Below are 102,999 nucleotides of genomic sequence, written 5' to 3'. Positions count from 1 at the left end.
TCCACAAAGGACCTTTCCCCTTGGTCTCAAAGATTTCTTCCTCCAAAGACCAGATATTGGCAGGGCCCTGAAGCCTGTCAGACCCTGCTAGGGGCAGAGAAAAAGAAAGGGGTGGAAGGGATGAGAGAACTCTTAACTCCTGGTTTCCGCTGGCTTCTTCTCACAGACTGTGCACTCTGGTTCAAGCTCTCTACATGACTGAAGCAATTCTAAGGGCTCTCTTCAGGGTGGATTTTCTGGTGTTTTGCATTGTGCAAGGTCATACACTGTCTCCTTGGTTGCCACAGAACTTGTAAAGGCACTTTTATCTCACTCCAATACCCAACCGGTTATTTTTTTAATCCCTCTGCAAAAATTTGCTGAAATTGGCTCACATGTTCCAAAGTTAGTAAGACAGTACAGGCGCCTACAGATACCATTCACACTACAATCACCTACTGTCCTTGAAATATTAGGCAGAAGGTGGAATGAAGGCAGGAACAGAAAGTAATAAAGTTGTGAAAGTGGGCGGTCATATTATTATTATTTGCTTCATATTATATTATTATTCGCCTCATATTAAACATATTTAGTGTTACTTTAGTGCTTTTTATTAAAACGCAACAATATTTTGGTATAATAGTAAAGTTACTCCCTTAGTATTCAGAACCTATGTTATCAGAGCGATAAACCAACTAGAATTAGTCACCTATTCTTAAAACCCATAATTTCAACAGCTTTCGTAACACACTATGTTTTGAAGGTTTTATTGACAAGACTGTGAACACACGAAGAACAAAACAAGCAGCACACAGTTACTTTATTCTATTGAATTGCAGCACAGATATTCTTCATTGTGGCTTTCAGAAGCCACCAAGCAATTCTCATTGTAATTAGTTTGTTCAGGGAGAAAAACTGCCCGGAAATTAACCACTTGGGTTTTTTTGCTAACATATTAGTCTTCAGCCTGATTTGCTCTAGTGTATTGCTACACACATTGTGTGCATGCACAGATAATTATATCAAATGAAGTTCTTTTCAAAAATAAAACAAGTAATTCTGTATTGGTTGCAGTGTTTGGGGCAATAAGCATAAATATAAGCATAACTATAAACCACTTTTTTTGATATATCTTTACTATAGTCAGTCAGGGCTATGCGGAATCCAACAATAAAAGTGAAAAATATGTTCTCAGTTTTCTTCTGTATTTTTACTTATCTATTTTTTGTAATTTTTCCTCAATATGCACAACCTTATTGTTATGTACTTACAACGGCAAGTAGGTATCTCAGCTCATGTACTGAAACAGCAGTTTCATAATCAGAGTTAATCTGGTTTTATTTTAAATCAAATAGATTTCTTATTGAGAACAACTTTCTAAATAAACACAATGTGAATCTCTGACAAGAATCAAAAGAAGCAAAGAATGAAATTGGCAAGACACTGGATTTTTTGTACTGAAAGTTGGAGTATTCTATAATCCTCACTTCAATTACTTTGTTGATATTTCATCATGTTTACAGAAGCCTTAAAAGGCAAGTCTTCATTTGACTGCTTCATCTGTTTTACTTTCTTTTATCTTAAGACCAACGTTTTCTTCACTTCAGCTACAATATCTCAAACAATTTAATAATTAACAGCAATTATAACATTTAGAGTAGAACTAAATTGTAGGCCACCAAAATAAAAAAAAAAAGAAAAAAAAAAAGAAAAACGCCTAGAAAAAAGGAAAAACAATGCCTCACTCAGTAACAAATCCTCCCTCCTGCCCCTCTTCCTCCCCTTCTCTCCCTCCCTCCCAACAAGTTTTCTTGGCTTAGTTGGCCGACTGCTTCTTCCTGGAAGTAGGTCAGTTCCAGCCTGAAAGCCTCGAGTGTGGCAACCTGAATCACTGCCTTTCAGTTATAACTGTTTATGATCCAGGAAGCTGCACCAAAGAGTAACCAATAACCTGCTATAAAAGCAACCCAAATATGATAAAATACAAATTGTGAATTAAAAGTTGGAGAAACTGGGATAGGTACTAGGTGCTGTCTCTTCTGGCACTGCTGCAGAGTGAGAGAGATAATTAAATTTACCCACAACTGCATTAGTTACTCCAGAAGACTTCTCTTTCTCTTGATAGCTCCCTATTTCTAGCACACACATTGCCCCCCTTGGCTCCCAGAGCAAACAAACAAGCTGCTCATCATCTGGAGTTAAGGAATCTCAACAACCTACTGTCCACAAAACGACTGATTCCAAATTAATGCTTAAGAGCAGTTCCTGCAGGACTGACAACTTCCTGTGTGTTTTTAATAAAGACAGCAAGAATTCAAGTCTATTCAAGTTTATTATCATGGCATGTTTCCATGATTAAGTTCAGTGGGAAAAACACTTTTACAGAAAACTCATATAAATGGCATCTTTTTAACCTGACCTACAGTTTTTCTTCTATCTTGGCACAACAAACAAGATTGTTTCAACATTTTCCTTAGACTACCACAATTTGTTCTCAATGATACCACAGAGAAATTAAAAGTACATGAGGCTAACAAGCTGTACACAGTTTTATGTTTTATATGCAGTAAGTCACTGGCTTCACAAGTAATAAAAATAGCTACATGTGCTTCCCTGTGATAAAACTGACTTTTCACACAGCATTTCTCTCCAGCAAATTCTCTTTCCTTGTGTCCACATTATCAGTTGTTGACACTTTTTTAAAACCAGCAATATTTCCAAATATAGTCAGAGAAGCATGAGCCATGTTATGGCTGGAAGAGAGGAAATATATGCCAGCATACAGAAACTGATGTGACTGCTATCTCTATACCTCATTTTCTGCATTTGCTCCTCTCAGCTGATATGAAAGTGTTTGTTTGTACGTGCATGTTTGTACACAGAAGAAAATGCATGTTTGCACACAGGTATCAAGAAGATGGGAAAGCAACCAAAGGTGTCTGTATTTCCCTACCCATATCACACTCCAGGCTTTATGATTTTTTCTGTATAATATATTGGTGTATAGTATTATATCATATTATATCACACTGCTATCATGTCATTTAGGATACTGTGTTTAGGACCATGTTCCTCCTTCAAAGCTTCTCAAGACCTAGCTGGGAGCTCAGCTTTCTGCACTGTACACGGCCCCAGAAACAAGAACAGCCTCAGCTGTAAGAAGTTTGCTACATCAGCTTCCTGCAACAAGAAAAGCCCTGAAGCAGCACAGGATATATAATACAATAGTTGGAAGAGCTATAATTATCAGAACTTTTGTTTTCCTATAGCAGACTTAAAGACTATTTCTCTCCCCATTGCAATGGGAGCTCATGGCCTGGCAGCCTGAATGGTAGGTAGGTAGTCCCAATACCTCACCTGAAATTCCTCCTTAATGCATATTGAAATGATCAATTCTGGCACCAGATAGGGCCTAGGCAGAATTTAGGCTCATTAAAATCAGGAAAACATTCCAGGAAGCCTGGACTTCAGTAGCAAACCCAGAATGGATGTAAATATATCTGTCACCTAGGTTTCATAACACAAAGTCACATAAAAATTTAGAATATGACACAGATGTAAAAGCACCACTCTCTAAGAGCGTATCCTACCCTACTGTAGACCCACTCTGATACCGTGGCCAGAGGCAATGAATGCTTCCTGATTAAATAATTTCTGCTCTAAATAATTAAGTGATTTAACTAAATAGCTAAATAACTACTTTTTATGCACTGCCTATCTACCAAATGTGAATTGCATGAGCAGTCCAAGAGGGCCAACTCAGAACTCCTCTCCTCTCTGCTAAGTGCCCCAGACTTTAGGCCACAGGCAAGATGTGTCATTGCTTGTCTGCCTGGAAACACGAATATGCATCCCAAGATGCGCTGAGACCTGGTTTCAATAGCAGAGGTAAAGCGCGCTTCCCTTTGACTGCTCTATTGCCTGGTAGCAAAGACACTTCTAAAAAAGTGCAAGAGGTAAATCAGCATTAGCCTCAAGGGAGAACTAAGCCCACATTTCCCAGGTGACTATCACGATCACTTCTCAGACAGCTACTTTTTGAAAAGAAGATGAACTAGACAACTACAACCCAAGTATTTTCCCCACCCCTGACCTCAAGGGAAGGAGTCAGCTAATGTAGATTCCTGAGAAAGATGAAGTTCAAACACTTCTCTTGACCTTCCCAAGCCTTCCTGCTTTGCAAGCCAATAACATTTGTGCACTTTAAAAGTGCTTAAATATCTCTGCTGAATCCAAGGCACCTAACACTGCACTCTGCAGCAGAGGACCAGGTTTCAAGTGAAGTGGGAGACCAATGTGCACTCTCCCAGACTTCTGCCCACACACCAGACTCTGGTGTATCCAGGTGCCTCTGGTCAGGTGGGTGACAGGTGATCTCTAGTCAGAGTTCGAAAATAAGTTATCTTTATTTTTATAAAATGCAGCCATTGTACATTTTGGGGTCAGAGAGAAAGGCCCATGTACATTTAAGAAGAGTTTTCTGGAGATAATACTTGCTTCCACAAAAGCAGAACAGTTGCTTTTTGTCTTTAGAGAAGCCAAGTCTATTGTAGCAGTCAGCTTCTCAGAAAGACATCTCCAGGGACTCTTGAAGTATTTTTTTACTGTTCAATATAATGAGCTGGCTTTGGGCAGATTGGAAAAGAAAACAAAAACAAAAAAAGAGAGAGCAGTGACAGTGAAATGAAAGGGTATTTGGCTAGAGTCAAATGGATAACTATTATTAGCAGAGATAGTAATGGACTACTATCCAAGCAGTGCTGCTGGATTTTTATTCTGTTTATTGTTTTGCCCATTTTAATAAGAAAGTTATTTAAATTTTAGTCATTTCTGCTATTCTAGGTTTGATCTATATGCATTTAAGGCATATTTAAATGGGAAGTCTATTTTGTGGTCATAGTTAGACAAAGTGTCAGGCCACATACATTTTTTCCACTTAGGAAATATTAGCTAAATTCTCATTTGTGGAATTTCAGCTAAATCTGAATTTCACACCTCTAAATCCAATGAGTTCTATATGCATCTCAAGTACTGCATGTAAAGATAACTGAATTTTATACCACACACTAGGAACACTGGATTAAATAGCTCTCATGCTCATTATTAGAGCACTACTCTTATTGTGTTATCAGAACTTACAGTTAAGAAAGTAGAATTGATTAAAAACTATTTAATAAAATGTTCCGCCTTCTTCAGTTAGCAATTACCGTTCTCCTCAACTAGAAAATGCAAACAAGGATACAGGTGCAGAAACATTTGAGTCACACACTCTCCATTGCAACATTTGTTAACCATCTATGACTCACAAGTTGCCCACGGACAAGATACTCCACTTGTTTCTGCTTCAGAAAGATGTCCATCAAGGGGATTCTTCTGTGTGTTGCCTTATTGCAGAATGTTGCTATTAAGAGATGAAGCTACTAACTCTTGATGCAGATTGCCCTGGACGTCTACCTAGGCATTTACCGAACTAAGAGAACAGGACCAGTCAAGAGTAAATTTAGGCCTAGAGTTCAGTAATTTACTGATTTGTTGTTTTAGCAGATTGTGTAACGAAGCAGAATTTGTTACTTCATGTGCTTTTGCAGTTGAAGGGAGACATGAACACAACAGTCACAAGAACAGAGAAGTTATGAGAAGCAACTGCTGTGTACATGGATATATTAGACATCCTGACAGCTAATCCAGCTGATACATCTGTGGGCAGTTGCCTTACTCCAGGCAGCACAGAGCATGACACAAACACATCCCCCAAAAAAGTGCTGGCTGCACAACTTCTCGTGATGGCATCCACCACTGCACTAAGCTCATGTGAACTGAGTGCAGGTCAACTATTTCTCACTCAGAAAAGTTTAATCCTGCAATTGGTTGAGGTGGTTTTTTACTGGTCTGGCAGTCTGGGCGTCTGTAGTCTTACAGCTACATACAGCTTCGTGTCACAGCCTTAACACAGCATCAACTGCTGCCAGCTTTTTTGCTTAAGGGTCACTTATGTTTGAGATAGATATCTAGAAAGGCAGATAGATTGGTAGACAGATAAAAGGTAAAAACCTAATTCAGTCCTTCCCTAACCCCTCCCCCACCCAGTACTCAAAAACTCAAATTCCCTTAGCAATTTCCACTATGCAATATGCTCCCTTCCAAAAGTGTATTGTTAACAGTAATTTTCCTCAAGATTTCTTTTTGTCTGTTCTTTAGAAATAACTAAATCTATTAGCCAAGGATATTTGTGTGATTTAAAAAATATCCTGTATGAAATAAAGGAAGAATGATGAACTCGGAATCAGGATTCAAAGGGCAAAACAAAGAGGAGTTAGGCAAGAGACTTCCACCAGGGCTGTGCCTAACTTCCAAGCACTTCACCCTGTCTACCAGTAATTTCAAAGGGACAAAAGAATCCATGACATTCATCATGTGTGACATTCAACCATGCAGATGCCATTCAGCTATACACAAAATGTCTTTGCTCATCCTGCATTCAAAGAGTCTGTGTTGATCTTCTTTGCCTGTATAATTCCTCTTTTAAGTCCTGAATAATATGCAAGTCTTATTATATTTTTTAAGAATTTGCATCTCCAGGAGAAAATAAAAGTGACTTGAGTCCTGAAATGCTATGCAGGGTCTAATTCAAAGTAACAATTACTAGCACTCAGAACACTGAGTTTATTTGATAATTCAGAACTCCCAGCCTGATTTGGAAGCTTGCACAGCTTAATTTGACTCCACTACATGCCTTTAGTATTGTCCACCTCCAGAAAATGAGTGCAGTATGAGTAGGAAGGACATTATCGCATATCGCTTTACAGGGATACATGCTCACACTCAGCTAATATAGACAGAAGGTATAATTTACCCCCTAAGTTCACATTCATTTATTTTTATTATCCTTTTATCAGTGCCTTGAGAAGGGGTTTGTTCATATTACTATTTAGCACAGATACATGTCAGTCTTTCATCTAAATGTTTATAAATAAAAATCCTCCTCTGTTATCTTTTTTAAACCAAGGCTGAGACAGTTCTCTGATGTCCTTGACTAATTTGAATGGGAACAGTACAGCCAATTTATTTACACAAAAAATAAGCTTATCAACTTACTTTCTCTCACTGTAGAGGGTCTGAAATCCTAACACAGCACAGTATCACAAAGCCAGAGATCACTATGTGAAAAAGAAGTACTAAACATTAAAACTGCTAATGGGAATATCTTAAGCCAAGCAGATAACTTGTGTTGGTATGCAAGTGCATGGCTATGCCGATGAGAATCCAGCCTGTGTCCCGTCTGCATTTCGGCATGGTCACCATGGAAATGAGAACCGGCCCACAGAGAGCCTAACAAAGGAAACCTTTAAATGAAAATAACAACACTGGACAGAGAGACTGCCTACAATTTCTGCTGGGGAAGTTGACTTGCTTTACTCATCTGAAGACATAGAAACTCCCTCTAACCTTCATTAAAGGAAAGTATTTTATTCACATTTAGTTATTTCAACATTAAGCCATTACGTTAGCAGTTCGTTATTAACCTTCATGAAAATACATTGCCAAACCGACTTTCATTCATTCGAAAGTAACAATACTGAAGAAGGATCACAATAAGTAACATTTATATAGTGGCTAAGAAACACAATAAAACGAGGAAGTGTCAGTCCTTTTACTTCGTTGACTTCTTAAATTAAAATTCTGTTACTGAGTTAAAAAACCAAAGAACAATTCAAAAATTGTTCCAGAGCCAGACAGCATACAGTTAAAACTTGCTGGTAAGGTCTCATGTTGACTTTGCCCAAATTATGCACAGATAAATATTAACTGTTAATGTGTTTAGGAGTGTGACAGTAATACTCTGTATGCTTTCTAAAATAAACATCATTTGTACAAAATACAAGTCCTGTAATACAGTATGAAAGAAGCCTTACTTCAATGCGCAAAGCTGTGAAAGGCAAAACTCCAAAAATAATAAATAATAACACTCACACTACCTGACAAACTTTCTTAAAGAAGGAAAATCTAGGGATAGTTTTAGTTTAAGAAGAGTTCATGTTTGCGTCCTGCTTTCAAACAATATTGAAATTTTAGAACAGTTTTTAACATTAACATTACTCACAAATGCAAAAACAAAACAGCAAGGTAACAAAAGATTATCACAAAGAGGGAGAAATGCAGAAATTAAGATCGATTGTACAGCTTTAAGTTCGTGTCTGTGCATGCGTGTTATGATCATACACTGCATTTTCACCTGGACTTCTGGCTTCATTTATTGCATCGAATGTGCAATTTTCACTTGCTATTCAGTTATCGACTTAGTCCTTTCTCCCCAGTGCCTTGCACTTTTTATATATCTTATTTTAATCTGCTGAATTAGGAGCTTTCTTGTGGATTCGTCTCTCGATATATTGACCCTAGCCTAAGTATTTGCAACTGTCAGAGAATTTATTTTTCAAAACTCAAGTGAAATGCGAGCATCCTTAGCCCCTTTTTTTAAAAAAAAATATATATATATAAAAAAGGCCAAAAGTACTTACCACTTTTGGATATCTAGTGAATCTAGTGATACAGCTAAAGCCTCATTTTTTCAGAATATTTGGCACATTCAAAATACAATTTCCATTGACTTCATTCACAGCTGTGAATACACAGCAGCTTTGCATGTCAAGATGCACTTCCACAACCAGCTCAAGCCAGTGGAAGTGCTGGCTAACAGTGAAAGGGACTTTTCCAGCTTCCCTCCCTCCTCTGGCCATGAGTTCTGACAGAGTCTCCTATGCCAGCACTAACACTTAAATTGCTTAAGTGAACAGATCGGTTTAGTTCATCTCCAAAACCAGCCTGGCCCAAAAAAGGGAAAAAATTATTCAGGCAAATTGGTCCCTGACCTGTTCCCCAGACCAAGCCCAGTGGTAGCACAGGGAAACTGATGGGAACATGCAATCAGGAGTGGACGAAATGTCCTTGCAGTGTCACTCCCACATTCAGGTCAGCTTAACCAGATTGTGAAAATGCAGCTTCGGTTTTGAGAAGCCCTGGCAGAGCAAAGAGAAAGAGAAGAACACAAAAGCTCCAACCACGTGTCAAACATTTGATTTAAATGACTCGCCTGAAATTGCACTCGCCTTTTGTGACAAAAAAAAGGAGAGAAAGAATACAATTTTGCAAGGGAAAATCAAAAAGTGTTTCTTTCTCTTCATCCTACTTTTCTTCTTCATTCATAGAGCATCTTCTAATTTCAAAGCTAAGCAAGACAGGCATCTCAGCCTCTTCTCTGATCCTGTTACCTTCCCCCATCCACAGGCAGTGACAATGTGATGCATTGATATGCAGAAGGGACAAATCCAGGTTGCTAACTTATTTTGGGCACTTCCTAACATTTGCATGTTATACTTCATTCTTTTATCACAACTTTCACCACAGTTTAAACAAAAGTGATCTGAAGAAAAAGGCTATGTTAATGGGGTCCTCTCCTATACCTCTATACAGCTCTACAGTCTGTTGCCAACAAGGTCACCAAGACAACACAATGGTTTTCATCAGCAAGGGTCAGTTATGTACCTAACAGAAAAGGCGTTACACTTGGAAATTCTGGATTCTATCCAAAGTTTCAGAGAAACTCCCCTCCTAGTTTCAGATAAGGCTTTCTCCTCTGGGCTGCCCAGGTCCCACAGGGAAGCTTGAGGGCTTGTGGTCCTCAAGTGGTACACTTGTGGCTCAAAAGGCATAATCCTTATTTAGCTGTGATTTTTCAGTTCAGAGTTAAATCATATGAGGGATGTGTGCATCACAGAGTGCAGATTTTAAGAATGTGTCAGAGTTACATCATTCACATCCTTGGTTGCTGGAAGAAGGTGTGTGGTGAGCTTGAATGTGACGGCTTTGTGAGAAAGTACATGTGAAGTCACACTACATTTTATTTCCTCCACTAGGCATGGTCCTCCTATCAATTCACTTGAGAATTGCCTCTGAAGTGAATTATTCACGTAAAAGAGAGGACAAGCTGATTCACTCAGAGCTCAGGAATCAGCTAACAGCATGTAGCACAGACTATCAGTGGACCAAGATCCATAAGCAAACTGGAAAGAAGAGTGCCTCAAACAACAACAGAGATTGCTGTAAAAATACCAAATAACATGAGAACACAAGAGAGAAAGTGTCTGTGTTTGCACATGTAGACCTAGACCTCACACAGAAACAGCTACACCTTGCTGCTACTCCAGTAGCACAGGCAGTCTGACTGAGCTCCACACCAAGGATGGACAGAATTTAAGCTAGAATCAAGCTGATAAAAATAGATTTCTTTCCAGAGGAATGCAGTTTTCCAAAGATCTGTTACTTGGCCAAATTTAGGTAGATTTTCAAGACGATGCAAACAGCACCTTCCTGCCAAACTTCGAATATCTCCTCTGAAGAATAAGGGCACTAGAGCTTTCCAAAGAAAATGTTACCAGAATTGAACCCAGGAAAGCTACTGTATTTTCCACTGGCCCCACTCACAGAAAGAGCTGGGCTATTTTGGCTCCAATTTTTAAGAGCTGGCTAAGGAAAAAACTGGATGCTTAAAATGTAAATTTAAAGAACTACATGTGGCAAACCTATAAGCAGCTAAGAACAGTGTGTCACAACAGAAAGTATCAGGCTTTGTTGCATAGGTTGCCCTATTAAGTCTTTCACTTATTGTATTCCTCTTAACATAATCTATATCTATAGGCTATGTACTTTTTGGTCAACAAGTAAAAAGATTGGTAGCAAAGTCGTATTATCAAAATGGTAGTTCTATTGCATTTCTATTCCTTTATTTTCCTTCTTGTAGCATCTACAGAGTCTTAATGACTTTTCAAACACTAAAGTATACACCGACAATGAATAACCCACACCTTTACCAACTGTTGCATTACTTTTAGTTGAATTCGGAGAAATAACAAAGCAATACCCCATATGGTCCCTTTACTATAGTTGATAATTCGGAAGTGAATATACTGACATAAAACCAGATTTAAAATAAACTTGGAATATTTTCTTGAAGTACTTGCTAATTCAGCTAAGCTAGCCCAATAAAATTCAAGAATATCGCCTTTGAAAGTAAAACAGTTCATAAGAATTCAATCAATTTGAAAATGATTATGGCAGAGCTACCACCACAGCAGGACTCCAAATCACTCTGAAAATGCTCCTGTTCTGAAACTTTCTTTTCCCTGCTACCAGATCAAAAAGGCCTGAGTATTAACACAGCAATTACATTCACCAACATCAAATGCCACAGCACATCTGAAAATCAAAATTATGACAGCTTTCAACTGAATAAATAAAGCCTAATCATGAATAGTGCCTGAACGAAGCAGACCTATCCCACTTCTGACAGCTTCATTGCCAGGGGAATCCTCCTCTCACAATCAGTCCTTATCTTCTGCTTTCAGCACCGCTCTACAAACTTTTGCAAGTCCTAAGACCCCATGAATTACGGGGCATCTTAATGATCCTGGTGTGCAGTGAATGTAACCAGGAGAATAAAAGATGGATTAAGCAAAAGTGCAGAGTGAACGTTTTGTCCATTTATGCTTTTAATAATTTTTCTTTTTAAAAAAATTACCAGGTTGTTTGTATACTGTATATCTCATTACAGGTTAATGTTTTTGCATTTGATTTCATACCCTGCAGTTGCACATTCCACTGCAGTGTTTGCTGTACTTACTGAAAGAACAAGTTGGAACAGCTCATGAGTGAAAACTCATTTTATGCCGCTTCTTCAGTGACTTACTAATTAAGGGTTTGTGAGTGCATACAGTAATATTAAAACTCTGAAAGTGCTTGGGAATTTGCTCATGGCAAATGAATATGATGGCTTAGAGTTCCCAGGAAAATATAAGTAATGGTAATTTATCCAGCCAAAAGAAGGAGGAGATGGTTCAAGTTTCCCTGTCCTTTTCCAAGGAGCAAGATCTGCCCAACAGGGTGGGAAAAGACCTAAAGGACTCTTGCAAATTTGGAGCAGCATTCACAATGAAGATTACCAACCTAACGATAAATTCACACATCAAACTGCACCCATTCCCACCCTCCCAGCGCACATACACATAATGGAAAGGTGAACTCCATGCCAACCCAAGAGTTTAAGGGTTTAACCGGCTTTAAAAACGCCGCCAATGCACCGCAGCCCGCACACAACCACCGCCACACACGCTTCTGGCCCAGAAACCACGGAGGCGCTCGCAGCAGGGAACACGCCGCCGTGCTCTGCCCCGTCCCCGACGCCGCGGTGAGAGGCGGCGGCCGCAGCCAGGGGCCGCCCCCCGTGCCCCCCCACCCCCCAGAGGGCGCAACCACCGCCCCGCGTCGACGGGGAGACCTTCCCAGAGCACGGAGACCTCCTCAGAGCGGGGAGACAGACCTACCCAGAGCCAGGAGAAGCGGCTGCAGCGCCGCGCCCGCGGAGCCCATGGCGCGGTGCGGTGCGGAGCCCGTATCTGTGCCACTCCCGAGCTGGCCGCTTCCCAGCGCGGCACTGAGCGTCACCTGCTCCTCGCCGCCCCGAAATACCCCTCCTCCTCCTCTTTCTTCCTTCTCTTCCTCCACCTCTTCCACGCCCCCTGCGCGACGCGGGAGCAGAGTGGCCAGAGGCAGCTCCCCCCACCGCAGCCGCGGTGCTCGCCGCTGGGGTCCCTGTGGTCGCCTGCAGACCTTGTGGCCGGGTTGTGGCTTTTGGTTCTTCCCCGGTTTCACTACCTAGAGGAGACACCCGCGCTCGCACTGGCTGGCGCTGGCCTGGGCTGGGTGGGTGTCCGGGGTGGCCTCAGCTGAGACAATGCTTTGGAGGAGTGGGGGTAACTCTTTCCAAGTTTTGGAGTCAGAAAAATGTAGAATCGTTGTAAAACGTGGATTTATGTGACAGCGTAGAGTGGCTGTCTTCCCCGGGTATTAAATGGCATATTTAATGACACTGAGTTCGTATTTTCTCATTTAAATGAAATTCCTGTAGAATATGCCCTCTGCTATGCAGGAGTGCAAGAGGATCCAGGAACCCTGCCACACAACTGATCCGAAGTCAGCAATGATGGTGAGAATGTATTGCCTATGCAAAATACTGCCTAAACTGGCTTAGGTGCCAGGCCAATACCTAGGGAGACAACGTGAACTGAAGCCAGTAAAAATAGGAGGGTGTGGATTTCAGCCTGCAAAGAAATCAGAAGTGTGAAGTGCAGGGTACCTGTGTGCTGTGCAGCTTTCAGCCTATCTATTTGTGTTAGTGCTGTTTGAATACTGTATATTCAGAGTATTTCAGAAACATCCATTTTCTCCATCCTGCAGCTCTGGTAAATATAAAAATCTGTGGGTGCTACCTTTTCATATGGAAGGTATTCTATTTTGTAACAATGATTTCTGCTGAATAATTTTGAACTTCTTGGCATTAATATTGTGTAATGAAAAAGATGGTTTTCCTGGAAAATTGAAACAGAAATGCTTGCTTCCTTCCCCCTTCTCAGCAGCTAGGTCATGGTCCTTTAGGTGTGACACAGACCAGAGCTTTTATTTCAGGATTGCTATAAAAGTAAATGTGCTTTCTCAGTTTATTGTTTCTTTTCAACATTCTGAATCAAAGTTAAAATGAAGAAGACAGTCAACAGTTGGGTTTGTTCAACAGGTATTTATTTGGACGTTGTTTCTCTATGAACACAATGTAGTTCAAGAAAGCTCCACCAGGACATTAAAATCATTGACAGAAGTACAGTAGGGACTTGTTCCTCTATAACTCATGTTGATCTCTTTCACTCATTTAGTCTTTTAGGACATGCAGACTCATTACTCATCCTGATGCATGAACTTGCATGTGGACTCACTATGAGCACTTCCCAAGACACCGTCACTTCTGAGCTCTGAAGTCCTTGCCAGAGATGTGTCTCTCAGAGCACTCCCTGGGTTTGCTCTTTTTGCTGTCTCAGAAGCCCTGCAAACAGACACTTCAAGGTGCAGCTACCTACAGCAGAAATGTCAGCTCCAGTACCAAGTGTGATCCCGTGACCAGCAGGCAAACTGTGATCAGGAGGCTTCTCTTCTTTTTATGCACTGAGCGTATGTCTGCAGCTCTAAGACAAGGAATAACACTAATTAATGGATACTAATGAAAGGACAATAAAAAAATCCACAGCATAGAGAAAAACGGTTTTTTTAATAGATGAAATAGCCACACCCTAAAACAACCTCCGCAGACTAAGATGTCTCAGTTTCCGAAGAAACAATGTCTTTGATTCAGTTACATTCTATTTATAAATATACCCTAAGGATACAAAACTTTCTTCCTCATCCAGACACAATGTTGAAAAATAGTTTCTCACACACAAAGGCTCTCTCCCAGGGTGTTGCTTCTCAGACCAACATTCATTTGTATCTACAAAGAATAGGTCATAGGAGAATAAATATGTGAGGATTGTATTCTTTAACAATATTCCCTTGGATTAATACTTCTGTTTTAAATAGATTATAAGGCATTTAATTACAACCTTCTTATATAATGCTGACCTGTATATTTCATGTTATAGAAAACCAGATATTCTATGCTGTCCAGTATTTCACCCCTTTTATGTTTTTCAGCTATTTTATATATAGCATACTTATTCAGAAAAAATATTCTCTATTATAGTTCACCTACACTGATTTAAAAAAATCATTCAGATAACAGTTTGTTTGGTGCTCTTTATGTTTGCAATTTAAAATGGGACTTGACACTTATTCTTTTCTCTACATGTCTGTATCGTTTAATGATGTGTTTTATAGCACCCTGTTGTGTCTGCACGTCAGTGATCACAGGGACACTTGCCAAAAATGCCATATCTGCTTTAGTTGGTTCGCAAAGTTTCAGGCTTGGTTCTATGCAAATATGGATTACTTGCACACTAGAAGGATTTATTTTGTTGGCAAGGGGCAAAGAAACTTTCTTCTAAGGCTGTGGGAAGCAAGTAGCTTGATCAGTTCCACTACAAAATGATCACTATAATTTCTGCTTTTTCAAGAAAAATGAAAAGTTGCAGAGGGGAGATACCGAGCAAATATTTGATTTTTGAAAGATACTCTGGCAAACACATACTTAATAATCAGTTTTATTGTGGAATTTTACAACTAATGTGTGTTATCCTAGCTTTTTAGTGTGATGAGAAAATGTACAATTAATGCCAGCCTTCTCAGAAAAACATTCAGGTATTTCTCTTTTTACCATCTGTGAGTGTATGTCACAGAATCAGAGTTTCTGTGGTATGCAAAACTGAACAGTTTTTTGTTAATGTACTTCTGGGAGGTGCTCTTGCAAAGATGATGTAATTTACACACAGGAGACCAAGGTGTACAGCTCCAGGTCACTCCTTTTATGTGATTTGTCTGAAGATGTTAGAGGGAAGGGCTACCAAGTATCAGTTATTATTTTTGGCAAACACATGATTTCTGTAACAAAAATGTTACATTAAGGGCTGCACTGAAGGCAAAAAGAATAAGCTACTAAAAAAAAAATCTGAAAAGGAAATGTTGAAATTAGCTGTGAGGATGTAGTTTAGACACTAGTAATTTCAGTTTTGGAATTAAACTGGAAAAGGTCAAAAATACACAAATGAGATTTTAGGAATGACTTAAGCAATGACAATAAACCAGCACTTCACTATGCTACAGTCCAATCCACACATTTTTAACACTTTGTGCAGTTTTGGTTCAATCATCTCAAAATGCTACAGCAGAACTAGAAAAATTTGAGACAGTAAGGAAAGATGGGAAATGGCCTCAACACAGAAGCTAATTAAGTAAATTCAGACTCTTTGGTCTGGAAAAGATATCCCTTTAAAAGGGCATAGGAAATATGTACTAGAAGGGGCATGGATCAGGCTGACGGGGTCAGTTGTACTCTGTCTTTTACAATACATGAGAGAGGGGTGTCTGATGAAGCTACCACATAGCAAGATCAGTGCAAACAGAAGACGGCAATTCTTCTCCGAGGGACCAGGCAGGTGCAGACGACAGTGCTGCAGGGTGACAGATGTTTAACTTTAACCTGGGTTCCCAGCCAAAGTCAGAGAAGAGAAATTTGTCAAGGATTGCTGAACACATTAAAACATTCCCAGCCTATGAAGACCTTGAACTGCAAAAAGAGCTGCAGGCTGGAAGAGTGCTTGTGGGAAGCTGGTCACCTGCATGCCTTGGTCTTATGCTTTTCCTATGGTTTCTGCTTTGGCTGACACGAGGCAGGACTTGGTACTGGATGGAGGTTTGGTCTGACTCAATATTGGGGTTTTGGGCCAATTTATAGTTTTTTATTAAATTGATTTAATTTTAATTAATAATCAGGAAGACAGAATCACAGAATCACAGAATCAAAGAATGTTAGGGATTGGAAGGGACCTCGAAAGATCATCTAGTCCAATCCCCCTGCCGGAGCAGGAACACCTAGGTGAGGTTACACAGGAAGGCGTCCAGGCGGGTTTTGAATGTCTCCAGGGAAGGAGAATCCACAACCTCCCTGGGCAGCCTGTTCCAGTGTTCTGTCACCCTCACTGAGAAGAAGTTTCTTCTCAAATTGAAGTGGAACCTCTTGTGTTCCAGCTTGAACCCATTACCCCTTGTCTTACTGTTGGTTGTCACTGAGAAGAGCCTGGCTCCATCCTCGTGACACCCACCCTTTATATATTTATAAACATTGATAAGGTCACTCCTCATTCTCCTCTTCTCCAAGCTAAAGAGACCCAGCTCCCTCAGCCTTTCCTCATAAGGGAGATGCTCCACTCCCTTAATCATCTTTGTGGCCCTGCGCTGGACTCTCTCCAGCAGTTCCCTGTCCTTCTTGAACTGAGGGGCCCAGAACTGGACACAATATTCCAGATGTACTTAGTGTGTATAAGGATTGGTTATTTTTAGTGTTTATCTCATTCTATGGTTTAATTCCAAGCCATTTTTTCAGAATATCATGGCTGATTTTACTTTAATATATATATTTCTGTATTCTTAATATTGTATTATTAACAAGATAGTTGCTTTTACCTACCGGGAATTTGCATAGAGGGCAGAAGTTTAGGGAGAGTTGAAAATATCCTGTAGTCTCACTGCCCTTTGAAAGCCTCTGCATGTGAAGGGTGGACAGCTAATTCAGACAGCAAGACTCCCCTGTCTGTAGGTTTCAGAAATACCTACACTGCTGACTTGAAGATAGAAGCAGTCATATAGTTCAGGAGGACTGGTGTGTCAGACACCTGAAGTAGTATGCCATGTGTAAAGTGGTACATTGAGCCCCCTCCCCAGCCACACATACATATATGCCCCATGTGTGGCAAGCTGAGCCCCACATTTAGTGCCTGTTCCCAAGCTTCATGTTTGCAGTTGAAAAGTCACAAGGTACAGCAGTTAATGGATCACACCTGCCATAGGTGACATATTATTTCTGTCTCAGTCTTCAGCTCTGCTTTTAAACCGAAGTCTGGACTCAGTCTCCTCTTTGCCTGGCTGTGCATTCTCAACTCCACCTCTTGTACGAGCGTGCAGTGAGGCAGTCAGGGCGTTGGTGTGACTGAAAACTAGCATATAAAGAGAGAGAAAGAGAGAAAGGACATTGCAGATGTATTACAAAAGCAGAAAAAAGGTGGATCAGTTTAAAATCAGTCAAGTTGCCTCCTTTGCCTCCCTGTGCATCTCCAGCCCTCTGAGAATAATCCAAATACACTTTGGGAAGCTGATTTTCTTACATGGTGATCAAGAGTTACCTACCTTGTTACACGAGCCATCCCAGAGTAAAAATTTTAAACCAAGTAAACCTGTTTTCCACAAAAGCTGTTAGAGATGAACAGAAAAAGACAAATAGAGATGATGAAGACTCAAGATATACCATGGCAAAATGTTTGAATGTCCAGCTGGGTCAGCATGCTTTTGATTTCTTAACCAGGTAATATGAATCTTGGAGGGACTAAACAGGACTGAATGTTGAAGAAATCAAGATTTGCAGCTGTAGGTATTTCTATGCTCCTTTTCACTACAGGTAAAGACAAGTATGCCAGCGTTCTGAAGAGCAGTCCTGGAGGAATAATATTCGTGTCCTTTAAAGTGAGGCTGTCCTGATACGAAATTAATATTAAAGACAGAGTTCAAAGTAAAACCTTCAAGAGATGTCACATCCTCAGCAATAGCTGAGAGTGACTCCAGTTCTGCTTCTGATGTACAGCACAGCTTCCTACTCTAGTCATATCAGCACAGATTTACCTATTTTGTGCTGTTTTGACTGAGCTGTATCCTACCTACCACTGAGTATAAACATATCTTTATTGATTCTTTTTCCAGCTGAGCAAAGCTTATGCCTGCCATGGGGATGCTATGTTAACAGGAAATAAGGTAGGCAGTGAAAAAATGCCCATCCACCTGTGATCTCCAGAAGTGAGGCCCTATAAAGGAGCCTGCTAATGCAGCCTATGTAATTTCGTGCTTCCTAGAGCAGCAGGTGTGCCACTCCAGCAACTTTGGCCCACTTGCCAAAGCATTAACCTTGATACTGCTCCAATAACCACTTGAACTCATAAAAATACAAAGTATCTTGAAAATATTTCTCGGGCAAGAGTTATAAATACATGGTGAGGAGCTGAGAAGGTCAACATCCTCAGAATGTGCCTTTATTTAAATTTTTTACCATTTCTATTTTGAAAATGTAGTTGTTTTCTGGTTTGTGGAATTAGGACCTATTCATTCCTCCTTTTTATTTGCCTGTCACAAAAAGTTGCTCAATCGTTTGGTAGTCAAGTTTTAGGAAACCTGATTCCCTTAACAATTCCCACTGAATCTTGCTGAATTTTAAATTAATTAGGTGAGATGTATTTAAGTCTTCATGCATTGCTTTGTTGTTGTTGTGGTGTTGGTTTTTTTTTTTCCTCATATTATTAGCAGCTTAAACCTGTTAAGCTAATAAAAACCAATACTGAATATAGAAAAAAACCCCTTATGATATATACATAAGTGCTGAATTGAACATATTCTCAGTTGCTCATTTGCTACATTATCTACCATTAGCTACTTGAGTTAAAGATGAAAAATCAGATAGGTGGGTGAAGGATAAAATGCAGTAACATGATCAAGTGTCATCTAGTTGACCAGATGTAAAAAAGTGTTCCTTATTCAGATTGTAGAAATCCTTCTCATCCTATAACAAGAATTCACTTGGGGGGCCAAACAGGCCAGTGCTCAATAACTGGAATGAAACCTGTAAGTGCTTTGCACGGATGGACAATCTATGTTGCAGCAGTATCTTATAAAACATGTATTGCTCTCTAAATATACTTATTAGTGGCTGTTTGCTGAGAGTTATAGGCATTCTTCCAAATACTGTAATTCATGACATATAGAAGGCTGGAGACTGTGAATTAATTTTGGCAGATCCCTCAAATAAACAGTAAAAAGCAACTCAGTAGTTTTTGAGGTTCCTGAGAGTCTCAAAATCTACAACACCAATACCACCAGAACTGGTTTTTTTTCATGGCCAACAGAATAGTGGAAAGTTTCTGGTGAACCCTAGAAGTTTTGAATTGTAATAGAATCTGCTGTGGCATAGTGTAAGATGACTGAGAGCAATAGGCTGCCAAACAAAAAAGTGAGCTATTAATGGTTATGAATTTGGGCCATGAGATGTGAATACTCAGCAAGGTTTGTGTATAAAATTCTCCAAAAGGAAAGAAAATTAATTATTTTTCTGGTACTATGTATACTGTTGCAAAATTGCAAAACTTCAAACGCTTTTAGGGAAAACTGAAGATATCCTGTTTTTCATCTTGTCTTCTCTGATAAGATGAAGAGGCTCTGTGATGGAAGAAGATATTAAGGAACTTTCACTAGGGAGAGATCCTATTCCATTACCCCAGGAGGAAGAACAATGGCACCCTTACCAAGAATAAACCTTAAGGACAGAATATAATACTAAACCAGTTACATGAAGCTTTGCAATAAATGTTAACTTCCAGTACCAAATCAAGCTGAACCATAACTTAGAAGCAGATTTCACCATGGCCACCACTGAAAGCAAACAGAGAATGTGTGAAGAAGATGGACAAAGTGTGCCAAGACAACCGACACACTGGATCTAAATGTGCAAGCCACTTTGAATACTTCTACTCCCTTTGCCATTTCTTTGAAAATCCCTAGAAGGTGCAACATTCAGTGAGTCTCTGAGGAATGTCTGTCCTTTCTGAGAAGACCTACTATGCTGAGAAAAGGCGAAGGGCAGAAAGGTAAGTGCATGACAGGGCAAAAGCAGTAAAGGAGCACTATGCCTCACTGTACTAAAGTCAGAAGAAAAATCTGCCTGAGGGTCTTTTACTCACCCCTTTCTTTGAATGAGCAAAGTCCACCCTCTCCGGAGTGTCAAGCCTCAGGCTTTGTTAATAAAACATGACTGTATTACAAATAGCTCACTTCATCATTCACTTCTTTAAACAGAATCCTGTCGTGCTGACTGTCGTGGTTGAGACGGACAAACAACATAGACCAAGTTCTTCCAGGATGCAAGTAATAGATGCGTTTTATTGCCACAAGTGTTTTTTTATACAGTTTTACCAATTCATGTGTCTCTTCACTATTAGTTACAAGTTATAGCAGTAACATCTCACTGGCTAATTTTGCTATCATCAAAGTTACTCTTCTACTCCCTTCTCTCTCACGGGTACACCTTAATATCTCTGGATACTCCTTTAGTCCCATCTTTCTCACGGGTAGGCCTTAATATCTTCAAGGCTAATTTCTGTTCCCATGCCCTCCGTCAGGGAATCCATGGACCCACTGTAGTCCCCCACAGCTGTCTAAATGGTGGTATCAGCCAGTTGTTACTAAAACTTCATCAGTGCTCTAGTCTTTATGACTCTTCGTTCTCCCAGGGCTCAAACCACACCCACTGCAGGAACTGCTATTGCCTTTGAACTGTGAAGTGTTAGGGCTGCTTCTGCTAAATGTAATGAATTATAATCCAGTTTTGTGCAAATCTCAGAACCACAAAATCACAGAATGGTTGGGGTTGGAAGTGACCCTCTGGAGATCCTCTAGTCCAACCCATATGCTAAAGCAGGTTCACTTAGAACAGATCACACAGGAATGTGTCCAGGTGGGTTTTGAATGTCTCCAGAGAAGGAAAGTCCACAACCTCTCTGGGCAGACTGTTCCATTGCTCTGGCACCCTCAAAGTAAAGAAGTTTTTCCCCATATTCAGCTGAAACCTCCTATGCTTCAGTCTGTGCCCGTTGCCCTCATCCTGTCCTTGGGCACCTCTGAAAAGAGTCTGGTCCCATCCTCTTGACATGCATCCTTGAGATATTTATAAATACAAATAGGATCCCCTCTCAGCCTTCTCTCCTACATGCTGAACAGACCGAGCTTTCTCAGTCTTTCCTTACAAGAAAGGTGCTCTAGGCCCCTAATCATCTTTGTAGCCCTCTGCTGGACTTGACTCAGTAGTTCATTGTCCTTCTGAAACTGGGGAACCCAGAACTGGATGCAGTACTCCAGATGTACCCTCCCCAGGGCGGAGTAGAGGAGGAGGATAACCTCCCTCAACCTGCTGGTCACACCCTTCTTAATGCACCCCAGGATACCGTTGGCCTTCTTGGCCACAAGGGCACATTGTTGACTCATGGTTACCTTGTTGTCCAGCAGGACTTCCAGGTCCCTCTCTGCAATGCAGGTCAGCCCTAACCTGTACTGGTGCCTGGGGTTATTCCTCCCCAGGTGCAGGACCCCCCTTTGTTAAACTTAATTAGGTTTTTCTCTGCCCAGTCCTCTAGCCTGTCCAGATCTCGCTGAATGGCAGCACAGCCTTCTGGTATATCAGCCTTTCCTCCCAGTCCGGTATCATCAGCAAACTTGCTGAGAGTGCACTCAGTCTCTTCACCCAGGTCACCGAGGAACAGGTTGAACAGGACTGGACCCAATACTGACCCCTGGGGAACACCACTTGCTATGGGCCTCCAACCAGACTCTGCATCATTGATCACAACCCTCTGAGCTCTGCCACCCAGCCAGTTGTCAGTCCATCTCACCATCCACTCATCCAAACCTACACTTCCTGATCTTATCTATGAGGACGTTGTGAGAGATGGTGTCAAAAGCCTTGCTGAAGTCGAGGTAGACAACAACCACTGCATTCAGCTCATCTACCCAGCCATTCATACCATCACAGAAGGCTATTAGGTTGGTCAAACATGGTTTCCGCTTGGTGAATCCATGCTGACTGCTCCTGATAACCACCTTTTTTTCCACATGCTTGGAGATGATGTCCAGAATGAGTTATTTCATCACCTTTCCCAGTATGGAGGAAATGATACATTATATTACAGTTCTCGCTGAGAGAAAGTGATTCTAGTTTTTTAAATTCAGCTGAAAAGCAATTTAAAACAAACCAAAAAAGAAGTGGCTTTCCCCCCACCCTGATTTTAATTGAAATACTCCCATGGAAAACATCCAGCAAACTCTAATGATCAGACATATACAGAGACATTTGGTAAGCACTCCCATATGACTAGACAGGATGTTGCTATTACAGAATTATGATTCACCATCAGAGTAGTTTCTGATGAGATAATAGTTGAGTAATTACATGGTTTGTAATGTTTTCTGAAAGTTAACTCTGATATAAAAGGCGTAATCTTTGTCTTCTAGGAAGTTTTGATACAAACATTTACTAGGCTTTAAGGAAGATGATGTGAATCCTCTACACCTGTGCAAGACACTGGACTATTTGGATCACAAGAATAGGTTGTACAGAAAAATCACTGTACAGGAATAATGGTTAAATGAATTAATGTGTCTTCAACTTTTGTGTATGTAATGTCATGAAAACAAATCTGTGTCAGGAAGTCATATGGTCCTCTGAAAAGCTTTCAAATATGGCTATAAGTACAGAATCCATACAGTTAATGGCAATGTCTTTCTGACAGCTTGACCACATTCAAGCTTTCTTGGATGCTATGCTGTGCAGCAATGCTTATTTCTACAATAGCTTTCTATTGACAGATAGACGGCTTTGTTTTTAGGGACTAAGATGCTTTTATATCATTCTTCTATCAATGAAAAGCAAACAAATAACAAAGGAGGCTTGCTAGACTCTTTATTTTTTATTTTTTTAATCAATAAGACATGGAATAATTTTACAGAAAAAAATGCTGTGCAGAATGTTGTGATTTTCTTAAAAAAAAGATGTATATCCCCTCTTATTCCTGTTAAGTGCTATAATTAACAATGGCACATTCTAATTCTCTTGCTTTGCTTTTATTTGTGAATGAGATCATCACTTATACAACAGTTAATTCAAGAAATTAAAACAATTAGACTACGTGGAATTCATTAGATGAGTGTGACCCTAACTCCAGCCTCTCGGTGCCAAGTCAGAGGAAAACCTTTGGCTCCAGTCAAAGGTGGATTCCCCTTACTCAAGCTCAGCAGAAGAGGAATATCATGCTCAAAATGACTCAGCACAGGATCAGGTAAGGGGTCAGGACAGGTGGGTTGTGTCTGCAGCAAGGGCTCATAATAGAGACGTCGAGTGACACCAGACAAGTTCAGGAACATAAGCAGCAGTTCAAGTAGATTGCTCTAATGTTGTTGCTCTTTGCTAAATCCTCTAAAATTACATGTGGGATCAACAACTTCTACAACAGCCTTGAATTGAAGCAGGAGTGATGGTTTAAAGCTCTTGCTCCTTTCCAGAGAAGTTCTATGCTATAGAAATGTAGCTTGTCTGTTCACTCTAAGATTAGCTACTTCAGTACTGAAGTTAGGAACTGAGTTGGGCCAGACTCCATCTGTCACTTGAGCACTAGTTATACACTCAATTGACTATTATTATTTCTATAGGGTTTTATTTGAATGAAAATTGTTTAGCTTATTAGTTATTAGAATCATATCACAACCCTACTGTGTTTTTTATAGGTACAAACCAGATTACATGCTGTTCTGATACTTTCTGTGCCTGCCAAATTTCCATGAGATATTCCTGATGTTTGTAGTATTGCTTTCAGTAGATTTTTCTGTTGTATATAGTGAAAAGCAGTGCTGTGTAGAAAGGCTCTATGGATAAAAATACTGATTTTACTAATCAAGACTGTATAAGAATAATGTGCCATAGTGGTATCCCCTTTACATACTTACATTTTAAATAGATATTGTAATTGAAAAACTGATAATAGGACAAATGTGAAAAGGGAGAAAGCATCACAACAAAGAGGAAAGCAGTGTGGTTATATGAAGCTTATTACTGTTTTTACAGTGAAAACAACTCTAAAAAGAATGGAATGGTGGTCTCAAACATACTTCGCATTGGTAAAATATGTACTTTTGCATAGCCTTTATATAGGGAAATAGTTCTATTGACTTATATTTCTTCAGTTAGGCTGATGCTTTAAAATAAGACATGAAATATCATCAGAAAAGTAAAAAGCTCTGCTTTACAGTTAATCATAACTAAAAAGTGAAACACTTAAACAAAATAAAAGTATGTTCCATAAAAAGGATGTGTGGCTTGCACAACTTCTGAGTAAGTTTACGAAGCCAGGAAAAATGACCTCATGGTTAGCAGACTGGCTGAATAATAATAAATACAAGTATATCCTCTGCTACCACAGACTTTCTGTGTGTGCATAGGTGAGTCATAATTCCTTCATAATTCTGTTCCTTTACAAAACCATAATAGCATAACAGCACTGCTATGCCTTTAGAGAGATACTATAAGGAAAAAAAAAAACCATTTACAATTCTGAGGCATTCAGATGCTACGGTGACGAGTGCCATTCAAATCTTTCAAACAAATTGACTAAATTATACATTTTCTTAAAATAAAACCTGCATCTCCCATGGGACTGAAAGCAACTCTGCAAATATTAATTTATCTTATTTTTGCTTTCTATTTAACTCACACGATGGATGAGGTTGGGGTTTGGAGAAGATGACCTTTGAAGGTCTCTTCCAAACCCAAACTATTCTATGATTCTATGAAGGAGGGATGCTATTCACAACTCCTCTATGTTATTTTTTTGCTTCTTTTCAATTCTTCATTCTGTGCGCTGAACTGGGGCAACTCACCTCGTCCCCCTTCGGATTGGGTGTGCTTTCAGGCGTGCAGATGAGCACGTCAAGGAAGTCCACAACTCGGTGGCTCCTGAGGCTCTGCAAAGCGCAGCCACCCACCGTGTTCCCATGGACGCTTTGCCCTCTCCTCTGAGTCATGCTGCTACCTTCAGCAGACTGCTGTTGTGAAATAACCACCTTTCCCACAGACACAAGGAGAAATTGCAAACACTTTCAAACTTAATCCTATAATACTTGCTGCATTCACGTAAGACTCAGCTTTTCCCAATAACTAATCTCTAATTTAGGAACTAAATAGAAGGAACTAAACATTGTCTTAAGAATGTCTTTCCAACAATAAAGCACCTTCTGGCACACTTCCAGAGTTGTACTTGCCAGCATATTCAGCCTAAGCTATGGTCTCTTCTTCATTAAAAAGAAGACTTTATAAAATATATTACTGTTTTTTAAGCTATTACTATAAGGTCAGTACTAAGTTAAAACCTTTTGGAAAACTGCAATGGTATTTTTTTATTTCTGTGACATTTGTACCAAGAAAAGGAACAAATTATCCTGGCTTCCTTGGCAAGGCAAAGGCTTTTCTGCAAACAAGTACATCTTGTAGAATGTATAGTACATCTCCTCAACATTTTCTGATCTATTGGCAATCAATAGCAAGTCATCTCATGCTGAGGCAACATCACACTTTGCCAGCACACCTCCATTTTCTCCTGTTACTTTTTTGTGGTTGCAGGTAATATAGGAAGCTCTCAAGGACCAGGCATGGTCCAAGAGCCCCAGGGAGAGATCCTTGTGGAAGGAACACAAGTGCGTGAAAGAAAGGAGGAAACTTAATATTCTAAATAGGCTTAAAGATACCTTTTGCTATCTACATTTCAGTGTATTCTCATATAAATTTTTAATCTTTGACACAAAATAAACATCATTTGTTAAGTGCTTATTTAGTATGCAAATTCTTCATCACTTCTGAAACTCATAAGTAACAAAGATGAGGTGTGACTTATAATACTAAAAGAAGCTTGCCAGTGCTGAGTTTCCTATCTGTGCTTTTGTTAATTATAATTTTGTACACTTTAAATGCACTGGATTAAATAGCTACACAATAAATTTACAGTGATAGATTATGAAGCACCCTCCTGGCTACTCCAAGATATACAGCAAGAGTCAAACTTTCGGGGTACCTCTAAGCATTTTCTGCATAAATATGGACATTTCAATTCGCAGACACAATTGTGCCCTTGCTTATTTGAGTACAGTGTGCAATCGGATGGGCTTGAATGTTTTGTGCATACATTTTTAGGCCTGCCAAAAATCTGTTTCAAGTTCAAACAGTTATGTAATTTAATGGATAAATCCTTTATGGTCCACTTGACCATGAAATTTATTTCTTGGAGTATCCTGGGTTTTGCTGGACAAACTGAATGATAAGAATGACAAGTCCAAGGTATTTCAGTAATTTTCACCCAAATTCTGCAGCTGCTTCTATCTTCTGAATTGTCATTACATCATTTACCATACAGTATTTGGTGCATTCTCGAAAGCTTGCATGTTCCGCTTTGTGAACTGATAGTCTGCTTTCACAGAACTGACATAAGGAGGACATTTTAGAAGTGCTGCTTTTTCCTTTTGAAAATTATGAAGTGATAAAAAAGACTGGGATTGCTACATACAGGAATTAAAAATTATTCCACATATATAGGTATATAAAAATATTATGCATTCTCCATATTAAAATATCTTAGAATCTTTGAACTCAATTCCTCTCAAAAATGAGTAACACTTGAAAACATGTCCTTGAATATCACAAAATGTCATAAGGATGTTAATTCTTCTTTTGCATCATTCCTTTGCCTGTGTGCTTGATTTGCTTCTTCTTGTTCTGCTTCTTATTTTCTGCTGTTGTTTGTTTGTCTTTTTTTTTAAAATGCACCAGAGTTTAGAAAATATTGTGACCACTGTACTTATATCTAAGTTTATAATTTTACAGTAACATTTTTGAGGCAGACCTGAGCAAAAATTTCTGCTTTTTTTTTTTCTTTCATTTCTCCATTTTCTTCTTTAGTGGCCTCTTGAAAAATCCAGCCTGCAGAAAACAAAAAAGTGACTAAGAACTGCTCAAAGCATACAATGCATATTGGTATCATTGATGTACTTGTTCTTATTACTAAGACTGTAAAAAATCATTTGATATTTTATCACTGAAGTAGCACGTTGTTATTCCCAAAACAAAAAAACTAAAAAGACATGTCACGAAAACAGAGAAAAGGAGTACAGTTAATATATAGCAAGTGATTGCTGAATCATTTTTATACTCACATAATGTCAAAAGCTAAAATGCTTAATAATATTTGGTACTCAATTGAATAAATAATACTTTATTTCATATTTGTCAATTTTTTCAAGAGATTATGCATATTGAAATTTATAGACTGTAGCCTTCTAACCCAAGCACGAACTAAGTATTTAGCTTGGATAAGAGTGCCCACTTGTGGCAATACGTACACTAGCATCTCTTGCACAAAGCGAAAACCTGGTTATCAAAGGCCACAGACAAAGCTAATTAAAAAAAAAACCCTTAATAAACCCTTAATCGTAATAAGACCGGGTTTTATTTTTATTTTCATAATATATTGGAAATATAGGTTTCAATTGGTTAGCATTGCATGTTACAAATCAGAAAAATGTAGTGTTATTGATTATTTTGTCATTGCTACAAGGTTTCACTCTACTGATTAGATAATATTAGTGTCTGTGAGGTTCTAGTTATGAAATGGACACGGCAGAGAAGTTAAGCATATTTATTTTGTTTTGTTTTTCATGAAGACAAGAACATGCAACTTACCTTCCACAAAGCAAATATAAGCAGTGCAAGAATCAAGAGTCCAGCGAAGATGCTCAGGAGGATAACCCATAAGGGGACTGTACCTGGTGGGAGTTCTTTGGAAATCTTAATCATGGTCTGCAAAGTGTTCACAACATTAGCAATAAATAACTTAGCCCTCTAAAATATCAGCAGAGCAGCATGACTTTTATCAGTATGCGGCGATTTGCCAGGGTATCACTCATTTTAGGTACAGGAATTTATAGGAGGGAATTGAGAAAATAATCTCCAACATGAAACCCTACATTTATATAATAGCTTGCACTTTGTAAGTACATTCGTTTCACGAGGGTCAGCCCTGCTATAAGTCAGTAATCATTGTTATAAAGGATACAGGACCAAAACCATGAGTAGTTGAAGTGTATATTAGGGAGTTTGTTTACTATATTCCTCATCATTCAGTGCCTTCTTCCTTGAAAGGTGGCAGTGACTAACAAGCTTCTAAACCAAATACATGAAATAAGTGTAAAAAGCTGTGGAAATATTAATTTGATTTTAAACCAGGCACACCCCATGTAAACTAAACTGAAATAAAGAATATTCACATTTTAATAAAAATGGCCATACAGGAGTTTGAGTTTTTTTACTTAAGAATTTATTAAAGACACAACTTTATAGTTTTAAAAAGCATCGAAGAGCTGAAAACTAAATATTCAACTTGAAATCATGTCTTAAAAAAGTTCATTCTGCAGTTTCTTGGTTTGTTTGTCTGCAAACCTCTCAGCTGTGTTTTCACTCCTGGATTGAATTTCAATCTATCAATCACTCCAAGCATCTAACAAAATGAAGACATGTCTCTTTCTACCTGATTCCACTACTATAATGTTATATACTTTCTTACCTAAGAAAATGACATGGAACTTCTGAAAAATAAAGATCCTGTTTGAAAGATATATCCTGGGTAATGATGTGGAAAGAAATAACAAATAAAGAAATATAAAAGAAAACAAAATCTACAAAGTGAGATCACTTCTAAATGGCCCAGGACAATTTTAAAAATACTGTCAATTCCTTAAAATAATTTTAATTCTTAGAATTTACATAGATGCAGAAAGCATTTATGTTGGAGCAGGTAGAAATACTGCAGACAGTACTTCTTCTCACCCAGCTACATTGATGGGTACTAGGATCTCAATATCATCACCTGAGTAATTCTGACATTTCTACTGTAAAATGGAATCGGTTTTATTTAGAGTAGGATAATACATTACAAGAAGTAACCATCAGTTTCCTAGTAATGATTGAAAATGAATGATTCAGTAGCACAATAATTCCTATGAAGAGTAAATCCATAAATTATCCTACTCTTACCTCCACTTTTTGATGGTCATTTCTCAAAATCAGTGATGAGTTCTCACTCCTAAGTAATGCTTTCGCAACAAGGGTTAAGCTGTGAATAGTTGCCTGGAAGGAAAGAAATGACTGTGGTTTATAATTAGGTATTTTGAAGCAGAAGGCTTTGTAGAAATGAGAAGGGTGAAAGCAAAACTTAATGCTAAAATTTTGGGAGATGCTAAAAAATGTGAACATCAGTGAAGCGGCTCATGTGTGCCACCTTCAGCACACCCATCACTGCAAGACAGCTTTAAAAGAGTAGAGAGCAGAGATTTCGAAGAAATACTAATTAAACCTGGAATACTGCTTTGGCCACAGGGAGAGACACAGGCTTTCTAAAATTCTGCTGTACCTCCCTTCCCACCCTGTATTTTCCAGAGAAAAATGAAGACACAAAACAAGAACTCAGTATCAGAGTTGTATCAACTGAGGAAAACAGACCACAGCCTGGTCATTGTTGTAACCATCAGACGACACTGAGGAATGCTCTGAGGTGGACTGTCTCTCCTCTGCTCTTTTTGATAAAAAAATTCTTTCTAGACTTGAGAAGTCTTTCCAGATTAAAACTTATTTTAAAATTATGTGCTTCTATGTACCTGTCCCCACATCTGCTGAATTAGAATTTGTGGGTTCATAAGTAACTAACAAAAAAAATGACCATCAATACAGAATGAGTAAGGGTTGTCTTCATATCATGTTTTGAAATTCCTGCTAAGTTCTAACTGCTTACTTTAAGGATACTACAATGCATGTAGACTAGTTTTGTGGAAATTTTAAAATGGCAAGAGAAATTATTTCAAATCCTATGGGACTATGGAGACTTAAGAAAATTAAAGGTATACTTTGAATAGACATTACAAACATTGGCTTAAGTTTCTCGGACCTGAGAGTATTCTGAATACAAATGGAATTCACTTACTTTTATGATGGTAGGTTTCCATACTCTTAATGAAACATTCACTTGATATATGTCAGATGGGACCAAGGCACAATAAATAGATGCACAGCTGTATGTATCACAGTCCTGTTTAAAAGACATCAGCAATAATTATTAGGAGACACATTACTGAAATAAAACCATGTAAACTAATATATAGACATATCACAGACTTGCTGTGACACCAATATGAAACTGATATTAATTACTAGGCCTTTTTATGTAAAAATGACACTGCAGTTTATAAAATGAGTTGAAATATCCACGCTGTGGTAGAATACACTCAGTTTTTACAGGCTTGCTTAGCCTAGAGGAAGCTCTGTTACATTAAGTGGGCAGCAAGAGGCATCAGCAGACCTCCTAAAGGAGTCACAGCCTGTAACCACAAGTGTTTTTCTGCCAACAGAACTGTGGCTTCACTGCAGCATTTCTTGATCCTTCCAAATCTTGGGACACCCAGATCTTTCAAGCAGGGCAGGATGCATGTGTGAAAACTTAAGTATCTTTATATCCCAGTATCGTTTGCTAGCTGGGAGGGCAGCAGCAATTACACTTAACACTTTGGAAATATTTACTTAGCCTAGAACTTTATCACCTCTGTAAAGGACTATGATAAGCATAGCAAAATATTCTTCTCACAGCATGGTTTCATTTGAACTAGAAACTCCACTTGTACCTCTGTGCTGAGGAGGTATGATGGTTTACCCCTGACATGCTAACATAACTATGTTAGCAGAATTACTTTGCAACACTTCTATCTAAATATGAGAGGCTAATCCTTCCCAAATGGGGATAATCAATTACACTTTTACCAGAGTCAGATCTGTCAGATTAGAGTGCTAGCATTTAAAACTATTTTCAATTGGATGTCTAAGAAAAGTTACAAGTCAGATGAGAAGTTTTTAAAATATTATTATTTATTAATTACAATGGGAATACAGAAGATTAAGATTTACTCACTGTCAAATGACCTACTGTTATTTACTCATTTGCAAAACCCACCCCAAATTCAGTTCCACGTACAGTTTTGTAACCAAATAAAAAGTATAGCTAGTAGATCAAGATGGCTTTCCAGACTATTAAGACAAAGTGAGTTTCCATAGGGTACAGTTTGAGAGAAGCTTTTATATATTTATTGCAGAAGTACTCAGCTCAAAGATCTGAGTTAATATCTGAGATTAATATATATATACTATATGTAGGCTTACCATAATTGTATCCTTTGTAGGTTCTTTTATTTTTGGCAGCACATATGGTTTCCCAGCGCTGATCCTTAAGGGATCTACAGGGTAACTACTTCGGCAGATGGCATTCTGTTAGCAGAAATACAAACATTATTCTTATTGTCTGAATACCCAATCTATTACAAAAATGGTCTGGAAACAAGCCAACATTAATAATATTTAATAGCAATTATGATATTTACTAACCACTAAATGCAATAAAACTGCATATTGCAAGAGGGCAGAAGAGGAAATGCAGATGGTGTAGGTAGTGAGGTATCATTATTCAAACAAGAACTGAGCTTTCTAGGAGATACTTTAACCCAAACTCTATTCAGCCACTTAAACATCTGTAGAAGCAAACAAGAGCTTCCTGCAAGATGACCACTACATGAACCAGCAAGAGCTGGCTATTAAAAGAGCTAAATAGCTTTTTCATGGGAATCCACAGAGGTTCTGCCCCAGCAAGAAGACAGACAGGTTAAATGCAGGATTCAGGTACCCCTGTTAGACGTCCAGGGAGGGAGCATGGGTGCTGGAGCACTGCTAGACCTCTGTGTCTCCTTCAAAGGCAGATGGGAAATGCATGGGACTTTTTAATTTTTTTTTGGTCAGGTCATTCACTTTAAGATTGGTCACCTGAAGAGGACTGCAAATCCCCTGCAGTGCACTTTGGCATACTACTATTACTAGGGTGTAGCTAGTGGTAGATGAATTATATCCGCAGTAAAAGTACAGATTTGTTGCATTTATGTGAAAACTTGGGCCAAATGTGGTGATTGCCTAGGAATGGAAATAATGAAGGAAGGAATTTTAGATCAGACACAATTTCTTTGTCTTCTAAACATGAAATATTTTGGGAGTTTTGCTTGGGTTTTTTTGGTTTTTTGTTTTAAACTGAACCTTGAACTTTCATTTAGTTTGTTTTTCAGTGGTGCAACACCTCAAAACTAAGTGAAATGTTTGGAGAGAGGTGCATGCGTGTGTTTGTCTCTGAGGGAAATACTAAAAAAAAAAAGATGTTTAGGTCACCATTTAGTGATATTTGGGTTCTCCAGCAATCCAGTTGTTCATATAGCTCTAGTTTTAATATCTACAGATCTGGAATAATGGGATTTGCTGGAATCATGATCTTCTCCAGCTGGTCTGGAGGAGTGAAATGGAAAAACCCAAAAGAGGGCTGCAGGGAAGAGCATTTGAAAGACATGAACTACCATCCCCTTCAAGTTTTCTCAATATCTCAGAGAAGCAAGAGGCCAGAGGACTGCAAGTGTTGGAGAGCAGACTTGCAGGAACGCTAATTTCAGTAACAGAAAGAAGAGGACTGAACGGGAGGCTGAGCTCTAGATGTACATAGCAGGACCAGAGCATTTGCAAAGAGCACTGCTAATAATGGAGATAATCTGAGGCACAGTAGGCAAAACTAAGAAAGAAACTCCTGTCACTCATATCTCACTCTGGGCCTTTCATCACTTGGCAATATATCAAATTAACCTTGTTATAGCATAATTATTGTCCAACGCCATTTAAAATTTGCTGGTTTCCTTTTAAGAAAATTTATCTCTCTGTCTTCTTATGTAGATCTGTATAGACTCCTAAAACACCAGCATCCTGACTTTTAGACTAAAAGCAATATCTACCTTGAAGCAAGGCAGAATCCCAAGTATTTCCATTTTGCAGTTCCTTGCAACAAAAATTTCAAATTTTGAATTAATTATAAAAATAAAAATTCCTAGCTTACTTGGGAATGTGATAATGCAGTGAGGTAGAGAAGAGTGTTCTTGGCTTCTGTTACATTGGGAAATAAGATCTGCAGTGTGAGGTTTGGCATTGGAAAGTGTTCACCTTTTTCAATCTATTAAAAAAAAAAAGTTTTGATTAGTACTTTCCTGATTTTTTTGGTATTTTTTTCCTCTCCCCTTTCCTTTCCTTTCCTTTCCTTTCCTTTCCTTTCCTTTCCTTTCCTTTCCTTTCCTTTCCTTTCCTTTCCTTTCCTTTCCTTTCCTTTCCTTTCCTTTCCTTCTCTTCCCTTCCCTTTCCTTCCCTTCCCTTCCCTTTCCTTCCCTTTCCTTCCCTTTCCTTCCCTTTCCTTCCCTTTCCTTCCCTTTCCTTCCCTTTCCCTTTGTTTTTCTTTGTTTTCCTTTCCTTTCCCTTTGTTTTTCTTTGTTTTTCTTTTCTTCTGTGCTTTTTTACATTTCCACAGTCAGTTATGCAAGAAGTGGTGTGATGAACTCTTACTTTTTCCCCTGAGAATAGACCGTTTTGAATTAGCAGACACATTCTTCTGTGGTCTTTGGTAATACTTTCTAACCATTAAGAGCATCTACTGAAGAAAATAAAGTAAATAGGATGAAAGGGGCCATTTTGACATAAATTCCTTCTTGTTACCTTGTTTACTGCACCCTCATTTCATTTGGGACTTCTATCTAAGGTAATTTCATTTCAATTTTTAATAAGCTCCCAAAATGCTTTAACATGGGAGAGGAGCCACTGTACCAGCCATGGCTCCTGCTGGTTCCTCCTCAGGTGTGTTTAGGCAACAGTCCTCCTGCTCACCTGCTCATCTCCTCTTTTTCCCTGAGAAGATCACAGGACACATTTGTTAGCTGCTGCTCCTTCTGAACATGCCTGCTGTGGCTGAGGATGGAGAAAACACCTAGGTGGAACTGCTGGCAGGGAAAATGCTGATCCTGTCTCTAAAGTGGACAAGCTTAATAAATGTGTAGGAACCTGTTCAACTTTTTTCTTCTGACTAGTCATTTATTAAAGGCTGCTTGCAGAGATGACTTGGGTTTACAAAATCATAAATGGTATGCTCTGCAGTCTGCCAACTTTTATACTCAGAAAGCAAAGATTTCGAAATTAGATTAATAATCTCTTAAACATCCACTAAAAGCTTCAAGATTATTGGATTGGAACTTTTAGAATGAAAAAAGTAGCTGAGTAAAACACTGTAGGTGGGATAAAAAACAAAACCAGAAACCTTTGCCATTGCTATTTACTGAGGGTGAGAACTTTCCAATAGCCCATTTTTTACAGACAGAAAGTTGATTCAGAGATTTTTATCCTTTGTATATGGGACCTTTTCTCATCTTTGGATTTGACACTGGGAAAGAAGGATGCTCTAAAGATGACTACGTTCAGTCCTACTGCAACCTAAGGCTGGGCTTCTAGACCATTAAATATTTTTTCCAACTGATTTTAGTTTGCAGTAGTCATTTTATTAGTAAGGTAACATTCTTGGAGCATGGCATTTGCTGTTTTCAAAGCTAACTGGATTTTTGAACTATTTGTGCTAAACTGCAATGAACATAGGTCATTCTCATTTACTAGGGCATGCTCTCTTTCCCCTACTAAAGGGAAGGGCAGTAGCTCTAAAACCCACCCATTCTACTTTGCAGGGATGGACCACTCTGAAATGCTCTGAATCACTTTAATCCAAAGCAAACAAGAAGAGTGTTAAACACAAAAATACCCGTGTAGAAAGTTTAGCAAATTGCTTATCTGGCACTTAAGTAGTAGGCTATCACATTAAGTAATTCAAACAAACAAACAAACAAACAAACAAAAAGTAAACCAGTACCTATAGGATGCAGTTTTGTTTCTTACCCTATAATGTAAAGTAACTTCATCCCCAATCTGCTCTGTTGTGTTAATAGCAGTAGGGATGGTATCATTTGCTGCAATTATAACATGGTGCTCTTTGAATACACTGCAGATTAAAAAACAAACAAACAGAAACAAAACCCACAATAAGTACAAAAAACTTCATAAAAGCTCTAGCAGTTATTAATGTAGGTATTTTCATTATTTCACAAATCCTTCAAAACTAGTCTTGCAAGTAAGAGTGCGCTGCTACTTCCACTGAAGTTCAAATCATCCATTTTCAGACTAGTTCTCACTTTTCGTTTTGTACTTTTAAAAGTTTTGTTCAGGTGAAACTACAAAATGAGCAAATGTTTTTCCCAAAAATACTACATCAGGGCCTTATTTTGCTGTTCTTATTCTGGCTGTGCAGTTTCTTATCCTGAGTATTGCCATGTGAAATAGGTAGGGCCCTATAAAAGACAGAACCATGTAAAAAAAGAACAAGACAAGCATATTCTAAATTCAACCTTATTCCCTATGGGACAAGCAAAGGCTGGATTTGAACCATGAAATGCATCCAAAAGGAATTTGACTTCATTATTTGAATGAGCACAGCATGCAATTTACACTACTGATAATATTTATAATGTTTTTCAGACATGGAATTTAATTGAATTCTAGCTGTTTCTGAAAACAAAGTGTACTACAACATCTGCATTAATGTCTGAATTGATAAAAATAAACCTCTGAGAACCTAAAATTAAGACTAGTTTTTGAAGCTGGAGATAAAACATGACACTATGCAATATTATAATTACATAAACTCACGTCCATCAGGAAGCTGGAAGTATTTGCATTCTTATGTACCTGAAACACCTTTGAACGAATAGAGCAAAGTACAAGAATCAACAAAAGCTGCTGTTGTTCTTGCAAACTGCAGATCAAATTTATATAGATAAGACAGAGCTACAGTGAGATAGGGGCAGTAACTGCTCTGTTATTTCATGTAACTGTTCTTTTCAATGCTGCCTGTGCTCCTGTCCATAAGCCAAGAAGCTGTCATCTGTAGATACTAACTGACCACAGGTCAACAACAAAACAATACGGTGTTCTCTTTGAACATATTTACTGTGCCAGCCAGTAAAAGTACAGAGAAGCATCAATACCTTACGAATATCAATCCTACTTCATATTTTACTGGAATTGTAACATGTCCTCTGTTGTCGCTCAAGGTCTCCGGTGGTTCTTCACTGTCACTGAAATAAAACAACATATGCCACTCAGACTGTGATTGTCATCTGCACACACAACAAAACTACTGGGTAGGAAAGGATCTTAAGAACTGAAATACCTACAGCTCTGGGTATAAAAGCACACTACTAATTTCCAGTTAATTACTATCTCCTAAAAGTAAATTCAAAAGGTTATTTCCAGTAACCAAAAAGTTAAATCCCGCACCAGTCCCAGACTAGAGACACATCTTTATTGAAATTACAGACTGCAGTTGGCTGGATGAAAATGGACCAAGTAAGAGCCACTATCACACCACACCTGTGTTTTACAGCAACAGCAAACATGGAGGGCAAGTGCATTCCTTTATCACAGATAACTTTTGCACTGCTCTTGCTCTATGGAGGCCAGATCTTGTTCTTTAGAATAAACTGTGATTCATGCTAAAGTATGCTGTAATTCTGTAAGAGAATAAACCTTTTCTGAAGGTAAACCAACTGGAAATTATGACTCATTTTTGACTCTCAAGCTCTAGAGACAAGCATTTATTTAGTCCACTTAGTCCACTGCTGGACTGACTACATCCATAAAGCTGCCAGATCTACAGATTGTTTAACCACTTTTGAGTTTAGAAAAGTCATCCTTGTTTTGCTATGAAACATAAAGCTGTAGAGCTTTCTAAGAAAAAAAAACGGAAGTTAAATAAGTGATGATTGCAACTAACCTTGTTGCATATACATGAACAGTAGCATTTTCCAGAAGATAGGATGCATTGAATTGGAATGATATTTTGAAGGAAATCTGTTTGGAAAAACACATTATACATTTTTAAAGAGGGAAACCCCCCCCCACAATAATAAAGTTTGATCTGATGAAAAATGAGCAAAATTTTGCTACTTTTGTCTATGGAACCTTTATTCACATTTTAACACTTTTCTGTGAATGAATGCACTGTTTTGAATCTGTCCCAACCAAGAAGAAAACCTAATAGTTATTGCTTATTAAAGAGAAGCCTCAAATTTTCAGAATTCAGAAGCCTCAGTAAAACTTATTATAAGTATATTAGAAATACATAGCTAAATAATCCTTAATAGAAACCAACTGGTCTTGTGATCAGTTTATCAAAACCATTTTTTTTCTCTCTAATGAGAAGAAACAAAGCTTCAAAGCCTGGCAATTACAGTGGAGATTATCCGTCTGTATAAGGCTGCTGGAACCTAACTTAATACATAGTAAACCATTTAGAATACCAAACAGAAATGTTTATAATGTAAATAAATTACTCCTAGGCCCCATAAAAATTCCCTACTTATTATAACTAGGGCAAATCTAGGATGATCTGGCTCTACACAAGATTTGGGAACACTGTCCCAAATAGGTCCCTCTTCATATGCTGACACTTAAGAGTAATTATATGTAGCAAAGCTTGTACTATTTGTTACTGTTCAGGAGTTTTCAGCTCAGAGTTTTGTTTTTCCTTTAATTGTATGAATTTCTATTACAAAGGAACCCAGAGAAAGTTGTCCTAGATAGTTCTTCATATTTAAAATTAAAAAATATCCAGGAGGAGGCTTTAAAAAGGAATGTTATTAGGGAATATTTATTAATGAATCAGACATTAATTCTTTTCTGAATGCAAAGGAGAGTATGAAATGTCTAAATCTGGGGATCTATAGTTACAGACAAACTAACAATCAAAGCATGAAAGGAAAATATGAAACATCTAGTGGAGCTGGGAACAGAGCATTGCAGGCACTGGCATCGGGTAGTAAGCTTATTTGGCTGCAAGAAAGTAACAGCTGACTCAATTCCTACACGTCCAAAACATAAGCTGGAACGTGTATGTGGGAGGCAATGCAAGAAGACATGTCTCCTGATCTTTCTTCTGTTATGCACCTGCAACACAGACCTAATATGACAGAGGAACAAACATGAAACTGCCAGGAAAGACAGCTGGTCTTATTTTAATGCAATTTTATATTTCTCAATTCAATATCAGAACTATTTAAGTGAAGCTTAGATGCATAGTTTCAAAGGCTTAGTTTAGCTAAAGCTCCCTTTCTATTCCAGCAGGAGATACAGACTTATCACTGGAGCTGTTCAAGCTGGAGCTCTATTTTAAGGGGACTGCTTGCTGGAGAGGCCTCTCACTCTCCCCTGAGCAGAGGTGAGGTCTTGATGCCTGGCTTTCACAGATCTAAGTTAGTATTTCCACATACTGGCTTATTGTCTTTTCAACCATCTGACTAAATTTTATATACAAAATAACTAAAGTCATAGACTCCAACCTGTGGAAAGCCACAGTATCTAATGTCTTATGAGTATATCCTAATAAATATTCTATACACCTGGAGACACACACTTCTGGCCATGTGTGCCACTTGCCTTCTGACAATATCAAGGATGACAATAGGCATATTTTATCTCCCCAAATACCACAGCTGACTGTCCAGGTACTGAAGACCTGATGTTTTCCTATGTGGCTCAGGGCAGTTCATACCAAGAATAGGTGGGAAAGCATGAATAGACGCGTTTTCAAATGAACACAAGAGAAGGAAATGTGGAGGTGATAGGGAACTGTGCTGCACTTAGAATAACATGGAGCAAGGAGAACTTGCATGTAGGGGGACCTTTTACCTCTTCTGCAGGTTTTAGAAATGGATATCCCACTTTGCAGGTGATGTTGTGATTAGATTCACAGCTATCTTTCTGTATATCCTAAAGGAAAAATAAAGTGAAATAATGACCTTGTGCAAACTCTTTTTAAAATCTTACCTAAGCATTAAAGGCCTGTTGAACCTATTGCCACTTTTCAGCATCAAAACATTGTAAGAGTCAAAGCCTTAAATGAACTGGAAGAAAAATAGGAAGCCCTAACTTCTGCAAAACAATTTCCACCTATGGACATCTATATCAATTAGTAGCCATTACACCCTTTCAGTGAAAGTGTTTGGAACATTAACAATTATACACAAACTAGACATTATGCCAGTTAGTCATGGGGTCTAGCAGATCAGCATATGTATAAGTACACATTTTTTACATGTAATATTGTAAATGTGTTCCTAACTTGCCAAGGAAAATCACATTCATACTCCAGAAATTATTGCCACAGGGCCAGCAACAATACTATGGATCCCTGACTTCTAATGTGCAACATCAGGACTATTGATTGAAACCAAACTTCTCCTAATGTTTCCCACCTGAAGTAGAGATCAACTCAGAGCATACCTGCTGAAGCAGGCAGAAAAACAGCTACTTTGGAAATGCTGTCTGAGGTAGGGATGAGGCAGGCCCTTATCTGTTTTACCCTACCATGGCAGTGCTTTTTCTATACATGTGCAAAAGGAGAATTCAAGAGGCTCAGCATCTGTACTGATGAATAACGATGAATAACGATGTACAGATGACTCATGGTGCTGACATTCACCTAAGATGCAGGAACTTAATGTCTAAGTGTCATTGTGGAACTTGCATCTATAGTTAAGAGAAGCTGGGCAAAAGTCCACTAAGGTCAAAATAAATACACTCTTTTAGAGGGATAAGAGAGTACAGCACTCCCAGGGAATCTTTTCCAATCGACTGAGATGGTGCCAGAGCAGTGAAATTCAGGCTTACAAAAAGGCTTTCTCAGAACTCTTTAGCAATACAGGTTATGATAATTGTGATAATGTGAAAAATTCCTACCTCAATGCCAGCAAAAATAATATTTGGAGAAGACTGAACCAAAACTCTGGTATTATAGGCACTGTCTCCTTTGTTCTTCACAGAGAGCTGAATGGTGAACTTATCATTGCGTGACTTTACAATGAATGGAGAAGAGCTGTAAAATAGAGTAAGAATGCTGGACATCTTAACCTTTGAATCTGTTTTTAACATAAACAGGAATTTCTTTCAGTGTCCAGAATATATTGTTTCTGATTTGGAAATCATGCCACAGCATTTTCTTATTAGACTACAGAATTTATAATTTACATAGAAATTTTGTACAAATATCAAGTGATACAATAAACCCAGTGTAGTTACCTGTCTCCAGCTATGCTTGCTTTTACACTCAGAACAAGATCTGAAATGCATTTATTTTTGGCTCCGCAATCTTTTGTGAAAGGAATCTGCAACAATAGTATTTTTATTCTCAATTTTATTACATTTATTATTAAAATGAAATACTTGCATTTTAATTAATTATCTAATTTTATATAAGGTCTTGTGTTTGAAAGTCAAAGAAGTCTTCCCTAATATTAATCAGTTAAACATGTATCATGTAAAATGCCTACGTGAAACATAACCTTTCTAATAATTCCCTTCAAACTGATTCATTTAGATTTGAAAAAGAGGCAATAGTAGAACTATGAATTGTGCCAAGCACCATCAAATGATATAACTAACATTCCCCTGCTCTATCTATGTAAAAAATTATAATAAAATTTCTTTCACTCTCTTCTATCTTCAGTTACCTCTGGACAGCTTTAAAACCCTAGCCTGGTTCCCAAGCACACTGAATCAAGCTTTTCACTCCTGAAGACTCATTTAGAGGAAACGTCTTCTGGACAGGCTCAACAACCTTCCCTCTCTAGCCAGTTTTGTGGACAATACTTTCAGCTCTTGTGTGGGATATGAATTTTAGTTTAAATACTTTGGTTATTAATACAGAATCATGCTGACTTACATATTCAGATATTGAATTTGGCAGATTACTATCAAGAACAGGTCCACTCTCTGGATCAGAAAAATTGAACTCCAGCAAAACCCTTACAGAGTCCTGAAAGTCAGGCTTATCCTAGAATAAAGAAAACAAAATTGCTGTCATGGACATTCACTTTAGTATCTAAGGAAATGAAAAAAAACCCGAAACAATGCTGAGGTAAAATATTTTTTCAGTCACGCTGTCGCCATCCTTGCTTGCAATTGACGACAAAGCATTTAATGTGCAAGCTGATGCTTATAAATATCCATTAATGTTTTTGTGTATCTCATCTCATCGCAAAAATGTCAGATAGCCTGAGCATATTCAACACAGTTTCATTTAAGAATGTCTCAGAAGATTCAACTCATAGACTTTCCTCTTTTAGTTGTGCTTAAAGGATCAGTAAGATGAACAGCAGCAGTATGACCCTATGTGAAGTTGAACTGAGGCCTGCTCTTAGGAGGTGTATTGCACACTTAAGCAAATTCTGGGCATTGTTTATCATTAGATACAACTGTGAAGTCACTGAATATTTTAAATGTGGGTAACTTGCACACATCTGTTGACTGTGCACATGAGTTACAATCTCATACTCACAGTTGCTAATTACATTTCTGTTTCGCAGTGAATAAGTATTCTATATCCCGAACCTGATTTGTGAGTTTTCTTACTATATTTTAGTAGGAGGAATTGCACCAATATGCAAACTAGACTTGCAGCTCACATGCTCCTGCTGAGTTTTGAATACATCTAAACTGTCAACCACAATAGCCGCTTGGTTCCACTGTGTCATGATCTTTTCAAGATAGACACTAACAAAGAAACAAAGATAAATAGACTGTACATTCAAGTAAACTGTTTATATACACATATACAAATATTTAAACCCTAGGTAGTGAACAAATTTTATGTACAAGGTCCCTTCCAACCCAAACCATTCTAGGATTCTATTCTACTTAAGATTAATTCTGGATGTAGATTTTGTTCTCCGTTTTACAATTAATGGAACACATTTGGGTTATTATAATGTCCACATGACAAAAACACTTTAAATGATTTACTTGCCAACATGTAGAAGTTATGTTTAATACATTCTGAATCTTTGATAGTTATATTCTTTTGCATTTTCCTCTCATGGCTTTCTGTGAACAAGCTTCGAGATATTTGTCTTTGAGAGTCAAGAGTAATCCAATACTGCAGACCTGCAAAGAAAGTTGCGACCAATATTATGAACGAATTTGCCTCTACACGTTCTTTTTTCCCCCCAGTATCTTAGATGCAATTGGAATAGTGAATTTAGAAGACTTGCATTCAATCCTTGGAGAAATAAACAAAGATGAGCATAGCAGTTTTATAGCATAAAGATTCCATAGTTTAGTGCTTATCTACTTACTAGATTCAAATGTATCTTCCTTTGACTTTAGTCTGGTCTTAAAACAAATTGTGGCATTTATGCATATTGTTTTTCTTTTATTTATCTGACAATTTTGTTGTTGGATATTGATGCTTTTGGGTGCAAATTGCATGGAAACATTTACTTCAGCCACATCACGAGACCTTAACAAAAACACAAAGAGAGAAAGTGCCTTAAAAAGAATAGCAGCAACTTTTTCTAACTTACAAACTTACAAAATGTGCAATATTCAACACTAGAATACACATATGTGATGGTCTAGACAAATAATTAACTATACACTCTGTATATAGTACCAGTAAACAACAAATTACAGAAAACATGATCACAGGTTTTCTCCACAGCACTGCAAGTGTTTCAGAACAGATACTAGATGAAAGGAAATATTTTCAAAAGCGTTTAAGCAACTGTATAGAGCCAGGCCCATTTTAAAAGAGACTGAAGGTGCAGACGCATCCTCAAGGGTGTACACAGATGAACATTATACACGAGATGGAGGGTAGTGTGCCATCTCTTAGGCTGTGGGTAGATAAGCAGGCTGAGATTCACTTCCAGTTTGCTTCTACTTTAATGCCCCTTTGCCCCATTGCTGCAACACACTCCTGCCTCTCCCTTTGCTCTGGCTCTGTTCCCTTTTGGCCTCAAGAAGAAATGTGCTGGTGTACTAAACCAGCATAAAATCTAGCTGGAAAAATAGCTTTCTACAGATTTGTGATTTAAACAATGCGGTGTAGGGGCACCTCATTGTGTTCACACCTGGACCTTTTAGAAAGACAGACTATCAGATGACAGTCAAGAGAAGCTGGCAGCTTGAGGATGGTAGCAAGAGCTGACAAACTCGATCACCGAGCAGGTGAGTTAGGTGGAATAGCAGGACAAGGAAAGCAAGGAACTGGCTTAGTAATTGCCTTACCAGAGGGAGAAATGGTTTTAGTTGTGCTTTAGAAATGAGAGATTTCATGTTACCTTGTTTATTCCCTTACTGGTATATTTCTCGTCTCCCTTAAAAAATACATGGCTCATTACACCATCTAAACCACACTCTTTTGTAAGGAAAATGAATTCAATGTTAACCAGGAAGTTTAGTTAAATTTGGCAAGATTTTCTGTAGGGTCTCAGACTAGAGATTTCTTATTAGGAATTCAAATGAGTTTTCTTAGTGACTCCTTCACATTTGAAACTCTCCTTGATATTGCTAATAAGACAATATGCAGTATAGTGTGAAAAAGAGAATGCTTGGGTTTATTTATGTGTGTGTGGTTTTTTTTACTTAGTGGAATCAGTTTCTATTTTGAATATGATCAAGGAGGACAAGGTCTTCCTATTAAGCTGACAAGGTCTTCCTATTAACTAACAAGGTTTCTAAAACATTCCTGTGTTTATTACTGTTATACATTAAGTTTTATACTCATTCCTGAGTACATGAAAATATGAAGACTCATAGCCAGTGGCAAAGCATGAGATGAAACCAGTATCCTCACAACAGTCCAAACAGCAGTGCATGTCAGTTGTATCAGTAACCCAAGACAAAGCTATTTTCTGGCCCGACAGCTGCTGTGAGTATCCCTACCAGAAGAGGGCAGCCCCGCCGAGGCCTCCAATGGTGACATCAATCAACCCGTCATCGTTTAAATCCATTACTCCATGCACAGACTGGCCAAAAAATTTCACTTTTTCTCCATCTCCACCTGATGCAATACGCTGTGGAAAACATTAAGAGATTTATGCAGTGCATATTGAAGGATTTTATAAGAACGTTTAAGATGCCTTTGTTGGCAGTTAAATGGCTTTTATACTCTTTAAATGTATTAAATTTTCATTACAATACTCCTAAAAGGGTTACCATGGTGATGAACACACTATAAATTTTCAGAATTGCAAAATTTCTACTTCTCTGGCTATACAGCAGTTTTCAGGTTTCTAATAAAAACATGCAAATATATTTTCTAACATTATTAGAGTCAAATTCAGTTAAATCAGACTGAGTTTAAAAGTACAGAGCATTTTAAAAAAGAAACTGTCATGACAGGTGAAATCAGAGTTTGATTCTGTGTTGGGAAGACATGGGAAAACAGTATTTGTGCTACATACACTTACAGTGGCTGCCAATCTGTAAAGTTTTGCTTCATACCTGTGAATGCTTTTTACTGATAGTGTTGCCACGGCCATGATAAATATAAACAGCTCCCCGATGATCATCCTCTAAGGGAGAACCTATTACAATGTCATTATATCCATCAAGGTTGAGATCCTTTACTGCAGCAATTGCAGTCCCAAAGCGTGCACCACAAGGCTCATTCTTAAGAACTTTGCAGGTGTCCTGTTTTAATGGCGAGCAGCATGTTTGCTTTATAGGTTCGAGACTCATCTGATATTCAAACTTGGTCTATAAAAGAACAGATTTAGGGTTTGTGGATTTCTGTCAACATTTTAGCAATGCAGGCTTTTAAGACCTCTTCTCTAGAAGAAAAACTGATTAATTAAATGAAAAAGTATTAATACATCCTACTCCTAGTGATTGAGTCTACTGTAGAAACTGTGGTTCTGTAACTATAATTCAAATCTTTCTGAGCAGTGGGTAGTAAAGACATTCTCGCTCCCTCTTTTTCTGCATCTAGATGCTTCTTCATTTTTCTTGAAGTTAGACGCTCACAGGAAAGCATAGCATCATAACTATATTTGGATGTTATTGTATGTAAAACACTCCATTCTTAAGATAGCGTGAAGAGTTCTTCTAAAGGCATTCTCTTGATCTTAGAAGTAAGCCAAGTCTCTGATGAGACACAGATGGCAATACTTTTATTCTAGAACAAAAGACAGCATTTTGCTTACATAGAATGAATTCTGTCCTATTATATATATTCTTCTGGTCTAGTGTGCACCCTAGACCAAAACCACACATACAGAGAGGTATGTAACCAATTTTCCCAAGAGATTAGCCCTATGAGTTCCATGTTAGAGATTAGCAGCATCACACAGTTGCTGCATCTTCTTTATTTGGAGATAGATAAAAGGAAGCACAGGAAAAACAAATTTCAAACCCTCACATTACTGAAGGACATGGAATTCTTGTTTTCTTGCCAGCCCTATTCACCAGCAATTTGTTGTTAGCAATATGCATGTAGAAACTGCAGGAGATCCTTGTCAAATAGATCCAGTCTCTTCAGGTTCGTTTCTTGCAATAGTATTTTAGAATCATAGAAGAGAATCATAGAATAATAGAAAGGTTTGGGTTGGAGGGGACCTGCAAAGTTCATCCAGTGCAGCTCCCTTGCAATAAGCAGGGACATCTTCAACCAGATCAGGTTGCTTAGAGCCATGTCCAACCTGATCTTGAATGTCTCCAGGGATGGGGCATCTACCACCTCTCTGGGCAACCTGTTCCAGTGTTTTGCTACCCTCATTGTAAAAAATTTCTTCCCCATGTCTAACCTGAATCTCCCCTCTTCTAGTTTAAAACCATTACCCCTTGTCCTGTCAGAACACGCCCTTCTAAAAAGTCTGTCCCCATCCTTCTTATAGGTTCTTTGTAAGGAGAACGTCATCGCTAGGACATATTTTGATAACTGCTATAATGACACACGGTGTTATTGGACGAAAAGAAGAAAAAAAATATGCAAAAGACATTGGAAAGGGTCAAATTAAGAGCCTGAGGTGTAGTGGGTATGCTCCTCAGTCTAGTCATGACACGTTTAAAACCTGTTGGATGTACAGGGTTTAGTTCTAGGTTGGTAAGCGAGCCCTACTGTTCCTTAACCCACGAAGGCAACAAAAAACAGTAATAGAAAATTAATCCTATAAATTTGCATATATGATGTATTACAGTTTACAAGATATAGTGCTTACCTATATAATATATTCCATTACAAAAAATAAAAGGTGACAAAACAAGAGATTGACAAAAAGTTTTCAAAAACAATATCTATTATACTCTCAACTGTCAAATCATGTTTCTCTGTTTTCAACAGGTCATATTCCCAGCTCAGGTCATCATATTTCTTTGATCATGGATATGAAGACAGTAAGGATCATATTCTATTCTTTGTCAACAAACATCATTCTTACCTTGTTCAGACTATAAACATATACCTTCCCTTGCTCCTCTTTCTCAGTTCCCATATACATAGGAGCTCCAACAAGAAGAAGGTCTGTAAATGAGTCCCTGTTGATGTCAATTGTGGTAATAACACCCCCAAAGTATGATCCAATCTGCAGGAAAACATAAGGTATAAATCAGAGAGAGAGTCAGCAACATCATGCAATGTTTCCAATTCAGAGACCTATTTTATGGTTGCTTACAACAATGCCAAATGTTAACAATTAGGCAGAATTTTTCTTTGCTAACTAGAAGATTTTTTTCTCTCTGCCTTTGAAGCTTTTTTTTCCTGTTTTAGGGTTTGTTGTCAGATATTTTTATGTAAGAGTGGTCCATTCAACTTTCAACTCTCCTGAGTCTGAAAGGTACAAACAGTGCCTGCTGCCTGCTAAGGGGAGTAAGATCTCTTATTGAACAGAAGAGTCTTGGGGAAGATAGTTTTCTGTTCAGTCCCAACAACAGTACATACAAGGTGCAAAACCAATAGTCTTAGGCTTGCCAGGGGAAAAAGGCAGGATGGTGGACAAAAGCTACAAGAAAACACACTGCAAGAAGTCTCCTAAATTCCCCGAGTTGCCACTAAATGCAGAGGAAGAAGGTCTGTACAAAGACCTAGATACATTCATAAACTGGGTAGAAGGTGTGGGCTTTATCTGATTACATTCACTTCACAGCTAAGCTAGATATCCTGCAGTTCCTTTACACTCAACATGAGAAGGAGTGCCTTTCACTGCAAGATGCATCTCATCTCACAGAAGATGTTTAAAGTAGGCCAGTTCCCTCAAGCTTTAAAAATGCCTACTTTCCTCGACTGATTCTAAAAGAATGGACTGATTAGCTGAGTTGCAAATATGAGCTATAGGTGGAAATTAGGTAATCTGAATTCTTCTGAAAGAAGCTTGAACTGCAGCCTGGGAAGACCTGAGTAGGCAGGTCTTTCAGCCCTCATGTGCATAATATTATACCACCATCTTTTATTATGTGATTACATGTTGTTTTCTTCCTGCAGGAACAGTTCTCAGTGAGCTGCTACTCAGTATAACAAGCAGCTATTCAATATTTCATGCTATGTCAGCTGATGTTCTAACACCTGTTTCCTGCCAGATACATGCCCCTTCTACTTAGTAGACAGAGGATATTGCAAGTACAGAGGTGGCTACAACCACTTTGACACTGCTGAAGGTTTAACCCCCAAAGACAAAACTTCCAAGGGTGTCTACTGTAGAGTCCACTTTCCATCACTTGCTATACAAAAGCATCTACCTGATCTTTCCTTCTCATCTTGTTCACAACTCGGAGTTTCACTTGCTCTTCCTATGTAGAGCTCTAATTTGAAATAATTTTTTCTGTTTCTCATGCCATATTCCTCTCGTATGTTAATCATGAACTTACTTGTTCTCCATTTAACCTCTGAAGTACTTGTACCTCTCTTCCTTCCATTTTATAGATGACAACTTGGCCAGTGTGATTGTATCGTGGTTGTCCTGCTATGTACAGTACGCCTCCAGGTGTCAATGCTGAATTCACAGTATATCCTAGGAAGCAGAAAAGAAGATGCAGTACACACGGAATGTGTCAGAAATACTTGCTGTGATTCAGAGCCTTTTTGAGCCTTATTCTACAAATTGTTTAGCCTTACTTATGCTAGATAATAACAGCACAGTTAAATAAAAGGACTGGATGTACATTTGCCTACAGTCTCAGAGTCATGAGCACCACTGTGTTATTAAATCTGTTCACAGGTTGTTGAATCATGTTCACTTTGCCATTCTCACACAGTGTAAGAATATGATGGTACTGATGAAATAACTCATGAATAGCTGGATAGAAAGCTATTTTCCAGGAACAGCTGTCACCAGCTCACTGTCAAACTGATAGTCTTCCAGATGTGATTCCAGGGGCATTTTGAACCTATGTCTGTTTAATATTAACAACAATTTAACAGCTTGGGTGAAGGAAGATTTAAAAATTTGCAAATGAATCAAAACTGTGGCAGGGTTGCAAGTCTTATGGAGGATACGATCTAAATTTAAAATGACATTACCAAATTTGAGGTACAGAAAAAATAGTTAATGGCATTCTGCAAAGAACACAAACAATGTATTCAGGGAAAAAAAAATGAAATTATTCTAGTGTTGACTCTTCATCACTGAAAAGGTGGCTTAAATGAGATAACAGAGCAAATAGAACCATGAAGTGTAGAAAGCAAGACCTAGAGGAGACAGCAAGGCTACTGATGCTTTTTGGGAGAAAAGGCTGAGAAGAAAACAATAGCCTGCCCATATGCAAAATATTATTATAAAAAAATACAGTGGCAAACTCTTGTTCTTGTCCACTGAGTGACATAAGTCAGCTTAATTTTAAGCAAAGATTTAGACTGAATATTGTATAAAACATTTTAACTATCAAGGCATAGAAAAACTTGAAAAGAATGCTAGAGGAATCTGTGAAATCTTCTCTGAACAGATTATACATCTTCATTGGGGAAAGTCTAGATATATTTAGGTCTGTAAGTGTTTGGACTAGTTTTTTGATTGTAGAAATAGTAATTTTTTTTTTTAAAGAACAAGGAAATCATACGGTAGACATTTCCATACATTATACATTTTCCCAGGCTCCTAGAATATGTGACAATATTCAGTAAGATACTCTTTGTGAATGAGATTTGAGAGAGGTCTTGTAGCATTTGTCAAAAAGTGTTGTAAGATAGGCTATTTCTCTTACCTAGATAGGCTGCCAGGGCTTCATTTTTTTCTGAAAGCCTATCACGGAAAGTGTCATTAGTTGGCATTGAAATACCACTGTCCTTCACCATGATCACTGTGCCATTCCAGTCATATGCTCCAACAGCTCCAAGCATCATCCAGTCCTTATGTGGAGAAAACCAAAAAGCCTGCTCTCTATATGAATCATCTTTAGACATTCATTGATCGTGACGCTCACATTTGGGTAATGCTTCCTGTATGCTTACATATTTAGCCCTGCTTTTCCTTTTATAAAATGATCCCTGCAAACACGGAATGTTTCCCACTTTTTGCTAAAAATGCACCCAACTTAAAAAATTATGATTATGATAATAATGGCCATTCAGGTAAAGCAGCAGTGTGAAAAACAGCTCCTACAACTTCAGCTACCATTCCAGGCCAAATAGAAAAACTGAAGGGATTTAGCTAAGCTAATCAGAGAATACAGCCCTTAAAGGGATTTCCCAGACAAACTTTCAGAAACTTGAACCTTTTTTTGTTGAACCTGTGGGTGTTCTATACTGTGCAAGAACCTTTGGTCAATGAGAAATGGTTTGCTGACCTTTCTTGCCTAAAGGCATGAAAGTAGCCTTCTAGATAAGACAGACACCAGAAATCCTGGGCCTGCCAATGCACCAAGGACTGAAGACCCACTTCTGAAGTGAGATTCTCATCATAGCACATCAGTTGTTTGGGAACTTTAAGAGTATGCTCTACCAAATAGATAACCTTATAAATAATCCTTGCACTCCCTTGTCAGGATAACGCTGTTTTCTAAGGTATGAAACACCATCTGAAACACCACGTGTAATGTATTGCAGAGAGTAAAAAATGGATGGAGGGTACTTCTGCAATAAAGTATTTATGTAAAATCATAGTGCAAGTCTTTTATTCTGTTTTTTACCAGTGATATGCTGAGCTATGTACAAAGCCATGTTGAAAGTTGTCCTATGTCAGTTTTTCTTGGATTGCTCTGTGTTTGTTCAGTTGTTACTTTCCTATTGTGCTCTTTTCCACCGCCACTACGTTTTCATATCTTTAGAGCTGAAGTCTTCCCAGTTCTTTTGATCTTACATTGAAGTTTAATTTCATTTATATAAACTGAGCAGATCAGCACAAAGGATAATTTTTGATTTTTCAAGAATAAATAAAATCCATAGTGATTTTCTCCTAATGCAAATCCCAGATTTTTGCACCCCAGTTTTCTATTTAACCCCTGAGAATGAAGGTGTTCACTATACTAACAGAACAAAGAATATGGTAAGTTACTCATAATGCAGATCAAATCCATGACAGAAATAAACTTTTTATATCTCTTCTGTCTCAATTTCACCAACACAATGCAATGTCAATTTATACATGAATATTTAGAGAGAACAGTTTTATAGTTCATAAAATCATAAAATGGTTCAGGTTAGAAGGGACCTTTAACAGTCATCTAGTCCAACCCCCCTGCAATAAGCAGGGACATCTTCAACTAGACAAGGTTGCTCAAAGTCCCATCCAACTTGACTTTGACCACTTTCAAGGAGGGGCCATCCACCATTTCTCTGTTTCAGTGTCTCATCACCCTCATTGCAAAAAATTTCTTCCTTATATCCAACATAAATCTACTGTCTTTCAGTTTAAGACTGTTACCACTTGTCCTGTCACTACAGATCCTGTTAAAAAGTCTTTGTCTTTCTTAACATGTTATAGACTATTCTCCTAATACAAAGGACTATGGAAGCATTAAATTTAAAGTTCATGTGAAGAAGGTACTTACTCTCTTACCTTTCATTGTTTATAATAATTATCTATAGACATTTTACAAAAAAATAATGGACTACAGGAATCTCCAAAACTCCCAATGGCAAAAAGGACTATACAAAGAATTCTGAAATACTCATTCCAAATTCATGTCTTCACCAAAAAAAAAAAAAATCTACTTCATAAAAGAACTTTTATTTTCAAACAATTTGTTTACCTGAGAATAATGAGCACTGAAACCAGCTTGAGACATTTCCATTTCAAATGAGGCTGCCTGCTGGTCTGTTGTTGCTATTAAACAGAAACAATTACGTTTTGAAAAATAAATTAGTTCCAACACCACAAAAGTGTCTGAATAATGTAGTGAAAATGCTCGTATGATATAAAGGATAGCATAATTAAATAGAATATTCAGTGAATATAGTTTTCCATAGATTTTTATAATAAAGAAATCAAGATCTGTGACAAATGCTGCCACTAAGTACAAGAGTTTCTGTTTTAAGATCATGTCTCAGAACTTGTCCAAGAAATATTTCTGGGCTAAAACTGACCAGATTTGACCTCAGGCTGATGGCAAATATGTTTGGAATGTTTGATTAATATGGTTAAGCCATTTTCCACTTGAGCTAAGTGAACAGTAAAACACCAGCCATGTAACCCTGGTCTTGTAGCAACTAAAAATTCGTAGGCAGCTGCTAGAACTTTAAATGAAAAACACTTGATGTTTGCATGAACCTTTGTAAAAAACAACATAGGAAAACCTCAGCTGTCCAAGATTCATAAGCCTCAGGGAAGGGCTTGGGAATTATAATCCTGCCCAGAAAGTTACATTAAAATCTTCCATTTCTTTTAAGTGACTTTGAAAAAAAGAAAAAAAATGGTGTCAGGTGATTTACTCCTAGTTTCAGTATCTTATCAAGTAGTCATATGTTAGTTATTAAACTCTGATGGGCTGTTTGCTCCCAGGTACACTTGAAATATCATCAGGGAAGAGAAAGGTCTGCCTCTTCTTCTCTACTTTAAAGTAATACTCAAGGACTATCTTGCCATCTTAAGCACCACAAGTAAGCTAACTATATTCTGTGTATTCATTCCTCCTTGACAGCAAGGTATGGTAACAAGCAGTAGAGGGGAACTATGAAATCTGGTCTGATGCTTGTCCAGGAAAAGTTCATAGTTCGCTACCAGCTGAGTGTGGAGGCAAACCTCCAACTATGTGAATGAAACTGAGGATGGCTGCATGAATTTCAGACATCTGAACTATTAAATAATACTGAACTTTTGATACTCAGCAACTAAAACCACAGAGGTTGCTCCCTGGGACATGATATCTTTGCTAATTATTGGGATTTATAGCCAGTCACAGGAAGGAGACATGATCTCAAACACAAAATGTTTGCCACACAAACATAAGCTATCATTTTTCACAAGATGCCGTTGCTTTGCTAAGTCTGAAAAAGTCCTTTTTAAGAAGAAAACCCTGAAGTTGCACATTTCCTGACAAACAATATTTTCATGCAGTAAAGGATGCACCTTAATGAGCTGAGAAAGACTAGACTCTCACAGTCTGAGGCACAGGACAATGCCGATACTGTTGGTGTGTTCAGCTCTGAATGCTACTTAGATAATAGCCCCCTTAGATAATAGCTCTCTCTCAATGTTCCTTTGCATTTTCTTAATGATCAAAACAAAAAAGAAAACAAGAAATACAATTTAAAAAATCAAGTGTACTACTATATTAGCAAGTGGTTATTTAGGTTGAGAATTTAAACACATTGTCACCAGAAAGCTGGGTGGGGCAGAATTAATCTTCTTTTCTCATCTGCCACAAAAATGCTTCCATGGACACAGGTGCAAATCTACAGTAGTTCCTGAAATGCTTTTGGAGGGGACAGGAAACCATTCCTGAAGAATCAACAGAAACTGACCTAGTCAGCATCTTCTGGCTCTAGCCTTACCAATCCATTAGAGAAACTCAGCCTTGCTATGTTTTGACGAATAGCAAAGATCAAATTTTCAGTTTCTATTCTGATTCCCTTGCAGCCAGATTGTGTGATTTATAGGACTTTCACAGGTGGAGGAGGTGACATTTCTTGTCTCATATCACAGATGTCTTATATAGAAATCTTAGCCCGTCTCTGAGTTCCTACTAAAAATCTGGAAATCAAGAAGCCTTTTGGGAGTGGTGAAATTACCTAGCTTGTCTCCTACAGTGCGGATGAAAATAATTTTCCATATTTTTTGTTTCAAATATGTATTTTTTGTAATACAGACAAGCCTATATAAAATAAAAATTGAAAATAAGGCAAATATATGAATGCACAAATTTGCGAACAGTTTATAATAGGTTTATGTTAAATAAAAAGTAATAATATCCAAGGAGTATATATTTGTTACTGCATCTTTTGCAGAAAATAAAAGCCAAATTCAAGGAGTACTGCAGAATTTGTCGATACATAAAGAGGCACATTGTGCTTAAAGTACCAAAATACTGGAGGACAAGATGATTAGTCATCTCAAGAGCAGTCTATCACATAAACAGATAACATTTTTACAATTTAATCAAACTGTTTCACCACTGGCAACATAACTACATTTTTTGGGATATTTTATTAAGCTACAAAACTTGTTTAATGTTCAAATGTTTCATAATTTTTTTCTTATGATTAGAGGAATGAGTTACTGAATCCAATGGAAGGGTTAGAGCTCATGATATAAAGCATTCCCCACCAGCACAATTTACTTGACTATTTGGAGGCTGGGGTTTCATGTGACAGACAGGCACTACCTAATGGCTACTGATTGCTAAAAGGGACAAGGCAGAGTGTGACAAAGTAAGACCATCTCTTACAGTGGCATCTGGTTGTTCAAAAGGTTGATCTCTGCCATGAAACACCGATATCCAGAAATTCAGTGACATTGGGTCTTATATCCTTCATCTGTTACCATGACTAGCAGTAGATTGACTTTTTATTCTATATCCATTATATTTTAAAAGTGTAACTAACAGATTTTATTCTACTAATGAAAGACAATGATTTTTCTCACTTTTCTAGAAGTACAAAGCACACATTGAAGACTGAGTTTTCAACTTCCGTTTGAACAACTATTTTTCTACTGTTTTTCCAGGGACTTAACAAAAGAGCTCCCTATTCAATGAACCTTGAAGTACTCAATAAGCTTAAGTAGGCTAAACTTTGGGCTTTAGAGAGATTATTAATAAATTCACCTCAAATTAATTTGTTTCAAAAATGAGGAAACAGTATCTTTCAGAAACTAAAAAAGTAACAACATATAAACAGGAAAAAATATTTAGTAATGATCATCTGAAAATAGTAATATTTGATCAAGCTAAATGATACACTAAAAAAAATACCTAAATATTTCTGAGAAATATAGCTCCAATTTAAAAAACTTTAAAATTCTCTCTCATATTTGTACTATTCCTTGACTTTCAAATCAACATTATCTTTTGTTCCAGCTGTAAAGTACAGTATTCCAGCTACTTGGAAAGTTGAGATGTTGAGAAAAATAAGTCCAAATAGATGGATGTTTTCTTTGTGTGACACGAATCCCTTCAGAGTTGTCCAGCGTAATTTATAACTAATAAACTCAGTCTTCCGTTACCAGTAGTGTGCTTAAAACAAACAGACATTTGGACAGCATTGCCTAATTTGGACGGAGAATGTAAGCAGATATTATGAGAGAATGACTTTTCTGTGCTAAAATCTGAGTATCATGACCATTTCCAAAGGAAAAATGCATCTTGTCAACTCTGTATGCCAAGTCCATGTTAACTTGCATAGCAAAGTAATATGCTGTAACTAATAACTCAGCAAAAAGAGGACCTAAAGGTATAGGTAGGAGATCACATGATCATCAGCTAATCAGAACAAGATCTGGCAGTGGTTTTTTTACCTAAGGGAAAGCAACTTCATGTTTACCCCAGCTAAGACAGTAATGATTACTTACACTTTTAGGCTATTGTCTTCATAGGCTCTACCCCATCTGAATATATTTCACATCATTATCTATGTTTTTGTTGTCTATGGTAAAATATTTTTATGATCAGCATGAAAAAATATCTGCATAATACATTTAATGCAGCACAATACATTGCAAAGGAAGATAAAAGCAGATGGTCTTGCATTTGCTTCAGTCATAATGCAAGCGGGAAGTAAAATTTTTAATAATGGCATACCTTCCAGGGCAAATATTCTCTCTCCAAGTGCTTCAACAATAGTTACAAGAGCTAATTCATCTGAGACATTGAAGAAATGCTTTTCAGTAGGCTTACTGGCAATTGATTTTATTTCCTCTACAAATTTCTCAGTACTTAAATTTCCTCTGCTGTAGCTGCCAAGAATCTAAAGAGAATTAAAAAAAAAAAAAAAAGAAGTCAAGGATAGGTTTTATAACCTGTTTTAAAAGATACCTTTGAGGTAGGTTGTCAAGGCATACTGTGAAATAATATCTAACCTTAAATTGTTCTGTTAAAACTTCCCTCAAATTGATTTGAAACCATTATATTCCAATGAGAAGTGAACTCTATGAGGGCTCACTTGTTTTTCTGAAAATATCAATAATAGCAAACAAAGCAGCTGTGTGGTATATGTCTGCTATCCTCAACTGCACTTTTTTCCTCTTTTTGACAAAATTCTAGTATTTATTCTATGACTCTAAGTAAGCCTTTACTTGGGAAAAAAACAGCACAAACACACCCAAACCAGAATGCACAATTACATGGGCTTCTGCATAGTTACCACCAGTCCTTCCCATAACATGGCATATAAGTGATTAATAACAAGTTAATTAGGCATACAATAATTCTCTTCTGTGTGCAGATTTGCCCTATAAATACATGTAACAACAACATTTGCATTCAGTGTTAACGGATCCATCACAGTACAGATTGGTTTGTGATTTTAACAGCATTGCTGTAAGAATTCAGGATGCCTCAGAACAAAATGACTCTCTTCTCCAGATTTTTCATAGAAAAAAAAGTTCTCTATACACTTAACCTGCTTTGAGAGGGAAATAAAAACAAACTCCCATGTTCTAGCATTCCTGGACATTGGAACAATTCAAATTTGGTTCTAGACAGATTTTATTGCTAAAAGGTACTGCAGCTTTAAGGATGACTTTTTCTTTAATGATCTCTAACTTTGTGAAGGAAAACACTGAAAATTTGTGTGCTGCTGGATTCAACTTCTGTTTTACGTCTTTCTTTAAATTAAAGACATCTTTCTTGAAGCTGTATGTTTCCATACCACCTCATTGTAACACAACAAAGAAAGACAGGAACAGAGAAGCAACAATCCAACGTACCTTCAAATTTAATGAGAGAAAACAGATGATTTGAGTATAGAATACACAAATACTGTGGGCAGGTCACACCAAATCTACTAGAAATGTTTCTATATTTCTTGATATGGGTGTACCTCCATCATGTTCACGCTCTGATTCAGCTACTAAGTTTGCTCATTGTGAATGACAACTTTAGAATGCTAGCACACAGAACAGCCATATTAAACCTGGGGTTTTTTATGGTTTACATTTTTTTAAGTAGGTAATGTGTCTATAGAAATTGCTCAGAAGATTTGAAATAATCCACTCTGTTAAATATTACTCCTAACAAAAAGGATTTATTTTTATGCTGCCCCTCAAACACTTTCTCCTTTCTATTCACATACACACACCTGTTATCATCAGGAAGAGAGATAGATTGCTTTTTCTTACGTGCTATAAAGCCAGAAAGCAAATTTTTAATGTATTTTTCAGCTTCTTTCTTGTCTTCCTCTCTGAAATGAATATATTTCCATAAAGATTCTGTGAAATGAACTTTTTAAACAGAAATTACATTTGGAAGATGAAACATGCTTACAAGATTCTGAATTTTCCCATTAAATTTCACTTACAGCAATAGCAAATCTCTGAATGTTTTCATCTTCACAATCATCAATCACTTCTTGTAATCTGTAGTTGTCATGTGATTCCCCATCAGTCACAATGACCATTACTTTTTGTACTCCTCTTCGTGCACCATGAGCCTCAGTAAAAGCCTCTTTCCTAAAGCGAAACATAAAGTGTTTGGAGAAAGGCAATGTCAGCACTTAGCACATGCATCATATTTTCATAGTCAACCATACAGGAAAAGACTTTATATTAACTAAGAAGCAGGAAAAGGAGATTGATATCAATCATTAACAAATACAAACAACAACAACTGGAACTCACATGAGAGTTCACAGCGAAAGAGTTTCACAAGCATTCATTCATTATTTATTCATGTGAGAGCAACAGCAGATAATACAATGCTGGATGGGGAACAATTCTTCCTCTCTCCAAACAAACTTCTGTCACCTTAAAACAGCTTTTAGCAGCTTGAAAAACCCCAAAGCAATACACTCTCCCCCATCATGAAACCGACACACAAAACCCCACCCATTCCTACTCTACAGCAGCACTTCAAGAGTTCAAAGTCCTTACTCAGCTACCAGCACACCTTGCACATCTACAGTAAATCTGGGTGTTGGGGATGTGGCAGAAGTAGGGTGCAGGTGAGTGGAGGCAGGTGGGAGTGACCAGTTGAATTCCACAGCCACAGGTGGGCAAATGGGCACTGAGGTTTTGGGCAGCTGCTTGCCCAGACTTTGGAATAGACCAGAAAATGCAAGGCTGGATTAGGACTCTGCAGGAGATAGAAGGAAGCAGGGCTTCCTCTTTTCAGAAGAATACCGCAGAACTCTAAGACTGGCCACATGAGCGAAAGTTAAGATCTGCCACTGACAATGGGCAAAAGTGGATGGACAGGAAGACTGAAAGAACAGAGGAAGCTTTTGCTGATAGTTTCTGCATATACAAGCCTGCAACAGTTTTTGGTGCACTGGGACTTTCTGAACCACATGTGCTTTCTGAGTATTTGGCAATTCTCAGTTGGCTCTGCTTTCATGAACTTATTCAGACTCCCTCAAGCTTCTGCTTGTATCTAAGGAAAACACTAGTGGTGAATATGTAAGAATTTCGTTGGATTTAAGACATCGACAAAACTTTGGTCAGATAATAAAATCGTTCATCGGAAAGATGCTGCATGTTTCACTAAATGGTTGTTTGGAAAGGGTGAATGCAATCTTTTATGGAATGAAGTCATGCTGTCATGCTAGGGAAAATAGTAGAGAAGAAAAAAGATAGCAGGACAACATAATAGAGTTTGAAAGTGTCCGAGAGGTTTTACATTTACTGTCTGTTCTACAAAAGTCAGATTTCATTTTGGTCATAAAGGAAGCATTTCTAAATAATGCTACTGCTACAACAGATCTTTATTCTCATAGTCTTCCAGAAGCTTCAATGACTTCAGATACAAGATTTCTAGGCTTTCTGATGAGTGTGAGTTCAAACCCCATAATAATCTTAACTTCAGAATGAAGACAAATTAACACTAAGGAGTTCTATTTTTTCCTGTTTCCTCTGAAGAACTTGATTTCCTTCATCCCTGTACACACACAGTTACTACCTGCTCTGTATGGACATCGAAGATTGTCAGCCCTTTGCCAAGGACTATAACCTTGTTCCATGTCTCTCTCCCCTTTCCCTATTTCCTCCATTCAAGAGACAGCTGAGCTGCCTTTTATCGATGCCATATACAACTGCTCTAGATGTTGGACAGAGTCCGTTTATCTACCCTCCTCCTAAATTTTGTTTGCTTAGCTAGAATGAAGTCAGATGTCAGCCACACCGTATTTTTAATTTATAAAATCAGAACTGTCACCATCTCTGTTTCTACCCTTTGCAGGACAACATTTTGTGAACATACCTTGCTGTATCTATTCCCAGCGCTGTCATAGTTTGTGTGCCCCCCCGCTGGCGTATTCTTGTGGCTGCAGCCATCACATCTTCTGTTGTTGAGTATGTATTCAGGAAAAATTCATGGACTACAGTCTGTCCATACTGAACAATTCCAACCTGAAACACATAGTTCATGGCATAAATCAACTACCCTTAAAGAAAGATCTGTGTCTCCTGCAGTTGGGTAAAAGCTTCTCTGTACCTACAGCCAGGAAAATAATTGAACAATTGAACTTTATGTGTTTCCCTCAGCATGAAACACCTATAAGCAGCTGAGTAAGACTGGCTAAAATACACTCAATCTCATTAAACATTTTGAAGTTTCTAAATAGCTTTTATCAAAAATAGGAATAAAGACAAAAGCAGGCTCAACTCCTTGCTCTTTCTGCCTTGCAGTAATCTGTGCATTAGCTCTGCTTTCCTCTGCACCAAGGCAGATGAATGCCCTAACCACCAGTCACAACTTCTTATAACAGTTTTCCTTAGAGCATGCAAGGTCATGATTCACTCACAGCTCTCTTCATTCTACCAAAATATAATAGTCCTACAATTTATTTACCCTAAACCTAGCCTAGAAACAGCACTGCAATGAGGAGTTTAGGCCCTCAGGGTGAGAGAAAGACCTAAATACCCTTATATTGATTAAGACAGCAGGGCCATCTTAATTAGCATATGGCTGTTCTCCCAGCAGGAGGTAAGCCCAAGTAAAACACCCTACAAATGCCAGAGGGGACAACATGAATAAAATGGTGGCTTCGGGAATGGTGGAGGATGATGAAAAGACTCTAGATGACCTCAACAGGACAAGTCTTTGCATGAAAGATCAATGCATGGGACTGGAACCCAACCACATACACCTGAGGGAAACTGTTGCAAAAACAAGTGTGAAATAAAAAGATGAACAATATTCTTAAATATAAATTAATTTATCTCTTTCATCTCTGTCAGTTTTATCATTTTGGCAGGTTCCTGGCAGCTTTTACTGGGAATATTCCACACAATGTTCCATAACTGTATTTCAAATTTATGTTACACATGACAATTTATAGGTGTTATTCAGGATAATGCAGTATTACATGGCACTTTTATCTCTCACTCATCTATTATTAAAAGCACTACAGCATCTAGGTACTGAAGATCGATAAGACCTCTGGGATGTATATGCTATCATACTATTTTAGGAGTGGCTTATTATGTGCTTTGCAATTGTTTTATGTGTGGTTTTCGAGGTACTTTCGTAGCCTCTCAGATTCTGCACAATGTTTGTTTGCTTGTAGCAGAAGGGTTAGATTTGGATAAATATTTGATACTAAACATGAGTATCACATTCTTTATGAAAGGCTATATATATAGTTATATACAATTATGGCACTATAATTATAATGGTATGGAGTAACAAAATGTATCCCACTTGATTTCTGTATCCTTTTGAAAACACAATCAAATCTCTATGAGCTGATGTAAGTTCAAAGTTAAGACAAGTTGCTCCCTTTTAGGATATTTTAATTTTCTCTCAGAGGCATGCTGTCCTCCACCTGCAGCTGAGCATCCAGAGGCTGCGTGTTCTCATGGGCAGCAGCCTATTAATCCTGCACAGTGTTTACAGAACAGGCTGGGGCACACGCTGTATTGCCACTCAGAGCAGTCGTGTGGCACTCACTAAATCCCAAGCCGAAGATGAAATTTTTAAGCCATTCCCCCCAAGGCAACAATTTTTTGGCATGCATCTGAAGTGACACACAAAATGATCTGAAGAGGACACCGCTAGTCATTTAAAATGACTGCCATTAACTGGTGATAAACAAGCGGTTTTCATCATGTTTGTTCTTTTGGAGCAGGAGGAGAGCCTCAGGTATTCCAGGACCAAACACAAGTGTAGTCAGGGACTATTGTATGCCCTGGAGTCCACTGCTGTGGATTATCAGCCCCCTTATCTGCAACTCTGAGGATTTTATTGGTACCAAGGACTAAATCAACTATTGATTGCTTCCAGGCTGTAAAGTATCTGCCAGTCTTTCATGATTCTAGAGACCCATGTTGGTGTTGTCATTTTCCTGAAAAAGATTACAAGCTGACATGGAGTTGTATCATTTCCTATTTGAAAGGAAATGTTGTCCATGATCACAGCAAGTAAACATTTTGAGCATTTCCTTCTCAGGAAGTGAATGGGAAGAACATCTGAGTCTGGAAAACTGCACTGTGTTGCATAGCTTGTAAATCAGGAAGGAAGAGGGGCATGTGGTTATCTTATGGAATACAATGGCTCTGTGGGACCCATCCTTAGCACTAGCTTTGAAAACACTGTTCATCATGCTGCACATGTTTCATGGCATGAAAGATGAGCCATTCCTCGAATAAGGGTAATGAAAAGCTTCCCAGAACTGACAAAATACTACTAGGCTGCATGTTCCAGTCTCCTACTGGATCACAGTCTCACGTTCATCTTGTAAAATTAGAACTATATTCTATTAGATAGCAATGAAGGTTTGTGTTTTTTCAGCCTTGTAATCTAATGGAAAAATATAAATGACATATCTTCATGATGCAAATGTGCCTTTATGGGACAATAAACCTGTTCAAACTGCGTAACTTCAGCAAGCCCCTAAGAATGATACTTACAGGCATTGTATGTTTTGATCTGCCTGTTTAATTCAAATCTGGAAAATGCAGTTCTACAACACAGAAGGAAGTAATTCTGCTCTGCTCCAGAAAACCTAATATTTTTCCCAGCATTGCCGACCATAATCTATTGAACATCTTTGTAATTCCTAAGTTTGTGTTCCCTTCCCTAGCATTCCATGGCTTTTATATTACACAAGGGAATAATTCATCAATTGTCCCCAGTTCCTGTGAAAAAGTGTTGTACAAGAAAACAGGCAAGTGAAGGACTTTTCTACTTTGGGACAAAACATTTCTGAGGGTGATTATTTACTGTTGTTCTATAAGTGAATACAGTCCCTTATTTGGAAAGTACATTCTGGCTTTCCCAATAAGTTATTAAGATCATCTAGTTGGTAAAAACAACAATAACAACAACAAAATGAAACGAAAACCATTTAGTACATGGAAATGATATGCTAGGATTTTCATCATTGGGATGTGGAAGAAAATCAGAAATATTTTTGGTTGTACTTAAATCATTTTTAACATAAAAGAAAAGCAGAGATGTCTTGGGAAGCACTAATGGATAATATGTTTCATTGTATGGAGAGTGTGCTAAAGACACCTGAACTGAAGCAAAATTGAATTAATTCTGCTACATTTTGTTTGCTCTGGGGACTCAGACAGGAATTACTTGTAAACTATTGCAAAGGCCTTTCTTCATCCTGAATCTTTTTAATACCTCTTTAATACACCTGTGTTCTTCTGGAGATAAAATTGATCATAAGATATGACTTATTAGTCCACTGATACAGTCCTTTTGGAGATGCAATAAGGTACAGGCCAAACACCTTTAACTGCCTGTGTCATATATTAATAGAGAAATAAAACTTGTCTGAAAATTTCTGAAGGCCATTTCAACCTAGCTTTAAGGCTGGTATTGAACATATTGAAGTATTCTGCTTTCTCTTTTGAAATACTTCTCCCACAGAAGGATACTCATATGTAACAGATTAAAAAACACACCCTCATGTTAAAAAGACAATTATCTCTACAGAAGTTAAAAAAGAGAGGAAAAAAACTATCTGGCTTTGCATTTACATTAAAATGTGGAATAAAGCTGGGAGAAATATTTTGTTCCTACTTGCACTATTTTTTATCATTTAATTCCTTCTTACTTTTCCACTTTTCTATCATCACTTTCCCTTTACTTCTTTTATTCCTAAGCTCAGGACATGCAGCTTAATCATGGTGTTGATTTTCTGGAGAACAGAAAGAGGAAGAGAAGGAAATACTTGTGAAAAAGATATACCATAAACTTTGGCTTTTTTCATCTGAATCTTCTGGCTTTCACTTTCAAATTTGCCAAACATGGCACACTAAGGAGTTTCCCTTCTGACATGCCACAAATCTAATGACCATTTTCATGGAGGAGGTAAATGGAAAAAAAATACCTCACAAGCCTCTAATCAAAACACAGTTTTGAACAAGTCACACCCAAGCTGCTAAGGACTTATTCTGTAATCACCTCATTCCTTTCCCATGCAAGAGGAAAACAACCTGAAGTCAGTGAAAGTCCACTTATTTCTACGTGCCCAACAATCCTCAAAAGATGAAAATGGAAAAATCAATTTAAATGGACAGAAAGTAAACAATTGTTCCTGTATTTCTATTCTGTGCTCCCAGAGGAGAAGAGAGGAATAAGCCTGCTCTGCTGCTTCTCCTCTTCCCTATTAAATAGTAATTTAAAAACAGTTTTCTGAGAGCAGACAGTGTGGGTGGAGTAGGTGGTATTAATGCGTTACTACCTTTGGCTGTGCCAAGGTTCCCAAGCAGGAGGCTTGGCAGAAAAATTGGATATATTCTGGGGAGGAGGGGAAGAGGAACCAAGAAAATTCCACCTAGTTTTTGCCTTCTGTTTCCAGTTTTTCAGCCTCTCTCCCCTTTATCCTAGTCTTATCTCCCTCTCAAATGTTTCTGTTCTGTAGCAGCCAGATGCCAAAGCTGACATTCTCAAGTGAGTAAGTGTACACGTGAGCAGAAGCGTAGCTATTCCAAACTGCGGATAGAACAGATTTTGTAGGTGGAAGTGGTGGGCTGCTGGAGCACGGGCCAGCAAGGGACCTTTTGTGTGTGAGCCAAGCCACACAGGCAAGGCAGGATTCCAAAACCAAACACAACAGAGGTGTGTCAATATAAAAAATTAGGAATTGCAGGGTGAGGAAGAGGGGTGAAGGTACAGTAGAGTTGATTGCCCTATGAACTGTTCACATGAAGCCCTTCAGGCAGAAGACAGTGATGATTTCCATGCAGCCATTGCCCGGTACAGGGAAGTTCAGCTTTAAGTATTTTTCCAAGATGGTACGTATTTGAGTAATCACCAGCTTAATGGACCCAGAATATATATAATTTATTTTTCCTTTCTGTTAAATTTGACAAAGTGTTTTTCCTTCTTCATCACAGTATCTGGAAGGACAGCATGTTTAAACTAACAGAACACAATTGTAAAGTTGTCAGTTTCATAGTAATAATTTTATCAGCCAGTGTACAGCCGACAGAGAAGCTAGGTGGTAACACACAAACCCCAATTAGCTTGGAAAATGGTCAGGATGCTCTCTGCAGATAGAGGTATCTTTTACACCTTCTCACCGTCTCCTTTTTGAAGGCAGGAGCTGAATGTTAGGAGCTAATCCGAAGTAGCAAATCCCCTAAGTATTGGCCTGCTGTATGTCAGATATTATATGGGATCCCAGAAAATCCTTGATTTTGGGAAGGGGAAAAGGTAGAAGTGAAAGGAAGACCCAGTTTCCTCTGTTGCTCTTAATAAAGAGCCCCTGTCATATTCCTGCTTAACAAACAATAATTTCATTCTATGACAGGGTTACCCACCTAGCTGGCCAAGGGAAGCCTGTCGATGTGATCTTTTCGGATTTCAGTAAAGCCTTTGATACTGTCTCTCATAGTATCCTCCTGGACAAGATGTCCACCATCCAGTTGGATAAACACACAATACAACGGGTGAGCAATTGGCTGAGGGGACAGGCTCAAAGGGTTCTAGTAAAAGGGGTTATGTTGGTGACCAGTAACTAGTGGGGATTCCGCAGGGAAACATCTTAGGGCTGGCACTCTTCAATGTCTTTGTAAACGACTTAGACTCAGGACTTGGGGGATTACTTATTAAGTTTGGTGACGACACAAATTTGGGAAGAGCTGTTGACACTCTTGAGGGTAGAGAGGCCCTGCAGAGGGATCTGGACAAATTGCAGAACTGGGCAATCACCAACCTCATCAAGTTCAACAAGGGCAAGTGCTGCATTTTGCACCTGGTACACAGCAACCCTGGCTGTACATACATACTGGGGAAGGAGATGCTGGAGAGGAGCTCTGTGGAGAGGGATCTGGGGGTTCTGGTCAATGGCAAGTTGAACATGAACCAACAGTGTGCCCTGGCAGCCAAGAGGGCCAACCGTGTCCTGGGTGCATCAAGCACAGCATTGCCAGCTGGGCAGGGAGGTGATTGTCCTGCTCTGCTCTGCAGTGGCACGGCCTCACCTGGAGCACTGTGTGCAGCTGTGGGTGACACAATATAAAAAATATATTAAGCTCTAGAGAATGTCCAGAAGAGGGCCACGAAGTTGGTGGAGGGTTTGGAGAGGAAGCCGTATGAGGACCTGCTAAAGTCACTTGGTTTGTTCAGTCTGGAGAAGAGGAGACTGAGGGAAGACCTCATCATCATCTACAGCTTCCTCACAAGGGGAGGAGGAGGGGCAAGCACCAATCTCTTCTCTCTGGTGACCAATGATGGAACCCCAGGCAGTGCCAGGGGAGGTTTAGGTTGGACATTAGGAGAAGGTTCTTCCCCTAGAGGGTGGTGGAGCACTGGAACAGGCTCCCCAGGGAGGTGTCACGGCCCCAAGCCTGACAGTGTTCAAGAAGAGACTGGACAACGCCCTCAGACACGTGGTGTGAAATGTGGGGTTGTCGTGTGCAGGGGCAGGAGTTGGACTCAATGATCCTTGTGGGTCTCTTCCAACTCAGGACATACTATGACTCTATGACTCTGTTTCCCCTTTCCTGGAGTCTTGCTGGCATTGCAATTTGAATACTCTGTTCAGAAGACTGTGAAACGTATGTCAGATCCTCAGCTGGTTGTAGCTCCCTTAATTCTGGTGGAACAACAGTGATTTATAGCAGCTGGGAATTTAGCCCTCTCCACTTACATAGATGCAGCTTCTGCCATTAATAACATGCTGCTTAACAGCCACTCGTTAATTATGAGTTCAAATGTTTAAAAGCTGCGTGCTCAATGCTCCACAGTACAAAATACAGAACACTGCTCCAAAAACCTTATAATCAAAGGCTGTCTGAATCATGCATGTGTGCCTTGGAGGAGCAGAAATGACCCTTGTGCTATGAAGTACAAAAGACAAGAAGTGGTTGTGGAGAGGAAGGAAGTGGGAAAGGACAATATTCAAACGGCCTCATTTAATGTACTTTTGTCTCTAGGTTTGAAAGTCAGTTTCTGCAGACTGCCTGAGTGGCGAGGGGAGGGAGAGTCTCCCTGACTTTGCTACTTGGCAGCAAACACTGTCTTAGCTGTGGCTTCAGCTATTTTGTTTTAGTACCCCATTGCTGTAAGTTCTTATGATTGAAGAGCTCCATAGATGACACTCTCATCCTATATCCAGTAAATTCTTTTTTTTCCCCCACAAATTAAACAACCATGAAACATCTACTGTGTTACCTGTGTTTGCTGAGGACCTATATCCATGTTTTTCAGGAGGCTGTTCAGGAAGGCTGTGACACTCTCCCATGGATAAATGCTGTTGGACCCATCGAGGACTATGACGATGTCCAACTGGGTTTTACACTCTGCAATACAAATTGCCACATAAGAATTGGTACTAACAAGGATGAAATACATCTCACAGCTCCAGTTACTTTTGTGATTAGTAATAAATGCATGTCCTTCTGCAGCAGGGCTGAACTGACTTGTTTGATGCCAACTGTCATTCATCACCTTTTGCATCATATTTTACATGGCTTGTGTTCCCTTTACCAGCAAGGCACTTTCTTGTAATAAGAAGTTTAAGACTGGTATTAGAAGATCACATAACTGGAGTATTTACTAGGACCACTACCTTCTTCAATGTCAATCTCTTCCTTGTTGATTTTTCCAAAGGTCCAGGTCTTTAAGATTTTTATCTATATTACTAAATTGGGTTTGTATTAGGTGTTAACATGTCGTCATTGTTTAAAAAGAGTCTTTTGGCCATAAGTAAAAAACATAAGCAACTATTTTTAGTAATCGTGTTTGGATGTTACATAGCACTCTAATGATTGTTTATACTGAGACAAATTCCAAAAGTAGCAAGAATTTAGGTTATATACAGACAATGAAAACATTTACTTAACTTGGTAATGCTAGTAGCTAAGTTAAGCAGTTCATACTTTTTGGTATGCCTATGTGTATACATTTGTCTTGTTTGGCACTTTGTATTTTTGGACACACAGGAGAGTTCTTGCGGCATGCATACCTTGCACAGATGGAGCAATCGCCTCGATGGTTTCAAAAGTGGAGCTCACATTAGAGCAAACTCCAGTTGTGTAATGCAAACGCCCACATTTATAAGCCCAAAGTGGTCCACATGCCTTTAAAAGATGAAGAAGGGTGAAATGTTTTTGTTATGGTACCTGAGAAAAAAACAGTCTTCTTTTAAAACTGGCAAAAATTCCTTTCTTACCAGAAAGCCTCCTTTTGGGTTAGTCACTAAGGTTGTTCCAAGAGTCATGTTTTCTTTTACTTCCACGACATTAGGAACTGAAGTAGCAGCTATAAATAGATTAAAATGTTAAGTATTTGGGAACATGAAAACAAAATGTTGAAGGATATATCCCCTAGCATGGAGCTTCCAGCTTCTAAAATAAAACCCAGACTGACACTGGTTTCATCAAATATTTTAGTGCCCTTCCTCCTCCTTTTTCAATTGCTACAATCAAGAAAAATTTCTGAGATTGGCTTTTATCCCAGAAAATTTGTTTGGGTTGCTGTCTCAAATACTTTTCTTGAACCACCAAAAAAAAGAGAAAGGAACAGCACAATGAAAGCAAGAGATTACTGTTCACATGGTTTTGTTAATTAGAAAACAAACATTCATTTTTTACCCTGTCCTGCTATAAATTACTTCATGGCTTTTATATTGGTTATTATTATGTTATATTACTGACATTTAGGTTTTCAAGGGAAAAGAGGAGATTAAACATACCACAAAAGGTGTATTTAGTGAAATTCATATTAACAGGAAATCTCTTCCTGTCTACATTGCATATCTCTTGACATGAGCAAGAAAATACTAAGATTCATCAGCCTGATTCTGGCTAGTTATGTTCTCATCAAAAGCTTACTGATGGTATTATGAAGGCTCTTTCTTGCTTTAGAGAGCTTTGGAAAGGGTAATCCATGAATCTGTGCTCCACAGGCTTTCTGGCTCCATGGCCAGGACTGCCAACCACAGTCAATTAATGTCAGCCATAATAAAGTTCTGATAACAAAGCCAAATGCCCATTCTAAAAATGTGAGCGTGTTTTCCATAGGACACGAGAAGCTTCAAAATAAAATTATTCTTGATGTTAAAAGCACAACTTTTTTCACATTTAGCTCTGGAGTCCTAAGTAAATTTTCTCTATAGAAACAATTCTAATGCATATCTGATGGCTAAAAATCTCCTAAGATCTGACCTCTATTATTCCTCCATGTGACACAGGTTTATTTTCTTTCATACCTGGTAAGTTCAGTTTTATGCAGGGTGATTGGTTGTCCCTTCCTACAGGGCATTTGTATACATCTCCTGTTCTTTTCTCAGGTTGGCCAACTAATGGTGAACCAATAAGTACCCTGCAAATGAAATAAGTTGCTTGAAATTTCTCCTTTCGTAAAAGGCATGAAAGTCAGAAAATAAAACTTAGAGAAAGAGCACAGCTGCAGCAAGCTCCATATAAAGAGTACAGGATAGAGAGTAAGAAAAGTGTTAAAACTTATTATGCCAGTTCAGATAGAAGAAAAAGCAGCCATTATGTCTCCTCTTTAATAAGGACATCGAAAGGAAATGTGCCTATATACCAAATTACACAACAGAATAACATTTTTTAAAATCCAGTGGAAAATAAAAGCAATGTTAGCAGAAGGATGACAAGTATTAAAAATAAAACAGAAGGAAATATCTGTTTTATATAATATCTCCTTGATCTTTAATATATTTTGGAAGAAAATATATTTTCAATGCTGAGAGACCAAAAGCCAAAGGACAGGCTTCACAGGCACCTGGAAGAATAATTCAGTCTTAAGTAAAGTGAGCCAGCTTTCATTAATAAAAAATAATGTTATTAAAAGAGTCATTAAAAGAAATATCAATTTTTTACAATGTTAAGGATTTTTAGTCCATATATTTCTTTTTCAAAATTTGGTGTGATCAAAAACCCACTATTCTCACATAGTATTTTGTAAGAACCACAAATTAGCATCCACTCCTAAATCCAGTTTTCAGAAGGAAATGCTGTTTAGAGATGGACACTGGTTGTGTTCTCAAATCTTCATTTGCTACACTAATAGCCCAGCATTACCCAGTAGATAATGCTGCCTCCATTAAACGTGTAAGGAAGAACTTGGATTAAATTAGAATTCACAGCACACACTGGAAACAGAAATCCTGCCGTTTAGAGTAATAGTTCAGTAAGATCTGCTCCTGGGCACAAATGATTTGTGAAGAGTTATTGAGAGAACCATTTCAACCTTTAATCATAAATTAATGAGTCCAGGCAAAAGATATTTGAAAAGAATGACCTAATATAGGTAAAATGTAGCCTACGGATTTATAAAAAGACAGAAAATTTAAACGCAGCACACAATCCAGCTTCTAAAAACATACTGGAACAACTCATGGTGATCTATTAAGACTTTTTTATTAATAGTACATTAATTAATTAGAAAGCAAAATAAAATACTCCAAGTGTAGACTGGATCTGACTGCTCCTTCAAACTACCTGCTGTCATGTGTGTGTTTTTTACAGCAAAACTTAGAAATAAGCAGCACAGCCTATCATGCATCCTTGACTTGTACTACAGAGAAGCTGAGTGTGCTTGATATCTCACGGGAGGTCATCAATGCTCAGCAGGACTGTGTCCTCATGCTTTTGTTTTCTCAGAAAGAAAGAGTGCTGTGAACAGCGAGAAGTGGTCTGAAAGGCTATTTTGTCTTTTTGCAAAGGGAATTTTTTTAGGAGACCCCAGTTTTGTTGAGAAACAAGTGCAGTCAGTTTCACAGAACATCTGTCGCTGGAAAGCTCTATCTGTGTTATCTAGGTAGCATTACAGAAGTTGACAAAGCATCAAAAGGCTGCTTTGTATATTTATTTTTAACTGTCAGCCTACAGATTTCCTGCTCTGGATGCTGCTATGCTGACAGCAACTTTAAAGCTTGAAAATTTAACCATAGCTCTGGAGTCTAATTTAAGAGATGTTCTGATCTAGCACACTAGTTCAGATTCCCATCTTCCTTCAGCTACTGGAAGAGTTGCCATTTGCAGCTCATATTATTTTTTACTCTTGAATGGTTTCATGACAGTTTACAAAAATATAGCTTACTTTGCAAAATCCCAGCTCCTAGAACAGATCCCATTTCCTGAAGGTCTAAAATAGCTCAAAGAAGGTCATTATTATTCTCCCATGACCCTCATGCAGATGTATATTTAAACATCCTCCAACCTGGGTAATCAAAAGCAAGCATTGTCTAAAGCAGGCTCTGCAACTCTATTTCTGTGAACATCCCCTGTGGTTAATGATGAAAACCGTTGCAGTGGTGGACAGACTCTTGGACCAGGACAGCCCTGGCACTTGTAGGGGATATTGCTTGGACGCTGCAGAATAGCCTGACGTGGCTGTCACACAGCCACATGCCTGGGTTTTCCAAGAATGTCAAATTTCTGTGAAAGCTCTGGGAAAACCAGAGTAATCTGCAAAGAACAATGGAGATCTCAGGATTCCCAAACCTTTTACCATCCAACCAAAAGGGAAAGTGGAGCACTGTATTAATAAATATTTTGACAGGGAAATCTTCCCACCACTCAAAAAACTCAGTTCACACAACTTCTGACAGAAAACTTTAAAAAAAAAATACATAATACAGAGTGGTTAGGTAAAACAGGAGCAATTCCACTGCCAATGCATTTAATACAAGGAAAAGATAAATAATGACTTCATTTGGTAAATGGAGAAAAGGGGGCTCAGGCATAACACAAAACTGTCTCAGCTCCATCAATGTGGGAATTTACCCACTTTCTGAATTCATTTATTTCTTTGAGGAAATAAATGTAGATATAAAGTTGGATCTTTCAGTCTCCCAGTCTTTCCAGGTTTCCTTAGGACTGTGCATTAGTTCAAGAAATATGACTGACAGAACCTAACCCTTATGTATTGGTTATACTTACAAATAACAGTATGGCACCTGAGTCACTGAATACCTGATAATTTGGAGTTTCCATTTAAGAAAAGAAGAACAGCTTACCATTTTCCTTCCTCATTTTCATACTGCTGGACTGTGTACCCGAACAAGTCTTCCAGAGGCCCGCTGAAGGTCATTGCATTTTTCACATCAACATTGGAAGAGCCGACAAGGTGAAAGAGAGCTTTAAAAAAAAAAAGTAATATGTAGCAATACGCATAAAACCCAAGTCTTTTAAGAAATCGAGGTTCAATTATGACTTAACCGAAGGTATAAAACAAGGATTGAAAGTGGCATTTGGGACATATTTATCCCAGCTGATAAGAGATTGAACACATACTTCCTCACACATACAAATAGAGCTAAATTCGGAGATGTTAGCTACTGGACTTCTGTAACCAAACCCTATTTTGCACTCATTTGTAAACATCAATTCAAATAACATTAACTGAAATAACCTCTAATAGTAAATAAAATAAATTTTTAGTTGTTTTTACTGCTTTTAGCTCCATGCATTTCTAATGTAATTATTTTACACAAAATGTTCCTTCCCTCATTCACGGTAGTAGTTCTCAAATTTTTGTGAATTTGGGAATTAACTAATTCTGAATGGTTTGTGGAAGACATACATAGGAAAGAATGAGGAAAAACTTTCAGATGCATTTAAATTTAACCTATATTAGGGAAAAGAACTCCATATAGTTTTCCTTTAATTCTTGTCCAGAGTACCTGTAAACCTTTCACTTTTGGAAAAGAACAGAATAAATTTTTAATGTGATCAGGTGCTGTTATCTCAAAAGTACCTGTATGTGACTATTTGCAGAAATCTAACATTTACCCACTCAGGAAACATTGCTCTGAAGTGGTGGTGTTGGACTGTGATAAGTTATGAGAGCAGATGCTTCTTCAGACTGATTTCCTGTACCCTAAAGCTCAGTGATCACCAGGACGGAAAGTACAGTAAATACATGACTGTATAGCAAATTTTGGAAAAATGAGGTATATAGGGTGAAAAGTCCAGCTTGAAATGATATCATAACCCATTGTGAAGTTCATTAAGAAGCCAAAGGTACTTTTGATATATAAAAATTACGACTATTTATCTTTTATTTATTTTTTATTTCTTATAGTGATCTCTTCCATGTTTGTCCTGTGGAAGTCAGTTTCAAAAGCAACCATTGCCTCTGCTGCTGCAGAGCTGTGTGTTTAATACAGAAGAGCTGAAAATTAGTTAAATTTGTAGAACATTGAGACATGATTATACACAACTTTTTTTTCATTTCAAAGAAGACTTTCATGATCTTTTGCTGACATTTAACAGTCACATAGAAATACCCAAATCCATAATACTTGCTACATGTCAAAGCATCAAAATAATGTCCAGTTACTAAAATACATCTGTGTTATTCACCATTGAGAGGAGGATATTCTCATAGAAAACTTGTTACTATAATTAAGCTCCCAAGTGATCAATGCTAATCTGTTTTTCTCAGCATCTTATTTCCTGCTTAATGCAGTAAAATTATCACAGAAGACTATTTATCACTAAGTAGGTATTTCCAGTTTCACTGGACAGCAAAAAAGGAAAAGTTTCATTTGTGTTATTCTATTTTTTTTCTTCAGTCAGAGTCAGGAAATATAAAGAAGTGAACAAACTAAAACAGAGTTTATTTTTATTCTGCAGAAAAGATTCATTGCAAGTGATAAGAAAAAAATAAGGGCTGACAGTCTGACAGGAAATAACTTGCTGAGAAAGTAGTCCATGCATTTTTTGTCTTCCTTAAGCATTTATGTTTAAAGTAATTCTGCTATGTTCATGTACAATAGCTGTTTTCCTCCTCTACTCTCAGTCATTGAAGCACAATTACAAACAACAAAATACATTTTTAAAAATTCAGTTAAGTCATCACTGGTTCAAATCTCCTTTTTTAAATTTCAGAGTAAAAATAACTGCTATTATTATTTTTGACACCACGTGTGGGATTCAGACCGTGTCATTTAGACTCCCAACGTATCTCCTAGACAATTAAATGGTTCTAATAAGATCGCCTGCTAAAGTAAGTGTGTAAGTTCATTATTTAGTTGAAGAAGAAAGGTAGAGGCAAAATCTATCCATGTTGACCTGCCTCTTAAAGGTCTCCAGAAGTCTGTTCACTTTAGCTCCTGAATAAGATGGACAGAACACCCTTATATAGGTCTTCAGAGGCATGTTTTTCCCCCTTTCCCATCTTATGATGACATTTAAACCACATTATTACATGAAATATTAAAGGCCGCAGATTCCAGCTCATCTCTTCCAATATACTTTCTCCTAAAAGCACTGAAGGTTGTAAGTGCACTATGTACTCTGTACACTTCATCACAATATCCTGCATCATCACTCCATCATCTGCTGATAGATATGGAATTTCTTCACAATGACGCAGTATTGACAACTATTGTGATTTTTACTGCGTATTCACTATACTAAATGGTCTTGAAGTTTCCTGAATCTGTTACGCGATATACTCCAGCCTCATAATTTTAAAGAATACTCTTCTAATCTTCACAGCTATAACAGAAAGTTTGAAAATGTGAAATGCTAAAACAAGCAAACTAGAAGAGAAATAAAAAAATGCTAGCTATTTGCTACTAATCCCCCAAACTTCCATGCATCTGAGTAAGGTCAAATTAGAACCAGCAATAATAATAAGTATTCTTCTAAAAAACAAAGCTAGAGGAATCAAAAGAAGCTAGAAGGGCCAAGACTGGTCAGAAATAAAAAGCACATGAATCCACACAGCAGTGAATAGACCTGTGGACGTTGTTGACAAAGGATGTTTCGGATGCTAAATGTCATGTCTTCAATGGGTAACTAAATAAGTTAATGGAAGATGTTACAAACCATACAGAACACATATCTGGTTCAGTAAATCCCTTCAGCTGGAAATATTTGGAAACTGGAAGAGGAATATTATATATGCATGTACAGTTATTTTTTGTCTCTAGCTATTGGCTTACATGCACTCCTGCAGACATGATACTGGACAAAACGTGGTCTTGATTTGATCCAGTATGGCTATCCTTTTGCTTTCTCATCTTCCCATTCTTAGCCGGAAATCAGATGTTTTGAAGTTTGACTTCAGAAACAGACTGTGCAGCATATTTTAATCTGCAAGTATATTACATGACCTTCTGTGGCTTCCATTTGCTATGAAACATCATGAGCATAATGTTTTTGAATAAAAGTAAGGGTCATGATATGCGGTGTAAGATTAACTTATAAATAATTAGTAGATTTAAAGGTATCCTGTTACATTTTCCACACATTCTTTAAAAGGAAATCTTACTAGTCAAAGATACATTCAAATCTGCAGGTGGTAAATAGAAAAGTGGAGTTTAGAGTGACCCACATTACACTATTAACTAACAATAATATACTGACTTATGGCAACCTGGCTTTTACATTTTGTTTCATTTTTCAGTACAAAGAACATTGTACACACAAGTTGACCATTCAGAACATTTTAAAATATCACCGATTGCGACTGTGAAAATGATTCTTTACATTAGTAAGAATATCTAGCTTGTGGAATCCTAGTCTTACAGTATCTGTCTAAGATGCACACACTCTCATCTATTTCTAGCAAACTTGTGTATATGAATTTAAAAGACTATTGGCAGAAGCAGTGGAAAAAGAAAGCTACGGGGAAGTTGGAGAGGATTCTTTTGAGAGTTATGGGGATTAAGGAAAAGAAAACATTTTTTGTGGACCGTATTATTTGACTATATACACAATTAATTTAGGTAAATTAAATTAAGATTTTGAATTATTTCACATTGTGTTAATAGAATTACTAAAAATACAGATCAAATCACTGATTAGAAATGCAGAATATAAATGTTTATCACATAATAAAGCTGAAGTTCCAGCTTTTAACTTCATGTCCTACGAGAAATGAGGCACCGCAGAAAACCTGGGACAACATCCCTCTCACTACCGATTTAAACTGAGAAGAACACTAGCTGATGCATGTGGCATTCTTTGCTGAGCACAGTTTGTACCTATACGTGAAAGGTTAGCACTCAGTCACCAAGACAACAACCCAAATATTATTTCTACCACAAACCTAAAGTAGTAGCTCATACTTGTCCAGTAGCCACTAATATTTTTTTTTCTGTTTTATTTAATGAGATGTTTTAACCAAATGTTCGTGCTGTCTGCCTGGTTATTCTGCCTCTAAGCCATGCAAAACTAGATTTCCCTGGCACTTGTCCACATGCATATTGCCTGGCCAGTCTAACATTTGCAAACAGAGAGCTGCAAAATAGGAACCCTTATTTTCCTGGATATAAACAGATTAATATAAACGTAACACGAACTGTAGAACAAAGCCTAATACCTGGCTTTTTATGGATGAAAAATAGATCACAGCAAATCACTCGCAATAAATGACATCATGAAAGACTGGTTTAGCCAAGAGAAGAGGGTAAATTCAGTTAGGACATTTTATCTGCCTATGGTCTGTAGCAAATAACAATTGTATTATCTATAAATGGTGCTTATTCTGAGAAATATGAATGTTTTTTGCAAAAACTGGAAAGGACAAATTTGCACTTTGTATTGAAGAGGGTTTACAAATCGTCTGCACACTACTTTTCCCCATCAGCATGTGGTCCATGTGTTATTTTGTTCCATTTCACACTTACTGCCATAGCATGTCAGGTGTCCTTATTAATTCCTCTGCATTTTGCAAGAAGATACTGAAATAAAGCAGGTCTAAGCACAATCAAGGAGGACAACAAACCAAGTAGAAATGTCTTGCAAGAGTATGCACAATTGGAAAATATTAGGAAACTCAAAACCAGCTATTAGCAGGAAAAAAATAAATCAGATCGCTTCCATTGTGGAAAATAAGAGGATAGAAAAATTTAAGCTGAAGATTAAGATTTTTTTTTTTTTATGGAGTTGTTACATACCTGAATGTCTTGCAAAAATAAAAAATAAAATAAAATATTGCTTCAGTGTCTTGCACAGCACATACTGCAACCAATGATGCTGTAAGGATATTTTAAAGACCTGTAAACAACACAGGAATGCAATACAGCAACATAGAACAGCGCATCTGATCAAAGTGTACTGAAAGCTAAGTAATACTAGGAAGGATGCCCTAGTTTATAAGTATATTATCCTGGTATTGCAAAATACTATCTGTCTCTGTTGTAATCTTAGAAAGTATACAAAGCAAACAGCAGAAAAGGAAGCAATTGGGATGCTGGTGACAGTTGCTCAGTGAGGGAAGCAGGACTGGGAGCATTGGTTTGGCCTCCCCCAAAAGCTTATTTCAAGAGGGTCGCAAATAGTATCAACCTCTGCCATTAGAAAACTCAGTAACTTGAGGAAATTGATACCACTGAGCATTGGCATGTGCAAGCCTGTGCTGCTGCTCTCAGCTAGCTGGAATCAAGCCAGTAGCAGAGAACAAGCTGTGTCCTTCAGTAAGTGCAGCACTGAGCCTCAGCAAATAAAACCACCCGAAAGCTGTATCATTTAGCTGCAGCAACACACCACCGTGGATTTGGGTGCAGGGCTGGACTGCTTAAACATATATCTGCTTGCAAAGACATAACTATAAAAATGCTACTTGTGAAATCATGGCTCAAACACATGCAAGTGAATTCTTTGCTGGACCGGCAAATGGGAGAATCTTCATGTTTTATTTTTTGCTACATTTGCGATAATGTCACTGCAGGACATTGTCTTATGAAAGGAAGATTTAGTCACAGACATTCCAAATGGAGGAAAATACGACAGCATGGTACAATTGCCGTCTCTGACCTCGGGGGCCACATAGCTCTGGCCTCATTGCGGAAGGCCAAGGAGGCTGTGGTAGGAGTTCCTGCTGCATTCAGTTCTGGCTGGCTAAATATCAGTGTAATTCAAATAAAGCTGCATATTAAAAAAAAAAAAAGTCTCAACTTTGAAACTTTTTCAGTATTGTTTAAATCAAGGCTTTTATTTTTCAGGGGTACAAAAGAACCTTTATATAATTTTGCCTCCAGCATTTTTTCTTTAATCTTTAACCTTTGAAGAGCAAAAAACTGACTGTCTGGAATGAGACCAAATAAGTAAAAAAAGACTTCTTCTTAAAAGTAGATAAATATCCCCAAAACACAAAGAAATATATATTTGAAAGTGGTTCCAGATTCAGAAGCCACATGGCTTTCAAAACTAATTAAATGCTTTGTACAACCCATTAAATAAAACTTCCTTTGCTGGTTTTGTACTGAATAATTTGTACTGGAAAATAGCTTTCTAATGCAGTGTCAAGCCTGAAAATACACTGAATCAATGCTTTGTAATGTGGTCCCAAGTGAGTAGCACAATGTAATAGGCAAAACTTTTGGAAATACAATAGCAGAGAACAAGAACATGTGCCCCACTGGGTTGACAGTCATCAGAATAAAACTACTTTGTCAAAGTTTGGAAAGTAGTCCTCTCATCTGCACAATTCTTAGCACTTTGCAGTTTCTCACAGATGGGAGAAAAAGTCTTAGAAATATACACGCACATACAGAAAACTTTGTGAGTTCAGCTACTAGATTTGTGCAGATGTACTGAGGCTTAGCAAATTTAGCAGCTTGGTAGAAGGGAAACAACTCTTAGAAAATGTTTCTGCTTGTCTCCAGTGATCTTTTGGATATAGTTCTTCCACGTAACTCAAATACAAGTCTCTAGAATCTTTGTGTTTCCCTGTAGGCTCACTCTCCTTTGCTATCAAAGACAATTTCCTCCTGAACATCCCATTGTAACTTTTGTTTCCTACCATCTAGTTGTACCTATAAGCCTGCGGGACCCTTCATCTCTTGACCTTTTTTTTTTTTTTTCCAGATAGAAGATATTTATAGTCATCTATAATTAACTCAAGCTTCACACAGAAAGCATGGTTAAGATGATCGTCTATGTCATTTTCTGAAATAACACCCAGAAGCTTAAAAAGGAGCAAGAGAGTGATTTCATGCAAAGTGAATAAACGAGGACTTTTTAACCTAAAGAAAAATGTTTGCTTTGCAATACTCTTCAAAACTGCTCATGGACCTTTAGGTTTTCCTCTGCACAAAAATCCTCTAGATTGATAAGAAGAGTCAAGTATGATGTTTCCGTTGGTTTTCTACAAGCTTTCTACTTGCCCAATTATGCTGAAACCCAATTTTGCAGGATGATGTCCTGCTGCTGTAAGCTTTTAGCTGTGTAGCCTTGTCAAAACCAGAAAACGTGAATCATAGCACACACACACAAAAACCCCTGCCATCTATCTGATCAATCTAGACTTCATCAGTCTGCTCCATCTGACGTAAAATCACTCCTCTATAAAATGCTCCATGAGGACAAAATTCCATGTGAACATTCTGGGAAATGTGCTAATCTGAGAACTGACAATGCAAAAAATGACCCCTAGCTGAAAAATCATGTTACTATCTCCCGACCAGGACAAACGTCTTTTTTTTTTTTTTTTTTTCTTTTTTCCTTCCTGACTTGGTATCATTATTTGTTAATTTTCCCCCTCAGTTGCTTTCAGGGATTGTTGGGTTATTTTTCTCAAAGATCAGCAGTCCTAAGGCTAGTATCAGAGTTGAAATGCTTTGGTGGCAAGAAAGGTTTTCTGAAAAGCAGCAACTGTTTCCATTTCTTCATTTTACAATGGCTATAAACTCCCACCTTTCATCGCCTTATGCTGAGCATAATCATTGGCTTGCTCTCAGCTGAATCATTCAAGGCTTCAGGAAGAGAAGAAATCCTTCAAAAGAAATATCCTGATATGACCCTATCACATCCAGCTAGCCAGGGCACCACATAACTTTAATACAGGCTAGTTTTTATATAGTACAGCAAAAACATATGCAGTCAACATGCATGCTAAAAACCAGTAATGTCCATAAAATGCATCAATATCAATTCAGCTGTGAAAAAAGAAACTGTGTTAAGTACAGTGGAAGGGAAAAGACAGAAAATTACAAATATATTTTCCTTTAGAGTCCCACACAACTCTGCTATGCAATGATTAGGGGGATAGGGGAGGGAAACCCGAAAACAAGCAGAGAGTTTGACCAAACAAAAATTCCAGAGCCAAGTGATGATGGACACACTTCAGAATTAAATCTCAGATGTGTATATTAAAAGAAAAAAACCTGACTGGCAAGCTATACCCAAGTTGTACAGAGAATTCTTTTCCTATTATTTCTGCTAATATAACAACTATGATAATGTTCATTGGAACACAACAGAACATTAGACAAAACCAAACTTTCTGTAAAGGCATTTATGTACCAGTAAGTCAGGAAGTGGCATATAGTATTCATCTGAGATCATCAGAAAAACTGACAAAGCCAAAATGCCAACTTCACACCAGTATTGCTCAGCTGAAATGAGAATGAAAGATACCGTCTAGTGTATGTTAGAAACTTATTCCCTGAAATAATCATGTGTGACATGTTCGAAGTAGAATATGATCAACATCGGTGTCTTTACCACTGTCATTTCACAGTGAAGCCTAGGAAATAAAGTAGTTCTGAAAATTGCAGTAGAAGTTTATGTAGATTTAATATATTTTATATGGTATATTTCTATAGTCAAGATAGTAACGATATTTTTTTTCAAAGTTAAGAAATTCTCCAAAAGCCAGTATATCACCATGAATTATAAATATTGGATAGCAATGTACTGCAAACTTTAGCATAATAATATGCATCATTAACAATATTGACTAATTTTTAAAGACTAAGACACTTAAATACCAGTAAAAGCATGAGCAGCTCTTCTGCTATTCTGCTGGTTAGGGATTGTACTGGTAAAGCAGCTGAAAGCACTATGGGATTAATCCCAGGTCTTTTTACTGCAAATGTTCTTTTTTACTGGTCAATAAACAATTCAGGGAAATTTGGAGCTAGCCATGAAGAGATTGTAAGAGGAAAGTTTGTTCCTCCCAAAATTAAGCTGGACTCTAAAGGTAGAAAAACATCCTGTTTTTTTAGATGCAGTTTGAGATAGAGCTTTCTACATGAATTCCTGGTGCTAATAACTTAAATTTCCCACCCACAGCACATGAAGTACACCCATGATTTTAAGATATCTGTCCAGCCCAGTCCTATTCAGAAAGTCTTCTGATGTTGCCAAGAGCTCCATAAAGAACTGTTAGTCTTTCTTTCAAACATGCCATCAACTTCACAAAAGTACAACAGAAGCTTAATAGTGAGGAAATTTTATGTTCTTGTGTAGATGCCACTTGCCTAGGCTAAATTAAGGTTAAATTAAAAAGTTAACTTGCAAACTTAAGGTCAGTTTTTGTGTTATTTAAGAGTGACTCGATCTTCTAAAGTCAGTGGGAGCTGCGAGGGTTTAAAAAGGCACATAAGAATGTTGTGCCACCACCTTATGTCCCACAGTGCTCTTTCTGCAAATACGTGCTGCCTTATCATAGATTTAACATCAGCTTTATGCAAGTAACACCTCAACTATTGTTTCAGCAGCAGAGAGTGGCAACGCATCACTTCCAGCTTTTCCTTTCAGCCTAGCTGTGCTGATGCTATGCTCTCTTTTTATCTTCTTTGGTTTATAGCTCTTTGGATACCTCAGTTACCTTTGTCTGAAACAAACTTTTCTAAGCTATGTCAATATACACAAAGGACCGACTCATAGCAGCTTCAGAATCATTTGAGAAAGCATGCTTTCTAAAGGAAACACTTTCAATGATCAGTGACTTGAGTTTGATGCCTGTTTACAAACAAAATGCTCAAAAAATATTATTTAATAGGTCTTTAAAGCTCCTAGAGGACATTAAGCTGGCAGAGATTGAAGGGAAAGTACACATTAAGCCCATAACATGCACCTAATATAGGTATCCTTGCACTCTCAGTTCAGATGGCTAATCCCTGTCTGACACAAGGTCAGTATTGTTGTGCAATCTGGTGTGTCTGTTGAGATGTGGTGAGACCGTATGCGCAAAAGATTGGATTGTTATAACCAGGGTAATACAATGTTCTGCTAACGTAACAACAGCAAGCGCTCTGCTTCTCTTCAGCAAGTAGGCTACAGGACTGCTGAATTGATTCCTGTCTAATGCTGGCAACTACATCATATTTTTCAGGATAAACAAATTCCATATTAAAGCGACCTTTTGCTCTGATTTTTCTGAGTGGAAGGCTGTTCCAGCTTCTCATTTTACCAATAGTAGGAACTTTCTGCTCTCCAACACAGATTCATTTCGTGCCAGTTCTTATTGCAAAATAGAAGTGCTTAAGCTAGGGAACAAAGTAGTTTTAAAAGGGTTCTAAAAGTAAAAGTGAAAACTTCAGTTTCAAAATACTGCTGCCTAGAGCCCCAAACATTTTTCAGTGACAATTTCAATAATGTCCCCTAAAAAACAAAAACCAAAACCCCACACTATTACAAATTTTTATAACCTATTTAGGCTAGAAAGACAAGTCTTCAAAATTAGGGAAGGCTAGGTTTGCAGCTGTCAGCATTAATTGTCAACATTTATTTTGTTATTTCTGAATACATAATAGAACTTTTGTCTCATAACAAAAATACACAGGACCATGCAAGTAGACTTGAATAAAACATGCAGACATCTTGCAATTGCTTAAGCAACCTGTTGTTTATGAAAATCACAATGCTTGACTGCGTATTAATAGATATTCAATAACTGATTTCTGCGGCTTTCAAGAGATAAAGTCTAAAAACTTACCATTTGATGGACTTGACTAGTCCAGTTATCTTAAAAAACAACACTTTAGCTAAAACAATCTGAAACACTTTAAAAAATCCAACAAACCTTTTAATATTTTTTTTTCCTGGCTTTCTTGTACTGTTTCTTCTCACTAAGCACCCCCTCAAAAACTCTGGAAGGTTTATTTCAATCAGGTTCTGTTGTTGGCTTTTTTTTAAATGTCTGACTAGAAAATTTTTCTTTGGTTTTCTTTTTGTTTCTCAAAGCACTACATATTAGTTTTGTAAAAGAAGGCTCTTTCAGACAGGTATGAAAGGAAAACAAACAAAGGTAGTCTTTCACAATCCTCAGATACAGCAAAGACTCCATGTGTGACACTTGCGTAGCAGGCTTGTCAGCAGCTTGTCAGTGATATGATTAGCAAGGTCTCAGTATTTCAAGTGTCAGCCTCGAAGCTACTCTCCCTCGGGTACAAGCTTAGTTACATCAGCTGGCATCTTACCCTCAACTGAGGATGAGCTGTTAGAAGCGAGTACAGGTATTTCAAACACCCAGTGTGGCTCTCTTTGAGGAAGAAGACTTGTGCCCAACACAGCATCTCATATTTTCCATTGCGTCATAGCTTTTCAGCTTTCCTCATGGCTCTGGAACTTGGAAAAGATCCCTTATGAGGCAGCTGCTCCTTCTCCGCCTCTCACCACTGCTGTGCCAGCAGCTCCCAGGTACAGCCCTGTGGTGAGGGCGGCCGCTGCGCTGGAGGCACAGCTGTCCTGGCAGACAGCTGACGTTCTCCCAGCTTCACAAAGTCCATTTCAGCTTCACCTTAGCCACCCTAACACAGACCCGCAATTTCCACTCAGGAAAGGAATAAATTATGTGAGATAAAACAGTTTTCTTTACCAAAGGGAGTGGAAGTGTTTTATGGCAACTATTCAGGTAAGATAAACAGATGCAAATAATTAATCTCACACCTGAACTAAAATACTTATACACTTTAAGCCACAAGGCTGAATGCTGCAGGTTAAAGAAAAGGCAATTGTCTTCAGCAAAACCTGCCGCAGCTTCCAGAGCATCAGGAACCGTGGAAGGAGATGTTCACAAGCATTCAACAGCAACTATCAGACCTCCTAAATGTTGCATTTGCTACCAACCTCCACCTACCATAAACAAATCACGAGGCCTGAAATAACTATCAAGTCTGCATCCTGAGTAATTCCTTCAGCTGCCAAAGCAACTACAAGCTAAGAGTCAAGTAGGCTTTCTTTTTTACATGAAGACACCACATTCTTTGAGGGCACTGCACCTTTATATACACACACACACACGTATCTTTAGACACATTTCGTGTTTAGTTTCTTTGTTCTGAAGGAGTTTCAGTAAAAAGTCAGCTAAAAACATTTGTTCTAAGTAACATAAGTGTCTAACGGTTTGTATTAAGGCTGCACAGAAAATAATCAGCCTGTCTTCAAAAGTAGATTTGCTTGGCTGCTATCAGGTCCAAAATGTTTTTGAAACATGGAACCCTACTCACAGCTTTTTTTTCTGAAACATGAAGACCACAGCTGGAGTGTATTAGGTAGGAACAGTCACAGCTTTCAATCACTTTCCTGTTCCATTCAGATCAGAAATCTGAAAATTGTCTCCCACATCCCAAAAGATACTACACCAGCTGTGGTTTAGCTATCTCGGACAAAATATAAAAATATTTATTTGCTTATACAATCTGGAATAGTACTTAACAAAGACACTGACAGAAAAGGGAGCATGTTTAGCCTAGTGTTAACAATGGAACAGAAAACTTAAGCTTCAATATCTTCTGTCCCATATGACTCCTTAAGCCCCTAGACTCTTTTTTTGCTATTTTAGGCTTGGCTTTGATTATAAATTCCATTTTCGACCACAGAAAAAACTTCCCGTCAAGTCTGGAATGTACATTTCTGAAAAGAAGTACTAGTTTCAACTAATTAAAATTCTGTAATGGAACAGCTATTTTGTCAGAGGATTAATGATCAGATCTAATTTGACTTCTAAATAATTATTAAAGCAGTATGACAGTAATTATGTTAGCTGTGAACATATCATTTCCCAAAAAGAGGGCAATAAATTAGAGATTGATATAGCAAAATCTGACAAGATCTGGCATTGCTTTAAAGCTGCTGCTTCGTGTTGCATTTCCCAGAAGACACTGACTTGGAGGCAAGTGCTGCTCCAATACCCTCTGTTTCTTGTATAGCCCTCAAATGGGACAAGAGGAAGAATTATTTTCAGACAACAGAATAAACAAGTATGATTTCAGAGACCTTTTCCTCACACTCTGTTTTAGGCTAAGACACCTTAGCAGACAAATGTTTCACATAAAACCTATACTGCATTTCTAAAACAGTCAAGCTGAGAAGTTTGCAAAGAATATGCACTACGGTTTGGTTGTTAGACTGGAGACATTTATGTCCTTTATATTCTGTATAATTCAAGCAGTTATTCTCAAATAGAAGTCAATGCCCTACTTGAGTCAAGCACAAAAAATCTGGCAGGACTAAACATTACACTTATTAAGCAATTCTTTGGGCAACTGTCACACAAGAAGCTCCACAGCCTATGTTTACTCTTTCCACTGCTGAAAAATCCCAGGCTTAACCCATGCCAGAGCCTGAATTAAGAATTATAATAATCACAAGATGCAAAGGGTTAGGCATTTTCTTAACTCTAAATTAGCAGAATAGTGAGTTTGCAGAATACTATTTTCCCATACAAAATGTGAATACAATGGGATCTAAAAGGAACTTGTGGCTGTTGTACGAGAAACAGAGATATTGCAAAATAATATACAGCAATGCCATATTTCTCTTCTGTTCCCACCATCTCCTAAATCAAACCAAAACTGAGAAATCTTAAGTTTTAACAGCATTAAAACTTTTATCATTCACTTTGTAACACGTTGCAGGTGTATATTTAATGAGAACTGAGAAGGGAATGACTCCCAGACCTGTATCATCCCCCACATTAGCACAGCTTGAAGAAACTTCTTTTTTATTTAACAGTCATCAGTCTGAACTACCTCAGTTGCACCTAGCTGTAGAGTTTAGGAACTTCATTCTAAAACAAGCATTTTAACTTGACAACAACAACCAACCAAACAACAAAAAAAACCCCACACCAAAACCAAAACCAACCCGATATAAGCAACTGATATATCAGAGAGCAAGAAAAATATCAAGTCTGAAGTTTTGCCGTACCTAAGAAGTACAAAGACAAGTAGTTTTCTGAAGTCATTCCTTTATTTTTTTTTGTTATTAGGTGTCTTGCAGGAATGCCAATTTTGAGCTATAAACAAGGATTCCTAATTGCAGACCTTCTAATTGCAGTTTCACATTTTAAAAATGGGTTTCTGAGATCTTTTGCAGAAGCAACAGACCACACACTGTACAAACGTGGCTTCATGAACATTCATTATGAGAACATGTTTTTTTTCCTGCAAAACTAGACATATATTACTTTATGAAACAGGCCGGTTTTCTTTAAAAATAGAGATAGGAAAATCTAAGAGAAAAGTGAATGGACATGGTGACTAAAAAAGATCACATGCACATGATTACACCTTTTATCCCCACTTTGCCTTTATGAAATCGAGCACATCTTCTGGATAGATCATGCAGCTTCCAGAAAGAAATTAGAGAGGCTCAAGCTATAAATCAGTCAAAGGTAGCTATAATAACCTTCACAAAAAACCCCTGCAAACCAAGGTCAGCAGCTCAGAAGTTAAACTAAGAAATTTTCTAAGGGTAAGACAGTTTTAATATCCAGTGCTACTTAACCTTAGAGAGAACAGTAGCATATGAAAATTACTTCAGACATTTACATGACTTTAAAAACATCATGCTCATTGGATAGCAAATTAAGCTGAAGAGCTATGGGCTCTTGTTACACTGGTGGTCAGATCATTTGCTCCCAGTATTTCACTCATATAGTGTACAAGGGTGAAGACAGGAAGAGGGAGATGAGGAATTCCGTAGGTCAAATACTGTTAAATGCTTTACAGCTTCACTGAAAGATTTGTCTTTTATTTTGCTTTATAACTAGTAGGATTATTTTGTCTCTTGCTGGTGATGGCTTCATATTGTGCACCAAACTTTGTCTGGTAAACAACCACAAAAATTATATCATAATAACTGGATTTAAATGCCTAAGGTGACAGAACTAACAAACTGAAGCCTGCTCCAAAGTAGAAGTTTGCAAGAGAGGTTTTATGACCTAAATTAATGAATTTATTTGAATCTCTAAAGAGCACAGCAGGATTCAGGATCAAGCTGATTTCATGATACTTTTAAAAGCATACTTCCTACCAAATGTAACAAATATTAAGAAGCCCTACTATGTGTATTAATTTATTTTGAAAACTGGAAAATTGGAAGATAAAACATGCTACTAATTCACAGAATTATGTCAGACCATTATCAGAAACTAAACGGAAACACTGCTCAAAATTACTAAATACTTCATGGTGCATGAGAACAATTTTCATACTGCAGACAGTTTTTAACTCATGTATGTTTAGTTCCAAAGAAAAGATAAAAAAAAATTTTCCCATGGCTCTAGCACTTATTCATTTCATCTGCAGATGACATGCATCTTCTGTGTGTTATCTGCACACAGACATTAAAGTCTGTGTTAAGCAAGCATCTTTGTCAACATGGACTTTTCAACGATTCAAAATTTCTTTAAATACAGAAGATACTAGCAACCCTGGAACTTTGCCAGGTCAAGCATCTGCAACTACTGAACGCAACCTACTTTCAATACCAAGCCCTTAAGCTGTTTCCTGAAACAGGATGCATTTGTCTACATAGAAACTGTATATTTATTTTACTACAAAAATGCTTACAAAAAAAAAAAAAAATTGCATCCTTCCATGCTTTGGGTAACTAGATGTGTATTTCTTTCAGACTTAATGCCATGACAGCAGTAACTAAAAAGAGGAAAATACTCCAAAATTGTAAAGTCGGTGTAGAATTTTAAGTATAAATAATTCAAAGAATAACTATGAACATATTTTCTTACCATATGTTTGCTTTTATACCTTAAAAATCCAAATAAACAGCAAAATGGCTGCTTCTTTTCCTTGGTGATACACTACCACAAGCACAAAACATAGACTTGCAGAATTGCCATTTTAATCTTCTCATAGCACACAATAAAAACTCTTCATAATTTCTTGTTTAAAATTGAATAATTGGAATCAATTTGGTCTAATAAAATAGAAAACCCTTCCACAAACAAGGAACAGTTTGTTTTGTCTCTCAGTTTGCTGAGAATTAAACTAAGAATTTCCTGGTGTACTACAATTTTGCATGTATCATTTGTGTACAATTGCAACAAATTCGAATTACTTGTAAGAACTGAAATACAAATATACCAGCTTATCTTAAAAAAATTAATGACATTGTTTAGACATTATGAGCCTGTTTAAAGCCTGAATTTGCAGCATATAGGTAACATATATTGAAGGTCAGAGTCTTCTACTTGTTTCATATGTTCTTTACATTTAACTCCATATGTGGCAGAAATCAGGGTGCTTTGTAGCTGGAAAAGTATATAATCATCTTTGGCACATTTTTAAAAGAAAAAAAAAATTCTAATTTAACCAGTCCTAACTGCTGAAGGAAGCCTACCTGAGCATTCTGTAACTTACGGCACTCAACACCATTCAAGACAAAAATGCTCCAATAACATAGTTTATCTGTGCAATCTGACTCTAAACAATTGTCTTAACAAGCTTGTGTTCAGTGAGAGAGGAATTAGTGTTAATAAAGTACAGTTCTAGTATAAGTTCTGTTCATACATTCCTTAGGCTGTTTGGATGATGGGAAAAGGGGAGATGGCTTTTAACTTAAAAGTACTTCTCAATCAAGTTTAGGCTGATGGTTCAGCTAGCAGTAGATAATATCAAATTCACAGAGCTGGCATCCATCAACATATGTTAGTACCATTAAAAACACTTTTGCTAAAATTATACTACTCAGACTAAAAGCTTTGGTGTTTTTAATATTCCATTGTTATGTGCCTTTCCGTATTTCAGAAGTCTTCTACAGCTTTCTTAAATAAAATTTATTTTCGGGAAGTCTCTCCTGTTCCCCCCTCCTACCACATTTTAAAAAAAAGGAATGCTTATTTACACACACAACCTACACGATCAAACATTGGCTTAAATTGAACGATCCCTTTGAAGGTATGTCAGAATCTGAAAGCAGTTTCTGCTTCCTCAGCTTCAGATTTATTGCTCAGTGAAGAAAGAAAATTCGTAGTGGGTCTTAAAACTTGGAGCAGAACAATAATTGGAATAGTAATTTTTATTTTTACAGTTCTCATTATCTCAAGCTGAAGTTTGATCTATAAATTTGTAATCTTTACTTCTGTATCACAGGTTATGTATGCTTTTAAAGAGGTACACAAGGAGAAAAATACCAGACTATGAACTTATTTAAACCATTTGTTGTCAAAAGATTCCTTATGGAAGCCTGGGTCCTGATTTTGCAAGCCTTTTCACATATCTTCTCAAAACGCTGCGTGAAATAATCCCAATGTCAATTTATTGGAATATGGTCAATGACGACACATCATACCTTGTTAGCTTTCAGGACAGTCTCACAATGTAACAGCATTCAAAAAGATAACAGAAAAGGGTGCAGTGAGCTTCACAATTTGTCTTGCATCTACTATCACATTAGGGAGGAAATCGTTAATTTAAAGGGTCTGGTTTCTGAAAGATTGCTTCAAGTGTTTCACAGAAATATTTAAGTGGTAAGACTCATAACACCACAAAACCCCCTAACAGATGATTTTGAACTCACTCCTTGGCCACATCTTAGGAAGAATGGCGAGTTCCTAAGATCAAACACAGTTTTGTCAGGTCTTGCATAAAGAAATTTATATTTGTTCTGCAATACTCTTTTCAAGCATTTGGACAGAAATAGACAGTCTGACATAATTTTCTCCCTCTTAGTTTATTATCTTTTCATACACTTTCCAAAACACTAAGCTGCCAGTCTGCCTTAACATGCAGAGTGAGCAGCTTTGGGGAGTCAAATTAGGTTTTTGAACTGCTGGAGGTCCACTGTGTACCTTGCAAAACCAGTCACCTCCAATGCACAGTACACCAATAATCATTACCATAGAACAGATATCCATTAGTGTGCTGAGCAGAGCTATATACTGTAAGAAATACTATGAAAAAAATAAATTACATGTCACAGCACACCTGCACACCATATTTAGGAAGGGAGGGCCTTTAATGTCATTTCAACATGACTTGGAAAAGAAACTGTGGAATGAAGTCACTGTTATCAATCCTCTTCAGAGCTAGACTCGTCTTCCTGGTCAGAGAGCTCAGCAACAGGAAAGCGCAGGATGGCTGCCACTCCTGTCAGTTGGCCAAGCTGCTCTCCAGACACATGCAGGCTGGAGAAAATGCGTACTGTGCCCATGTTCTCCCGTACGCTATCTACCAATTTAACATATCGGGCACGTGTAGCCACATCCTGGTGCCGGAAAAGCTCATCGCTGATCAGCAAGGTATCAATGGCCATAGCTTCATTGGCCTTCTCCACATGCTTTAGACCATAAAAAGCCCGGTCAGGCTCATGCTGCAGCATTTTGTAGAAGTCATCTAAGGCTTTGACTTCACCAGCTGCCTTAGTGTCAGAGAGACGGCTAGTTACAGCTGGGTCGCAGAGGGCTTCCTTCAATGCATATTTATGTCCAGAGGACGAGTGGACCTAGGGTAAAAAAAGTCAAAGGTTTGCATTTTTTTAAATAAAAAGGATCACTTTCTTGATTACCCAATCACAAACAGCTTTCACTATACACAATAGTTAACTTCATAATTATTCAAGGGAGTTATGTCTTTCTTGAAACCTACATGATTCTTTTCTTAAAGGTTCCCCCCTGCAACCCAAAGCTTATACCAAATCCCTTAAACTGTACTTTAAGAAGTGCAGGAAAACTGTTTCTCTTATTCAAAGACTGGGTTAGACATGCAAGTTGTTGCAGACAGTCCTCAAAGAGGGCCACTTGAAACTACTAAGAAACTAAGACTTAGGCCTCTCCCTTTTAAAGCATTCAAGAAGAGATCTCTTAAAACTGCAGCCATATAATGCAAAAGTGCTGAGTCTTGCACAACTGCATAGCTCCCATGCTTGCAAAGCTGTTAAGTACATTAAAACTCTTCACACTATCACTTTGCTAAAAATGCAAAGGGGGGCTTCTTGATGCAATGTGTCTCCTAAACGTTGTGACCATCAAGTATTGGGACACACTTCCCCCCTGCTACCCTCCAGCCTTTTGGAAGTATGGATTACAGGTCTACTCCAATGAAAGAAATATACAAGTATCCTTATGAAAAGAAAAGTTTATTTTATGCTCAGAGTTTGGCTGTTTCAGTGAAAGGCAAAAAAAGCCCCACTCAATCAACTAGATACCTAAGGAACAGGAAAAAATGCTACGGTCTGCATAACCTTTAACTATGTAGTACAAAACTAATAACAAAATTAACTAACCTATACCACATCCAGGTACTTTTTAAAAAAAGCTTTAGAAAGCTGTCATTAAATATGCATGCTATCTAGCATCATAGATTACAGTTAAACCATTTTCCAACTTGTACTTCGGTCTTAATTAAATATTAAATATGCTTTTATAGGAAGTTTGAAATATTCCACACTTTCTCTATTCCACGTTAAGGTATCCTAGGAAGGAACCATTCCTGTATCTTGCATAACTACCTTACAGTTTGGGAAGCATGAGAATAATTACCTTATGATGTTCAGACAGAAATTTATTTTCTCTAATAAGTGAATTACTTCCCACCACTCATGGCAATTATCTTTCATCATCATAGACAGCTCTTATGCCTCTTTTTACCCACTCTGGAGACTGTTTAGTTCCTTACCTGTAGGAACTTGGACCTGTTCTCCAGCAGCAGCTTATTGTCAGTCTTGACCGCCTGCTGGAACATGTAGTCGCAGAACTGCTCCCGTACAAAGCCTGGGCTAGCCACCAGTACACACTTCACCACCTCAAAGTTGATATGCCGCTGGATGGCTTGTACCACCTGCTCGTAAAATCTCTCCAGGGCCCGGTCATGCTGACTGCAGTTCCCTTTCCGCTTGCGGGGGATATTCACCTCCACCTTGGCACGGGTAAGCGTCATGCTTGGAGTGACCAAGCAGACGTGAGCCAGCCCTTCCTGCATGACCACGGCTGCCACATCGGCACTCCAGGCCGGGTCACAGGCCTGCTCGATGCGCTCCAGCACCACGCTGTCCCACTGCTTCTTGGCCAGTGTGAACTGCCGGTTGGGTTCCAGCTCGATGGTGTGGTAGGCCCCCATCTTGACATACTCATTCTCTTGGATGTTAGTGCCCTTCACCCGCAGCTGGCAGGCCTGTGAGTCGAAGTCGATGGCCTCCACGCAGAGGGTGAGGGTGGTGCGGATGCGGTTGCTGCCCACGCTGCCCGTGGCCGATTCGGTCTGCACTTTCCGGATGGTGGAGGCCCGCAGGCTGTCACCCACCTGCAGCAGGTTGTAGGTGTGCCACATGTCCTCGGGCTCCTCGGGGATCAGCGTCACCTGCCCCGCATTATCCTTCTCCAGGTCCTTCCTCACCAGCTTCATCCTGGTAGCTCCTTGTGCCCCCTCCGGCCTTACCGCAGCCGCGCCGGCAGCGGCCTGCACGCCTGCCTCGGGAGGCCTGGCGGCGGAAGCTGGCGGGCGGCGGGACCCGCGCAAGGACAGCCTACCCCGGGCCGCGATGAACGGCCTTTCCCGATCACCGGCCTTTCCCGGTCACCGGCCTGCCCCGGGCCCGCGGCGGAGCCTGGCCTAGCCCTCAGGCGCGGGCGGCACTCCGACCACTCCGGGCCGGCTCCTCGCCCGGCTCGGCGCGCATGCGCAATGCGCAGCAGCCGCCAGGCGCAGGCGCGCGCGCACGGCCCGTCCTAAAAGGCGCCGTCCGCGCGCGCACCTCCCCCTCCCGTTCGCCTCCGTGACTCGCGCGCGGGCACGCGGCCGCGTCAAGAGCCGGCGCACGCGCGGGGACCTGCCCCCTCCGCAAGCCGGGGGCACGCGGGGCCGGAGGTCGCCGGAGGAAAACTCTCTGAGGGGAGCTAAGTGGCACCCGCAACGCTCCTGTGAGGCAGGAGAGGGCTGTGAAGCGGTGTGTCTGCCCGGTGCTGCCTGTCCGCGAGCGAGCAGGGCCGCGCTTGCCCTGCCCCTCTAGCTCCTTGCAGTGGTTTCCAAAGGCCTCTGACACAGCCGTTCACGTTTGAGAAGAGGAAAACAAACAACAGAACCTAAGTAGTTGTGGAAGGTTATGGTTACAGGTGGAGAAGGAGATAACAAAGGTGTGGCTCAGCGGTTTTCTGCGTGCGGTGGGAGAAGCCGCGGTACCTCAGTCAGGGAGCGGAGCTGCTGGGGCGGGAGCGGGGCGGCTGCTCAGGCAACCACCGCTGAGCAAAATGAAAACCAGACCCATGCAACATCAGAACCTCAACTGTTACTTTGACGTCGCTCTTAAACTGAACTTCAGCTTAAAAGTTTGTGGTAAAACTTTTAAGTTACACTTCAGCCTGCACTGAAACTTGACCTGCTTCCTGAAACTAGTAGAATGAGGCAGTCCCGAGAGGCTTCAGAGGCAGATAAGCATGTTTCAAATAAAGTTTGATGTTGGCAAATGTAATATGCCTCGCAAAAACCTTTTAAAATTATCACTAGCACAGAAAAGGGGCCTGAACAATAACTAGACAACTCAATTTGCAGCCTAGACAAATTTAACAAGCCAGAAATAATGTGAAAAAATAATGTCATTATACAAGTACTGCAGCTTATTTTGAGCTTATTTATTGCTGAGAACTCCATTTCAGAGTAACTTGCAAATTTAGAAAGAATGAGGAAAAGAAAATTAAAAGAATGGAGAACAGAAAAAGTGCTTGTATGAAGAATGATTCAAAAGAACAAAAGATATTTGAGAAAGCAGACAAACTGATGTGCTATGATAAGTGTGTCAGGGCAATTGGAACAGATACAGTAAGTTTACAATATCCACACAGTCCGATAACTGAAAAAGTAGGAGGACATCCTCTTAGAGATGACAAAGTGCAAATTTAGAATCATTAAAACCAAGTTTTTGGTTTCTTTTAGATATTAAACAAAAAAACCCCAAACCAAACAAAACATAAAACCAAACCACTGTGGATTATGGAATTTTCTGACTTGGAAAGGCTTTGGAGTCAAGGGTTTACTAATATACAAGACTACTATGATCGAAAATAATCTTGTATCTCCCATTAAGGTGTACATATAAATTTCTCTCAAGTATCTAGCACTAGTCAGTTGTTGCAACAGGACACTGAACTGGGATCTGGCCCAGTAATGTCCGTTCCTTGTTTCTAAGCTTGATACTTACGTAAAAACAACTTTATCAGATATTACATAACAGGATTTATTTATAAGACCTCAGGCTCTCTTCCTGTGAGTACACATGCTTAACTCTGTTAGCATGAATAGTTTCACAGAAGGAAGCTGGACCACCCAAGGGAATATAACATAAGCACACATGTAAATGACTGTTTAATTTGGGCTTGTACATACTCGTAATTTTGTATTAATGTTTTGTGGCTTAGGCAGAGAGTGTGCTTTCAGCCATTCTTTAGGAGTTCCTTTCACTTGTCTGTGTAAATGTTGCATGGTGAATTTTCTTCTTTGCAATTTTTGTGATTATAAAATTGCAAGAGTTGACCTCATGGTATTCTTTCAAGAAAAATTAGCTGTAGTACGTACTTACCTACCACATTAATAGTTATTTTATTTTTTCTTGTTTTGCTGCTGTGTATTTACAAACTTTTTGCTACTTGTTGGTTCCAGTCTAATTTTTACAAGCAGCCTCACATCCCTGGAAATGTGATATATTTCAGGTAAAGGTTGCAAGTTGGCATCCAGTAGAAAATAAACATTCACTTCATGCAAGCAAGCAGATGCATTAAAACAACCCAAAACGAAAAACCCCAAACCAAACCAAAGAACAACAACCTTGAAACAAAGTTGCCACTCAACATATAAATTGACTGTTGTTGTAGAAAGAGACCTTTTGAGATGCGCTGAAGTCCTTTCTCAAACAGAAAAATAATGATATTTAACACAGTTACTAACAGGGATCCACAAGTATTTAGTGGCATCTGTAAACTTCAATGATGCATCCACAATTAGCAAGACCATTATCAACTTATAAAGGAAAACATTTGCTACTGATGATGCTTTGCCTACTCTGGTAAAAAGTAAGTCCTGAGTATTGTTATGTGTTTGAATATGTCAAAGAATGAGCAACAGAAGAAAAACAATATTTCTGAAAATTTCAGAACCATATAACTGTAAGTTTGTAAGTTAGAGTCATAGAATCATTTCGGTTGGGAGAGACCCTCAGGATCATTGAGTCCAACCATAACTTAACTCTAGCACTAAACCATGTCCCTAAGAACCTCGTCTAAATGCCTTTTAAACACCTCTAGGGATGGTGACTCCACCATTTCCCTGGGCAACCTGTTCCCATGCCTGACAACCCTTTCTGTGAAGAATTTTTTCCTAATATCCAATCTAAACCTCGCCTGGCACAATTTGAGGCCATTTCCTCTTGTCCTATCACTTGCTACTTGGGAGAAGAGACCAACACCCTCCATGCTACAACCTCCTTTCAGGTAGTCGTAGATGGTGATAAGGTCTCCCCTCAGCCGTCATTTCTCCAGGCTAAACAGCCCCAGTTCCCTCAGCTGCTCCTTATCAGACTTGTGCTCCAGGCCCCTCACCAGCTTCTCCACCCTCCTCTGCACTCTCTCTAGTACCTCAATGTCCTTCTTATGATGAGGGGCCCAAAACTGAACACAGGATTCAAGGTGGGGCCTCACCAGCACTGAGTACAGTGGCACAATCACTTCTCTAGTCCTGCTGTCCACACTATTCCTGATACAAGCCAGGATGCTGTTGGCCTTTTTGGCCATTTGGGCACACTGCTGGCTCATGTTCAGCTGGCAGTTCATATGTTCTTAAGTTCTTAAGTTCATATTAATTTTGTTAATGTCAAGCAGAGAAATGAGTTTGACCTCAGTAAAGCCAAACAAGTGGAAACTTTTAATTCTACATACAGTTTTAACATACAAGTTTGAAATCATAGAATCATAGTATGTCCTGAGTTGGAAGGGACCTACAAGGATCATCATGTCCAACTTCTGCCTCTGCTTATGACAACCCCTAAATTCACACCATATATCTGAGGGCATTGTCCAGTCTCTTCTTGAACACTGTCAGGCTTGGAGCCGTGATACCTCCCTGGGGAGCCTGTTCCAGTGCTCCACTGCCCTCTGGGTGAAGATCCTTTTCCTAATGTCCAACCTAAACCTCCCCTGGCACATCTTCCTGCCATTGCCTCGGGTTCTGTCCTTGGTTGCCAGAGAAGAAATCAGCACCTGCCCCTCCTCCTCCCCTTGTGAGGAAGCTGTATCTGTGATGAGGTTTCCTCTTAGTCTCCTCCAGGCTGAACAAAGCAAGTGACTTTAGCCACTCGTGGCCCCAAAATTACCAACCTGTGGCCCTTACATTACATGGTCTGTTTCAGTCTTGGTAAAACATTATGACTAAGTGTAGAGCCTGACAGTTCTTGCCATTTATAACTTAAATATATATATACATATATATATAAATATATATAAAAATAATTGCAGCAATTTGGCGTCAATTTTCAGACGTTCTTAAGCACAGAACAGGACAAGACAAAAATGATGACAGTATATATTCATGGGAATTTTTGAGACATGCTGTTTTTGTAAGATTATTATTTTGAAAATATTTGAGACCCACTGCCCTACATCTTTAAGTCTTGATCAGCTGCTTTATGAAATAGTTTGTAGACAGATTTTAGACAAGGAGAGATCACGTTCATAGGAAACACACTCTCCCTCGTATTACAGCCATTTTAGCTAGAACTCATGCAAACATGCTCAAGTCCTTGATTAAATAAGAACATGATAACTAGTGGGAAAGAATCTCAAATACAGAGGTAAATCTGCTGAGAAATGTTGGACCTTATTGCAAGACCAAAGGAAGATTAAAGATAAAGATGGAGAGAGAAACTGGGGGAATTATGTTTTTTCATTTTGTGCCTGTCCTGCCTTTGCAGGCTCTGTACAGAGACCACTGCATTTTCTGCATACAGTTGTCTTTAGTATTACTGGTCTTTCATGTTATAAATATGGTACTCTTAATCAGTACCAACAAAATGGGTACTTCTCCCCAGGAGGGAAGAAGCTATGCATAAAACTATAAGTGAAGAAGAGTTAAAAAGTAATGGAACCCTTTGGATTGATTTCTTCTTTCCTCTTCTGTTGAAATGTAGGGCTGGAGCAAACTTCATCAGATCCCTAGTTAAAGCAATTACGCTGAGGCCAGGTGAAGTAAACCTCAGCCATTCGTCATGGGTGTTTATCCAACTTCATAAAAACTTCCAGTGAAGGAGATTATGCAGGGGTGGGTTTTTTTGGTACCCCATTATAGGAATTCATTATCTGAAGAGTAAGAAAGTTCTTCTGAATATTCCCTAAGTTTTTTGCACAGTGAGTTACGTTGCGTTTCCCCTGTCCTTCGTTGGACACAAAGAACCAACTATTCATCAATCTCTTTATAAACCAACATATGCAATATAGAAAGACATGACTGAGTGACCTCACAAAACAAAGAAAATATTGACATTTGGAAGAACAGTCTCACTGATCATACTTTGGTAAAAACATATATTTTTAAATGCTCAACACTTTGCCTTTAGTTTTTTCCCTTCTAGATAAACTGGCCTAACTCATTCAGTTTGTCTTCACAGATCATGTTCCTCAGCCCTTATCAGGTTTGTCACTTCGCTGTGCACTTCTGCCTGTTTTTCTGCATCTGTCAGACTTCCTGTACTCAAGATTCTCAGAGGCCTCACCAATACCAAGTTAGATTAGAAAAAAAAAAATCTGTATAAATACACAAACATACCTGTCCATGCACCTTCTTTATTCTAGATTGTTTTTGGCTCCTAGCACATGACATTATTTGCACTCCCTGACCCCCCTATTTTTTTTCTTTTTAAGAAAAAGGAGCATGTAAGTCATTTGCCTTTATTTTTGTTCCACTGTAATTCTAAAACTATTTGTACTTAGTTTTAGAACATTTTGACTTGTTTCTGTAGCACTGCTTTTCTTATTTATCTCAGAAAATTTGAATCTCATTTCCTGGTATCTATAATGCCTGCTCTTATTTCCAACTGTATTGTATTTCACACCAAGTTTTTAAAAAAGAAAATAACAATAACAACAACAAAAACTAGAAAGCCCTTGACAGATCTGTATGGGACCCACCCTTGAGGTGTATTCCTATCTGACAATAAACCTTTTTGTCATTACTGGTAAATTATCTCCCAGCAGTACCAGTGCAAATTTTGCAACTCTGAAGGGAAGTTGTGGCATGCTAAATTGTTGCCACTTTACGAAGCCTCCTTGTGTGAAGGAACACAAAGAAAAGCATGTTTGGACAATATCACTATGTAAGAAAAGTAATAAAGAGGTCTATGAACACGGGCTAAATGTGGCACACCAAAGTACTACATTCAGATTTTCACATTTTTGTGTATCTGTTCTTTCTTGCACAATAAGCTCAGAGTGAGGAGGGAAAAAATGCTACTCTTCCCTTTTCCCCACTGGCTGCTGCCTGCGTTTTCATGACTCTTATGAAATTGATTTATTCCTCTGTACTGCCCGAGATTCGCTGTGTGCTAGTTGCCAGCGCAAGAGCTGCTGGGGAGCTCAGTGTCCAAGTTTGCAAGCACATGAATCCCAGCACTGCCTTAGCCTCTTTCCCACTTCTTGGATTTCCCTGATTTAGGATCCAAAATGTTACTACAGATCCACAAGCTAGCAGAGTTGTTACTTGCTATATTTTGCTAAGAGAGTGAGTAAGTACCTAACGATTAAGGAAACCCTAAAAGGAATTATTACATATTCGATCTCCGGATGAACTCATCTTTCTGAAGTTAGTTGCGTGCAGTTAACTGCTTCCTCACTTCCCCTTTTACAACTCAGAACATCTGAAAGCCAAATGGAGAAAAACTAAAAAGCTACCCTAATTTAAAAAAAAGGTGCCAGGCGCATCTCTTTTCCCAAGCCAAACACAATTACACTATTTATTCTCTCCCATTCACCCTCATCTAGAAGCCCGCCCCCCCCCTACCCCCAGGGTTTTAATACTAGTTTAGGGATTAAAGTTCCCAGAGAGAAGCAAACCGAAGAAGTCCCTCATGGGCTCCAGCTGGAGAGCAGCTTCGGGCAGGGCATTGCTGGGGCAGGGGCAGCTGGAGGGACCCGACAGGGGAGACGCAGTCTTGCGGCTGCCAGCCCCTAACAGCATCCCCCCCCTCCCGCAGGGAGCACAACTGTTGTCGGGACTGGATCTTCAGAGCAAGACAGAAAAGGGGTTTTCCTCACCTGTCAGCATCCAGTAGGAGGCAGCCATGCCTGGGCTCCTGCTGGCCCGGCGGCCCGGGCGGAGGCAGAGGTGGCGGGACCGGTCCTGCCGCCGGCGCGCCCGTCGGTGCTGCGCTGCCAGCGGGCTTCAGCGCTCTGCACCGCCCGTCCGCCGTGCAGCCGAGTTAGGCATTTCCTGTTTGTTATTCAGTCTTTACGTTGTTTCTTCGCATCGAGAGGAATTTAGCTTCCTCCCCCTGCACACAACTTTCCTCCCACCCACCCCTCAAAGACCTCTGAGCTTTGGAAACCTCTCCGTAGAGCTCGCCCAGCGCTAAGATGTACAAATAAAGCCAAATCTTCCCCCCCTCAAGCCTCCGGCTGCAGCCGTCGGAAAGCACAGTAGACCTTAAAGGGACATCTGCCCGTTCATAATTAATTAGTTAGTGTCTCCCGCCGGCCAGCTCCCCTCCCAGTAGGGTACGAGAGAGCTAGGCGTGCTCCTCGGCCACCTCTCTCGCCCTTCTCAGCAGAAGAAACACACCGTTGAGGTAGGGGGTGTGTTTGGCCGGTCAAGTTTAATTTCCCTTACATCACCCCTTAAAAACGCACTCTACGGCCGGTCATTTGCAGGAGGAAGCCAGCCACCCCCTCCCCATTCTCAGCGGCTCTGGGCACGCAGTAACTCTTGAGATAGTGGGCGATTTTCTCGAGTCTTTCCATCTCTCTGTGCTTTGCTGCGTAGAGGAAATACCATGTAACTGCCTTTGCCCTCATCTACCGAACGTGGCATGGCATCCCTTCCCCCACTTTCCAGGCTCCCGAATGACTTCACTAATAAATCACTGAATAAATCGCAAAGGTAATAATCAGCCAGATTCAAGCCTGTGAGTAGGGATTTGCAGGGTTCGTTAAACACTCGGCAAAAGGGCAGTTTGCAGGACTTTTGTGTTTACCATGGTGATGCTCAGGCCGAGTGACATTCCTTCAGCAGTGCATGAATTTTTGCATCAGACTTGTCAAAAAATAATTTTGTTATTTGCAAAACATGAGAGCCCATCGTCCCTCAAGCAAGACAAAGAAAAAATACCGTCTAAGGACCTAGAGATCTTGATGCTACTAGAAAAATTCCCCATTTTTTCTTTGAATTTGAGCAAAGAATTTGCTAAATAAGTGGAAGCTGGTGGACTTTTTGTAAGTTCCTGTGAGGCTGATAAATTACAGCTGTTAATATCACTATAATAGTTAAGTACATCTTCCGACTTACGTCTTAATTTTATGATAACACTTTGGGTGCACCTTTACTTGTAGATCTGTGGAAATTTAGAAATTAGTGCACAATATCAAAACTGGGTTTAAAAGCAAAGGTCCTCATTCAGTAATAATTTCTGCATATGTTGCCTTTACACATTACAAAATATATTTAATTACTACAGTGGGACTAGTTGAAATTGGTGAAATTAAACTCGTGTAACTTTTGCTGAATAAAGATCTGACCTCTGTTGGTACCAGTTTAAAGACTAGACACATTTTTCCAGTTAAAGGTTTTATGCATAAAATTAAAGGAAACTAAAATGGCATTCAAGTTAAAAGAAGACTGAGATTTTGGAAAAAACTGTAATTTCCTTTTTTTTTTTTTTCTTTTTGCAGGTGAGTTGTGTTACTACTGCCAGTTTTTCCCCAGTTGCAAGGGTGGCAGTAACTTCCTGGATTTTTTTTTTTAACCAAACACTTTGTATTCCCTTGTGTCATTATACTTTCACTAAATGCACACGGAGGAGTTAAGCTTGCTTTCAAATCATAGTGAAGGATTTATTTCTGTGGTACAATTAACTACACCTGAGGAAGAAACAGGGAAACTAAGGACTTTCACGTGTATTAAAATAATCAGCTCAAACCTGTTTGAAGTATATGTGATATTTGGTACATATGTGGGAAATGTACAACGTATAGGGAAGAAGACTTCTTGAGAATAAAAAGAAACATTCCTGATGAAGAGTTATTCCTAATTTCTTCCAAATTATTCTTAGTATTATTATTGTTTTTAATTTCTTTCTGCGGTAGTGTCCAATGCATCTTGCATCAGGCAATGCCAAATGGAAGACACTAGAAAATATGAACTGCTGGACTGAGCTAGTGTTTCTTACATTTAAGAAAGTAAAATACATTGCAGACTTACAGACTATTATTTAGTTTGGAATGCCAAAGTATTTCAGAGAAAAACAGACTCCTACTGCTTGTAGAATAGCTGCTGCATCTTTTCACAGTGTTTGTTGCTTTGAGTGCATTCATTCAGGCAACTGTTCATAATATATTGCTAAAGGCTTTTCTTGGTGTTTAAAGTTTTATACATTAGTAGTAAGGAACACATATATTTTAAGAAGGAATCCCTAGATAAGGTGTGCTCAGGCCCAGAATTAGTTAAGATACTATGTAATTGTGATCCCTGCATTAAAAATATTATTAGTTTCTGTGAATTGTACTAGTATAGAAAATCAGTACCTATAATGATGAATAAAGCAAAAGAGTCTAATTAGTTTGCAGAATATGGTTGTTTTGCATATTCTTTATGCCTTTCTAAAGTGTCACAGAATGCTGAGGAAGGATTTTTTTTCTAGTGCTATAAATTAAACATGATTATTCATTTTGAACTCTGCTTCCTAATTTGGTGTCAGCAAAGTATTTCAGAACATGCATTATAGAATAAGTACACTAGTAGTTCTATGGAATCTGACGGAAGCATTTGTGATTAAATATTAATTTAAAGACTTTGAAAGATTAAATTTTGAAAGGAAGACCTGATTTTTCTGACTTTAGGTGGGTGTTATTCCTGCAAAAGACAGTGGAAATGTGTTCTGTCCCAAGGGTGAGGGGTGAAGGAACAGGACCTAAAGCTTTTCAAATACTTTGAAAGGCAGGCAGTCTTCTAAATAATATGACTATAATGTACATAGAACTAATCTTCCATGGAAATTATTATTCCGTTCCTACAGAGGATATGAGCAATTTTAATTTATTTTGATTGTTAGGTAAAAAGGATCTCTAACCTGGAGCACAAGAGTGCAATGAGTAATGCAAGACTTTAACTTCAAATAGCCAGAAGCATGCCCAGCTTACTTCCATTAAAGGAATAGTATGACAACATCAATAATTGTAGGAGAGACGTAACATGTTTCTGCAATGTTCACTGTTGTTATTACACTGTATTGTACACTGCTTGGAAAATACTACAGAGCTTGTTCATATAGCTTCTAAGTGAAGATTTGTCATTGAAAGCTCTTATTATCATCTTTGATGGTTTGCGTTGTACTGTAGATTAGTGATAATTTACATTTTTTTCTTACACTTGCTTATTCACAGTCTCCAAGATGTCTTTCACCTTGATTACTCTGTTGTTCATCTTCATAGTCTCAATTTTTTCCTATCGGATTCTAGGACCATGCTAGAATTCACTTGGCAGAACTCGTGGGGCTGTAGTGTTTTTTTTATTGTGTCTGAGATAATCAAAGGCTCCTTCTTCGAGTACCAGAACTAAGATTTTGGTATGGTTCCAGCAATACTCTGTGCATAAATCTTTTGATGTTTTACAGCTCAGCTTTTAGCTGATACTTGATATTCTTGGAGAATGCCAATGTTTCTGCTCCATCTCATTTAACCAGTGGTACAAATGTGCCAAAAATCCTTTTTACTGTACAATGGGATGTTCATAAAAATTTTGTTTTGCTGCTTGTGTTAGTTTAGTTAATGTTGGTTGGAAATGTTATGGAAAATGCCCTTTGTGTTCTATGTTAAATGTGTTCTCTACAATATCCTCCATGTCTTCTTTGTTGGTCTTTTTTGGATTATATACCAACTATTATAGAGTATTCATGAACCAAATTAATATAGAGTCTATATTCTTACTAAAATAAAATAGTCTCCTTTTTCTGCTTGACAGATTTAAAGTTATGTCACATCCCAGATCATGCTGCTTTTCTTTCCACATTTTGTTTTGATGCATTTTTTCAATATTCATCCTAAATTTGTAGAGATCAAAACTAGCTGTATCAGAAAAATACAGGAAGACATGAGTATATATTGTATCATTTACAGTTATAAATCTTCCACAAATGTCTTTATTTTATGATTGTCACTTTATACCCATGTAGAAGGATTTTTATATTAGAATAGAATTTAAGATTCTTGCAGATATTACCTCTATCCTCTTTATAATTTCTTATGCTATTTCTATTTCCTTTGAGTCAGCTTCTTACAATTTAAATCCTGATTTACAATTTTCTGCTGCGCCTTGGTTTTAAATTTCTGCTTTATTATTTACTTACCTATTTAACTATATACTATGTCAACAATATATCTTTGAGTTCTGTAGTGTATTACTAAACTTTAACTTGAATATATATATTTTTTTCAACATATGAGTGACAAAGAAGGCTAGAAAAAACACAAACTGGTTTATTAAATCAACTTGAATGAGGTACTGCTCTCTCTGAGTATTTCAGCCTTTTTGTGCTGGAGTACTTTTTCTGCCACACTGAAGTCATTGGAGCTATGGTATTGAGTCTGAGAGGAATGGAACTGATAACTTCAAGTGTGGGGAGAAGAAAGAAATAAATTCATATTTTATTGTACAAAATCAAGAGGCTGAACTACAAATTCCAATAGGTTTACATGGGTTTTGACTAAAGGTATATATAACATCCCACCTAATGTTGATCCATTGGTGCATTAGCACTGCATTATACAAATGAAATTATTTAAAATGAGGCCAGAATTTTGGGGCAGAGGATTAATTGATTCTTATTATTATTCTTATTTAAAAAACAAAACAAAACAAAACATGCTGCTCATGATATGTTGCATAACCAATATTATTTATTGTTCAGATAGATTTCAATTATGAA

At 38.3% G+C, this 102,999-nt stretch overlaps 2 protein-coding genes across 3 annotated transcripts; both read right to left on the bottom strand.

Moving 5' to 3' along the window:
• Positions 1 to 24,666: 24,666 nt before the first annotated feature.
• ITGA1 (integrin subunit alpha 1) lies at positions 24,667 to 98,365 on the bottom strand. Of its 2 annotated transcripts, XM_065655925.1 has the most exons (30): positions 98,120 to 98,365; positions 70,923 to 71,043; positions 68,145 to 68,257; positions 67,107 to 67,195; positions 66,900 to 67,014; positions 66,107 to 66,234; positions 58,730 to 58,878; positions 56,835 to 56,985; positions 55,118 to 55,283; positions 51,134 to 51,207; positions 49,148 to 49,292; positions 47,816 to 47,958; positions 46,393 to 46,536; positions 44,459 to 44,713; positions 43,898 to 44,028; positions 42,307 to 42,470; positions 41,979 to 42,115; positions 40,896 to 41,006; positions 40,253 to 40,338; positions 39,914 to 40,049; positions 38,864 to 38,944; positions 36,951 to 37,027; positions 36,163 to 36,252; positions 35,018 to 35,120; positions 33,150 to 33,263; positions 31,394 to 31,498; positions 30,168 to 30,272; positions 29,225 to 29,317; positions 27,875 to 27,991; positions 24,667 to 27,115 (listed from the first exon to the last, which is right to left on the bottom strand). In XM_065655925.1, exons 1-30 carry the CDS (start codon positions 98,145 to 98,147, stop codon positions 27,071 to 27,073), a joined length of 3,516 nt encoding a protein of 1,171 aa, XP_065511997.1. In that variant the 5' UTR covers positions 98,148 to 98,365; the 3' UTR covers positions 24,667 to 27,070. The 2 variants fall into 2 exon arrangements, with proteins under 2 accessions (XP_065511997.1, XP_065511998.1); XM_065655926.1 differs by lacking the exons at positions 68,145 to 68,257; positions 98,120 to 98,365 and having other exon boundaries at positions 70,923 to 70,972.
• On the bottom strand, positions 84,657 to 91,495 carry PELO (pelota mRNA surveillance and ribosome rescue factor). The gene is made up of 2 exons (XM_065657377.1): positions 90,510 to 91,495; positions 84,657 to 89,337 (listed from the first exon to the last, which is right to left on the bottom strand). The coding sequence occupies exons 1-2, from the start codon at positions 91,233 to 91,235 to the stop codon at positions 88,906 to 88,908; spliced, it is 1,158 nt and encodes a 385-aa protein (XP_065513449.1). The 5' UTR covers positions 91,236 to 91,495; the 3' UTR covers positions 84,657 to 88,905.
• Positions 98,366 to 102,999: the final 4,634 nt, after the last annotated feature.

This window comes from Caloenas nicobarica, chromosome Z (assembly GCF_036013445.1).
Source record: "Caloenas nicobarica isolate bCalNic1 chromosome Z, bCalNic1.hap1, whole genome shotgun sequence".
Lineage (NCBI taxonomy): Eukaryota > Metazoa > Chordata > Aves > Columbiformes > Columbidae > Caloenas > Caloenas nicobarica.
The sequence above is the reverse complement of the archived record's forward strand: the minus strand, read 5'-3'. Positions and strand labels throughout refer to the sequence as shown.

Excerpts from the sequence above, each read along its gene's own strand:
- ITGA1 (XM_065655925.1), bottom strand. The coding sequence starts at position 98,147 with ATGGCTGCCTCCTACTGGATGCTGACAG. Across the intron at positions 47,959-49,147 it reads AGCCCTGGCAGCCTATCTAG|GATATACTGTGAATTCAGCA; the intron begins GTAAGAGAAATA and ends TCTGCTTCCTAG. Across the intron at positions 46,537-47,815 it reads AGAGGTTAAATGGAGAACAA|ATTGGATCATACTTTGGGGG; the intron begins GTAAGTTCATGA and ends GTTTTCCTGCAG.
- PELO (XM_065657377.1), bottom strand. The coding sequence starts at position 91,235 with ATGAAGCTGGTGAGGAAGGACCTGGAGAAGGATAATGCGGGGCAGGTG. Across the intron at positions 89,338-90,509 it reads ACAGGTCCAAGTTCCTACAG|GTCCACTCGTCCTCTGGACA; the intron begins GTAAGGAACTAA and ends TTTTTACCCTAG.